This window comes from Garra rufa, chromosome 25 (genome assembly GCF_049309525.1).
Source record: "Garra rufa chromosome 25, GarRuf1.0, whole genome shotgun sequence".
In the NCBI taxonomy this organism is placed as follows: domain Eukaryota; kingdom Metazoa; phylum Chordata; class Actinopteri; order Cypriniformes; family Cyprinidae; genus Garra; species Garra rufa.
In genome coordinates this window covers 16,612,024-16,756,202 of record NC_133385.1, presented here as the reverse complement: position 1 = coordinate 16,756,202, position 144,179 = coordinate 16,612,024, and the positions used below count along the sequence as shown (strand labels likewise).

The following is a 144,179-nucleotide window of genomic DNA, read 5'->3' as shown; positions in this document are numbered from 1 at the left end:
CAGCATTCATGGTATCATGGTACATTAATAAGACAATTATTTAGAACCCTGAGTACTAAAGTATTATGTTACTGACACGTTTTTGTAAGTGAGAGGGCATACAAATAATGTCTTTAATAATTTATATAATCTTTAGCTCAAACAAATGATAAAATAGAAATATGTTTCATTACACTCCATTTGCAGCTCTTTTTGGCTGGTCGCTGCCTTGATAGTGATATGATTATATCAGGCCCTGGGGCTTGAATGAACATACAGGAGAACTACAAAAGGTTCCTGTTACACCAGCCTGACATCAGCCTTTTCACAGAGAGAGCTGAGAATGCTCCTGTACAGAAAGCACATCTTAAAGAAGGACGCCAGCCCTCGTATCACTGCATTCGTATCAATTTATAGCAGTTATCATCACTGTCAAAACTATTTTGTCATTGGGATCATCCTTGTCATAAATCATAATAAATATAAATGGAAATTTATACTCACAGTTCATTGATTTTGTTTACATATATTGATTATTGTTCACGTTGATTACCATAAAAATACTATTTGGACTTTTCAAATTGGAAAAAAAATAAATAAATAAAAATAAAATAGATATTTCTTATCATCACCGTCTACACCATTTTGTCATTGTGATTTTCCTATTACATAAATAAATAATAATAAATATGAAAGATATTTATACAAGGCAAGGCAAGGCAAGGCAAGTTTATTTATATAGCACATTTCATATACAAAGGTAATTCAAAGTGCTGTACATAAAAAGGAATTAAAATCAATTAAATTATTTTGATTACTTATATTATTTATTGTTCATGTTGATTACCAAAAAAAAAAAAAAAAAAAAAATTTGGATTTAAAAAAATAAATAAAATAAAATAAAATAAAATAAAATAAATATTGCTCCATTGGTAGCAATTTCTAGCAGTTATCACTGTCCACACCATTTTGTCATTGTGATTATCTTTGACATAAATAATAATAAACATGAAAGGATATTTATACTCACAATTAATTTATTTTGATTACTTATATTGATTATTGTTCATGTTGATTACCATAAAAATACTATTTGGACTTTTAAAATTTGATTTTAAAATAAAATAAATAAAATAAAATAAAATAAAATAAAATAAAATAAAATAAAATGCTCAATTGATAGCAAATTCTAAAAAAAAAAAATACTATTTGGACTTTTTAAATTGGATTTTAAAATAAAATAAAATAAAATAAAATAAAATAAAATAAAATAAATTGCTCAATTGGTAGCAAATTCTAAAAAAAAATACTATTTGGACTTTTTAAATTGGATTTTAAAATAAAATAAAATAAAATAAAATAAAATATTGCTCAATTGGTAGAAAATTATAACAGTTATTATCACTGTTCACGCCATTTTGTCACTGTGATTATATTGGCATAAATAATAATAAACATGAAAGGATATTTATACTCACAATTAATTTATTTTGATTACTTATATTGATTATTGTTCATGTTGATTACCATAAAAATACTATTTGGACTTTTAAAATTTGATTTTAAAATAAAATAAAATAAAATAAAATAAAATAAAATAAAATAAAATAAAATAAAATAAAATAAAATAAAATAAAATAAAATAAAATAAATTGCTCAATTGGTAGCAAATTCTAAAAAAAAAATACTATTTGGACTTTTTAAATTGGATTTTAAAATAAAATAAAATATTGCTCAATTGGTAGCAAATTATAACAGTTATTTAGCCTAGAATCTAGACGCGCCCCTAGCGGCAGCAAATTACATTTGCTTCCAAGGGCAGTCTAGTTACTCTCCGTTCACTTGAGATTTCTAAAAATCCAAAATCGACCGGGCCAATCACGAGTCGGTGGGCGGGTTTAACATGATGACGACTGACGTGCGACCATAAGTTCCGTCAGACATTCTCTGGTTCTGTGAATTATGCGTGAGAAATAGAGCGATGGCTCTATTGAGGATGAATGGATGAATAATACGTTGTTCATATTTATTGAGTTTAAACGTGAAAATGTCTAGTATTATTGTATTAGTGTACTGTGATTAAAGAGGATCACAATGCTGAAAAAGCATGTTTGGATTTTAAATCAAAATAACGGATAAATGTTGTGTTTGTGGTAAAGAGCCGCGGATCAGTTACGGACGCTGTGTGAAAGCAAAACGAGTCCGTGCTGCTTTTGCACCGCATACATAACGCACACGGACTGCAGACGCACTGTAGACGGAGTATGTGTGAAACAGGCGTCAGACATTCTCTGGTTCTGTGAATTACGCGTGAGAGATAGAGCGATGGCTGCCGCTAGCGAACAACTTTCTTTCGAATTGACTTTGGCCGCCACTCTGAAAGACTTGAAGTTAAGCTTTTCCACAACACACATGCAAGGAACTCGCTTTTCCGTCGCTCTGACTACGTAGTACGTCACCTTCTTCGTTGCTCTGATTGGTTGTAGCGCTATCCTATTGCGTGGAGAGGGAGTTTGAAAGACAACCGTTTATCCCACCCCTCTGGTTGAGCTCTGTCTATGGAGAGTGCCCAGACCCTACATTTATGTGGGTCTGGCTTGTCAGGCTAACAGTTATTATCACTGTTCACGCCATTTTGTCACTGTGATTATATTGGCATAAATAATAATAAATATGAATGGATATTTATACTCACAATTCGTTTATTTTGATTACTTATATTGATTATTGTTCATGTTGATTACCATAAAAATACTATGTGGACTTTTAAAATTTCATTTTAAAATAAAATAAAATAAAATAAATTGTTCAATTGGTAGCAAATTCTAAAAAAATACTATTTGGACTTTTTAAATTGGATTTTAAAATAAAATAAAATAAAATAAAATAAAATAAAATAAAATAAATAAAATAAAATAAAATAAAATAAAATAAAATAAAATAAAATAAAATAAAATAAAATAAAATAAAATAAAATAAAATAAAATTAAATATTGCTCAATTGGTAGCAAATTAAAACAGTTATCACTGTTCACGCCAGTTTGTCATTGTGATTATACTGGCATAAATAATAATAAATATGAATGGATATTTATACTCACAATTCATTTATTTTGATTACTTGTATTGACTATTGTTCATGTTGATTACCATAAAAAATACTATTTGGACTTGGAAATGTGATTTTAAAATCAAATCAAATAAAATAAAATAAAATCAAATGCTCAGTTGGTAGCAAATTATAACAGTTATTATCACTGTTCACGCCATTTTGTCATTGTGATTATCCTTGACATAAATAACAAATATGAATGGACATTTTTATAATTACATTATTTTAATAATTATGAATTATTGTTAATTGTAATAACAATAATAACATAAAATTCTGATTTTATTTTTTAAGTGTAAAACTTAATAATTATTTTATTTCTAAGTTATAATACAATTATTTGCTAATAATTAATGATTGTTCATGTTGATTATCAATTCTGATGATCCTTTAATTCAATAAAAAAATTAATAACAAAAAAATAATTAAATGAAAACACAAAGTGTAAAAGTGGATCCTGCTTGACATAATAACTATGCATGTCATTTCTACTCACAATAAAATCATCCTGATTACATACAGTATATTAATTATCGTTATCTTGCCGATTATCAGTGCTGATATGAAGCATTTTTATGGTTATTGGTATCAAAACCGATTTGCCGATAAAATAATTTTAAAAGCATCTAAAGAAATTTTTTTGTCAGAGCCCTTGTTATTCTTAATTTTGACATTAATTTTCATTTTTACACCATACATACTGTATATATCGGTTCAAAATATCGGTTATCGGTCTACTTGATCTGTAATAATCGGTATTGGCATTGGCCCTCAAAAACACATATCCGTCAACCCCTAATTGTTTAAGATTACCACAGAAATACATTTTTGGTTTGTTCCTTAACTAAAAAGAAAACAAATAACAATAAAACAATGATCAAATTTGTTTATATACTAATGCACTGTCAGTGGAAGTCTATGGTGCAAGTATACTGGAGACTTTAAAAGCAGATAAAAAGCTCCCTATATTTGCTAAAGCACTCAAATTGATTGTTTTGTACAAAAATGTGTGCTATTTGAGCTTTAAAGTTGTCTAAATCTTCCCTCCGCTGATGGCACTACTGTTCTAGACAGATTAACTTCTAGTTCAGCGTCTAGCAGCGTAATTCCTGGGGATGTTTGTGGAAGTACTTTGCAGATAGTGACGTCCCAGGTCCCTTTCTGGTATCCTTGCAAGCATTGTGTCACAGTTACATCATGGATGGAGCTTAAGTTGACTCCCCAGCATTTAAGCAACAAACTAGCGCTGCATTACCTCAAGGGACGGAACGCCTTTATTGGTAGATAGTGGGTAGTCTCTCAAGGGTCGCTCTTCCTCCAGGAAACCACTCTCCCTCCCGTCCACCGCTGGCTGGAAGAGCCCGTAGTTGAGCACATCTCTAAGACTTTGTGTGAGTGTACACAGGATCTGCTGCTTAGCAACCCATACTGTGGCATCAGGATTGAACCTCATGGATTTCTGGCAAAGCCAAGGAGAGAGAGAGGAAAAGAGAGAGACAGAGAAACGCTCTATCAGGCCATAGCAGGTGTACAGATTAACTAGGGGAAAAACATTTGTGTGCTAAAACGTTCAAAAGGGAGAAAACAACAGGAGAAAGCACAAATCATGTTTTATGACTTTATTTGCTGTTGGTTGACTGACAGAATGACATTTTAGAATTGAAATAAAATTAAAAGGGTTATATCATAAATTTTTAGCATTTTTTTGTGGGTTTCTCGTGAAGATTGTCAACCCTCTTTTTGACTTACAAATTAAACAGTAAGTGTTTAGGTGCAGTCACATTATTGAAATGTCAGCGGGCAGAAAAGATTGATTGTCTATTGTCAATAGTGTAGCGATGTATGAAACAGATCACACTTTCAAACAAAGTAGTTTTCAGTTGATTAGCTTGAACTCAAATCTTTTACTCTCATAACATGGATTCCTATTGAAATGACTGGATTTTGTGCTCAAAAATTCACAGCTGTAAAAAAACGTACCTTAAAAGAATAGTTCACACAAAAGTGAAAATGTATTCACCTTTGGACCATACAAAATGTAGCTGAGTGGGTTTTTTTTTTCATCAGAACAGATTTGGAGAAATTTAGCATTGCATCACTTGCACACCAATGGATCCTCTGCAGTGAATGGGTGAAAAAAAAAAAACATTTGCAAGTAATACAACACTCAATTCGAATCTATTAATTAACATCTTGAGAAGCAAAAATTTGCATGTTTGTAATAAACAAATTTATCATTAAGACATTTTTAACTTCAAACATAGTTGTCTTGTCTGAATCAGGGGAGAAATATGCACAGATCAAGCACCATTTATAAGTGAAAACAGTCCAAAACAATTCTAATGAAATATGTCTGACATTTTTCCTTAGAACTGCATGATATAAACTCGTAGTTGCAAGGTATAAAGTCAGAATTGTGGGATGTTAACTTGCAAATCTGACTTTTTTCTCAGAATTGCGTGATATAAACTTGCAGTTGTGAGTTATAAAGTCAGAATTGCATGATATAAACTCACAATTCTGTTATAAAGTCAGAATTGTGAGACATAAACACGCAAGTCTGACTTTTTCTCAGAATTGCGTGATATAAACTCACAACTGCGAGTTATAAAAAGTTGGAATTGTGAGATATTAACTGACTCTTTTTCTCAGATTTGCGTGATATAAACTTGCAAATCTGACTTTTTTCCTCAGAATTGCATGACAAACTCTTACTTGCAAGTTTTAAAGTCTGAATTGTGTCGTATAAACTCTAAGTTAAAAAAACAGAATTGTGAGATATAAACTCACAAATCTGACTTTTTTCTCAGAATTTTGTGATATAAACTCACAACTGCAAGTTATAAAGTCAGAATTGTGAGATATAAACTCACAAATCTGACTATTTTTCTCAGAATTGCATGATATAAACTGCCTTTTTTTCTCAAATCTAATTTTTTTTCTCAGAATTGTGTCATATAAACACAACTGCGAGTTAAAAAGTCAGAACGGTGAGACATGAACTCACAAATCTGACATTTTCTCAGATTTGTGTGACATTAACTGATTTTTTTTCTCAGAATTGCGTGATATAAAAACAACTGTGAGTTAAAGTCACAACTGTGAGATATAAACTTGCAAATCTGACTTTTTTCTCAGAACCGCATGATATAAACTCACAATTGCGTGTTATAAATGGTGAGATATAAACTATTTTGACTTTTTCACAGAATTGCACATTTATATCTCATAATTCTGACTTTATAATAAGCAATTGCGAGTTATAAAGTTAGAATTGTGATATAAACTTGCAATTCTGAGAACATATCCGTCTTTTTTGCTCATTTTTATCACGCAATTCTGACTTAATTTCTCACAATTGTGAGTTTACATCATGCAATTCTGAGAAAAAAAGTCAGAATTATTATGATGTTACAGGACTTTAACGCTAGAGAATATAGTATTTTGTCCAGAAGCAATGGTTTAAAGTTAAATGCACTAATGATGGATTTGTTTCCTACAAGCACGCAGCTTTTTACTTCAGAACTTGTTAATTGTTGGACTGGACTGGACTGGTGTGGATTACTTGTGGATTATTGTGATGTTTTTATCAGCTGTTTGGACTCTCATTCTGACGGCACCCATTCACTGCAGAGGATCCATTGGTGAGCAAGTGATGTAATGCCAAATTTCTCTAAATGTGTTCTGATGAAGAAACAATCTCTTCTACATGTTGAATGGTCTGAGGGTGAGTACATTTTCAGCAATTTTTTACATTTTTGGATGAACTTCTCCTTTAACTGTACATTTTAAGGCACACAAAATTAGGTTTTGTGTCTTTTAGTCAATGGAGGCTTTGAAATGATTTATATGCTCGTATTGCAAACTCCTGAATATTGACAAAATTCCCTTTCAGCAGATAAAGGCATTTAAAATCTTTTCCACTTTAGGTAAAACAAACTGTAAATGTTACCATGGACCACAAAAGTAGCATGGTTATATTTGTAGGTAGCAATAGTCAACAATGCATTGTATGGGTCAAAATTATACATTTTTCTTTTATGCCAAAAATCATTAGGATTAAGTAAAGATCATGTTCCATGAAGATATTTAATAAATTGCCTACCGTAAATATATCAAACTTAATTTTTGATTAGTAATACGCATTGCTAAAAACTTAATTTGGGCAACTTTAAAGGCAATTTTTTTTTTTCAGATTTTAAATAGTTGTATCTTGGCTAAATACTGTCCTATCCTAACAAACCATACATCAATGGAAAGCTTATTTGTTCAGAAATCTCAAATTGACCCATATTTTGTGGTCCAGACTCACAAATATTGATGATTCAACTTGTACTGCACAGATGTTTGTCCAATAAAATGCTCTCTGAGAATGTGCATACCACTAATGCAATCTGCAAATAACTAGAACTAATCAAATCTACCCTACCTCCTCCTTATTCTCTTACCATGGCTGAGATGGTATTGTTGACATGTAAATGCAGAATATGGAAAGCTAAGATAATTGTAACGCTCAATAGATGTGACACTGGCAATAACTTGCACAATATACTAATCATAACCACATCAGCTATGTGCAAGCACAATTCAATCCTCTGCTTCCTCCTAAAATAACAGTTTTAGCAATGACAGACACAGATATTTTTAAAGAACCTGTTTTGAGAGAAAGCAGTAAAAAATGCCTTCCCTTAGTGATTTTGGTTTGAATTTTATTTACAAAAAAATTTAATTCTATACCATTTTTTGTATTATTTGGGCTCTAATACACCATAAATGATACGTATGGATTTAAAAAGTGTCTGTAGGATTTAAAGTTCATTTTAAACTAGATTTTCCATATTAAATTTCTAATTTATCTGATTTGCTTGAGTGTTATTACAGAGGAATAACCAATAAAACTATTACCTTCACATATGTTGAATGAACTTTCTTCATTCAAACCATGACAATCTAATTTTCTACCTTACGTGTGAAAAATAGGTCAAAATTACTTGTTACTTATCCCACTTGCATATGTTAAATTTTTTTTTAGTCCACTAAAACCCAAACAGATCTCCAGAGGAGGCTGAAACTGTAAGAGGGAAGCAATTTACTGTAATAATATAATTTGGAAACATCCACATGGCCCGGCAGCCTAAGGTGAAACATGAGTGTTTTTCTGTGTGTGTGTGTGTGTGTGTGTGTGTGTGTGTGTGTGTGTATGTGTGTGCCTGGTATTCATCACGTTATGGGGACCAAATGTCCCCACAAGGATAGTAATACCAGTAAATTTTGACCTTGTGGGGACATTTCTTAGGTCCCCATGAGGAAACAGGCTTATAAATCATGCACAATGAGTTTTTTTGAGGAAGTAAAAGTGTGCACAATCTCCTGTGAGGGCTAGGTTTAGGTGTAGGGTAGGTGTAGGGCCATAGAAAGTACGGTTTGTACAGTATAAAAACCATTACGCCTATGGAATGTCCCCATAAAACATGTAAACCCAACATGTGTGTGTGTGTGTGTGTGTGTGTGTGTGTGTGTGTGTGTGTGTGAACGCACAGACTGCTGCAGGTCAGGGATGACCACACAGATGAGCATTGTGTCTCGCAGGCTGTTGTCCAGTCGGGCACTGGTAGGTCGATCCATCCTAGGAGGCTCATCTCTAGAGCTGTCTGATTCCGAACTGGCCGAGTCCGAGAAACTCTGAGCCATTTCCTCCTCGCTAGACATGGGGCTCCGCGGCATGTTCAACACTGCAGACAGAGAGCAAATTTCAGAATAAATTCAACGGTATACACAATGCCTACATTAAAAACTAAAGCAAATTAAATGAAATTACAGTGAGGGAAAAAATTATTTGATCCCCTGCTGATTTTGTATGTTTGTCCACTGGCAAAGAAATTATCAGTCTATAATTTGAATGGTAGGTTTATTTGAACGGTGAGAGACAGAATAACAGCAAAAAAAAATCCACATTTAAAAAAAATATATAAATTGATTTTCATTTTAATGAGTGAAATAAGTATTTGATCCCTTCGTAAAACAAGACTTGGTGACAAAACCCTTGTAATCACAGAGGTCAGATGTAGTTGTAGTTCTTGTAGTTGGTCACTAGGTTTGCGCACATCTCAAGAGGGATTTTGTCCCACTCCTCTTTGCAGATCCTCTCCAAGTCATTAAGGTTTTGAGGCTCCCTCCACAGACCTTAATGAGGTTCTTCTTGAGCCACTCCTTTCTTGACTTGGCCGTGTGTTTTGGGTCATTGTCATGCTAGAATACCCATCCACGACCCACTTTCAATGCTCTGGATAAGGAAAGGAGGTTCTCACCCAAGATTTGACGGTACATGGCCCCGCCCATCATCCCTTTAATGCGGTGGAGTTGTCCTGTCCCCTTAGCAGAAAAACACCCCCTAAGCATAATGTTTCCACCTCCATGTTTGACGGTGGGGATGGTGTTCTTGGGGTCATAGGCAGCATTCCTCCTCCTCCAAACATGGCGAGTTGAGTTGATGCTATAGAGCTCGACTTTGGTCTCATCTGACCACAACACTTTCACCCAGTTTTCCTCTGAATCATTCAGATGTTCATTGGCAAACTTTAGACGGGCCTGTACATGTGCTTTCTTGAGCAGGGGGACCTTGCAGGCACTGCAGGACTTCAGTCCTTAATGGTGTAGTGTGTTACCAATTGTCTTCTTGGTGACTTTGCTCCCAGCTGCCTTGAGATCATTGACAAGATCCTCCCGTGTAGTTCGGGGCTGATTCCTCACCATTCTCATGATCAATGAAACTTCACGAAGTGAGATCTTGCGTGGAGCCCCAGACCGAGGAAGCTTGACAGTTATTTTGTGTTTCTTTTATTTGTGAATAATTGTCACCTTCTCACCAAGCTGCTTGGTGATGGTCTTGTAGCCTATTCAAGCCTTGTGTAGGTCTACAATCTTGTCCCTGACATTCTTGGACAGCACTTTGGTATTGGTCATGGTGGAGAATTTGGAATCTGATTGATTGCCTCTGTGGACAGGTGTCTTTTATACAGGTAACAAACTGAGATTAGGAGAACTCTTTTTAAGAGAGTGCTCCTAATCTCAGCTTGTTACCTGTATAAAAAACACCTGGGAGCCAGAAATCTTGCTAATTGTTAGGGGATCAAATACTTATTTTAATTTATTAAAATGCAAATAAATCTATAACTTTTTTGAAATGCGTTTTTCTGTTTTTTTGTTGTTGTTGTTATTCTGTCTCTCACTGTTCACATAAACCTACCATTAAGATTATAGACTGATCATTTCTTTGTCAGTGGGCAAATGAACAAAATCAACAGGGGATCAAATATTTTTTCCCTCACTGTAATTGAACACAAACTTGCATTTGTGAGAAAACAAGTCAGAGTTGCGAGAAAACAAGTCAGAGTTGCGAGAAAAAATCTTATTTGTGAGTAAAAAAGTCAATTGCTAGACACAAACTTGCATTTGCGAGAAAAAAGTCAGAACTGTGAGAAAAAAGTCAGTATTGTGAGACAAACTCACAATTGTGAGAAAAAAGTCAGAATTGCGAGATATAAACTCGAAAATAGTTTGAAAAAGTCAGAATTGCTAGACACAAACTCACAATTGCGAGAAAACAAGTTAGAGTTGCAAGAAAAAAGTCAGATTTGTGAGATATAAACTCGAAATTGTGTGGAAAAAGTCAGAATTGCAAGATATAAACTAGCAACTGTGAGATAATAGTCAAAATTGCAAGAAAAAAAAAGTCAGAATTGTGAGATACAAACTCGCATTTGCGAGAAAAAAGTCAGAATTGAAAGACATAAACTCAAGTTTGCTAGACACAAACTTGCATTTGCGGAAAAAAAAAGTCAGAATTGCAAAAAAAAGTCACAATTGCTAGACACAAACACAATTGCGAGACAAGTTAGAATTGTGAGACATAAATTCGTAATTGCAAGAAAACTATTCAGAATTGCGAAAAATAGTCCGATTTGTGGCGGAAAAAAGTCACAATTGCTAGATACAAACTCACAATTGCGAGAAAACAAGTTAGACTTGCGAGAAAAAAGTCAGATTTGTGAGCTATAAACTCGAAATTGTGTGGAAAAAGTCAGAATTGCAAGATATAAACTAGCAATTGTGAAAAAAATAGTCAAAATTGCAAGAAAAAAAGAACTGCGAGATACAAACTCGCCAGTGCAAGAAAAAAGTCAGAATTGTGAGATAAAAACTTGCATTTGCAGGAAGAAAAATTCTCAAAACTGCAAGTTTGTCACAATTCTGATTATGACATAAAAACTCAGAATACATTTTTTTTTTTTTTTTATTCAGTGGCGGAAACGGGCTTCCATAAAAATCGAATAATTGTCTTTATAAAACAGCAGTGAAAATAAAATGAAATAACAACTTTAGAATTAACTGGAAAATAAAATACTGGAAATCACTGGAATATAAATTGGAAAATAAAATGAAATATTAATTAATATGCTGTAAAATGAACTTGTAAAAACTATAATAACTGGAATAAAATAACAATAATGCATAATAGCTTATTATATTAAATATAAACAGAACATAAACAGAAAAAAATAAATAAAATCAAATAAAACCACAGTCAACTCAAGACCTCTAATCACTAAAAATGCTTTTTGATTAGAAGTGAGTCCTTTGATGGATCAGCTTGTTGTCCAGCCTAGGCAATGCCAAATGAAAAAAAATCAATTCAGAGATGGAGAAACTTATTATATCTTCATTAAAAATAAACAAGACAAACTTGTCTTTAATTTGGAATAATGTGACTGATAAATCATTCACAATAAGACCAGGAACATATTAATAAAGTAAAGAGGGCTAGTTTGGATTTGCTGTTGACTTGAGTGCTTATTATTCCCATAAATCATATTTTCATATTACTGTCTGGTCATTTAGCTCCACTTGTTTATCTGTCTGTGGCCTTTGGTGAATTCACTGGGTTCACCAAATGTTTCTGAACAGTCCCTATCTGCCCAGACTGAGTGTCTTTATATTTCATCTGCGGATGACTTTAGGAGCTCAGCGGTACACTGAAATGTCAGACTGTATATCACGTCATTTTAATATTTCTACTCCATCTTTTGGGTCTTCGCTCTCTTGCAGGGATAATTGAACTGACTCACCAGAGGAAGATGGAACTGACTCACCAGAGGAAGATGAAACAGCCCTTGTTTATCACACACTTGGTTAAATGAACAAAATAGCCACGTTTAACTTAAAATATACAGTGATGTCTTTGTTTATTAATATTATTTGTTTTTAAGAAGATCAAAGCAACTTTAAAGTGTAAGTGCAGCATTTTCATGCAGATAAAATCAACAATAATTTATTATGTAAAAGTTTGTATGTACCTTAAGCTGCAGCATATGAATGAATATAATTTTCTTCCCAAAATACATCAAAATTCCCCTTGAGTGGCCTATTTTCTTTATAAAATCGCAGTAAAAATCATAAAAAATAAAAACTTTGAAATCACCGTCAGTGTCCTGTTGTTTGTACAAAATTACAGGGGAATAAAACAAAATGTAAAAAAGAAACTGAAAAAGAAAGAAAGAAACTGAAATAAAAAATAAATAAAATATTAAAAATAATAAAATAACTTTAAAATCACCTCGAGTGTCCTAATGTTTTTATAAAATGACAGCAAAAAATTTTTTAACAAAAACTTAAATATAAATTGAAAAATAAAATAATACAATAACATATTATTAAATAAAAAATAAAAAAGGGGAAATAAAATAAAATAATAATATAATATAAAATAAAGTAAAACAATATAAATTTTTAAATCATCTCGAGTGTCCTATTAAAATAAAATATAATAAATTAAATCATCTTGAGTCTCCAGTTGTTTTTATAAAATTACAGTGAAACAAAACAAAACATAAATACAACAATTAATTCAATTAATAAAATTGATAAAAAATCAAATTAAATATAAAATAACAATAAAATAAAAAAAGTAAATTAGTTTAAATTAAATTAAATTAAATTAAATTAAATTTTAAAATTACCTTGAGTGTTGTTTTTATAAAATTACAGCCAAACAACAACAGAAACAAAAAAATCAAAACTGGAAAGAAAAAACAAAAAATAACTTAAATATGTACTGGACAATGAAATTATAAATATTTTATTATAAAATAAAATAAATAATAAATTACCTTGAGTGTCTTATTAAAATAAATAAAACAAATGTAATTTAATTAAATTAAAATTGAAATCATCTTGAGTGTCCTATTGTTTTTATAAAATTACAGTGAAATAAAACAAAACAAATTAACAAAACTGGAAAATAAAACAACAATTATATTTACAAATTAATTTAACAATAAAATTATACAATTATTATACAATATATAATAATAATAATAATTGTATATTATACATATATTCTTATCATTTTGTTATAAAAAAATAACAATCAAATAATTACATTAAATTTAATTAAATTTAATTTTAAAAAACATTACCTTGAAAGTCAAATTGTCAACAACAAATAAAAAAAACTGGAAAATTAACAAAAAATAACTTGAATATGTATCGGACAATAAAATTATAAATATTTTGTTCTAAAATAAAATAAATAAAACTACTATAAAATAATAAACCAAATTTAAAAACTTTAAAATCACATGTCAAAACAAAAAACTACCAAACAAAACAAAAACTAAAAACAAAATAAAACACACAAAAATAACTTAAATTACAATCATAACATAAAAAAATAAATTAGACAATAAACATAAATATTTAGTTATAAATATAATAAAATAACATACAGTGAGGTTTTGTTTACTAAAACTTGTATACTAGCTAGATTTTAAATCTCACTCTGCTGGGCTCACAGACTTTTGGACCCTATTGTATATTTTATTGCCTATTTTTTTATTACATCGGACTAAAGGTTTCCAAAAGGGACAGATGGAGTTGTTTTCTGTGTCTTGGGTTAGCACATGCCATATTTCTAAAGTGTACACAAGCGTTAGACATCACAACAGGATTTCTGAACGGCAAACAAAATGTCTGGGTGTTTGGGGGGAAGACGGCAAGCAATATCAGACAGTGACAGAGACAGCAAGAGAGAGAAAGAGAGAGAGAGAGGCTCAGACAGTAAGTAAAGCAAAGAGGTCAGATGAAAAATCTGACTAACAGCTCTTTGCTAAAGCCTAAATCATGCCATACGCAAACGAGACGAAGCCAGACAGCTGAAGATTAATTAGTAGCACTCACCACATTCCCTGTGCATTTTACCCTGTGAAAGGTCCGCAAATAATAAAATTGACCTTTCCGTGCTAGCGCGTCTTGATAATGCTAAACTACAATGTGTAGGTGGCCTAATAACTGCTATTGAATAAAACACCACGATATGACGATTAAGGGGGCTTCGTGTAAGAATACGCTTGGACGCATTTGTTACACAACCTAGAAACTAACAATCAGATGATGTAAATTGCTAAAGTACCGTTCATAGAATATACTTTGAATGCGAGCATGCTTGTTAGTAAAACCGAGCCCTGGGTTTCATATGCTAAATGTCGCATGCAATGACGCGCTGGTGAAAATCAGCCGTTCTGGTGTCTCTCTCCCCAGTGGCTCAGTCAAGCGGCCCTGTCATTCATCAGGGCTGTCAGTGTAGGTTTTCTCGCTCGACCTTTACAATCACCCGCCACCAAGACAGGATTCAAGAGGCAGGAAGCATTTGTCGACTATCGCTTGAAGGGTACCACCAATTAAAACCTTACAATGTGGAGGGGAAATTGCACCCACATGCACTTTAGTGCTAAGAAGCTGCCAGCAGATTTAACACGTAACTCTAGTGTTGACAGATAAACACACGGACACTCACTGGAGCCGTGTCATTGTGCGCTGGGTGATATATTGGTTTCCTGTGAAGTGAATATTATCCAGTTGTGGGCATTTAAATAAATTACACAGTACAGGCTTTCATCTTGCGGAATTAATTAGATATTATTTGCTTGTAAGTAGTTCAAAGAGACTTTACAAGCGTAACGTAACCTTGCAGAGGTTACATGCAGATACAATCAACAAATATAGATACAATTTATTATGTAGAGATTAGCATGCACTTTAAGATGAGCGGTCTATTGTTTTTATAAAAAGGAAGCAATAAAAAAAAAAACACAACAAAACTTAAAACTAAACTTTTCTTAAAGCATTAAGCAAAGCAAAGAAAGGCAAGGCAAAACATCTACAAAACACCAAAACAAAAACAAAGCATATGCAAAGCAAGGTAAAGCAAAAACTAGACGAAAATAAAATACTGAAAAATAAACACAACAAAACACAACAAAACTAAGTATAAGCAAAGCAAGGCAAAAAAAGAAAAACAAGGCAAAGCACAAACAAGACAGAAAAAATGAAACATTGAAAAACAAAACATAGGCTAATCAAAGCAAAAAGAAAAATAACAAAACAAACAAAGCATAAGCAAAACAGGGCTTTGCAAAGCAAAAACAAGACTAAAACAAAAATAAAAGAATGAACAATAAAAAAACTAAACAAAATACAACAAAAACAAAAACAAAAACAAAGTATAAGCAAAGCAAGGTGAAGCAAAAACAAAATAAAACAAATTAAAACAAAGCAGCATAAACAAAGTGAGGCAAGGCAAAAACAAGACAAAACAACAACAAAAAAACAGCTTAATGGAACACTCCAGTTTTTTTTTTTGGAAATAGGCTCATTCTCCAACTCCCCCCGAGTTAATAAGTTGAGTTTTACCGTTTTGAAATCCATTCAGCCGTTCTCCTGTTCTGGCGATATCACTTTTAGCATAGCTTAGCATAGATCATTGAATCCTATTAGACCAATAGCATCACGTTCAAAAATGACCAACGAGTTTCCATATTTGTTCTATTTAAAACTGGACTCTTCTGTAGTTATATCGTGTACTAAGACCAGCGGAAAAAGTAAAGATGCGATTTTCTAGGCCAATAAAATTAGGAACTACACTCCCATTCCGGCGTAATAGGAAGTTTGTTGCCGTAATATGGATGCAGCAGGCGCAGTAATATCACGCAGCACCTGAAATTAGTTCTCATAACTTCCAACGAGGAACGCTCCCTGTGCATGCAGTTGGTCATGTTGTGCTGCGTGATATTACTGCGCCTGCTTTGGCCATGTTACAGCAGCAAACTTCCTTGACTATTACGCCGGAATAGGAGTGTAGTTCCTAATCTTATCAGCCTAGAATATCACAGCTTTACATTTTCCGCCAGTCTTAGTACACGATATAACTACAGAAGAGTCAAGTTTTAAATAGGACAAATAACGGAACTCGTTGGTCATTTTTGAACGTGATGCTATTGGTCTAATAGGATTCAATGACCTATGCTAAGCTATGCTAAAAGTGATATCGCCAGAACAGGAGAACAGCTGATATTATTTCAAACGGTAAAAATAAACTTATTAACTCGGGGGGAGTTGGAGAATTAGCCTATTTCCAAAAAAAGTGGAGCGTTCCTTTAAGCAAAGCGAGACAAAGCAAAAACAAGACAAAAAAAAAAAAAAACATGAAAAATTTGATGAAAAATAACAGGAAAACAAAAAAAAAACAAAGCATAAGTAAATCAAGGCAAAGCAAAACACCCCCCCCCCCCAAAAAAAATACTGAAAAATAACAACAAAACAAACAAAGCATAAGCAAAGTGAGGCAAAGCAAAAACAAGACAAAAAAAAAAAAAACACACAAAAAAATTACAAAAACAAACCAAAACACAGTTTTAGCAAAGCTGGGCAAGGCAAAAAAAAAAAAAAAACACAAAAAAACACAAAAAAACTGCATAAACAAAGTGAGACAAAGCAAAAACAAAACACACACAAAAAAACAACATAAGCAAAGTAAGGCAAAGCAAAAAATAACAAAAAACAAAAAATAAACAAAACAAAACAAACAAACAAAAAACTAAGGATAAGCAAAGCAAGTCAAAGCAAAAAAGAAACAAAAGAAAACAGTATATAGAGCGGCAAAGAAAAAACATGACAAAAATAAATAAATAAAAGACTGCAAAATAACAAAAAAAGAAAACATAATAAAACAAAAAACAAAGCATACGCAAAGAAAAAATCAACGACAACAAAAAAAACCTTAAATAAAAAACATAACGAAAGCAAGGCACAGCAAAAACGGTCTAAAAAATAAAACAAACCATAAGCATAAGCAAAGCAAAAACAAAACAAAAATAAAAGACTGAAAAATAACAAAAAATAAAGCAAAACAAAAAATACGCAAAACAAGGCAAAGCAAAATAAAAAATTATAATAAAACAAAAAAAAAAACTAAACTAAAACAGCAAAAAAAAAGTGAGGCAAGGCAAAACAAAAAACAAATGAACAATGCATAAGCAAAGCAAAAACTAAACAAAAAACAAAAATAAAAGACTGAAAAATAAAAAAACAAAGCATAAGCAAATCACGGCAAAGCAAAGCAAAAAAAAATAAAATAAATAAAAGACAAAAAATTTCAAAAAAAGAGAAAAAACTGGACTATAAAATGATAAGTGATGTTTCATTACCAAATTTCAGGAGGAGCTCGCGCAGATAATTAACACGGCCAATTCATCATCAGCAATCACTCCCTATCCAATCACTCTCCCTATCCAATCACTACAGTCCCTTTAAATAACCAAGCAGTCCTACCTTCAGTTATCTCTGATTTCAGCATCCCTCCCACCCCCCCTTTTTTATTTTCTCTTCACTTCCAGCTGGGGGGAGCGCTTTTGGGTTCGGGCAAAATGCCGAGCTCGGACCCCTCTCCCCCTCTCCGGGGGAGTGCCCCGGGCTCGGGAATGACTACCGAGCTCGGAGCCCTCTCCCGGACAGCATGCCAAACACGCTTAACTTTTACGCTGTTTATTATATGCAAGAGCGAACTCGTGAATTGACAATATGATAATTATGATATAAAATGACAATAAATTTAATTTTAGCTAATATGCTGGAAAATATAAAATAAAATGAAAATAAAAAATGTGTAACGGTGTAACTTGGGTAAGTTACTTTAAAAAGTTTAATTAAATTGAATTAAGAGTAATCCTTTACATTTTCAAGGGAAAAGTAATTTAATTACAGTAACTAATTACTAGTTAAACCCAACACTGCTTGGTGCACTACTATTGAAAACTTAATTATGGCTTCAAATGTGGCTAACAATATACATTATAGTTCATATTTTGCACATTAGATACATGCAAATCAAACACTAGATTACAAAATCACATTGAATTTTCAGACTTCAATATTAGTTTAGAGACACATTTTGTTGTCTGCCTATTTTGGTTATTATTTATTCCACTTGGTTATGCAAGATCTTAATATACAGCAGCAATTCTCAAGAAGGAGAAAAAACCTAGCACATACTGACCTAGAAGCATAATTTACTGTATTTAATAAGTTTAAGTTTTGCCTTTTCCCTGTTAACTTCAAAAAGGCAAAGCCCGGTGCCTTTTCATTACAGCAATTATTTATTAAAGGTAATACCAAAATATTCACTCTGAATGTCTGCCACTGTTGCCACGACAACTACTAAACACATTTGCATTGTTAACGTTAATGGAAGTGATGCATTAAGCATTTTAAAAATGGCACGTTTGCTAAACTGTCACAATGTTTGAGGCTTAAAATACGCGTCATGCCCGCGTACCTTACAATCCTACGCTCATCAAAGAAAAAGAGAAACAGAAGAAGGATTCAGAAGGGAGATAAGCCCACCCTAATATCCTACAAAACAATTTTTCAAAAAGATTTTTCTTCCTGAGATTTGTCGAGGAACATCTCATATGAAGCCTAGTTCACTTCCACATAGTCACTGTATCATTTTACAGCAGCAGTAGCGGTGAACACTAGGTTGCTCTCTTCCAAAAGCCTGCCTGAGGGCAGTCAAACTTGCTGTTTCAGAAACGTGGACAGTACCAAGAACTGACAGCTCTCCCAGAGCTGAACCTTCCCATAAACAGTGTTTTGTTATATATATTTATATATATAAGAGAAGCATCTAATACTATACCACTCATTAAACCATGCATGGCCATTAATATTTCATAACCAATTTACTTCTCATCAAAAAGTGCTGTGGATGTTGCATCAAAAGCTCTTGGGTTCAGATTTTTTTGCAATATAGCAATTCCAAAACCCAAATCCCATCCTCATAAAACAAAAACTAGATTTTAGTGCTTGCTCATGCAGAACTCACCATTATAATGCTAGGACGGTTGCCAAGGTGTTGCTACAGTGTTCTATAGATGGTTTCTACGGCATTGCTGTTATAGTCGATGATAAAAATGCTCCATGCTCAAGTCTGTATTAAAATAAAAAGTGAACTTAAAAATATTAAGCAACACAGCTTAATATTTACTGTATAATAATAGGTACTTATGGAAGCCCATTATTCGCCACGGAATAAAAAAAAAAAAAAAAAAGGTAATTGCGACTTTTTTTTCTCGCAATCGCAAGTTTACATCTCACAATTCTGACTTTTTTCTCAGAACTGTGAAATATAAACTCACAATTGTGAGTCAGAATTGCTAGATATAAAGTCAGAATTGTGGGATATAAACTCACAAGGAATAGTGTCTTCTCGTGATTCTGGCTTTTTTTTCTTGCAATTGCAAGTTTGTATCTCGCAATTCTGACTTTTTTTCCCAGAATTGTGAGATATAAACTCGCAATTGCAAGTTATAAAGTCCAGTTCTGAGGAGGAAAAAAAAAGACTGATATGTTCACAGAATTGCGAGTTTATATCTCACAATTCGGACTTCATTTCTTAGAATTGCGAGTTGATATCTCGGAATTCTGACTTTATAACTCGCAATTGCAACTTTACACTACCAGTCAAATGTTTGAACACACTTCCTTATTCTTTTTGATGGGGAAGTGTGTCCAAACTTTTGACTGGTAGTGTATATCACGCAATTCTGACTTAATTTCTCAGAATTGCGAGTTTATATCTCGGAATTCTGACTTTATAACTCGCAATGGCAATTTTATATCATGCAATTGTGACTTTATTTCTCAGAATTGTGAGTTTATATCATGCAATTCTGACTTTATTTCTCAGAATTTTAAATTTATATCTCGCAATTCTGACTTTACAACTTGCAATTGTGAGTTTGTATTTCACAATTTTAAGAAAAAAGTTAGAATTGTGAGTTTGTATAACGCAATTCTGAGAAAATAGTCAGAATTGTGAGATAACAAGTCGTAATAATTTTTTATAAATATTTTTTTATTCAGTGGCGGAAACAGGATTCCATGCTATTTACTGTAGCTATAATAAGAAAAAATGTTTTGAGCATCAAATCAGCATATGTGACCCTGGAAAACCACAAAACCAGTCTTAAGTCGCTGAGGTATATTTGTAGCAATAGCCAAAAATACATATCATGGGTCAAAATTTTTGATTTTTCTTTTATGCCAAAAATCATTAGGAAATTAAGTAAAGATCATGTTCCATAAAGATTTTTTGTAAAATTCCTACTGTAAATATATCAAAATGTAATTTTTGATTTGTAAAATGCATTGTTAAGAACCTAATTTGGACAACTTTAAAGGTGATTTTCTCAGTATTTAGATTTTTTTGCACCCTCAGATTCCTGATTTTCAAATAGATGTATCTCGGCCAAATATTGTCCTATCCTAACAAACCAATACATCAATAGAAAGCTTATTTATTGAGCTTTCATGTGATGTATAAATCTCAGTTTTGTCAAATTTAACCTTATGACTGGTTTTGTGGTCCGTGGTCACATATTAGAATGATTTCTAAAGGATCATGAAGTGGGGTGGGTGATATAGTGGTAGAAATTGAACGGTGGGCCTCGAGCTGGGCCGCTCTTAGAGCATTTTTGTTTTAAAACAGTATTTTACAATAAAAACGATCCTTGTCTACACTGGCGTTTTCACTGCTTTTCAACTAAAAACGCATGTCACATGACCATTCATAATGAGCATGATATTATTGTTAACACAATAGTCAAGGATATCGCTTTCATTTTTAAAAGTCTCCGTTTTGGTCCATTTACACTAAAACGCAACCCCAGAGTTTAAGACTCCGTCCACACGAAGCCGGTGCATTCGCTATCCGATCATTTTTTTTCCTCGTTCTAAAAAAAAATTCCGTAAACACGAAACCACTGAAAACGGTGTAGTATATATGCCAGACCAGTGTGGGGTGCTGTAATTCTGCCATAGAGATACGCTATACACGGAGAAGAAGACTTTGAGCATGCGCATAACCTTGCGCGCTGTATACGAACTAAGAAGAAGAAGACGAAGATGCGAACATTATCGCTTGTTGCTCATAACAGTTGCATAGAAGCAATAGATTTTGCTGTAATAAAGCTAGTAGGCTTAGTAGCAACACGAACACAATCATGTAGTCCGCCAATATTGTTGTTGCTGTTACGTGTGACGCAGCCGACATGTGATGTTATGACATCATCGTTTCACAAAATATACGTATTGGCTGTACACACAAAACCGCGAGGGTGTTGTTTTCAGATTTATCCACTTTGGGAGCCGGTTTCAAAAAATAGCGGATTCAGTCTCCTAAAACGCCGGATCCGTGTGGATGAAACGCCAATACGATAAAAAATTTATACGTATACAGCGTCTCCGTGTGGACAGGCCCTAAAAGTCTCCGTTTTCAAGGGTCGAAAACACCTGAGTAGTGTAAATATCAGGCGTAACCGTAGCCAATTTATGCGTTTAAAAACAAAAACGCACTAGTGTAAACGTAGCCTAATATTCCTGCTGTCTGTCATTCATGTTAATCAAACAACAAAGGCGAGAAAACTAAAATAGTGAATATGATATTAATTCCAATAACTTTAAACTACGTTCATGTTTTTTATTTATTTAGGTTTTTTTATCTTGTGGAGCCTTGTTATCAATGCAAAATAACAAAACTGTTAAATTAAAAAAAAGGTTCCAGGAAAAACAACCAGCAGGAATATAGACGGTTTCAACGGCAACAACATAAACAAACGTTACTGCGCATGCGCGCTTTTGTGGCCCAAACTTAACTTCCGGTAGACATCCAAATAGAATCAATAACAACAGCTAAATCCTTCTAGAGTAGATTATTTTTTTAATAACAAGCGAAATATGTTGGCTGCGTAAATTAGACTGATTTATTAAAAATGCAAACTCATCCTCTGCCAGCAGGAGGTGCTTTAAGCACGAGAAACGAGGTTTCCCCGGTAATGGCTATAGACAAAGCAGCTCTTAATTTAAAAACACTGCCTTATGCAGGATGAAATGAAAATGACATTTTCTAAAGACAGTCTTTCTTCAGAAATACAGTGATATAAAAACACCCACGCCTCGGTTTGATTTTTAAACGTGCATTACGTTTATTCAACGAAGTCTATTGGAAAATCAGTCGGTTTTTATATCGTGGCAGGTCGCCACAAATAAATAAATGTTTGGGAAACACATACCACAGCACAATAACCTGAGACCAACTTCATTACTCATTATTAGCTGCGTTTGTAGCCCGCGACACGAACCAGACAGATAAACAAACACAGACCGGAAGTTAACTTAGGTCCAGGCGCGTGCGCCCGATGAAACCGTCTATATTGCAGGTGATTGCACTTAATGAATAGAGAGACTTAAAAATCATGACATGATTAAAGTAAGATTAATTATGCAGCCCTATCACAAGTTTTCCATTTTAGTTGTATTAAAAAATACAGCCTTGTTGAGCATCAGAGACTTCTGCTACCTGATCTCATGACGAAAACATACCTGTGGGAACTTTTTGCAAGATGATAAATACGTACCAAAAAGTACATATCACTGCAGTTTCCAACAGAAATGAACACTAGAGGTGGTAAAACAGTGAGCACTTGTTTTCGTTTTCATAAACAGTTATTATTACAGCTGTTTCGCTTTCCGGCATGGAATTGGACCTAGGATGTGGAATCCTTGGGTACGAATCCTGTAAAAAACGTGACTTACGATGAAAGACCTGAAAGATGAGAGATCGAAAAACAAGCCAAAAAAGCATGCAATTGCATTTTTACGTCACATTCGCTTTTGTTCATACTATGTGGTCATTTCAGGTTTAGTGCAAATGGTACGTTATTTTAAAACGTCACGGAGCATTAGAGTTATAGCACCATTCAACATACATTTCAAATCAGAACTGTGGTGACACATACAAAACCAAGGTCACATAAAATGTGAACAAATCAAAATATTACATTATTATATATTATTTATCATCAATAAATCATTAGGTTTCAACAACAAAACTCTTGCAGGTTACCACTTTAAAAGTATTTAAAATACTGGTCTGCAAATATGGCTCGGCTCCCTCCTTCAAAGGGATTTCTTGCCCATTTTATCATCCGCCAGGCGACAGTCCTAAGTCCAATCGCTTAGAAAAGAAATAGGACAGCTCTTCACAACAAACCGCACGATGTGTGCTATCATTCCCGTCCACAGCTGTTAGATGCCATATTTGAATGAGCAATAGAAGTGACGCTTGCTTCTGTGAACTGTCTCGACGGAGAAGGGTAACTAAAGTGTGGGTTTCATCTGGGCCAATGAGTAAACCACAGAGAAGAGAGAAGAGAAACAGAGCGGAGGGACTCAGAGGAGCAAGAGAGTTCGAGCGAGCGAGACGGAGGGATAGACAGAGAAGGAAAGTGGCATACAGAGGCGAGAAAAGAGGGAGAGCGAAAGGGGGACGGGCTGGCCTGGATCTGTGTCCGCTTGCCTTACCCCTGGTGACTTCACGGCTACACCACGCAGCTGTAAAATAGGGCAAGACTGGGGCTCATATACACGGTAGAATCACAGCAAAGCAGTTCTGGAGCTGTCTGAACATCAGCGTTATAAACAAGTGAGGTGAAGCTGATGAAAAATAAATGAGAACCAAGGCCCAGTTCTATCACAACATGTCATCTAACCCCTCCCATGGGCTACACTCAATCTGAGCTCATCGAGGAATCCGCAAGTCAATACGGGGAACAATTATTGCCCCCGGAGGACCGCCGCTGCTTTACACCATATCAGCGGAGTACAAACAATGGCAGTATATTGTTTCTCCAAGAGGTTTTCATCTTTTTATCCATCCATCTATTCAACCGCTCACGCTCCAGGGAAAATTAAATCAATTTAGAGGCTCCATTTAATGATTCCTTCACTCCACGTGTTGTCAAGTACACGACGGTCCTTAACTGAAGAGCATATAATATAATAATGAAGCCATCAGATCTTAATGAAATGCACTTATGTCCATTAATTTGATAAACAGCTACTCAGCTGTAGTTTGCCATGCTACAATATAACTGTACTTTGAAAAAGATAAACAAATAATAGGACTAAAGTTATTTTAAGCTATATATACCTATATTTTTTGAAATTCTCATTCTGTATTACTGTTGTTTATCTCAAATTCTCTGAACTGTTAAATAGTGCTCTGTAACTTGTTATTGTACTAAATACAAACGGGACGTTCTAAAACGCTTAACGTGAAAAACGCTTAACGTGGCTTAACGTACGTAAAAACGACCAGGAAACCCCAAATTTGTGTCAAACCTTACTTGGAACAAACACTAACCACTGTCAAAAGAACGAGTCCTTATTCCATAGATAAAGTGAAGAATATCACGTTAAGCGTTTTCTCCCCATAGAAGCCCATTATAAGGAAACAGCTTAACGTGGTTTAACTTACCTCAACAGCGATCAGGGAAGACCAAACTTCTGTCAAATTTTAGCTACTTATAATAAATACTTTCTGCTGTCAAAAGAACGAGCTCTTATTCAGCATAAAGTAATCGCCCCCCAGGGAAGTCCATTAAAAAAACGCTTTAGTGGCTTAATGGAGCTGAACGACTGGCAAAAAAAACAAATTTTGGTCAAACGTTACATATAATAAACAATGACACTGCAAGTGTTTATTGTGTAACATCAGAAATTTGGTTTTCCCCAGTCAAGATTAAACCACGTTAAGTTATTTCCTTATCTATGGGGACGCTTAACGTGATATATTCACTTTATATGCGGAATAAGAGCTCATTCTTTTGACAGCAGAAAGTATTTATTATATGTAAAAATTTGACAGAAGTTTGGTTTTCCCCAGTCGTTGTTAAGATACGTTAAACACAAGCTGTTTCCTTATATGGACTTCTATGGGGGACGCTTAATGTGATATATTCACTTTTTATGCTGCATGAGATATCATTCTTTTGACAGCAGCAAGTGTTTATTATAAGTAGCTAAAATTTGACAGAAGTTTGGTCTTCCCTGATCGCTGTTGAGGTAAGTTAAACCACGTTAAACTGTTTCCTTATAATGGGCTTCTATGGGGGAGAAAACGCTTAACGTGATATTCTTCACTTTATCTATGGAATAAGGACTCGTTCTTTTGACAGTGGTTAGTGTTTGTTCCAAGTAAGGTTTGACACAAATTTGGGGTTTCCTGGTCGTTTTTACGTACGTTAAGCCACGTTAAGCGTTTTTCACGTTAAGCGTTTTAGAACGTCCCATACAAACAGACCATTAACCTTTTTGCATAAAACAAGGGGTTTACAATAAATGAAAGCAACAGTATTGAATTTAAAGATGTACATTGATATAAATAAAACAAAAACACCCTAACAATTATTTAATCTACAATTTAATCTGATTTAACAGTAATTTAGCTTTGTTTTCCCATTGACATCCTCTCTATAGTCTTTGCATTGTCTAACTGCTTTGCGTTGCTTTTACTGTTCTCTGTACCCTCAACGTGATATCATCTTAAAATTGTAAAAACTGACTCGTTATAGACTCATAATATCTACTATCACCAACACAACTTGTGTCAATATAGTAAATGAACGGAAAAAAACGCAGTTACATACTGTGTAAACAATATAAGCTACGCTGCATCTACTCACCCATGCGCAAGCGCTGTCAATCATCCACTTCATTATGGCAAACGTAAACTACGTTGATTTATTAACTTTGACGTTTATTTGCATTTGTCAGTTTGTTGATAGACTAATGTGATAATTAAAGCTGACTCGAATGATTACATTACTAACGACTGGTATCTTTTAGTAACTTTTTTTTAGCGTCGAGCCGCAGAAGCTAGAAGCCATCTACGTTGCGTCATTTGAATATTGATTCTGATTAGTCAGTTTCGTGAGAACGCCGCATTTATGCATTGTTTTTAAAACTTCACACGGGCTAACGTGTATTAAAGAAAAATAATGTAGGCTACAATACGATACATACATACATAGAGTTATTTACTTAAATGGGTAACGTTAAACTAATTAAATTAATAAAGTTAATTTCATCATTTTCAGCGTCCCTATGCCTCATCTGAGGAAAAAAAAACATTAAAACAGAATGAATTGTACTTTCAAACGCTACATATGAGAGAAAGGTCCGTTTAGGAAGAGCCGATTCACTAGAATTGGACTTTCAAACGCTACATATAAGAGAAAGGGCCGTTTAGGATGAACCGATTCACTAGAAGGAATAATTTTCAAAAGCTATATGTGACCCTGCACCACAAAACCAGTCAAAAGAGTATTTATACATCATCTGAATAAATGAAATCTGAATAAATAAGCTTTCAATTGATGTATGGTTCGTTAGGATAATAGGACAATATTTGCCCGAGATACAACTATTTGAAAATCTGGAATCTTTCACTAGAATGAATCATTTTCAAAAAGCTACTTATGAGAGAAAGAGCTATTTAGGAAAAAAGGATTCACTAGAATGGATGGGACTTTCAAATGCCACATACAATAAGAGGAAAAGACCATTTAGGAAGAAACGATTCACTAGAATGAACTAAACTTTCAAACGCTACATATGAGAGAAGGGGCCATTTAGACTGAACTGTTTAGAATGAATCTTAAATGTTGCGAAGAGAAGGGCCATTTAGGATGAATCGATTCGCTTGCATGAATCAGATGTTCAAACACCATACAGTATGAGAAAAGGACCATTTAGGATGAACCGGTTCACTAGAATGAATTCGACTTTCAAACACCACACAGCATGAGAAAAGGATCATTTAGGACAAACAGTTCACTAAAATGAATCATTTTCAAAAGCTACATATGTGAGAAAGAACTATTTAGTAAGAACCGATTCACTAGAATGAACTGAACTTTCAATCGCTACGTATGAGATAAGGGACCGTTTAGAACAGACCGATTCACTTGAATGAATCAGATGTTCAAATACCATAAAGTATGAGAAAAGGACCAATTAGGATGAACCGGTTCACTAGAATGATTTGGACTTTCTAAAGCTACATATGAGAGAACGGGCTGGTTAGGATGAACCGATTTACTTGAGTTAATCAGACTTTCAAACCCCAGAGTATGAGAAAAGGACCATTTTGGATTAACTGGTTCACTGGAATGAATCATATTTTCAAAAGCTACTTATGAGAGAAAGAACTATTTAGGAAGAACCAATTCACAATTTGACTTTCAAATGCTACATATAAGATAAAGGGCTGTTTAGGATGATTCGCTTGAATGAATCAGACGTACAAACATCACATACAGTATGAGAAAAGGACCATTTAGGTTGAATCGGTTCACTAGAATGAATAACTTTCAAAGGCTACATGAGAAAAAAGCTAATTAGGAAGAACCGATTCACTAGAATGAACTGAACTTTCAAACGCTACATATGAGAGAAGGGGCTGTTTAGACTGAACCGATCCGCTTGAATGAATCAGACGTTCAAACATCACATATAGTCTGAGAAAACCACCATTTAGGATGAATCGGTTCACTAGAATGAATCATTTTCAAAAGCTACATATGTGAGAAAGAACTATTTAGTAAGAACCGATTCACTAAAATGAATTGAACATTCAAAACGGTACATATGAGAAAAGGGGCTGTTTAGACTAAACCGATTCACTTGAATGAATCCGACTTTCAAACGCTGCATATGAGAGAAGGGCCATTTAAGGTGAATCGATTCTCTTGAATAATTCAGATGTTCAAATCAAGGTTAATTTAGTTTTGCTTTTTTAAATTCGTTTTATTTTAGTATAGTTTTCAAATTTGCAATAAAACTTAGTTTAGTTTTTATTAGTTTCATTAACAATTTTGTTAGTTTTAGTTTAGTTTCTATTTTGTAAACACATTTCTATTTAGTTTTTATATAGTTTAGTTTCAGTTTTAGTTTTAGTTTTTTAGAGATTAAATAGAGATCACGATTTCCTAGTAATTCTAAACTAAGCAAAATAATGAGACAAAATATTAATTGCTTCAGTCTATTAAAAAGTGTTTAATTCATTTGAATGAATTATTAATAATTTAATACATAATATTTAAAATAGAATATATTTAATACACCAACTTTTTATATTAAATTTATGAAAAAGTGGTTTGAATGAATAAATGATTTGCTCACAAAAACATAACTGGATGAATCTGCGTTTTTGAATCAATCTCTAGTAGTCAATGACAAATACATTTTTAACAGTTGTTTCCATCTAGTGGCGAAACAAAGCAATCGACACAAACATTACTTGAAGCGCCAATTACTTTCAAAAAATGACGTGCTCTGTTTTGATCTCTACCATAGACATCACATCAGTGTTTATATCCAAACTATGACCTTTAATCAGAATATTGCTGTGATAATATTAACGACTGGGTATTTGAAAAGACTGTTTGTGAAGCTTTTTTTTTTTTTTTTTACATAAACATGATGACCGCTCTCTCTGTCAGCGGCAGTGCAAATATAGATTTGAATGTTCCGGTAAGACTTTTCAAAGGTTTAATAGACATGAGGAATCGTTGTCATTTACAAATCATCGCGTGGGGGTTTGAATCTCTATCATTTAACGATTAAGCAGCTCCAGTATATTGGTTTGATCGCTTGTGTTACATAAAATATATCAATAAAAACTGATGCAGTAGCCTAGATTTAATTCAGGTGCTGTTCATGTCGCAGCCTTTATTTTTCCGCCATGGGGTGAGAACATAATGATTACGAAAACGATTATTTATTTTTGATAATTATTATTTTATTTCAGTTAGTTTTTCAATAAAAGTTGTTAGTTTCGTTTCGTTCTAGTTTTTCATTTATTTTGACATTTTTATTTTATTTCAGTTTACGAAAATGTTTTTTGATCAATAGTTTTCGTCTTAGTTTTAGTTTTCGTTTACGAAAATAACCTTGGTTCAAATACCATACAGTATGAGAAAAGCACCATTTAGGATGAACCAGTTCACTAGAATGAATCCGACTTTCAAACACATACAGTATGAGAAAAGGACCATTTAGGACAAACCGGTTTACTAGAATTAATCATTTTCAAAAGCTACATATGAGAGAACGAGCTATTTAGGAAGAACCAGTTCACTAGAATGAATTGGACTTTCAAACTCTATGAAGTGACCATTTTAAATGTACCTATTTACTAGAATAAATTGGACTTCCAAATGCTGCATACTGTGAGATAGTGAGAGAGAAAGAACTGTTTGGTTGAGTACATTTGATAATTCCCTCAGCACAGACATGGAAAAAGTAGCTCGTACTCGAACACCTATACTACTTTTAGTTAGTTACTCTCCAACACTGCAGCTGCTATAAACCAGACAGACCGTCACAGTCCTGGAATCATCTGTTGGGCCTGCTTGTGTACATAAATCGCTTAGAAGCCTGAAGTGGACAGTGTGTGGCTGCAAATCCAGTCTGCTAAAATCCTCCTCTCCGCTTCTTATCTCAGTGGGACACAGGATAACAGAGAGCTTCCAACCCCATCCCCGTAATGGATAGATCGCCACAGCCGCACAGCTGCGCCTCCTATTTTGCTATACGTGGAACCCTTGACTGGCACAAAGATGCCTTACAATACTGATAATGTTGTTTCTCTTCTAATTACCGTTTTCTAGAGGCAATCTGACTGGGATCTTTTATGCTCAATCACAACAGCAATCAAACGCATTGTATTCTGAATGTCGCATGTTGGGCGAAAGCCCCACTGAATGCCTCCGAAATGAAAAGAGAGCTCTGATGTATTTATTAGGACTCTTGAGAGGAAAATCACATCTTGACATGTTGCTGAAGTACAGTAGGCTGAGATGGCAGTAGCAAAGGCAGAATTTGCTGAACGGAGCTGTCAGTGTGCGTCAAGTTGAAAGCTGAGGTGGATTTCCTGTCTTCTGGCATCTCCTGTAGCCCTAAACTTAGCCTTTGCTATACAGTTTCTGAAGAGAAATTCTCATCGTTTCATATCAAAGCATCAGGAGTCACTTCCAAACATTTCCAAACCGGAACAATCGCTGAACGTACTGATAAAGCCACTGGACGCTGAGTGGCTGAGTTAGGGCAAGATGTCTTTTAAAGTCTCCTGATACTTATCAAGGAAGATACAATGGATTGTGGCTCTGGCGGCCCTGAGAAGTGTCACTAGTGGAATCTGTCTTTTCCGTTGCTATGGAGTCGCAGGTTGGAAAGCCCATGAGACCGGCAGTACCCAAGCAGTGGATGGGAGAAAACCTGAATCTGCGCATAATGTGGCGTGTCTGAATAATGCTGACCTAAAAACTCTTTTAAGAGGCACATAAATTATTGTCAAAACTCCTGAAGGATTTTAAGCTCTCAAGGGATGCCAGAGACACTTAAGCTTTGAATTTTACAAACATCATTTTTGGGATTTTGTTTTCTTTAATAAACAGGTTCATTCTAAGTATATGCAGACAAATAACCACTATAGTCTCCTGCTTTCCATTTGCATCACTTGTCTTCCTGCAAATGTGTTTATCCGCATCAATTATAGACCAATACATTGGATATCCCAATAAATTGGCTGCTAGTTGGCCATTTTAAAATCTAGCATCACTAGTCTTCCTCAAAATATGTTTATCTGTGACTGATATATCAGCTAAACTGATCAATTAGCCACTATTCGGCCATTTTGCCAACAATCTACCATCTACCAACAATTTTGTCAAAGAAAATTTGATAATTTGTACCTGTAAGAGTGGGCATTTGTAAATTTTATGGCTGTGGCTTCCGGTCTCATCAGCATCCAGCTATTTTAGCTGTACAAAATGGCTCGTTTTGCTGCTTGATATTGCAAATTGGTGTGTCTAACCATATTTTTTAAATATATTATCTTAATTATGAGCAGTGCAAGCAGTTTTATCATTTACTGCACGTTATTTTTCTTAGTTTCTTCTATTAACCAGAATAGTCTCACCCATAGGCTTACTTCAGTGTTTTTTGTCTAAAGTTAATTCGGTTTACATGTGTACACCTCAATTGCTACAATTAAACTGGCTCTCAAGAAGAATTGATTCTTGGTCCTTCAGTCGTCATATATTTTCCAATAATGACCGTTGCCCATGGCAACACTGTATAAGTGACTTCATCTTATGTTTCCTAGCTCCACGTCTTTTCTCCTTAAGTAGCCTAGCATAATAAAACAAAAAGCTAATCAATATTTCATATCACTATCAATTCAGTGTTTCATATTTATGAGGTGGTGTACAGTTAGATGGTCATTGTTGCAAACAAACCACTTCAAGATGATAATTATTCACAATTTTACTTATAGGCTACATATCACATTTCGGCCACTATACTATATTGGTGTCAGCCATTTAAAAACGTTTTTCGGTTGACCAATCCGCATCTTAGCGTAATGTTCCTCTTATAGCGCTAAAAAGTTTGTTACAAAATTATGAAATGGAACCAAACCAATATTTCTTAAAATTTGACTGATAGATAAGGTTCGCGTCGCAGATGGCACTTTTAATAGGTTTGTTCCTCTCTCCTTCTTGTGTACTATAAGGTCTCTAAACTTTGAGCATCGTTTGTGCTTCCCCATAATACGGAGATCATTAAACCAACCTTTTAATGATTAGTTTTACGAGAAGTCATTGGTTTTTCAAGTCCAAATTGTTTTTCAGATTCTATACATCCCATGCGTTGACTATAGAAGCTGCACAGCATGGCAAAACGCATTTGATCTGTATATATATATAGTCTGACTCTGAGATACAGGAGAAGTTGCCAAGAGCTTGTCCGTCACCAGCCTCACATCTCCAGCATCACAGCTCGTCAAGTGTGGGCTCTCTGTCCAACAATACAAACTTCGAAGTTTCTTATCTTTTTCTTTAAAGTCTGATGAAAACTGCATTTGGTAATGAGGAAACTGCACGGACAAAACGGACGCGTAGTGGAGAGAAAACAAAGGTGCGTACTTACAGCATCCAGCGCACTTTTTCCTTTCTTTGGCTATTTATCCTTTGTCCAAAGGAATAGAAATCTCCGTAGAATCGCTCGCGTTTGTCGAGTAGTCGGAACAGAGATGGGAGTGACCCCTTTAGCACTTCTTCGGGGGAAGAGGACTGTGTATTCCGCATATGTGGACAGTGTTAAATGCGCAACATCGACCCGAGCGCGCAGCACACGCAAGGGGAGGCAGAAAATATTTGCGCTGGGCTCTTCTGACCAGCGTTTCCAGCACTAGAGGGGTTTACTAATGCAGGCGGGGCCACAGTCCCCGAGCGCACCTGCATCTGGGACAGCAGCGTTTGAAAGCGTTTAGATTTGTAGCATTTACGAGTATTAAAAAAAGATATTTAAATAAATTATACGTTTGTTTTTCATTATTTTTTCATGATCGTTCATTTAAATGTTTTAGTGTTCTACCTAAAATAGACCATAGATAATTTTACATGTCTCTTCTGATCCCATAACAGTCCCTTAGTATGTTAAAGTCATATTTGCACATTTACTATACCATACTATACTATACTATACTCTAATACTATACTATATTTTACTATAGACAGATAGATAGAGACAGAAAGATAGAACGATAGATAGAATGATAGATAGATAGATAGATAGATAGATAGATAGATAGATAGATAGATGACAGACAGACAGACAGACAGACAGACAGACAGACAGACAGACAGACAGACAGACAGATAGATAGATAGATAGATAGATGACAGACAGACAGACAGACAGACAGATAGATAGATAGATAGATGACAGACAGACAGACAGACAGACAGACAGACAGACAGACAGACAGACAGATAGATAGATAGATAGATAGATAGATAGATAGATAGATAGATAGATAGATAGATAGATGACAGACAGACAGACAGACATATAGATGACAGACAGACAGACAGACAGACAGACAGACAGACAGATAGATAGATAGATAGATAGATAGATAGATAGATAGATAGATAGATAAATGACAGACAGACAGACAGACAGACAGACAGACAGACAGACAGATAGATAGATAGATAGATAGATAGATAGATAGATAGATAGATGACAGACAGACAGACAGATAGATGACAGACAGACAGACAGACAGACAGACAGACAGACAGACAGACAGACAGATAGACAGATAGATAGATAGATAGATAGATAGATAGATAGATAGATAGATAGATAGATAGATAGATAGATAGATAAATGACAGACAGACAGACACTAGACAGTTGAACAGATGGACAGAGACAGATGACGAACAAATGTATGGACAGATGGACGGATAGATAGATAGATAGATAGATAGATAGATAGATAGATAGATAGATAGATAGATAGATAGATAGATAGATAGATAGATAGATAGATAGATAGATAGATAGATAGATAGATAGAATGTATACTGAAAGAAGTGTATCATATGTAAGAGCTGAAAATCCAACGTGGCAGGACTGATATCTGCCTCCTCTCAGCATGACATATTCACTGCTGTGTAGGAAGGGATTAATTAGTAAACACTCTCGCATTTAATCAATACGTGCAATCAGAAAGTTTGGTCTGTATCAGTACTCATACATACGGTGGACTATTGAGCAGCACTTCCGAACCCGAGCCAAACACTGGAAGATTGCAAATGTTCTTCACTAGTAATGAATGTGCCGCATTGTGTGCGAAATAAAGGAGCAGTGAAATAAGATTTTAATAAGCATGAATAGATTTCATAATGGATCTGAGCCTACTCTCTTTTTCTCTTTCTTCCCCTCCCTCTCTCCATTTCTCCCTCTTTCTCTTGTTGTCTAGATGCATTAATCACTGTAACCTCCTAGATGTCTCCACCTTCATTTGTCTTTGATTTCTCCGTCAGTCAGAAGTGGGGCAGCGTCTGCAGTAATAAGTCTGGCTTCTTAACCCTCTCCTACTGTACACCCTTTACAACCCACAGCGTCCAGAACCCACAAAACTGGGTCTCTCCATTATAATTAGAAACTTGAGGCGATACGATACACAGACGGCAGCCATTCACTCACCCTAATGTCGTTCCAATCCTGAATTTTATTCTTCTGCTAAACAGAAAAGACGATGTTTTGAAGAACGCTGGGGTCCGGTGATGTTTTGGACCCCATTGACTTTTATTTTTTAGACAAAACAGTCCAAATCTTTTTGGATGAAGGTATAGTTCACCCAAAAATGAAAATTTGCTTAAAATGTACCCTCAGGCCATTCAAGATGTAGATGAGAACAGATTTGGAGAAATTTCAGATCACTTGCTCACCAATAGATCTTCTGAAGTGAATGGGTGCCATCAGAATGAGCTTTTCACTTCACAAGAGATTAATGGTTAACTCAAGTCATGTGGATTACATCTGAATTGTTGTGATGTTTTTATCAGCTATTTGGACTCTTATTCTGACGGCACCCATTCACTCACCCTCATGTCATTCCAATCCTGAATTTTACTCTTCCGCTAAACAGAAAAGACAATGTTTTGAAGAACACTGGGGTCCGGTGATGTTTTGGACCCCACTGACTTTTATTTTTTAGACAAAACAGTCCAAATCTTTTTGGATGAAGGTATAGTTCACCCAAAAATGAAAATTTGCTTAAAATGTACCCTCAGGGCATCCAAGATGTAAATGAGTTTGTTTCTTCATCAAAACAGATTTGGAGAAATTTCACATCACATCACTTGCTCACCAATAGATCCTCTGAAGTGAATGGGTGCCATCAGAATGAGCTTTTCACTTCACAAGAGATTAATGGTTAACTCTTATTCTGACGGCACCCATTCACTGCAGTGGATCCATTGCTAAGCAAGTAATGTGTAATGCTAAATTTCTTCAAATCTGTTCTGATGAAGTAACAAACTACATCTTGGATGGCCTAAACATGATTAATTTTCAGCAAATATATTTTTGGGTTAGCTATTCCTTTAAGAAGGCAGTGATTGAACAATTTTTGGTTAATTTCTGGAACTTTTCTCTCAAAAGCAGATTGCAGATGTATGAATAATATGTAACAGGATGCTCCTAGAGGGATTTAAAGGTTGTTTATACAAAGTTATCAAATAAAGTGTTTCAATAATAGATGCTACTGCAAAAGTATTCTTTACCTTCCGATATTTTTGCCCTAGATTGGTGGATTTCAGCTGTGAGACGCAGTGTACTATTCTGTTGCTCAGCCAGAGAGTATCAGCTGTGCCTCTGGCCTACATTAAACTGACCTGTTTTCTTATCGTCTTCGTATATTTAGGGCTATTGATGATCATAGCAAAACCCTCAGAGGGCAGAATCAAATCTGCGATACTGTTAGATTAAACAGCCGATTTGGTTCTGTCGAACAAAAGAGATTATAATGTGGTTATAAACAGGTTTGACGCAAGTTATTTTGCATCAATTCTTTAGTACAAGTTAGTACACTGATCTCAAGAGTGTTTTGTGGTAATATCACAGCAGCAGTCTGCCATCCGGTGGCCTTGCTGAAGAATGATCTCAAACCTGAACGCTGAAAGCTGGAGAATGTCAATTTGTGTCTGAGAATAGACAAGGAGAAATGGATTGAAAATATGTAAATGTATTTATTGAACAATTTATTGTGGCTGTAGACGTGAATTCTTGTACAGGGGAGGCTGAAACAAACATCCGCAGTACAAACACAAGACGTGGTGACGTGTTGCAAAGACTAGAAGGAAAGTCCAGGACAGACGAGAATGATAGAGGAGGGATTTAGAAGCACTTTCTGTGGACAATGGAGGGTCCGGCCTCCTCGTACTCATCTTTGCTGATCCACATCTGCTGGAAAGTAGACAGGGAAGCCAAGATGGAGCCACCGATCCAGACAGAGTATTTACGCTCAGGAGGGGCAATCATCTGTGATGGACAGGAAAATTGTGTTATTATTAATAATTAAATGTGTGATCATTATTGTAACATTATAAATGTTTTTATTGTGTGATTTGTAATAATAATCTTACAAATCACAATCTTAAAAATTACAATAATATAATGTATATTATGGACATACTACTACTACTACTAAAAAAATATAAGAAGAAAAAAAATATTTTTTATTAAAATATCAATAATAGATCATTACAATAATACAAAGTACATTATAAATATTTTACTATTATTACTTACACTACTACTAATAATAATTTGTACATTGTGATTGAATATAATAATAGAGATGTAAGATTTTAAGATATGATTTAAAATAATATTGTTATTGTTATTAAAATACCCATAATGCAGACTGTATCATTATTTTGTGATTTGTAGTAATAATAATAATCATAAAGAATCAATAATCCACCATTACAATAATACAATTTACATTATTTTTAAAATAAAAATTACTTTTTTATTCCAATTTCAGTAATTATATAATTACAATAATACAAAATGATAAATGATAAATATTTTATTATTATTACGTATACTACTACTTTTAACATAAAAATAATTACTAGTACTACTTATATTAATTTGTTATTAAAATATCCATAATGTACATTGTGTTATTAGATTGTAATTTAACATAAAAATAGAGATTTAAGATATAAGATTTAATTTAATACTATTTTTGTTGTTGATGTTGTTGCTATTATTATTTTTATTATGTATCCATAAAACATCCAAATTACTCTTCATTATTTCATTTTAAATTATTTGGTTATTTAAAAAAATTATATTAGTCCTAATAAAAAAAAAAATTATTTCCTGCTGGAATAAAGTAACATTGTTACTTTTTATTAAGTTATTTGTGTTTGTGTGTTAAATAAAATAAAATAATTATATGACATTATATAAAATAATTATTAAAAATGATGAATAAAATAAAAATGATTTTTGTATTATTATTATTATTAAAATATACATAATGCAGACTGTATCTTTTTTTGTGATTTGTAATAATAATCATAACCATAAAAAATCAATAATCCATCATTTACAATAATACAATGTAGATTATGAACATACTCCTACTAATAATAATAATAATTATAATAAAAATTATATTTTTGATTAAAATATCAATAATATATAATTACAGTAATACAAAGTACATGATACATGTTTTATTACTATTACTTTACTACCAAGATTTTTTTAAAATAATATTTTGTTTTATAATAATATGTTTGCTGTTGTTATTATTCTTATTTCATATCCATAATGGACACAGAATTATTTTTGTAGTCTGATAATTATACATTGTCTATTGTATCTAGAAATGCAACTATAATTAAACATTAGTTCTCCATATCGATCTGCACATTGGTCACTTAAAAATAAAAAGTAATCCTGTCATTAAAAAATCATTTCAATCTCAAAATTATTTAGCAAAATAACTGCTTATTAAAACATTAATTTTATTTATTTTAATTACCTTTGTAGTCTAATAGTTACTTATTTATTGTGTCAAAAAAACAGAAATAGATTAATAATTAAACATTGGTTCTGCATATTCACATTGGACAATTAAACCTAAAAATTAGAGACCTAAACATAAAATAAAAGGTTAATGTAAAAAAAACTGTACCTTGATCTTCATGGTGCTGGGAGCCAAAGCTGTGATCTCTTTCTGCATCCTGTCACCGATACCAGGGTACATGGTGGTACCACCAGACAGGACATTGTTGGCGTACAGATCCTTACGAATGTCAATATCACATTTCATAATGCCGTTGTAAGTGGTCTCATGAATACCAGCAGACTCCATACCTGCAGACAATGTCATTTAGATGATGAATGGGACTATACATGAAACATACTTCCATTTAAATACATTACATATGCAGCAGCAGCATGCTAATGCACGATTACATAATAGCGCTGATTTCATTAAGAGAAGAACTGCTGGTTAGCCATTGTCCTATCAGCTCTAGTGGATAAGGAAACAGTGATTGATGTACAATGTCAAGCCTAAGAACCCTGTACACCATAAATAGCCCCTCAGCCTTTGGCCATATACTGAAACACTCCTAATTAGTTCCTGACAAAAGGTGATCCGTCACTGTGTCACCTCTCCTAAAAGTGCACTGTAATGTAAGAAAAAGCTTGAAAAATGCGGTTGGTTGAGTTTTTTCTCAGTGGGAAACTTGACCCCGCTTCGCTGTGCCCATGGAAGGTGGGTTTAATTGTGTTGCTGCACATAGACTGATGTGCAAATGATTGAGAATTATTAATAACATGAATTTTTCATCAATTGGAATCTAGGCTTGGCAATGGCTCAAAAGGAAGAATATATTTTGAGTGTGGGCTTAGTGGTTCAGTGCAGGCCCCGTTTCAGAATTACTTACATGAATAATTGATAAAAAAAAACAAGGCATAATGTAGGGATATTCAAATCATGTCTATCATTAAAAAGAACTCAGTCAAAAATCCTAAAGGAATGTGAACATGATTCTATGGAGGCCCTAAGAGGCCTTGCATTATTGTTTTTCTGTCTTTTTCTTGTTAAATCGACATAACATTAGTTGTTTTCTCAAGAGCTACATGATTATGCCAATTAAATCATTTGTGGCTGACCAGCAAAATAATAAGCAACTATTTAAATTGGGATCCTTAGAAAACAAGACAGACATAAATAATTATTGGATTCATTTAAAAACATGTATAATAATATAAAATATTTTAGGTAAAAAATAAAAAAAATAAGGATTATTATTTCCGGTTGGAATAAAGTACAATTGTTACTTTTTATTAAATTATTTGTATATTTTATAAATAATCTTTGAATTCTGGAACAATAATCTGAAATAATTATATGTAAAATAATAAATAAAATTAAAATGAAAATTGTTACTCTTTATTATTTTATTTGAAATTATTTTATTATTTAAAAATATTCATTGAAAATCCTATAGGAAGATATATTAGTCCTGATCAAATGTAATAAGAATAATCTTTAAAAATTATTATTAAATGATTTGTGTTTGAAATATTTTATTTGAATTCTGGTAGGAAAATTCATCATTTATCAATTTAGATCCAATTCTAGAAGACTAATTTAAAATAAAATAAAATAATTATATGTAAAATAATCAATCAAATAAAAAATAAAATTGCTATTCTTTATTATTTTATTTTTAATTATTTTATTATTTAAAAAATATTCATTGGATTCCTATAGGAAAATAAATATGTCCTAATCAAATCTAATAATTATCTAAAAAAAATGTAAGAAATAATAAAAAACAAAACAAATATATAAAATAAAAAAGTATTTCCAGCTGGAATAAAGTAAAATTGTTACTCATTATTAAATGATTTGTATGTAAAATATTTTATAAATAATCTCTGAATTTTGGTAGGAACATTTATCATAATTTACATCCAATTCTAGAGGACTAATTTAAAATAAAATAAAATAATTATATGTAAAATAATAAATCAAATAAAAAATAAAACTGCTACTCTTTATTATTTTTATTTTAAATTATTTTATTATTAAAAAAATATCAATGGATTCCTATGGGAAAATATATATGTCCTAATCAAATAAAAAATTATCTAAAAAAAAAGACAAATATATTATAAATAATAATTTTATTTCAATTCTGGTAATAATTCAATATATATATAAATAATTATATGTAAAATAATTTAAAAAAAATTAAATTGTTACTCTTTATTGTTTTATTTTAAATTAATATATTCAATTATTTTACAAATTTTCATTGGATTCCAAAAGGAAAATACATATGTCCAAAATAAATCTAATAATCATTTAAAATAAATAAATAAATTACTTAATCAAACAATACGAATAAAGTACAAATAAAAAGCAAATTAAATCATTACTATTCGCTCCTGAAAAATAATTTAATAATTACTCTTTGTTAAATTATTTTTTGTTTTTATAGTTGGATATTATACAATCATTATCAGATGCCTCGTAGGCAGCTAAAATTCACAGGAGAACTTTTACGTTTTACAATCCTGTATAACTTCCTCTTTCGAATAAAGTACTACAGGGATATTTGATTCTTTTGGAAACATATTGGAAACTGTATGTTCTAAAATATTTTAGCCTTTAAGTAATCCTACATATTTTAATCCCATACAGAAATTCCCATTAGAAATCATTCTAATGGTGATATATATTCCAATGCTAGTTTTGACTAGGGAAATAAAACAGAACCAAAACGTACAAGGTGTTGTTGATTAATAATGTACACATATGCAAATGAACAAATGAGTAACTGACCAATGAAAGAGGGCTGGAAGAGGGTCTCGGGGCAGCGGAACCTCTCGTTACCAATGGTGATGACCTGACCGTCGGGCAACTCGTAGGACTTTTCCAGAGATGAGGAGGAAGCGGCGGTGGCCATTTCATTCTCGAAATCCAGAGCCACATAGCACAACTTCTCCTTAATGTCACGAACAATCTCCCTCTCGGCTGTAATAGCGAGTTAGAAAGGTATTAAATGCAGTTTAATAATTAAAAAACAGCAGCTGCTTCAATTCGCTTTTCACCGCGGTGACCAAAAGGTGGTGCAGTTTAGCTAATGAAGATTTCATTACAGTGTAAACCTGCAAACAGTAAAACTAGAAGAACGCGTTTAAAATATTCAAAATTAATCCATATTTTACATTTAACACACAGTTTATTATCTATTCAGTGAGTACATTAAAATATAACCTTCATAACAAGTATAATTTATGTGAAATGTAAATTACCAGTGGTGACGAACGAGTAGCCTCTCTCAGTCAGGATTTTCATCAGGTAGTCAGTCAGGTCTCTGCCGGCCAAATCCAGTCTCATGATGGCATGTGGAAGAGCGTAACCCTCATATACAGGCACATTGTGGGTCACACCATCACCAGCGTCCAGCACAATACCTGGAGTATATTATAAAAGCATGAGTAGATGCAGTTTAGAGCAACTACTGTATGATAGTCAATGTAGGCGATGCTAACCTGTGGTACGGCCAGAGGCGTATAGTGAGAGGACAGCCTGGATGGCCACATACATAGCCGGAACGTTGAAGGTCTCAAACATGATCTGAAATAAAGATGTATTTTATTATTATAGACTAAATACCATAAATGCCATGACTCTGAAGTCTTTCAAAGGACTTGCCTGGGTCATCTTCTCCCTGTTGGCCTTGGGATTCAGAGGAGCCTCAGTCAGGAGGACGGGATGCTCCTCAGGAGCCACACGGAGCTCATTGTAGAAGGTGTGGTGCCAGATCTGAGAAGATAGTATTGCATTTTTCATTATACATGGAGAAACACAGGTCACATTTACTGTTGTTTGGCGAATTTTCGTGTATGGGGTTACATTTGTGCCAAGAATGAAGTCAATTGTTTTGTACTATACATTTGTCCATGTATACAGTTAGGATAAATTAATATATGTTGATGTGCTTGTTTTTATGTCATCTTGTTTTGTTGTGTTAAGGCTGTTTCCAAAAATTATGGCTTTCCATTCATGCCAAAAAATTGGTGTTCGTGTCAGGTCAAATTTGTGTCGTTCTCCTTGTTAATGCGCTCAGAGAATGTTCTTTTACAGATATCCAGGTAAACAAATAGAATGTTTAGATTTTTTCAAGAACTTGTTTTCTCACCATCTTTCTAAAACTCTGAATATTTTGACAAAACACTAAAAATGTAACCTAAGTATTTTACAAGTTTATTGAACAGAATCATAAATGAGTTTTTTTCACTATCTTTCTAAACTGCGGAATATTGTAGACTATAGATTCATTCAAGTTTATATAACAAAAACATAAATTCAAAATGTTTTAGAAGACTCATTATTGAAAAGAAAATAATAATTAAATAATTATCTAAAATATATAAAAGAACATTTATAAAATATATAAAATTAAAAATATATTTTTTTTATTTCCTGCTAGAATAAAGTACAATTGTTACTCTTTGTTATATAATATGTATTTAAAATATATTTTATTATTTTATAAATAATCTATGAATTCTGGTAGGACATTTATCATTACTTTAAATCCAAATTAAACAAATAAATAAATAAATAAAAATTAGTCAAATAAAAAAAATACACAGTTTAAAATAGATTCATTCAAGTTTAAAGAACAAAAACAAATTCATCTAAAGGTTTTAGATAACTAATATAAAATAATAATTAAATTATTATCTAAAATAAATATAAGAACATTTTAAAAAGTATAAAGTAAATGTAAAAATATAATATTATTTCCAGCTGGAATAAACTAAAAATAGTTACTCTTTATTAAATACTTTTTAATTAAAAAAATATTTGTATTATTTTATAAATAATCTTTGAATTCTGGTAGGAACAATTATTATTACCTTAGATCTAATTCTAGAAAAATAAAATAAAAAATTAATAAAATAATAAAAAATGAAATTGATTTCTCACTATCTTTCGAAACTGAAAAATATTGTAGACTATAAATTCACTCAAGTTGACAGAACAAAAGCTTAAATTCATCTAAGGGTTTAAGAAAACTCATTATTGAAAAGAAATCATAACATTCATTTCTTTACCTTGATATCTGTTTTTTCATAAAATGCTGAATATTATAGACTAGATTATAGTTTATAGAACAAAAACATAAATGTATCTAAAGATTCTAAAACTCATTATTGAAAAATCTAAACATTCTATTTGTTTATCTAGATGTTGCAGAACATTCATCGAGTGCTAACGAACAAAGCATAAAACAGAGTTTTTTTGGCACAATTGTAACACCATAGAAACTCATTAATTTATACTGGAATCCATGTAATTTGAAATTTTGTGTGAAAGTGAAAGGTTTCAACAAATTTCCCGACAGGTTCAAGTTTGCCTCGTTGACCAACAGAAGGTTGCTTTGTTTCCAAATGACTTCTATGTGAGTTGTGCTTCATAGATCGCTACACTACTGACAACAGACAATGGAATTTCGCTAATGTGACTGGACTTTGCTCCTTGAAAGTGAATAATTATATGATCTACCTTTTCCATATCATCCCAGTTGGTGATGATGCCATGCTCAATGGGGTATTTGAGGGTGAGGATGCCTCTCTTGCTCTGGGCCTCGTCTCCTACATAGCTGTCTTTCTGACCCATACCGACCATGACACCCTAAGGAAGGAGACCACAATGCAAGCTTTCAGTCAAAATCCACACAATCTACATTTAATTAAAATGCTGTAGTTTAAAAGTAAGGATTGGTGCTAGCAGAGTATCGCCTTTACGAGTCAAAGGTCAAAGCGTAAGTCCTGAGACTTAAGAGGTGCTTTACTGATTGGATCAAAATAACACTTAAGCCCCAGATGAAGTGAATGAACGTTGTCGTCTCACCTGATGGCGAGGTCGGCCCACAATGGAGGGAAACACAGCCCTGGGTGCGTCATCCCCGGCAAAGCCGGCCTTCACCAGACCAGAGCCATTGTCGCACACCAGAGCGGTGGTCTCTTCCTCATCGCACATGTTTGCTTAGACAGCTGGTGTTTGAACACAAGTGGCACGGGGAGCAAACACATGACATGTCCGTTAAAAAGCCGAAGGATTTTCTGATGCCTATGAAATACTTGTCTTTGCTGGCTGAATTCATGTAGCACTTGAAGCTAAGCGTAAATGATTAATTTTCTGTACTTAAAAAGAGCTTTTCTGACATCTTCGGTTATGCAGACCTACCCTCCCTACGGCAGACTCGCAATGTATTATAAATAATACATATTTTATTATTATTTGATATCTTGAGATGAGCATAAAAAGCTTTAGTTTGTAATATTTTTATAGCGCTGCTTCTGTATTTGAAGCTGGCATAAAATCCAAAATATAAGCATTTTATTGGTCCACTCTGCACTGTATGTAACAAATAATTAACTAAACGGATAGTTTACTCAAAAATTACAATTCTGTTAACACTTTCCTGTCGTTCCAAACCTGTACGACTTTATTTCTTCTGTGAAAGACAATTTAAAGTGATTTTTGTTAGGATCTGACAATATTTGACCGAGATAAAACTACACTGTAAAAAACTATTTGTTGAGTCAACTTAAAAGAATTTGTTACCTGGCTGCCTTAACATTTTAAGGTCAGTCAACTTAACAAACCAATTTTTTGTTAAGTCAACTCAGATATCTAAGTTGTACAATTAACGTTTCAAGTTGACTGAACTGTATGTAACAAATAATTACAACTACACTGTAAAAAACAATTTGTTGAGTCAACTTAAAAGAATTTGTTACCTGGCTGCCTTAACATTTTAAGTCCGGTCAACTTTAACAAACCAATTTTTTGTTAAGTCAACTCAGATATCTAAGTTGTACAACTTAACATTTCAAGTTGACTGAACTGTATGTAACAAATAATTAATTAAACGGATAGTTCACTCAAAAATTACAATTCTGTTAACACTTTCTTGTTGTTCCAAACCTGTAAGACTTTGTTTTTTCTGTGAAAGACGATTTGAAGTGATTTTTACAGTAAAAGTCACTGACTTTCAAAATACACTACCGTTCAAAAGTTTGGGGTCACTAAGATTGAGTGAAAATACAGTAAAAACATTAAAAGCGTGAACTATTATTACAGTTTAAAAATTTTAAGCAGCCGTTACTCCAGTCTAACATGTTCTAACATGCTGTTTTGTTGGTCAAGAAATTTTATTAGCAATTTTAAATGCTTAATATTTTTTTGATTAATAGAAAGTTCAAAAGAACATCATTTAAAATTAACTATTTGAAATGTTTTGTATTATAAATTTCTTTTCTGTCACTTTTGATTAATTTAGTGCATCACTGCTAGATGAAAATACAAATTTTTACCCTGAAGCTTGAATGGTAGTGTATGGATAAAAAGTTATTTCTCAAAACATCTTCATTTTTGTTCAATAAAGTCATGCAGGTTTGAATTTCAAACTAACTAACTAACACTCCAAGTATATCCAAAAACCAAGCTTCAAGCTCCAACAAACCATTTAACACAAACATCCATTGAAGTAGACTCACCCAGGAGAGCTTGCACAAGAGGCCTGGAAAACTTGCTCCCACAAGAGCGGTAGAAAAAAAGAGAGTGAGCGGCCAGTTCACCTGTCCTGTATTTATATAGGAGCCTTGTCACCCGGGCTTCAAAACCTCAAGCCTTTTTAGGACACATTACAACCCTGCATCACTCAAAGGTGGGCCGTCCCATGTGAAGACGGAGTATTGGAACGGGCCTCACAATGGAGACTGTCGACTGACAGTTGCATTTAATATTAGAAGATAATTTATGGCTCTCGAGGACAGTGTGGACTATTGTTGGAAAGAGAGGTGGCCGGTTCACTGGGAGAGAATGGCATCCCAGTGGCCGTTATAAATAAGACGCCGAGCATTGGTCATAATGAACGAATGACCATTTGTCTGTTGTCTGTTATCTGTCAGTTGTGAGGAACTTGTAGCTGGCCTTCAAAGGAAATGCACATTGCCGCCCGATATGGGTGTGGACATTACAACCAAAGCCTACCAAATGAGGAATGATTTTTAGCGTCTCTTCCCAAAAGAAAATCAAGGCCTCTAGGAAATTGACAATGTGCCACACTTTGTGATGTTTGTAGGGCTGTCGTGTGTGGGTGGTCTAATAATTACATGGACGTAAAAGCTGCTTGATTGCATAGTGTCAAACGAACGGCATTGTGCTGTTAACAATGACGTTCTACGTTCAATAACTTTTTAATCTCCACAAATCCCGTCTTGAACATTGTGAGAACTCTTGGACTTGTTTGATTATCTAACATATAATTAACCTACTGTAGCATAAAAGAACTACTTTTAACACTCAGGGCCTTGTTATTTTTGCCTCACACTTAGTACTGTCTCTGTTAAATGTGACTGAAGTCTTGAATGTAACTTTTAATAACTAAAATACAGCCAAAATTAAATAAAATATAAATATTAGATCAAAAATAAATCAGAAATGAAAAAGTGATTGAAGTAGTAAAAGTACTAAAACAAGTAGTGAAGTACTAAAACAAATACTTAAACTACAACACATGACAAAAGCACATAGCAAAATTACAAAAACTTAAAACTGAAAATATAAAAATAAAGGCTAACTCAAAATATGAGTAACCACTATAATAGTACATAAATATTCCTGAAATAACAGTTGTTTTAAAATTTGGCGGGAAGACAAATAAATACTGTAATTTTATTTGGTTTACTCTGTCTTTATGTTGACCAGCCTTCAACCCTGAAACCAAAGATATTGTAGGATAAATTTTACCCTAATTTATGTTCCATATATGTCTAACATTAACTAAAAATCAACATTTGGTCCCAAATTTGCTAGCTTCCATTGAGTAATAGCAAATTTTAGACATTCTGGCATAGCTTTAGCCCTTTTCAACCATATTTACAGTATGTGTGTGTATTTATATTTGTGACCCTGGACCAAAAAAACCGTCATAAGGGTTACATCTTTAAAATTGAGATTTACTGAATAAATAAGCTGTCCATTGATGTATTTTTTGTTAGGATCTGACAATATTTGGCCGAGATACAACTACACTGTAAAAAACAATTTGTTGAGTCAACTTAAAAGAATTTGTTACCTGGCTGCCTTAACATTTTAAGTTCAGTCAACTCAAAAAAAAAGTTTAGTCAACTTGAAATGTTAAGTTGTAATAGGTGACAACTTTGATATTTGAGTTGTTTCAACTTAAAATTATTTTAAGGCAGCCAGGTAACTTATCCAGCTTTTAAGTTTAACAAACCAAAATTTTTAAGTCAACTCAAATATCTAAGTTGTTACTTAGTACAACCTAACATTTCAAGTTGACTAAACTTATTTGAGCTGTCTGAACTTAAAATTTTAAGGCAGCAGGGTAACAAATTGTTTTAAGTTGACTCAACAAATTGTGTTTTTTGTTTTTTACAGTGTATTTAAATATCGGGAATCTGAAGGTGCAAAAAAATCTAAATATTGTGAAAATCACCTTTAAAGTTGTCCAAGTGAAGTTCTTAGCAATGCATATTACTAATCAAACATTACGTTTTAATATATTTATGGTAGGGAATTTACAAAATATCTTCATGAACATGGTCTTTACTTAATATCTTAATGATTTTTGGCATAAAAGAAAAATCTATAATTTTTATCTAAACAATGTATACAATGTGCACACAATGTAACATATACAATGTATTTTTGGCTATTGCTACAAATATACTTGTGCTACTTAAGACTGGTTTTGTGGTCCAGGGACACATTTACATACAGACATACATATACTGTATACTGAAAAAGGGGGGGATTTTTTTGTAAGCCTTGTTTTGTAATCTAGTCTAGTGCTTCATAGTAAATATCTTTCTCATGCCAAAATGGTCTTCACTCGAGGTCATAACAATAACACAGTCACTGGATGACTTGTATTGAGTCTTAAGGTCAAATGTTAGTCAAAGTTTACTTTTTCAAGGGCAGCTGGCAATTTGCATTCTTCAGCTCACACCAAAGCTCACACTGAGATAATCCACAATCTCCCTCGTTTGACTCTCTAGAGGCCTAAAGTTTGGCGACGTGTCAGTTGGAGGCCACCCAGTTACGTACAATAGCGACGGCCTGCCACCTGGCCTTACATTCTGTTAATGACACATTGACAGACCCACCAGCATTGACTGTAGATGGTAAAAGAGCCACTCTCTCTCTCCCTCTGTCTCTCTCTCTCTCTCTCTCTCACACACACACACACACACACACACACACATTTGCTTGTGTTGATTTTATCGCTGATACTATTTTGTCTTATACTATTATTTCAGGTTAAACAGTTACGATGTGTCGATAGCATCAATGGCTTGCCAGTGAAGTACAGAAACGCACAAGGGTTGCCTCAAAGACTTGCATTGTAAGTACACTGTAAATGCATTTTCTGTTTGCTTTACACACTGCAGATAGTGACAGTAAATACTTGTAACCTATACTTGTAACCTGAAATATTAATTTACATACTGACTAGAGCTTATAATTAGAACATGGTGTTTAGTGTATGTTAGATAAACAGATAGACAGATAGATAGATAGATAGATAGATAGATAGATAGATAGATAGATAGATAGATAGATAGATGATAGATAGATAGATTGTCAGTCAATATAGGGGTAGATAGATGGATGTTTTCTAAATAAATAATAAATAATTCAGTAATAAATTTAATAATAATTGTCAGTCAATATAGGGATAGATAGATGGATGTTTGCTAAATAAATAAATAATTCAGTAATAAATGTAATAATAATTGTCAGTCAGTATAGGGATAGATAGATGGATGTTTTCTTATTTTTTAATAAATAATTAAAAAATAAATGTAATAATAATTTTCAGTCAATATAGTGATAGATAGATGGATGTTTTCTAAAAAAAAAAAAATAAAAAAAATTAATAATAATTGTCAGTCAATATAGGGATAGATAGATGGATGTTTTCTAAATATATAAATAATAAATAAATAATTAAAAAATAAATGTAATAATAATTGTCAGTCATAGGGAAAAATAGATGGATGTTTTCTAAATAAATAAATAATGAATAAATAATTAAAAAATAAATTTAATAATAATTGTCAGTCAATATAGGGATAGATAGATGGATGTTTTCTAAATAAATACATAAAAAATAAATTTAATAATAATTGTCAGTCAATATAGGGATAGATAGATGGATGTTTTCTAAATAGATACATAAAAAATAAATTTAATAATAATTGTCAGTCAATATAGGGACAGACAGACAGACAGACAGACAGACAGACAGACAGACAGACAGACAGACAGACAGACAGACAGACAGACAGACAGACAGACAGACAGACAGACAGACAGACAGACAGACAGACAGACAGACAGACAGACAGACAGACAGATAGATAGATAGATAGATAGATAGATAGATAGATAGATAGATAGATAGATAGATAGAATGAAGTAGCTCAAATTACTACTGGCCCCCATCCCACTAAAAAAGGAAGGTCAAGTGGAGCGCATAGAATTGTGGGATATCACATTCTCTATTTCACACATTGCATATTGTCCACAGTGCTACACACTACATATATAGTAAGAATAGCAGTATGCCATTCTAAACATAGTAACTGTATACATAAACTCTGACTGTTATGTAGTTCTTCTGTTTCCTTAAGTCCAAATGGCCCTGAAGGGACAACAGCAGACTGCGAGAATGTTTGTACATGTGTTTGCAGCCAAACAAATGCACAAGCATACCAACTCCAAGTTAAATATAAAGACTCTCGCTGCAGGATTGCATGCAGTATTCAACAGTAAAACAATATGACTGCTGTGTTTTCAAATGATTGACAGTTTAGTTTAGAGCCATCACACTGTCCTGTCATCGATTAGAGCTCCAGCCTTCCCAGCAACAGTGACACATACTGTACACACTCACATGCACACATATATGGCTAAAGGTTTTGTAAAGCCTAGCTAACTTTTAAGGAGAAGTTTGACTCCAAAGTAAAGCCACACATTTGTGTTCACACATACAGCTGTCAGGTCTTGCCAGGGTTTCTCTAGTGAATAAAAACAAACATGGTTTTATAGTGGTTCCACATTAAAGTGCTTCTGTCACTGTTGGATCATGTGACCTCAGTCCTCAGCTCTCCTGCTGCCACTGCCTTTGTTTCATAGCTGAAATTCCTCCTCACTAACCATAGATGCATCCATTCTCAATGCCACAATGGTGCATTTTGGGATACAGACCAGAATGAGTTTCACAATGTTATCATGTATCTTCAAAGAATATTTTATTGCTCAGAAGTTGCTGTTCATAGCTCAGGAGACTCAAATGAGTCCTTTAAATTCCTTATGAGAAATAAAATTTGAAAGAAAACGTCTCTCTAAGACTCTAAGACTATAGAGCAAACTATATACAGTTGAGGTCAAAGGCTTGCATACACCTTGCAGAATCTGCAAAATGTTAATTATTTTACCAAAATAAGAGGGATCATACAAAATGCATGAGGAGATGGGGAGGTGGAGGGATGCTGGAAGAATTAACGCTGGGACGGTGCAAAGAGTGCTGCTTATATAGGCTCGAAATTTAGTAAGATTGACAGGCCTGCATGTTTAGGCTGCTCCCGAACCTACGTTTGGAACTTCATTTATAAAAATGACCCTGTTAAAAGTTTACATACACTTGAACACATGTTGTTACCTGAATGATACACAGCTTTTTTTGTTTAGTGATAGTTGTTCATGAGTCCCTTGTTTGTCCTGAACAGTTAAACTGCCTGCTGTTCTATCCTTCAGGTAAAATCCTTCAGGTCCCACAAATTCTTTGGTTTTTCAGCATTTTTGTGTATTTGAACTCTTTCCAACAATGAGTGTATGATTTTGAGATCCATTTTTTCACACTGAAGACAACTGAGGGACTCATATGCAACTATTACAGAAGGTTTAAACGCTCACTGATGGTTTAGAAGGAAAAACGATGCATTAAGAGCTGGGGGGGGGGGGGGGGGACTTTTGAACAGAATGAAGATGTGTATACATTTTTCTTATTTTGCCTAAATATCATATATTTTCATTTAGTACTGCCCTTCAGAAGTTACAGAAGATACATACATGTTTCCCAGAAGACAAAATAAGTTTAATTTACCGTGATTTTTAAATTCAAAAAGTTTTCACCCCCTGGCTCTCACGCTCATATAAAAAAAATGTGTGAAAAAGTATTGGCCCCCTTCCTGATTTTTTTTTTTTGCATGTTTGTCACACTTTTCAAGTTTTAGATTATCAAACAAATTTAACTATTAATCAAAGATAACACAAGTAAACACAACATGCAGTTTTTGAATGAAGTCTTTTTTATCATGAAGGGAAAACAAAATCCAAACACACATGGCCCTGTGTGAAAAAGTGTTTGCCCCCTAAACTTAATAACTGGTTGGGCCACCCTTGGTGGGAGAGAGATGGGGGACGGGATCGGGCAAGGTCCTCGAGTTGGGATTTGAACTCGGAGCGCAACGGCGCTGTATATCGACGCGCTGCCCACAAGGCTATCGGCGCTACAGGCAGGTCCTATTTAAGTGATTTCTTGATTGCGAACAGGTGTGGCAGTAATCAGGCCTGGCTGTGGCTAGAGAAACTGAACTCAGGTGTGATAAACCACAGTTATGTTTTAACGGGTTCCCTTCATAAAAAAACCCTTCATTTAAAAACTGCATGTTGTGTTTACTTGTGTTGTCTTTGATTTATATTTAAATCTGTTTGATGATCTGAAACATTAAAGTGTGACAAACATGCAAAAAAATAAAAAAATCAGAAGGGGGCCAACACTTTTTCACACCACTGTATATACCAGTGTATTCTATATTTTGTGTTTGTACACCATGTCTCAGGACAGAATTTATTTATTTGTCCCCCAGTGTGTTTTATTCGTGCACAGCGTTTAGCATCTTTCTGGTGAATTGGAGAACTATGTCATGGAGAATTTAATGCGGTTGTTATGGAGGGCCAGGAAACCACATGAATTTTAAATAAACTGCCAGGAACTGCTTCAGAAGGTTGTTAAGAAGATGTTACAGCAGATCTGTTTCAAGCACTTTGATGCAACAAAAATGCTTTAGAAATTAGATTAAAATTTATTTAATCCTTCAGGAATACTAAACCCCAGTGCGTTTACAGAAAATGAGACACGACAAGCTAAAGTTGTTTTGAAGTGATGAGACTAAATTTAGTTACATGCGTGTAGATTGCTGAAGTGAGAATAAGGAAAATAGGACAAAACACAGCCAGACCACTGAGGCGTTGGGGGACGTTTTTCTGTATCCATCTGTAGGTCATTAGAGTATGTAAAAATATTTAGCTAAATACAATAACCCACATCTTAAATATGCAGGATCACAAAATCAGGTCAAAAGTTCACCTCCATTAAAATGATATGATTTCTCATGACAAAAACATACCTTAAAAGTAGGGTTCTGCCGATAGACGATAGTATCGTGTATCGACGATAGTCAAAGATATCGCCTGTTGCTGATGCCTTTGACGATAGTAAGACGATTATTATTATTATTATGCGTCAAAAAGGCACCTAACTTTAGCGATGCGGCGCGGAGAGTCGGTTCTGCCTCAGAAACTTGAAAATGGGTAAGAGATTTATTCATCATACAGTGTACATAGATTAAGTGTAGACAGTCATTAGGATAACAGAGGTAGTAAAATGTGGTTTAGGCTGAATTAAATACGATATATGAGAATCCGTCTGTACATACTAGTACACATAAACATTCACCTCAGTAACATCTGTATGCGTTAACTATAATTACGATGTGATAAAATAGTGCTAAACATATGCACGTGAATTACAGGGGCACCATTTCTCCACAATCAATGAACTGAACTACAACATGAACTGATGACAAAGATCAGACATACAGCGGTAACATTATCGCAATATGACGGGTATAGAAAGATACATTAATTTACATTCAGACACGCACATTTACCGCTCCCTGAAGATAGCAGAGAATGAAACCGAAAGTAAACTTAAACCTATCCAACAGAACTACCGTCAGCGCTCCGTACACGCACAACTTAATCACATGCACTACCCTTACAAAACGAATAAGGAATTTATTACATATTGACATATTTACATGTCATTAAATAAATTAGCACGATAGTATGGTGTATCGGCGATCTCACAGGCTGACAATAAGACGATATGAAAATTGAGCATATCGTCCAACACTACCTTCAAGATGTGAAATACATACCAATAAGTACATATCACTGCAGTTTCCAACAGAAAAGAACGCTAGAGGTGGTAAAACAGTTATGATTACAGCTCCATATGTTTATAGATGATATTTTGCCTAATGGCTTTAGTGGGCAGTCAGTCGGGTAATTCTGGAACATGCTAATCCGGCACCACTTACTCACAATGTTAAGTGTATTAACTGTTTATGTAAAAAAATAATGTAAATGAATTACAAATTAATTGAAGGATTGCAGTCTCACATAAGGTCCCTAAATAGCCATACCTAGATGATTTATAGGGGTTAATTGTGGTTCGGCCAGAGGATGAGCTCTATTTAGGCTTAAGGGTTAAAAAAATAACATAGTTTGAATTATGTCACTGTCAAGAATAGTTCATTGCTAAGCACCATCTGTGAACACATCACATACTCGGAGGCACCATACTGGAGTAAATCTGTCTTCCAATTCAGGTCAATAAATCATAGAAAAATATGGTTTATTTCTGTACATAAATGATGCATGCACATGCATGCGTGGCCTGTGTGTCACATGTCCTGTAAACTTGGCATATGTGTACTCGTGCAGACATGAATTATAAATGCGCTTCTGGCTCTAGGCTGCAGAATACGTTTGATTACAGCTCTTATTTGTGCACACAGATTCTACAGCAACACTGTACTGTATAAGCTGTGGGCATTCAAGCATTTTGTTCCGCTCAAAAAGGTGGTCAATATTGCAAAGTTGAGCTGCTCAAAATACACACAAGACATTTGCACACTGAATAAGGATTTACTTGATCAAGGAACAGTTTAAGGCATCTACATGACCTTACATGCTGTCAGGAATAATCGGTGTACAGTCCTGCATGTAAAAGCACTTGTTGTTCAAAATATCACAGAATTGGACAACACTCATTTGCATATTGTTTATACACTGCACACTGGGATGTACAATTGGAACAGGAAAAAGCATTTTACACTGATAAACTTACACATAGCACCAGTAAGATATAAATATAAAACACACAAAAATGGAAGAATCTTCCATAGGCATTAAAAGTTGTAAGTTATTAGTTAAACAAACAAACAAACAAACAAACAAAATAGACATATTGTATATAAAATTATTTTATATAATAATTTGTTTTAATAATATTAATGTATGTATTGTATTGTTATAATCTAATTGTAATCATTTTATAACATTGTAATAATTTTATTTAATTATTATAACAATATTGTTTTATTTTATTACTATTATTACATAATCTAATTATTATTGAAGCCTGTTTCCGCCACTGAACAATTGCGAGTTAACATCTCTCAGAATTGCATGATACAAACTTTTTCCCAGAATTGTGAGATATAACTTGCAATTGCGAGTTATAAAGTCAGAACTGTGAGTCATAAAGTCAAAATTCTGAGAAATGAAGTCAGAATTACGTGATATAAACTCGCAATTGTGAGTTATATAGTCAGAACTGCAAGTTTTTATCTTACAACTCTGACTTTATATCTCGCAATTGTGAGTTTATATTAAAAAAGTCAGAATTGCGAGATATAATCTCACATTTGTGAGAAAAAAGATGGAATTGTGAGTTTATATTCTGCAATTCTGACTTTATAACTTGCAGTTGCGAGTTCATATCCCAATTCTGAGAAAAAAATTAAGAATTGCAAGTTTTCATCTCACAATTATGACTTTTTTTTTCTCTCATTTGTGAGTTTATATAAAAAAAGTCAGAATTGTGAGATATAAACTTGCATTTGCGAGAAAAAAGTTAGAACTGTGAGTCATAAAGTCATAATTCTGATAAATTCTTATATAAACTCGCAATTGCAAGTTGTAAAGACAGAATTGTGAGTTTATATCTCACAATTCTGACTTTATAACTTGCAATTGCGAGATATAAACTTGCAATTCTGAGAACATATCAGTCTCGAGTTTCCCCTCAAAACTGGAATTTGGAACTCATGTTTTTTTCTCACAATTATGACTGTATTTCTCTCAATTGTGAGTTTATATTCCAATTCTGAGAAAAAAAGTAAGAATTGGAAGTTTTTATCTCACAATTCTGACTTTATTTCTCTGAATTGTGAGTTTATATCATGCAATTCTGAGAAAAAAGTCTGAACTGTAAGTTTATATCACACAATTCTTACTTTATAACTCACAAATCTAAGAAACAAGTCAGAATTGTGAGATAAAAAAAGTCGCAATAAGCTTTTAAAAAAAATTATTCATTGGCGGAAACGGGCATAATTGCATAATAGAAAATAATTGGTATAAAATAATCACCACTGTAATAATATAAGTGAAATAATTATTAATGTATAATATAATTTTTTTTTTGATAATATTAATTTGTATAATATAAAATTACCAAGCCTGCATGGGCCTTGAACCTGATAATAACATAATTGTGAAATAAATAATAAAAACCTGACCGCAGAATATAAATCTATCCTGACAACTCTTTGAAGATTTTAGCATGGTAATAGTTATGACAATATTAATGTTAGAACTTGCTTCTCGCTTGATACGGTGCTGTGAGTATTTAAGACATACTGCTGCTGCACAAAAAGCATATATGTGACCCTGGACCACAAAACCAGTCATAAGGTTAAATTTTACAAAACTGAGATATATACATCATATGAAAGCTCAATAAATAAGCTTTCTATTGATGTATGGTTTGTTAGGATAGGACAATATTTGGCTGAGATACATCTATTTAAAATCTGGAATCTAAGGGTGCAAAAAAATCAAAATACTGAGAAAATCACCTTTAAAGTTGTCCAAATTAAGTTCTTAACAATGCATATTACTAATCAAAAATTACATTTTGATAGGTTTACAGTAGGAATTTTACAAAAAATCTTAATGTAACATGATCTATACTTAATTTCCTAATGATTTTTGACATAAAAGAAAAATCAATAATTTTGACCCATACAATGTATTTTTGGCTATTGCTACAAATATACCCCAGCGACTTAAGACTGGTTTTGTGGTCCAGGGTCACATATAATAACCCGTAGCAGATCTATACAGGTGGAACTGGGGAGGTGGAGGGTTTCAGAGGAACTCTGAAAGCACGCTGTGAAATGCTTTAGTGAATACTACCCAGCCATTTAAATGTAAAGCAGTAAGCTCATTGGTTGTGTATGCAACATGAACCAATCAGCTTATGCCAAGTAGTTTAACACTGTCATTATCATCAGTTTGCGTTTATGACCCATCAGCCTGCGCCATCTAGAGTTTCATACACAGTTCCCTCTATAAATAAATGATTCATGCTCTTAATATAATTTTAGGTAATCAAATGTCAGCATCAACATCACACCAAAAGAAAACGTGAGCCGCTTTTACACATGTTGACTGGCTGAACATCAATGTGCTCAGTGTATGATGAGGCACGTACTCGCTTGTGACAGAAGGCAAATATTTCCTGACCTCCATACCAGGTCTCTCCCGTTTGCAGGCCGCAACATTTGAAAGATTGTAAAAGGTCAAGCAGGTTTTGGCCCAAGGGGCTTGACCTTATTGAAAACTCATGTTTTTTTCCCCAAGTTTTCCCTGAACCAGCCACGTGCATTAGTGTCCAGTTTTAAGAGGTCCATAATCCAGGCATCTCTCTGTGCCCCTTCCATGAACTCTGAGAGGGATATCTGACCTGTGGAAGAAGAGGAAGAGTCTTTAATGGATTCTTTTATCAGCCCCCCACCCCTCTCTTTCTCTCTCTCTCTCTCTCTCTCTCTCTGACCACCAACGGGCTTAATTTAGCAACATCCTAAGTCTACAGATATTTAGCACATGGGATTATTATATAAGGCTGTTTATTTATTGACGTGCTCCTGTGCAGTTTTAGAAAGTAAACATCCTTTTGATACACCCATGAGTTTATTTAGTTTGCCTATCAGTATCAGCGCCGGCTCCTACATCGAAGACTGACACGGAAGAGAAGAAAATGTTGAATGAAGTCATTGTTTTTGCTCTCTTTGCGCACAAAAAGTATTCTCGTATAGCTTTATAAAATTAAGGTTGAAGCACTGATGTCACATGGACTATTTTAACCATGTCCTAACTAACTTTCCGGGCCTTGAACGTGTTAGCGGCAGATTGGATTTCATCAAAAATATCTTAATTTCTGTCCCGAAGACGAACGAAGGTCTTACAGGTTTGGAACAACATGAGGGTGAGTAACTAATGACAGAATTTTCATTTTTGTGTGAACTATTCTTTTAATGTATCTAATGATACAAAGAAATTGAAATTTAAGTTTGATTTAGAAGACCTTGACTGGCCTTCACAAAGCCTACACCAGAATCCCACTATACAGCTTTGGGATGAACTGAAAGTCTGTCTGTGAGCCAGAGCCCATCACCCAACATTAGCCCCTGTCCTCACTGATGCTCTCCAATGGAAGCAAATCCCTATAGACATGTTGCAACCTAGTGGAAAGCCTTCCTAGAAAAGTGAAAGCCTATGGCTTGAAATTAAATTTTTACCAAGCTCTTATGGGTGTGTTGTTCAATGTCTACATACTTTTGGCATTATAACGGTTTACGCGAAGGTATTACATGTTTTGGTCTTATTTGAGAAAGGAAAAAGAGGCACTTACCATCATTATTTTCATCTAAAAGTTTGAATATCCTGTCGCAAATGTCACTGGGTGTCATGTTGATGCGGTTTTTCTTAAGTTGGCAAATGACCTAGAATTAGAAAATTATTGAGAAACCCATTACATAAGACATAAGAATGATGAAACTCAATATCACTCTTACTTTTATAACACGTTTGACTTCTTGTCTGTCCAACTTTCCATTGTCATCTCTGTCATAGACTTTAAAAGACCATCTCAATCTGTCCTCAAGCTTTCCTCTCAGAACCAGGTGGACGGCTGCTACAAATTCCATAAAGTCTATCACATCATCCTGCAAATAGACATGAATGATTTCCAGCTGATTAGCTGATCACACATGCAAATATTCACGGATTATGCATAGAAATTGCTGCTTTGCAATCAGCGCTTAATTTTTAAGAAAATGAGAAACATATTTTAAAATAAGTTATGTAAAAAGAGTTGACCTTTTCAACTTTTTGTGCTTACCCTGTTAGTGTCAAAAGATTTAAAGAGGGTTTCCATGTACAAAGCTTCATCTTCTGATGTGCTCTGGACGCCGAAGATCTTGCGGAATTCATGAAGATGCAAGGCTCCGCTTGGACACTCTTTCATGAATTTAGTGTAAAGAGGTTGGATGTCTGTTAGTTCCACTTCCTTGTCTTCATCGCTTTGAATTTGACCCATACTGAAATACAGTCTTTGTCTAAAACTGGACTAAACAACGTTGGTCATGTGAAAATGACCACGATAACTGAGGTGAACGTACCAAGCTGGGTTCTCCTCGCAGATAAACTGATGTAATCCATTTACAACTAGAAACGGGGTTGTCTTAATATGAACGCACTGGTATTTTTAGAAAGCCTAAATCTCATTTGCTCTGTGATTCTGACATGCAGAATCTTCGGGTGAAACTTCATGATCTAATATATGAAGTCTGATATGAACTTACCTGTTAGAGAAAGTCAGCTCTCAAAATTTTTATTAATTATTAGGCCCAATTATAGTGAGATGAGATCTTGTTATAATAATAATATAAATTAATAAATCATATATACATATGTATATACATATATGTGACTCTGGACCACAAAACCAACTATTTGTAGGCAAAAATACATTGTATGGGTCAAAATTATCGATTTTTTATGTCAAAAATCCATGCAGATATTTTGTAAATTTCCTACTGTAAATATATCAAAACCTAATTTTTGATTAGTAATATGCATTGCTAAAAACTTCATTTGGACAACTTTAAAGGCGATTTTCTCAGTATTTATTTATTTATTTTTTGCACCCTCAGGTTCCAGATTTTCAAATATTTGTTTCTCTGACAAATTTAGTCCTATCCTAACAAACCATACATCAATGGAAAGCTTATTTATTCAGTTTTAAATAATGTATGACCTATATTCAAAAAATTTACCCTTGTGACTGGTTTTGTGGTCCAAGGTCACATATATGTTCTAAATAAATAAATGTTAAACAAACACTTTAAACCATTATATTATATTATATTATAAATTACAACAAATACTATTGTGGTGTAAAAATACTTGTTTAAATAATTTACATATGCAATTTGTTGCACAAGGGTGAAATATAAGCTAAACAAATAAAAAAATAAAAGAATAAATGATTGATTGTACAAAAAAATATGCCAAATCATTATATTATATTATATTATATTATATTATATTATATTATATTATATTAAATTTTATTATATTATATTAGAAATTATCATCAACTGAAGTACAACAAATACTATTGTTGTGTAAAATAATATTTTAATACAATTTACATATGTAATTTGTTGTGAAATATGAGATAGGAAATAAATAAATATTATATTATATTATATTATATTGTATTATATCATATTATATTATATTATAATTTGCATCAACTGAAGTACAACAAATACTACTGTGGTGTAAATATACTTTTTTATACAATTTACATATGTAATTTGTTGTGCAAATGCAAAATATGAGCTAAAAAATAAATCATTTTAAATAAATAAATAAATGATTCATTGAAAGTACAACAAATCAAAAAACAAAATCATTATATTATATTATATTATAAATTATCATGAATTAAAACACAAGTAAATACATAGATAAATAAATTTACAACAAATACTCTATAATATAATATAATATAATATAATATAATATAATATAATATAATATAATATTATGTTTTATTATATTATATTATATTATATTATATTATATTATATTATATTATATTATATTATGTTATATTAGAAAATTATCATCAAAGTACAGCAAATACTATCATGGTGTAAAAATATGTTTTTTAATAGAATTTACATATAAAATTTATTATGCAAGTTGAAATAAGAGCCAGACAATAAATAAATAAATAAATGAACAACAAATACTCTATAATATAATATAAATACTATCAATTGAATACTACTTTTTATACAATTTACTTTACATATTATTTTTGTTGCATTACATAATATGATTTTGGAGTGAGATATGATATGACCCAAACATGTTTTAACATCCTTTGTGAGATTCGCCCATCTATACCCAGACACAGCACTGAAACGTTCATGTACTTCTGTGTAGTTGGCAGCAAGAATTAAAAAATAAATCAAGCTAACACCTCTTGCCTCTTGTCTGAGTCTCTCTAAATGATTCATTAACTCTTTTAAATGAATGATTATTCATGAAGTCATACTTGATTAGATCAGCGGGCCAGCATACTCAATTACACAAGTGTCAGAAAATGTCTTGTGTGCCTAGTTACATTAAGCTCTGACTTCCTATCACTGCACTCTTCTAGATTGCCTTTCTGTAAAACATATGGTTTTAGCGGGGGCTTTAGAGGGCCAAACCATTCTCACCAGTCTTACCTTTCCTCTACAGTATCTCAAGCAGCTGTCCTAACAGGACCTTTTAACTAGGATGGCCTATAAATAAATCCTTTAACAGGTTATCTCAGGAGTATCTCAGTTCATAGCTGCAGTCAGACAAGACAAGAAATTTGAAGTCACATTGACTTTACTGTTGACGTCACAAATAAATGATTACTTAATCTACAAAGAATATGCATATGTATATGTAAATAAATAACTATTTAAAATAAGAACGAACAAAAAAAAATACTTCAAATCATTTGAGAGAGAGAGAGAGATGGCTTTACTGTTGATGTCATGAATAAATTAATAAATTATTAGCATACTTTAAATATTTGATCTCCATAGAATATGTACACTTACGCAAATAAATAGTTAAAATAATCAAATAACCACAGGAACAGAGAAAGTGAGAGAGAAATGTATTTTACATTGACTGTACTGTTGTAATAAATATTTCATAAATTATTAGGATGCTTTAAATACTTGACCTACAAAGAATAAGCATTCGTGAACATACATAAATAAATTCCATATGCCAGATGGTAAGAGCGTCATAGTTTAATATTTGCTAAAGAGGTCAACAAATACTTCAAATATAGTTGCATTAGGAAAAAACAAGAAAAATATTTTTTAATAATTGGAAAAATATGCCATATGGTAAGAGTAGCATTACGATTTATTAGTTGCTAAATAGGTCAACAAAGTTCAAATATAGAAGCATTTAGAAGAAAGATATAATAAAATAATATATTTTAAATAATATATATATAATATTATATTATATACAGTATATATAAAATAACATCAAAAGTTTTTGAACAGTAATGTTTTAATGTTTTTTAAAAAAAGTCTCTGCTCACCAAGCCTGCATTTATTTGATTCAAAAGCAGTAATATTGTAAAATATTTTTACTATTAAAATATTTTTTTAAATGTAATTTAATCCTGTGATCAAAACTAATTTTTAGCACTTTTACTCCAGTCTTCAGTGTCACATAATCCTTCAGAAATCATTTTAATACGCTGATTTGCTTTTTAAGAAACATTTATTGCTATTATTATTATTATCATCAATATTTAAAACAGTTTAGTGCATTATTTCAGTATTCTTTGATGAATAGAAAGATCTAAAGATCAGCATTTATCAAAAATAAAAAGGTTTTGTAACCAAAAAAATAAAAAAAGTAAAAAAAAGGTCACTTTTATTTAGCAAGGATGCTTTAAATTGATCAAAAGTGATGATAAAGACATTTATAATGTTAAAAAAAGATTTAGATTTCAGATAAATGCTGTTCTGAACTTTCTATTCATCAGAGAAACCTGAAAAAATTCTACTCAGCTGTTTTCAACATAATAATGATAATAATAAATGTTTTTTGAGCAGCAAATCAGAATATTAGAATGATTTCTAAAGGACCATGTGACTGGAGTAATGATTAAAATCATTAAGCATTAAAATCAGGAATAAATTACATTTTAAAATAGATTTATATAGTACAAATATTTCAAAATGTTACTGTTTTTGCTGTACTTTGGATCAAATAAATAAAATAAAAAAAAAACATTAAAAATCTTACTGTTCAAAAACTTTCGACTGATAGTGTATATACATAATTTTTATTGACTGGAAAAATATGCCGTATGGTAAGTATAATTTAATATTTGCTAAACAGGTCAAGTCCATTTACGCCCTCTTTCCACAACATTGCTGAACACCCTTTTAACAGCAAAGCTTACTGCCTTGCCCAGTGAACTCCGGCCTAAATGCAGAATCACATCAATTTTACTTCCGGCCAATAAAACCTAAATCCACCCCCGTTTCACCTCTAGTCTTCTTTTTGATGAGGTGATATATTATTTAGCAGCATATAAGAGATACTTTGTCAGGACTGACAGTTGAGTCATAAAAGGTTCCTCACCTTTTCTCAGCTGTCATTAATGTCAATGTAATCCTCCTCTCTGAATCACCACAATCCAACATCCTCAGAAAACACAGGACTGCAAGGCAAACCTTTTATAAAACATAAATAAAGAATTTTTCTTATTTTAAAAAATCTGAAAATAATAATAAACGTGCTAAACGTTGCAAACATCGTACTGTTTGCTCTGTTTTTGCGGCAGGAATAAGGTTTAAGTTGTTTAAAAATGTTGTTTAAGTCTCTAATAAAATATTTACTGTCAAAATACCGTAGTAACTGCATTTCTTCAACAGTTAACATCAGTGTTTATAATTAACGCGCTGCTGCCCCCTATCGAGCAACAGCTCAACAGCCTCCCCAAATTCCGTAAACATCCCGACGTCACTTCCGTTTACATTCGTGTGAAAAACATAGCAAACGCTGTATTTATTTCGCATTAAGCGCTATTTCCACTCTGTAATCTTGTGCGTCCGTCAATACTGAAGTGCAGAGACGCGCTTTCTAAAGCACGGCTGTATTAATAGCCTCAGTAATGAAGGTGAGTGGAGGATTTGGTTTGTTTTGCGTGTCAGTATAAAGCCAAACCTGTTCTTACCTGATTCTGCACGGACACAAACTGTTGAACATTTATCTTTATATTTACATACGGGCCTTTTTGGTACTGTGCCATTAAATGCGGTTACGTTAGGTGAATGTTGTGTTATATCGCTCTAATAAATAGACAGGCTGCAATAAAACCCGAAACGGGGCAGCTGAGAATAAGTCGATGTCTAGAAATAATATTACATCAGCATGATAGTGCAAAATAGACTGTATGAGCTATGCAAGTGTACTTTTATTTCATTTTGCTGCCATAAAGTTGATCAGTTTATCAGAGGCTGTAAAAGGAAGGAGATGATGATGATGATGATGATGATGATGATAATTATGATAGTAATTGGGTCTTTTCTGCAGAAAGAAGTAGTTTTTGTTTGCAAGACGTATTCATAGAAATTTGCATAGCAGACTTTCATAAATGTGTCATTATGAAGCCCAAACGTCTTCAGTTTATTAATTATAGCTTGGTTTATCCAATGTCAACAATGCTTGATAAGATGCAAATAACAATTAATTGTTTATTAAGGCACTCTCAAATTAAATTACGTGAGAGTTTTTACTTAAAATGATATTTGATACACGATGAGATGTTTTACAGTGGAAAAATCCAAGGAGTGCTACAAAACATCACTGTTGCTGTTTTCTCCACCAAAATGATCACTTCCTGCAAGATTCAGCGTCACATTAGTTCACATCGTGTGCAATTTATGTTGTACAACTAGTATGTCTACTAAAAATAACTAATGTACTATAAACAGATATAGTTTTTTAAATTGTAAGTTTAATATTTTATCCAATATATGTTAAGACTTGGTGGCAGCAATGTAGATTGTGTGTTTATGTATTGACAGTGTGAATGGTATAATTATTTTAAATAATAATTAACAATTTAATTTATTCAATTAAAGGGCCCAAGTGCAGAGACTGAGGTGATCGAGGAAGCACCTGCTGACCCGAATAATGAAGAACTTCCACCTTACCTGCGTGAAGAACCACCTGAGGGTATGTTCAGCTTTCAGCATTTATGCGTCTATAGTATTTTGTTCTTAAATATTAATTCAGATACGTTACTGAATGGATTTCTATTAGTGTAATGTGCCCATGAACTTTAAAAAAATATCAACAAAATATGTGTTAGTAAAAAAAAAAAAAATGTATATATATATTAGGGCTGTGCAATATATCGAACGATATTGTGAGGCGCGTTTATCAATGAAGCCGGTGCTTTGATTAGTAGTAAATCTCCATCACGTGCGTTCCGCTCAGGTTCCGCTGGAGCGGCAATTGATACACAGAGACGTAAATCTCTGACAAGCTACGCCATATCGAGCTTAATATCGCATTCGATATTTAGCTCTAAAGGAAAATGTATTTGCAACTACGATACTTTGCTCCTTAAATGTGGGAAAGTATGGACTTGGTAAGATTTTTTAAATGTTTTTAAATATTGTTGTTTAATTTTTAAAAAATATTTTATTTGATTTAAAATTACATTTATTCCTTTGATGAAAATCTGAATTTTCAGCATCCATTGGTCCAGTCTTTAGCTGCTTAAGAAACATTTTTTTTAGGGATGCACCGATCCGTATCGGCCGATCACTTGCGCGTTTTGTCAGTAAAGCCGGTTCTGTAATCAGCGGTAAATGCCATCAGGTGCGTGATTTCACGTTGAGCCGTATATACTACACACAGCCGTTGTTCACTGACGAGCTGCGCACATTCACACTGATAATGAACATTGATTTGCGCAGCTTGTCGGTAAACAACGGCTGTGTGTAGTATATACGGCTCAACGTGAAATCACGCACCTGATGGCATTTACCGCTGATTACAGAACCGGCTTTACTGACAAAACGCGCAAGCATGATCGGCCGATTCGGATCGGTGCATCCCTACATTTTTTTTTATATATATTTTAACTTTTTATTTTCTTAATTTTTTTTTTTTTACATTTTTAATATGTGATATCAATGGTGAGAATAGTTGTGGTGCTTATTTTTTTTTTGTATTATTTTATTAAATTTTTATTAAGGTTTTTTTTTTTAGTTTAAAAGAGCAGAATTTATATGAAATAGACGTTTTTTGTTTAACTATAAATGTTTTTCCTGTCACTTTTTATGCATATATTTGTATTTAGAAAGCTTAGTAAAGCTTTTTTTGTCCATTTTATTTTAAAATGCACAAAAATCCCCAGAGAAATCTGGTCGATTTTTGTCAAAGCATACTGGATCATATATTACTTTTTAATGTTGTAGTAAAGTGTAGTGATCTGCAGAGGGCCACACTGACCAACATAAGACAAATAAAATATTTTGTAATGAAAACCTGCTCTAATTTTTGGAGTGCCGTAATATATGAAGGTCTAAGTACGTTTAATTCCCTAAATCCATTCATCATTCCAAACCGCTTCCCAGAAAGCCCTCCAGGTGCCCTCTGGTACACTCAGGGCTGCATCTGTAGTTAATAACGGCACGTAGGCTCTATTAATGCCTTTCATTAAGAGCTAAAGATCTTTCAGTAACAAAACATGTTTAAGTTAAAGTGGGCTTTTGTCCCCAAACCGTGATCAATGTCCTCCCTTTGTTCTCTGTGCTGATTGATCTTTACGTCCAGGGACGGCACAAAGAAACAAAGCTCTCTTGTCTTGTCTCTTTATAAAAAGTCTATTCGAGGCGAAGGCTCAGATGCCGCTGCTTTGCCAGAAACAATCTCTTTAGTTTAAATGGCTGCATTATGTTGCTATAAATTGCTTTGGGATCCTCGGTGCCTGCTGCCCACCAGTGCATCACAGGTGATTGCATAACAGCAAACGCCTGCCCTCTGGCTTTTTGGCTGCTGCTTCGGTGCCGATCCTGAAATAGTGTATTATATACGCTGAGATTCTGTCCGTCTTTGTTGCTGGGAACAAGAATCTCTCGGATCTGGGCCGTGTATATTGACTTGTTTGTTCTGATTCAGGTTGTGTTGATCTGTAGATGTATACAAAGCTATTTCGGGTGAATCAAACTGTCTGTTTTGGTGAAAATTGTCATCGTGATAACTGGCGTTTTATAAGAAATGAGTTTTGAGCCTGAGTACACAAGTGCATTGGGCCTGTTCACAAGGAAGGGAATTGTTTGGATCAGGCTTAATATCACTGAGCAAATAGCAGGGGGGATTGAAGTACAAGCAGAATGATCCTAGTTCAGTATCTCAGCGACCTCACCTAGATCTGCTTTGGGTTTCGTAGCCCAGAATGCCATTTTCTCTTAGGGTGCGGACTGCCCTTACAAAAATTAACCATGGTTTTACTGTAGGAAAAGTGTAGTGACCATATATATTTTTTTGGTCTATTGATTATCCATTTTTATAACCGCACACTTTTACCACAAGTACCATGGTTAGACTGTGGTTAGTGTAGCAAAACCATTTGTGTTTACCATGGTTTAACTATAGTAACAATGAATTTTTTGGTCATATTTGTTGTAAAACCATGGTTAATTTTCCAATAATAACCCAGAATATGCTGTTTTGTCCAACAAACAAACCAGACCGCAGAGTAGATTAACGTTGGTTTACTTGAACTTGAAAATGTTGTCTGTTGACCTCTTCCGCGGTTGTAACTACATACCTTCTGATTCGTTCCTTCTTCATTCATGTTTATTTTGTGCTATAACTACTGACATGTCCTACTTGAACTTTTTATTTGTGGTATACTGTGTCTAAATTACATTCACACTGCTGTTTTAGGAAGCCAAACTAATTGTATAATAATAATAACAATAAAAACAACAACACTTTTATATTATTGTTATTCCTATATGACACTAACCACTAGCTGTCATCAATTCATACTACACATTTAACGGCTGTAGAGCTTTTATTTTGACGGTAAACTGCAGCTTCAGTATCTAGTCAAATGCTGTAATCATCTGACGCAAGAATAAAGCTTAAGTGGTGGCCGTTGCATTCCCTAGCACGCATTAAACTCACAGTACATGCAATAAATGAGTTCACTGCATTCACTGTGAACATCCCTAGTCACAAAAACGGCCACAAAATGGTGTTTATTGTTTGAATTTCTTAAATGACAAACTTGACAATGACAAAGAAAAAAATGACCCTTTGCAAAGATCCACTTTTCACACAGTGAAAAATACATGGCTGAAAGAACACTTTTGGTATGAAACAAAGTGTCAGCTTCAAATGTAAAAGTTTTTTAAAAAGTTCAAGCAATAATTAATGTTTTGTGGCTCTTTCATGTGTCATGACAGATTGCTGTAGCATCTCAGTTCAAGTAGCATGTAAACTGATCATCACTTCCTCTTTACTATTTATTATAGCACAGAATAAACTTGAATGAACATCAGAAGGTATCTTGTTTCAGCCGGGGAAAGACTTCAATACACACCATTTTTCAAGTTCAAGTCCACCAATGTTAATCTACTCTCCAGTCTGATGTGTTTGTTGGACACAAAAAACAAACAAAAAAAAACAACAGATTCTGCGTTATGATTGGTCAGATCTCCTGCAAATTGAGTCTCCATAAAACCCCAAAGCAATTCCACTGGTTCTATTTAGTGACTGTATATGTATATATACAAAATTTAATTGGCTGAAGGAAATTTTAATGAGTACAATATATTGAAATAATCTGTAGTTGTGTATATATTTATATAATTTATATAAAATATTGTATCTCTTAAACACTAAAAACATATCTAATATTTTATATTTTAAATGTATTGTGTGTGTCACAATTGTCTTTTTTGTTAAATTGAGTTTTATATATAAATCTGGAATATAAATGTGTAAAAAAAAAATTAAAATACTGAGAAAATCGCCTTTAAAGTTGTCCAAATGAAGTTCTTCAATGCATATTACTAATCAAAAATGAAGTTTTGGTAACCCTGGACCACAAAACCAGTCTTAAGTCGCTGGGGTATATTTGTAGCAATAGCCAAAAATACATTGCATGGGTCAAAATTTTAGATTTTTCTTTTATGCCAAGAAATTAAGTAAAGTTCATGTTCCATGAAGATTTTTTGTAAAATTCCTACTGTAAATATACCAAAATGTAATTTTTGATTTGTAATATGCATTGTTAAGAACCTAATTTGTACAACTTTAAAGGTGATTTTCTCAGTCTTTTTGATTTTTTTGCATCCTCAGATTTCTGATTTCAAATAGATGTATCTCAGTCAAATATTGTCCTATCCTAACAAACCATGCATCAATAGAAAGCTTATTTATTGAGCTTTCATATGATGCATAAATCTCAGTTTTGTCAAATTTAACCTTATGACTGGTTTTGTGGTCCAGGGTCACATATGGTAGGAAATTTAGAAAATATCTTCATGAAACATAATCTGTACTTTTAATCAATTTAATTGATTTAGTTATTGCAGCCCTTAATGAAAATACAGATAGCTTTTAATTCAGGAAAAGGATCAATCCGACTGATTCAAATAGGAATTCCTTTTCTTTCTTTTTGAATGATTAATTTCAAGAACCAGCACTGTGGTGTCATTTGTTTATGAATGAGACTAATTTCTTGGTGAATTGTTTTTTTGTGTGTGTGTGTGTGTGTGTGTGTGTGTGTGTGTGTGTGTGTGCTTTTGTTAGCTTATGTTTTGCAATCAAACCGCTCATTATATTAGCTTAGCATGCTTCTAGCTGCTTAGCCTGCTCTCTTAGTCTGTACACCAATTATACAGTATTATAGGTGGATTGATCATGACATTAGTAAGGTTTGCTGATGGCATGAACACAATGTGTGCCAAACAAAAGTAAAACGATACTTATTAGGAGTAATTTGCATATTTTCCACGCTCCTGGTTACACCTCATTCTTTCAATTCATTTTCCATAACTCTGAATAAATTGGCTCAGGAGAGCAGCTCGCATTCTTCGCATTTCTTGCAGATGCTGTTGTGTCTGTTTGTAAAGTTTTAGTGGCTAGTCCAGTGTGAATAAAACATGAATAAAACAGTGAAGGTAGAATGTTCTCATCTTGAGATGTTATCTAGTTATAGTGGTAAACATCCGCTAGTTCTTGCAGCAATACTCGTGTTGATACCGCGGTTCGACCCAAAAGCACTTTGTGAAAAGATTTCAGCGGGAGTGTATTATAGAAACCGCGTATATGTTTTATCAAGCCAGAAAGTTGTATTCCCTGATGTTGTAGACATATAGAATGAGTCCCTTTAGGGCATATGGTCTTCTGAGGTCAGATGTAGTCACAGAGGATTTGGAGCGGAACCAGACAGGCTAGTCCACATGCTAATATTCATGTGGAAAAATACAGCCAAAATGAAGCTGTCCTCCCCGAGGCGTTCGCGCTGCTGCAGACAGTGTACGGTTTACAGACCGTTTCTTCTGTTGATGCAACATTTGCACCTGATTTTTTTCTTCTTCAAGCTCTTACCGTTGCCTCATCTGTAAATGTCAAATCTGAGGACGGAACGAAGGGCAGGGCAGTAATTGCAAATCAAGGGTGGCGAACATAGTTGTTTCACAATTATGTCCTTTGTGTGTTTTAGTGCGAGCGAGCAGCGGACGAAATTCAATCAAGGTTAGATTGTCAAGCCCTGTCGGTGTGATTGCTCTTTATTTTCTGAGAGAACAGGCTAGAACTGACGTAAACCTGTGAAATACAATGCCATAGATTCAGTCTGTCAGCTAATTTGAGCTTCTGGTACTACTGTATATCTGAGGGACTACTCGTTGAGGCATTCATTTAGACATCAATACCTTGTCTAAGTGTTTTTACGTATGTCATGGTTTGTCCAAATGCGTAAAATATCAGCTAACTGACATTTTTGACAGAGTAATTACAGTACTGCCTCGACTTTCATAGCCTGTTTTTAGCATATGATCGGTTGCGTTCACACAGTCCGTGTTGGCGATTGACAGCTGTATTTATTAGCAGGTGTGAGCCTTAAATTGTCTCATAATACCTGTCACTATAGCAACCAGTAACTGTAGCAAATGTCTCAAAGCGCTTTGAATTGCATCTTTAAGGATTTAATTTGTATTTCATCCAAACGGGTAGTAGACCAAAACTTGATTTGATTTGGTTCTGTCATTTTATTTTATTTTATCTCACACTTTGACCGCACAATAACCAATTTTTTTTTACATTTTTCTTTACCCATTTGCGTTTGACCATATACATTTTGCGGTCAAATTGTTAAAACACTAACAAACAAGTTGTTGATTATTCAAATTAAGATATATACAGTTCCTTGCAAAAGTATTCATACCCCTTCATTATTTTGTTATGTTGCTGCCTTATGTTAAACTGCTTTAAATTACTTTTTTCTCCACATCATTCTACACGCCATACACTATGATGGCAAACTAAAAAACAGGTTTTTAACAACTTGGCAAATTTATTAAAGATTACATTTTTTCTATTGCATATGTATTCATATCCTTAACTGGGACAGTTGAAATTTAGCTCAGGAGCATTTGTATTGCTTGTAGATGTCACTACACTTCGAGTGGAGTTAACCTGTGGCAAATTCAATTGAATGGATATGATTTGGAAAGGCAAACATCTTAATAAAACAGTCTAACAGCTTAAAATACAAATCAGAGCAAAAACCAAGCCCTGGGGTGAAAAAAAAAATGCCTGTAGAATTTATAAGCCACAGATCTGGGGAAGAGTTTAGAAAATTCAGCTACATTGAAGGTTCACAGAAGCATGTACTGTAGTCTCTGTTACCCTTAATGGGAGGAGTTTGAAACAACTAGGCCTCTTCCTAGAGCTGGCCTTCTGGCCAAATTGAGCAATTGATGGAGAAGGGCTTTGGTTAGAGTGGTGACCAAGATCCTGATGGTCCCTCTAGTTGAGCTCCATGATTATGTGGAGATAGGAGAAACCTACAGAAAGACAAACATCACTGCAACACTCCACCGATCTGGGCTTTATGTCGGTGTGGCAAGACTCAATCCTCTCCTCAGTGAAGACACATGAAAACACACTTGGAATTGGCAACAAAACATCTAAAGGACCCTTAGACTCTGAGAAACAAGATTCTCTGGTTGATGAAGCTCAATTCCAAGTATCATGTATGGAGGAAGCCAGGCTCTGCTCATCACCTGCAGAGTACCATTCCAAAAGTAAAGTGTGCTGGTAGTAGCCTCATGCTGTGGGCTGTTTTTCAGCAGCAGGGACTTATCAGAGTAGAAGAAAAGCTCAACACAGCAAAATATAGAGATGGTCTTAATGAAAACCCAGTCCAGAGCATTCAGAAACTTAGACTGGACAGAAGGTTCACCTTCCAAAAGGACAATGACCCTAAGCACACAGCTAGAGTGGCATTATAGCCAGAGTCTGGGCTTGAACCCAATCAAACATTTCTGGAGAAACCTGAAAATGTCCGCCAGCCCCCATCCAAGCTGACAGAGCTTAAGAGGTGAGGAGGTGAGACGAAGAATGGCAGATAATTTCCAAATGCTGATGTGCAAAGCTTGTCACATCATACCCAAAAAGACTTGAGGCTGTAAAGGTGCTTCAGCTAAGTACTGAGTTAAGGGTATGAATACTTATACAGTGTACTTATTTCAGTTTGTGTATTTTGTAATAAATGTACAAAGTTGTGACAATTCAGCTTTTGCTTTGGCATAATGGTGTGTGGACTTTAGATTGATGTGGAAAAAAGTAATTTAAAGCAGTTTAACATAAGGCTGCAACATAACAAAATGTGAATAAAATGAAGGGGTATCAATACTTTTGCAAGGCACTGTAAAAGTTAACTATTTTAGTATGATTATGTTATATATCAGTGTTTATATTGTTTTTTTTTTTTTAATATGTCTATATAGTTTTCATTTTAGTTATTTTAGTGCATGTTTAAATTAAATGAAAATGTTTCCTTGGCTATTAGCTGAAATAAATGCTATTATTATTATTTTTATTCAGCTTTTTTTATTTCAAATAAGAACTTTTTTTATAGCTTTAATTTGAGTTATTTCAGTTATTTAGTAGGGCCCTATAAAATACTTTTATTGTTTTTCCAAATTATTTTCCGTTTAAATTTTTCTGGTTTCCATTTTTTTCCATTTTCTAGACTCTGTTTTGATGGTTAAATTAAGAAATATTAATCAAAAAGCATGTCTAATTAATTGAAATCATGAAACGTACACAATTTAACAGCAGTCTATTAAAAGTTTAACAAAATAAATTAAGGCCCTATGAAATGTGTTTTTTTTTTTTTTCAAATTCAGTTTTATTTTTACCAAATTCTATAAAATTTTCCATAATTTTTTTGGATTTCATTTTAATTGTTTCATAAAATTTTATTAATCAAAAGCATCTCTAATTAATTTTCTTAATTTTAATTTTTTTTTTTCTCACAAATACTGTGTTGTGTATTTACATTTTTCTGGTAAGTAATTTTTCTGCTAAATATTCTTTAAAAAATAACGTTTTAATCATTTTATTATGCGGAAATCATAGGGCCTTAATTTAGTAACAGTATCTATAATACTTCTGTTTCAGTTATCTAAAAATAATTGTTTTATTTGTTTTTGAATCAGACTACACTGCTTAAGCTGTTGGTTGGTGCATGCAGCCCATGAAAAAAAAACACAATGAAACAATTTTTACGGCAATTGTTTTACAATGCATAGGTTTTTTTTTTAAACTAAACACAATTAATTTAGAAAGCTAACTCTATAGATTTATCAGTAGAAAGACAAGTAAGTAGAAAAGTACATTTATTCAAATACAATTTATTGTTGTCTATGGCAAACAAAAACACAAATCAACCCAGCTTGCTGTCAAAATTAATGTTTTGGTTCCACAAAATTTAAGATAGTCTCTTTGAGCGTAGAATGCAGGTGTCACTCTCTTTCATAACCAAACTGTCTATGAACATACCTGTATTTACCACACCAAACAGCACCGAGAACCTGTATTTTGCTGCTGTGTGTAGCCACACGTAGCCTAAAGCTAAGTTTCTTGTCTAACTTCACCCAAGCGCAAACCCAGCAATCTTTCAAAGCGCCCTGTGCAATTACGATTCAAGGTGTGTATTTGCCTATGAGAGCAGCTGAAATTAAATCAGTCTTGCTTTTATGTTGAAAAGAATGGAATCAAGTTAATAACAGCTAAAAATGATGTTTTATTGAGTTGGTGCGCTTCTGTCCTGTTTGCTTGGAGTCGTGCGCCTGTTCCATCATCCTGACAGATCCAGTGCGCATGAGGGGCTCAGTCTGATGTTGTGTAAAAGGATGATGGATGGACCATCAGCCGCACGAGGCTCCCGGTGCATCGTCCACCTGCGGTTCTGCCTCGCCGTTTTCATTAGGTGCCCATAGCCGAAAATCAACATATGCGCTGATCAAAGAGCCCCGAACGGGGATGATGGATCGGTTCGAGTGCGGAAAGAAGCCGGTGGTTTCAGATTCAGTCCTACAACTTGTTTTTCATCTTAAGTAATGCGTTTAATTAAAAATAGGCTGGCGTGGATGGATTACTTAAGAATTATCAGATGTTGGGGCGCAAAAGAAATTACAGCCTCCCTGTGAAGGTAAATTAAATTCTAGGTAATTTGGTGTGGATTTTATAATGTGTCTTGTTAATGTTGAAACCGATTCTATTGAATGGTTATTTTTATTCTGCTATCCAGTACCTGCTATCCATCATAGACTTAAAGCTGGAGTGGGTTGTTTCTGCACCGTTAGCATTACCAAATTGCAAAAATAATGACTTTTCAAACTGGTTTCCTTCCTGGTTGGCCAACATTTGGCTCCGCCTCCAGAGTGCCATTGGTTGAGCCAGCGTTACCTTGTTGGCCAGGTTTGCACACTTCTCAGGAGGGATTTTGTCCAACTCCTCTTTGCAGATCCTTAAGGTTTCGAGGCTGACGTTTGGCAATTCGAACCTTCAGCTCCCTCCACAGATTTTCTATGGGATTAAGGTCTGGAGACTTGCAAGGCCGTTCCAAGACCTTAATGTGCCTCTTCCTGAGCCACTCCTTTGTTGCCTTGGCCGTGTGTTTTGGGTCATTGTCATGCTGGAATACCCATCCACAACCCATTTTCAATGCCCTGGCTGAGGTTCTCACCAAGATTTGACGGTACATGTCCCCATCCGTCGTCCCTTTGATGCTTTGGAATTGACCTGTCCCCTTAGCAGAAAAAAACCCCCAAAGCATAATATTTCCACCTCCATATTTGACGGTGGGGATGGTGCTCTTGGGGTCATTGGTCTCCAAACATGGCGAGTTGAGTTGATGCCAAAGAGCTCGATTTTGGTCTCATCTGACCGCAACACTTCCACTTAATTCTCCTCTGAATCATTCAGATGTTCATGGGCAAACTTCAGAAGGCCCTGTACATGTGCTTTCTTGAGCAGGGGGACCTTGTGGGCGCTGCAGGATTTCAGTCCTTCATGGTGTAGTGTGTTACCAATTGTTTTCTTGGTGACTATAGTCCCAGCTTCCCTTGAGATCATTGACAAGATCCTCCTGTGTAGTTCTGGGCTGATTCCTCAATGGTCTTATGATCATTGAAACTCCACGAGGTAAGATCTTGCATGGAGCCCCAGACCGAGGGAGATTAACAGTTATTTATTTACTTTTTGCGAATAATCACACCAACTGTTGTCACCTTCTCTCCAAGCTGCTTGGCGATGGTCTTGTAGCCCATTCTGGCCTTGTGTAGGTCTACAATATTGTCCCTGACATCCTTGGACTGCTCTTTGGTCTTGACCATGGTGGAGAATGTGGAATCTGATTGATTGATTGCTTCTGTGGACAGGTGTCTTTTATACAGGTTACAAACTGAGATTAGGTGCTCTCCCTTTAAGAGAGTGCTCTTAATCTCAGTTTTTTACCTGTATAAAAGACACCTGGGAGCCAGAAATCAATCCAGAAATCAGAAATTAATTTAGTTTAACTTGAACTAAAATGACTAAAACTAAGACGGAGAAAGAAAACAACAACAACAACAACAAAAAAACGGTATAGACATTTTATATATATATATATATATATATATATATATATATATATATATATATATATATATTATTTTTATTTTATTTTTTTAATTTTTTTTTAAGAAAACAAAATTTAAAAAAAAACTAGACTAAAAAGAAAACTGAAAAAATAAAAATAGTTAAAATATTCATGAGAACTATAATAGTATCTCAGTGATACTAAATAACATTGGAACGTTGTTATTATAGTTCTGATTTTTTTTTTCTATTTTATTCACAATTCATCTTGTTAGTTTAGTTTTAGCTCATTGTCACTCAATGTCATTGTAAACTGTATCATTTAGAAATTAAACATTAAGTGTCTGTAGTGACATTTTTTTGTTAAATGCAGTCGGGTGGCCACAAAATTCCAGTTTTATGATAATATATCATTTTAAATAATAATTTGGTCACACTTTATATTAGGTGGCCTTAACTATTATGTACTTGCATCAAAAAAATAAGTACAGTGTACTTAATGTGGTCATATTGCATTGCAAAATACTTTTGCTTCTATTAAGTTGGGATATGGGTAAGGTTAGGGACAGGTTTGGTGGTATGGGTAGGTTTAAGGGTGGGTTAGGGTGTAAGGGATGGGTCAACAGTGGTAATTACAGAAATTAATTACAAATGTAATTACATAGAGGCTTTTAAAAAAAATATAAGTACAATCTAAAAACATGTATGTACACTATAAGTGCATTGTACCAAATGATTAATTTAAATGTAAGTACATAGTAGTTAAGGCCACCTAATGTAAAGTGGGACCAATAATTATTTTTTATTATTATTATATATTCATATAATTTTGTTTTGTATATAATTTTAATTTTATAATGCCATATTTCGGAAATGTAAATAATTTGTGGCCATTTTTATTATGTTTTAGTTAGTTTTAGAGTCATGAAAATAAAATAAAAAATCACCTTTAACGGGATAGTTCACCCAAAAATGAAAATTACCCCATGAATTACTCACCCTCAAGCCATCCTAGGTGTATATGACTTTATTCTTTCAGACAAATGCAATCAGAGTTTTATTAAAAAATGTCCTGGCTCTTCCAAGCTTTATAATGGCAGTGAATGGGTGTTGCGTTTTTGAAGTCCAATAAAGTGCATCCATCCATCATAAAAAGTACTCCACATGGCTCCAGGGATTAATAAACACCTTCTGAAGTAAATCGATGCGTTTGAGTAAGAAAAATAGCCATATTTAAAACATTATAAACCGTAATCTCTAGCTTTCGCTAACTGACTTACGCACGTTCACGAGAGTGTGGCATTCCAGCGGATGATGTAGAACGTAGGCGTAAGGTAAGCTCCGGTGAGAAGTGGCAAACACATGTACGCATGAACACGAGTGTGTCATATAGCCATTATAAAGCTTGGAAGGGCCAGGACACTTTTTTATATAACTCTGATTGCATTTGTCTGAAAGAACATAGTCATATACACTAAGGATGGCTTTAAGTATCTCTTTAAGTATATTTGGCCTTCTTTGTTGTTTTATTTATTTATTTTTTGGGCTAGAGTTGCTCTCTAAGCTCCTGCCCCTCCAGCCTCTGCACTTTAATGGCCAGAGATGAATGGAACCTGTCCAGTGTAACAAACCAGAAACGCATACCAACTAGGCACCTAGGTACACACACACAAATAGATATTGTCAATTTACTCTGGACAGTGGCTGTGGGCACCATCTGCGAACGACGGCTCTCCATGCTTGTCTGATCACAGAGAGACATTTGTCACTTGAATGCTTTGTCACAAACGGAAGGAAATGTGAAGTTTTCAGGCCATTATATGCACACTCATGCTGGGCCGCCTTGTACTCTCAAAACCGAAACTCAGAAGCCATCAGGACTGATGCGCATCATCTAGCTTTACAGGCCATTTCATTATCTGTCACAACACAGCCCAACCTGGAGCTTTCCTCACAACTTTTTGCTCTATAGCCTTGAAGGACTTATGACTGCTTCAGGGAGAACCTTTTCATTTTTTTTTACAGTTCAATCTCAGATTTTTCTCTTTTTCTGCAGAGGCTGGCTTTAAAGGGGGCATATCATAGAAAACAGGATTTTATTTCCTATTTCAAAATCTGAGTTGAGTCTAGTGTGTAAACATATTTCCGCAGTCCAGCCAGTCCATTTATAGCAGCTGAGCCATAAAAACAAATCAGTGATAAATTGTAAAACTGTCAGGTTTAGAAAAGTAATTTTCTGTTCTATACTGTATACACTACCATTCAAAAATTTAAGGTCAGAAAAAAAAGAAAGATCTATTGTTCACCAAGGCTGCATTTATTCGATGAAACATTTGAGTAATAAAACTATAATATTCAATTTGATTGTATTTTAAAATGTAATTTATTCCTGTGATGCAAAGCTACATTTTCAGCAGTCATCACTCCAGTCTTCAGTGCCACATGATCCTTCAGAAATCATTCTAATATGCTGATTTGCTGCTCAATAAACATCTCATTATTAATGTTAAAATCAGTTTTTGCTGCTTAATATTTTTGTGCATACTATGATACACTACCTTTCAAAAGTTAAGTTATATTAAGATACTGAAAAGCACGAATGTCAGGGCATATCGAACCTTCTCCAGGGCCCCCAAACCCCCTTAGACCCCAGAGGGTTAATACTTTAAAATGCTTACATTTCATAAAATCGAAAGTGACAGTAAATACATTTACAATGTTACACAAAATGTTGGTAAGATGGTAACATCATGCTAATCATGCTACAAACATGCTAGTCATACTAGAAACATGCTACCAACATGTTAAATGTCTTAAAACATGCTAGCAACTGGTTAGCATGTTAATCGTGTTAAAAGCATAATAGTAACATGTTAGTCACGTTAAAACATGTTAACAACATGCTAATCATATTAAAAGCATTGTAACAACATGTTAGTCATGTTAGAAACGTGTTAACAACATGCTAATCATGTTAGAAACATGCTAGACATGTTAAAACACATTACACATTCTAAAACATGCTAGCGACATGTTAATCATATTAGAAACTTGTTAACAACATGTGAATCATGTTAAAACATGCTAGCAATCTGCTAATTATGTTATAAACATGCTAGCAACATGTTAGCCACATGGTAATCGTGGTAAATAGTGCTAACATGTTATTCATGTTAAAAACTTGCTACAGCATGTTAAAATGACATGCTAATCATGTTAAAACATGGTAGTGACTTGCTAGTCATGCTACAAAATGTTAATCTGCTAATCATGTCAGTAACATGCTAGAACATAGTCTTGTTAAACATGTTAGCAATATGCTCATCATGGTAGAAACATGCTAGCAACATGTTAATAACATGGTAATTGTTTTAAAAAATGTTAACATGTTAACCATGCTAAAACATGTTAACAACGTGTTTAAATATGGTAACATGTTAATTATATTAGAAACATGCTAACAACATGGTTATTATGCTAAACCATGCTTGCAATATGCTTAATGTGGTAGAAACATGCTAGCAACATGTTAACAACATGGTAATTGTGTTGAAAAATGCAAACATGTTAATCATGTTAAAAACATGTTAGCAACATGTTTAAACATGCTAACAACATGCTAATTATATTAGAAACATGCTAACAACATGGTTATTATGCTAAACCATGCTTGCAATATGCTCCTCATGGTAGAAACATGCTAGCAACATGTTAACAACATGGTAATTGTGTTGAAAAATGCAAACATGTTAATCATGTTAAAAACATGTTAGCAACATGTTTAAACATGCTAACAACATGCTAATTATATTAGAAACATGCTAACAACATGGTTATTATGCTAAACCATGCTTGCAATATGTTTAATGTGGTAGAAACATGCTAGCAACATGTTAACAACGTGGTAATTGTGTTGAAAAATGCAAACATGTTAATCATGTTAAAAACATGTTAGCAACATGTTTAAACATGCTAACAACATGCTAATTATATTAGAAACATGCTAACAACATGGTTATTATGCTAAACCATGCTTGCAATATGCTCCTCATGGTAGAAACATGCTAGCAACATGTTAATAACATGGTAATTGTTTTAAAAAATGTTAACATGTTAACCATGCTAAAATGTTAGCAACGTGTTTAAATATGGTAACATGTTAATTATATTAGAAACATGCTAACAACATGGTTATTATGCTAAACCATGCTTGTAATATGTTTAATGTGGTAGAAACATGCTAGCAACATGTTAACAACATGGTAATTGTGTTGAAAAATGCAAACATGTTAATCATGTTAAAAACATGTTAGCAACTTGTTAAAACATGCTAACAACATGTTAATTATATTAGAAACATGCTAACATGTTAATCATGTTAAAAACATGTTAGCAACTAGTTAAAACATGCTAATTAGATTAGAAACATGTTAACATGTTAAAAACATGTTAGCAACTTGTTAAAACATGCTAACAATATGTTAATTATATTAGAAACATGCTAACATGTTAATCATGTTAAAAACATGTTAGCAACTAGTTAAAACATGCTAATTAGATTAGAAACATTTTAACATGTTAATCATGTTAAAAACATGTTAGCAACTTGTTAAAACATGCTAACAACATGTTAATTATATTAGAAACATGCTAACAACATGGTTATTATGCTAAACCATGCTTGCAATATGCTCCTCATGGTAGAAACATGCTAGCAACATGTTAATAACATGGTAATTGTTTTAAAAAATGTTAACATGTTAACCATGCTAAAATGTTAGCAACATGTTTAAATATGGTAACATGTTAATTATATTAGAAACATGCTAACAACATGGTTATTATGCTAAACCATGCTTGTAATATGTTTAATGTGGTAGAAACATGCTAGCAACATGTTAACAACATGGTAATTGTGTTGAAAAATGCAAACATGTTAATCATGTTAAAAACATGTTAGCAACTTGTTAAAACATGCTAACAACATGTTAATTATATTAGAAACATGCTAACATGTTAATCATGTTAAAAACATGTTAGCAACTAGTTAAAACATGCTAATTAGATTAGAAACATGTTAACATGTTAAAAACATGTTAGCAACTTGTTAAAACATGCTAACAACATGTTAATTATATTAGAAACATGCTAACATGTTAATCATGTTAAAAACATGTTAGCAACTAGTTAAAACATGCTAATTAGATTAGAAACATTTTAACATGTTAATCATGTTAAAAACATGTTAGCAACTTGTTAAAACATGCTAACAACATGTTAATTATATTAGAAACATGCTAACATGTTAATCATGTTAAAAACATGTTAGCAACTAGTTAAAACATGCAAATTAGATTAGAAACATGTTAACATGTTAATCATGCTACAAACATGCTAGCAACTAGTTAAAACATGCTAATTAGATTAGAAACATTTTAACATGTTAATCATGCTACAAACATGCTAGCAATCTGCTATATCATGGTAGAAACATGCTAGATCTATCTATCTATCTATCTATCTATATCTAAAATTTTAAACTTCTACCTTTTACAACTGCTTCAAACTTTCAGGCTAGGCTTTCTCAAGCCAAATATTTCAAATAAATGTTTTGAACTTATTCATCAAAAAATCCTAAAAAGCACAATCCACACAAATATTTGGCAGAAAAAAACATGATTATTAATTAAACTAAATCAGCGTATTGGAATGATTTCTGAAGGATCATGTGACCCTGAAGACTGGAGTAATGATGATGAAAATTCAGCTTTGCCATCACAGGAATAAAATATATATTAAAACAGAAAATAGTCCTTAGTTTTACTGTAATTTTGATCAAATAAACACAGCTTAGCATTTATCTGATTAGGGTGATTATGAATATTTCAGATTCTGCTCTCAAATATGTAGGTTTTACTGACTGCAGTTTTTTTTACAAGCAGTAGCTCTGATTAGAACGGTTAAAAATGTATTTTGTTGTCTTTTATGTCTTTAGGGGTGAAGATTCATGTCGTTATTGTCCTTTCAGGAAATTGTGGGTGGAAGGAACGGACCGTTTATTAAAATGATAATATAAACAATATTCCGAAAAATAATATGAATATCTAGCAATAGAAAAGGGATGAAAAAGAGACAGGCAGAAATTTATCACATTCAAACAGTTTGGATTTAATTTAAGAAAGGCAAAGGCTGTCTCTGACCCGAATGTGACCACGCTTTTCACATCCAATTATTTCCTCTGCCATGACGAGCAGAAATAATTTTTTTTAGAAAGGGAACATAATGGCGGGTGAAATGACAGGTTGAGTGAATGCATCTCTCTCTACGGCTGTTTTCAAAGGACTGACAGTTGCTCTCCACCAGCTCTTTGGCATAGAACAATGAAAAGCAGCAAGGAGCCGACTTGCCATCTGTAGTATGACTGGTAAATTATGACACTTCGTTACAGCTTCCTCTTCCTCTAGCTCTCTTTCCCTCTCTCTGTTTCTCTTTCTCGCTTTCTCTGTTCTTTTCCTCACTAACTACCTCTCTGTCTTTCTGCTCTTTACTCATTCTCTGTCTCTGTCTCTATTCCTGACACCTGTCCTCAGCACTGTGTTGCTTGCTGTGGAAGAGTAAATCGAAACTCTGCAAGGTCCATGGGTAGACTCAACCCCCATTTCCTGACATGTACATGGTTAATTAACATTAATATGTTTCGTACAGTTCAGTGTCAATTGCTAGTTGGTTAGTTACTAGCCCAAGTCATAAGAACCCCTCCCTCAAGTCTCTATGATATCCTTTTCCCCCCTCAATAGGAATTGTTTGTTTGTTTTTTGGTCAAAATGTAATCATCCACCAGGTCCAACAATTCTATTCTTTGCTAAAAAAATTATTTGAATTTTAATATTAATTTATTTTTAACATATTAAATTTACATAATTTTGTACGTGTTTACATGTATAAACATTTATACATGTTTATAATTCAGTCCAACAATTCTATTCTTGCCATGAAAATTATTGTTTTTTATTTTAATATTAATTAATTTTGAACATTACACGTACATAATTTTATACATGTATTTACGTGTATTGTGGAATTGTTTAGAATTTGGTCCAACAATTCTATTCTTGCCATTAAAATGTTAATTAGTTTAATTTTAATTTATTTTTAACATATTGAATTTACATTATTTTTGCGTGTATTTACGTGTATTGTATAATTGTTTAGAATTTGGTCCAACAATTCTATTCTTGCCATTAAAATGTTAATTACATTTAATTTTAATTTATTTTTAACATATTCAATTTACATTATTTTATACATGTATTTATATGTATTCTATGAAAATTTATAATTCGGTTCAACATCTATTCTTTCCATTAAAATGTAAAAAAATTTTTAATAATCATTTGATTTTACCATATTAAATTTACATAATTTTATACATGTATTGTATAATTGTTTATCATTCGGTCCAACAATTCTATTCTTGCCATGAAAATTATAATTTATTTTAGTTTTAATGTTTATTTATTTTTAACATATTAAATTTACATTATTTTATATGCATTTACGTGTATTAGATAATTGTTTATAATTTGGTCTGACTATTCTATTCTTGCCATGAAAATTGTATTTATTTTTATTTTTTTATTTGTAAAAATTTTAATATTAATTCACATTTACATAATTGTATACATGTATTTACGATTTTATTCTTGCCATTAAAATATTAATTTAGTTTAATTTTAACATTTACATTATTTAACATTTTAATATTCATGTATTTTTAACATATTAAATTATGTATTATATAATTCGGTCTAACAATTCTATTCTTGCCATGAAAATTTTTTTTTTTTAATTTTAATATTAATTTATTTTGAACATATTAAATTAACATGATTTTATACATGTATTGTATAATTGTTTATAATTCGGTCCAACAATTCTATTCTTGCCATGAACATTTTTATTTTTTACATTTTAATATTCATTTATTTTTTACATATTCAATTATGTATTGTATAATTGTTTATAATTTGGTCCAACAATTCTATTTTTGCCATGAAAATTATTTTTTTAAATTTTACTATTAATTTATTTTAAACATATTAAATTTACATTATTTTATATATGCATATACATGTGTTGTATAATTCTTTATAATTCGGTCCAGTAGTTCTATTCTATTTCATTTATTTTTGTTTTAATATTAATTATACATTATTTTATGTATTTACGTATTGTATAATTGTTTATAATTGTATTATTTTCAACTATTATTTTTCATTTCTTGCTATAAAAATGTATTTGTTTTTATATTATTTATATATATATATGTGTGTGTGTGTGTGTGTATATATATATATATATATATATATATATATATATATATATATATATATATATATATATATACATATACATATACATACACACACACACACACACACACACACATACACATATTTGAATCTTGTATGAAGTTGAATTCTTGTGTATATATACATATGTGTGTGTGTGTGTGTGTGTGTGTGTGTGTGTGTGTGTGTGTGTGTATATATATATATATATATATATATATATATATATAATTTTTTAATGTAAAATATATTGTTATTAATATGTAAGTAATGCATATTATATTATTTACATTTATTAACTTACAATTTAAGTTACATTTATTATTTCATAATTATTCATATATAGTCTGAAATGTACATTCGCCCAAGGCTGACTTGGATCAGTGTCAAAGCAATTCCTGCATTTTCATGCAATCATGTTGGTGCTTCAGCCTAAGCTGCTTTTGATATTGAGACTCCTAGCATAAGCCGGAAAAAAAGCAGAGGAACTTCTGTCCCCTCAAATATGAAAGAATAATAAAGTTATTTTGTGCACGTCTCGCCCGCGGTCAGCAGAATCTCTCATTGGCGTGTTGTTGCACACTGCTATCATTGCAAATCCCTGCTCGGCAAAACCAACAGTAAACAAAAAAAAAATGCGGTGGGGGTGAACTGGGGTTTGCCTCCGCTGAATTATTTAAGGCCTTACCTTGACAATTCTGCACAGCATCTGCTTGATGTTTAATTCAAGAGACATGCTTAGGGTGGGACGTCTTAAATGAAGCGCTCTGCATTGAATGGTCACAGTGTTGCGGGTCCAAACATTATGTAGCCTAAACCCTTTGATGTGTGTGATATGAGAGATCTCCACTTTTAAAAGCTCTACTCTTTGATATATATTTCAGAGTCTGTACCGCAAGTTCCAGTTACACTTGCTGTTTCATCTATGGATGGTAAGGTCCAACGTACGTGGCTTCTTTCGGCACACTCCGAGACTTTTTCTGCGGATTGACGTGTCTTTCTAAATCCCCAAAGCACTGAGTCTGACATGAAAAGCAGGACAGGGCAGGAATCGCAAGCCAGGTTCTCCTCCAATAGGCTCAGCAGGAACACGCAAGATTTTTTTTTCCTCCATCTGTAGCTACTGAAGTGCAAGCGTGTGTCATCCGCCTGTCAATCACACACTGTATAGCAGCAAAATCCATCTGGGGAAAATAGAAAGTGTTTGAATTATTAGTGTAGGAGTGCTGAATCTAGATCAGTACTGTTTTTGCTATCCTCTGACTAAAATTTTGGGCTGTCTGATCTTAGATCAGCGTCTAAGTTAAAATGCAGGCCTGGTTTGAGAGTCATAGAATCACAGTTTGACTCACGGTAGCTAAAAGTAGAGGCTTTCCACCTGTTTGTCATATAACCGAGATCGAATGGTTATCTCTTTGAAGGAGTAAGATTGTGTTCCATTTCGATCTGCTGTTGCGGTGGACTGTGAACTGAAACTACTCAGCGGGAAGCTGAAGTGAAGGTTGCTGTACTGTAAGCGCTTAGTTTGAAAGCTGTTTAAGAGAATTGATCGATATTAAAGAGACAGTTCAGCCAAAAATGAAAACTGTTATTATTCACCTTCGTGTTCCAAACTCATTATTTATGTAAAGGAGATATTTGGCAGAATGTCAGAGCTGCTTTTTACAACAAAACTAGATGGAAAATTACACTGCCATGCTTCAAAATGGACAAAAAACATCAGAAAAATATCCATATGACTATATTCACAGTTGAGTTTTTGGTTTAGTGATAGTTGTTCATGAGTCCTTTGTTTGTCCTGAACAGTTAAACTGCCTGCTGTTCTTCAGAAAAATCCTTTAAGTCCCACAAACTCTTTGCTTTTCCAGCATTTTTGTGTATTTGAACCCTTTCCAACAATGACTGTATGATTTTGAGATCCATCTTTTCACACTAAGGACAACTGAGGGACTCAAATGCAACTATTACAGAAGGTTGAAACGCTCATTGATGCTCCAGAAGGAAAACGATGCATTAAGAGCCAGGGGTGTAAACTTTTGAACGAAATAAGAATGTGTACATTTTTCTTATTTTGCTGAAATAATCATATTTTTTTAATTTAGTACTGCCCTTCGGAAGCTACAGAAGAAATTTTTTGAAGGCATATAGTAGTTTTGTTTGAGGAACAGAACTAAATTCTTAAAAAAAAAGTCAAAATTAATTGAAAATCCCTCGTTCTGTTACTCGCATTTACATAGCATTACACGTTACGCTATGTTTTACTTTAAAGATTTTTTTAAGACATCTTGTGACTGATTTTGTAATTAATTTAAAGGCATAGTTCACCCAAAAATGAAAATTCTGTGATTAATTACTCACCCTCATGTCATTCCAAACTCCTAAGACATAATCTTCTGAACACAAATTAACATATTTTTAATGAAAACCGAGAAGTTTCTGTTCCTGAAGGACATTGTTAAAATAGTCAATGTGACATTAGTGGTTCAACCGTAATGTTGTAAAGCTAAAAGATTACTTTTTGTATGCAAAGAAAACAAAAATAACGATTTAACAATTTCTTCTCTTCCATGTCACTCTCTGACATGCGTGCACAAGAGTACACAACGCACAAAAAGTATTCTCATAGCTTCATAAAATTAAGGCTGAACCACTGTTGTCACATGGACTGTTTTAAAGGGGTCCTATTATGCTCTTTTACAAAGTCTTTATTTTGTTTTAGGGGTTCACTAGAACATGCTTTCATGCTTGGTGGTTCGAAAAACGCATTATTGTTCACATAATTTACATTATTACAATAGCTTTCTCCCCAGCCTGGCACAAATGGCTCGATTAGTTCCGGGTTTGACGAAGGTCCACCTTCCAAAAAACGAAATGTATTGTGATTGGTTAGCAGTCCCACTGCTTTGCGATTGGCGAACAGCTTAGACGCCATTTCAGTCCTGACACAGGACTAAAGGAGGCTTTTACTGACCCCCCCAAGGCCATTTGAGGCATTTTTTATTATGGATCGACTTGTTTTGGACTGATGGTTCTATAGCTTGGGAGTGCCAGGATTATTTTTAATATAACTCCGATTGCATTCGTCTGAAAGAAGGAAGTTATGTACATCTAGAATGCATGGAGGGTGAGTAAATAATACGCTACAGTAGTGTTGGTCTTATTGTCAGCCTGCGAGATCGCCGATACATGATATTATCATTATTGTGCTAATGTATTTAATTATTTACATGCCCGAAACCAGCTCCTGCATAAGGCTAGTGAAGCTATCTACAGTGTATGAAGAATAAATCTCTTACCACACACTGCACACGTCTATGGCGCGGCTCCCACACAGCAACCGATGATCGTCACTCTAGTCAATGCTTGTGTTTACATCAGCCGCGGCTCCGTATGTGTTTCAACCCTCTGTACCGCACACATCAACTGCTTGGCTCCAGCACGGCTCCTGGAGCAGTTTGCGGACACTTTAGTCAATGCTTGCGTTTATCTCAGTAGTGTCCATGCTACACCGCTAATGCTAGGCGAATCCCGCACCTCGTCCACGATTTAAATTTACGTAGGCGGGATTTACGTTGTGACCTCATAGCATCCGGAAAACAAATGCTGTAGTCCAAAGGAGCTGTTCGTTGTAGTTCTTGAAAATTGATTTTTTTAAAACTAAATATCTACCTTTGGAGTGGACTTTGAGATTTGTAACTCAAACACACACTGGCTAAAATTCAAAAAGTGAATACTACCTTTCAGGGCCTTTAATCAGGGTTGCCAGGTTTTCACAACAAAACTCACCCAATTGCTGTTTAAAACTAGCCCAATTACATTTCAAGGGGGTCCCCCGGTAAATATCATGTTATTGGGGTTGCTTCAGACCACAAACATGGAAAACAACCTGTAGCAACAGTAGCCAGATTATGTTGGAAAACAACAGACTTGGCAACACTGCCTTGAACGTGTCAGCTGCATTGCTGTCTATGCAGGGTCAGAAAGCTCTCGGATTTCATCAAAAATATCTTAATTTGTGTTCTAAAGATGAACGAAGGTCTTACGGGTTTGGAACGGCATGAGGATGAGTAATTAATGACAGATTTTTCATTTTTAGGTGAACTAGCCCTTTAACTAAATGATGATAATTATTTATTATGTAATGCCATCTGCATTCATCTTCTTTTCTCCCGTTACTTGCTTTCTAATAGTAGCCTAGTACTCTTGTTTGACGTGATTTGTTCTCAGACGTCTTCTGATTGATAGTGGTTCAATCAGTTGTGATGTAAGAATAATTGAGAGCTGAATGATTTACACAGTCACAGTGTTTGGCAAAGAATAACATTTGCTTCTTTTAGCTTCACTGAATTTGTGAATTGTGAGTCAGTATGCTAGTCCTTGCATTCCACTTGTCCTTTTTTGTTGTGTGTGTTTGCTAATACAATTTCGCCTGTCTCATTAATGTTTTTCTACTGAAGCTATTTAGTCTTGCTTACAACAGATTTGATGTCTTTCTAGGTGCAGTTTTCATGGTGGCTGTAAAATCCTTTTCCTCCGTACTCCCTATTGAAACGCTTTGAGACCTCTCACCATTAGGAAGTCCCTAAAGTCGCAGTCGTGATTGACTTTGATGGAGTGTGTTTACAAAGCTGAGTTGATGACTTGCATTCACAGAGATAAAAGTGTTTTTACTGAATCCACAGCATTGAGTTAGACATCTTACAGAACTGCTCATATTGTACAAAACAGTATTATATCTAGTGAAGATATGTGTGTTAGTTCTGTGCTAAGAACTCTTAGTTATAGGCTAATCGGGTTAGAGAGATGTTGTGAGCTACAGTTGAGGTCAAAAGTTTACATCCCTCCTTTCAGAATCTGCGAAAAGTTAATTATTTTACAAAAATAAGAGGGATCATACAATATGCATGTTATTGTTTATTTTGTACTGACCTGAATAAGATATTTCACATAAAAGATGTTTGCAATAGTCCACAAGAGAAAATAATAGTACCTCAACTTGATTTGTAATACTGTGTTGTTACCTGATTGATCCACAGCTGTGTGTTTTTTTTTTGTTGTTTGTTTAGTGATAGTTGTTCATGAGTCCCTTGTTTGTCCTGAACAGTTAAACTGCCCACACTTCTTCAGAAATATCCTTTAGGTCTTACAAATTCTTTGGTTTTCCAGATTTTTTGTGCAACCCTTTTCAACAATGACTGTATGATTTTGATCATATTCAACTATTACAGAAGGTTTAAAAATTCACTGATGCTCCAGAAGAAAAAAAACATGCATTTAGAGTCAAATTTAACTTTTAAATTTGAAGATCAGGGTAAATTTAACTTATTTTGTCTTCTGGAAAACATGTAAGTATCTTCTGTAGCTTCCGAAGGGCAGTACTAAATGAAAAAATATGATATTTCAGCAAAATAAGAAAAATGTACACATTCTTATTTTGTTTAAAAGTTTACACCCCCGGCTCTTAATGCATTGTTTTTCCTTCTGGAGCATCAGTGAGCATTTGAACCTTCTGTAATAGTTGCATATGAGTCCCTCAGTTGTCCTCAGTGTGAAAAGATGGCTCTCAAAATCATACAGTCATTGGTGGAAAGGGTTCAAACACACAAAAATGCTGGAAAACCAAAGAATTTGTGGGACCTAAAGGATTTTTCTGAAGAACAGCAGGCAGTTTAACTGTTCAGGACAAACAAAGGACTCATGAACAACTATCACTAAACCAAAAAACACAGCTGTGAATTATTCAGGTAACAACACAGTATTAAGAACCAACTTTGGAACGGGGTCATTTTTGTAAATTCAATCATTTTCTGTTGTGGACTATATGTGAACATCTTTTATGTGAAATATCTTATTCAGGTCAGTACTAAATAAACAATAACATGAATTTTGTATGATCTCTCAAATTTTGTTAAAATCATTAGCACTTTTCAGATTCTGAAAAGGGGAAGTAAACTTTTCGCTGACATGTGTAGTCATGTTTTCATTAAAAACAGCTGTTGGTTTTCCAAAAATGCTTGTGAATTTAGTAACACTTTAGAATAGGGAACACTTATTTCACTTATTTCATTACACTTTTATCAATAAATTACTAATTTGCTGCTTATTAATAGTAAGGTATTTAAGTTTAGGTATTGGGTAGGATTAGAGATGTAGAATAAGACATTAATATGTGCTTAATTAGTACTAATAAATGGCAAATATGCTAGTAATATGCATGCTATTAAGCAACTAGTATCGAGACTTTTTAATAGCTTTCTTTCGATTTTCAGTTGGCTTGTGAGAAGATGCTAGTGTTTAAAATCGTACAATTGTGATTGTATCTTTGACAGCACAGAAATCACACAATAGTCACGTAACATATCAGCTAATAGCGAGCTGGTGAATATTGTAGGACATGTCTAAAGCATGTTTTCATAAAAACACAGCTTTTGTTTCGCCGCAAAGGGCAAACATCTTTTAAAGGCTTTGTTGGGATTTTCAAGGCGGCATCCATGGGCTTCCATCGCAGGCTTGTGAAGCGATTACGATGACATTTGAAATCGCACAATAGACCCTGTCATCGATATAAATATGGAAGACGAACGGCACGAGTGACTCATTTGCACACATTATCAGATCCTGGCGCCACGGGATTGGCAGGAAAAGGTCTTTTTCTCCTTATTGAAGTCAACGAACCTACATTGGGAGGACTGGGATGAGTAAGCACGAAGGTTCAAGTGTCACACGTGTCTCTCCCGATAGGTCAGATGCGAGCAAGCTTGCGCACCCGGTGGAAACATTGACCTTTTCGATAAGTGGTTCACCGGTAGTTATTTATTTATTTAATGCAGCTGTATCAAGCCAGTGGGGAAAAAGGCCACATTTCAGCCGAGTTCTTGTCAGTCCCATAATTGCCGAAGCTCGTCATCGAATGGAGCTTCTAAACATAGCAGCGGTGGGCTCTGCATAACCGGCTACCGTTGAGTTTTGCGAACACTCCTTTGGGCTTTTTAAGTAATTTTAAATGCGTATTTGTGTCAAAACATCTAACGCATTGGCGTGTCAATGTTCGTACAATCTATTTTTACTTTTTTTCATGTTTGCCCCCCTTTTTTTTCCTCAGTGCCTCTTATACTAACACCATGTCCAGCAAGGTCCAACGGTAATTCAGTACATTCCCTTCCAGGCCGTTCTCTCGAAACCTCATTTTAACTTGACCCTTCATTGTGTTTTGCCCCAGGCATCTCGGGCACAGGGATTAAAAATAGAGACCTCAGCAGGGACGGAGTTGACACGGTTCTTGTTGGTGAGAGGAGTGGAGCGGCGGAGAACTGAATCCCGCTGGGGGTTTTTATCACTGGGGAAGGTCCGATTACCCCCTCCCTTCTCTCACTACTCTTTTTCTTATTTCTCTCCCTCTCTCGTTCGCTCCCTCGCTCGCTGTAAATCTCGGTGCCAAGTGAGGAGAACAATATTTTCACCATTATTTCTCGGCACTACAGAGAGATGATGTGGGTATTGATATAGACTCATAAATTTACAGAGGCGACAGATTTACGCCGGAGGCTGGCAGCCCACCTCTCGTTCAGGAACATGTTCGGCTTTGATTGGTTGGGAATGGATTCTTGGCTATCCAATTCAGCTTAGGTCAGGCAGGTCTAAATCACAGGACTATATCACTGGTTTTTATAGTGATGGCAGTTTGGTACATACAGTAAGCTCAATACTATAATCATACATCTCCCCATCTGGGACGTGCGTCCTGCTGCATAATCCCTCCTATGACAAATTGCACTTTATTATGTTTTTTTTTTATTTTTTTTTATCTGTATTGCTTATTACTTTTTTTCTCTTCTTTTTTTTTGTTGTTTTTTTAGAAATTTACTTTGTATTCATGTTGGTTTCGTATGATTGGGAAAAACATTTAGACTATTTTTAGAAAAAAGGTTTCAATTTAATGACTCTCAAGTGTGATGTGGTCAAGTAAAAAGTAAAATTTTTCTTATACCTTAAGTACATGTTAGTGTCTTGATTGTCTTAAAAACATTTAAAATGTTTTTTAATGTACATAAAAATAATTACTTTTTCATAAATTATTAATGGGAGAGCCCTGACATTTAACCTGAATTTATGCTTGTCTTGTCATAAAACAGTTAAAATTATTATTATATTTCTTTTTTTAGGCATGTTTTTGTGTGGACCACATTCTTTCATTTGGTGGATAAAATATTAATAGGCAGTGAAGTATTTTTTTTTTTTTTTTTAGATATCTATGGAAGCCTATTTCCGCCAATAAATAAATAATAATAATACTAATAATAATGTTATTCACATTATACACTATCTCACAATTCTGACTTTTTTTCTCAGAATTGCTTGATATAAACTTGCAATTGCAAGTTATAGCCAAAATAGCTAGATATAAACTTGCACATCTTTTTTTCTAAGAACTGCGTGATAACTCATTTTCGAGTAAAAAAGTCAGAATAGCTACAAAATAAACTTGCAAATGCGAGAAATTAATTCTCGCAATTCAGATTTTTTTTCTTGCATATTCAAGTTCTCACAATTCTGACTTTTCTCACAATTGTGAGTTTATATCTCATGATTCTGACTTAATAACTCACAATTTTGTGTTATAAAGTCAGAATTGTGAGATATAAACTTAGAAGTCAGAACTGAGTTTATATAACGTAATTCTGAAAAAAGTTTGTCTTGCAATTCTGACTTTATAACTCGCAATTGTGAGTTTATGTCCCAATTCTGACTTTTTGTTTTCTCAGAATTGCATGATGATAACTCATTTGCGAGTTATAAAGTCAGAATAGCGAAAAATAAAAAGATCTTGCAATTCTGACTTTTTTTGTGCAGTTGCAAATTTATGTCACACAATTCTGACTTTTTTCTCAGAATTGCGAGTTTATATCTAATGATTCTGACTTAACTCCCAATTGTGGAATAAAGTCAGAATTGCAAGATATAGACTCAGTTCTGAGAAAAAAAAGTCAGAATTGCAAGATATACAATTAGAAGTCAGAATTGTGAGTTTATATAACATAACATAATTAAAAGTTTTAAAAAGCTTTCGAGCTGTAAGCTTGCAATTTCGAGAAATAAAAAATCTGAATTGTGAGATTTAAAAAGTCACAATTACCTTTTTTTATTTTTTATTCAGTGGCAGAAACGGGCTTCTGTAGATATTAGTTTTGTTGTAAAATATAATAAAATATTAATTATACAAACTACTTCAGGTTTTCTTTTCAAGACTTTTTTTATTTATGATATTAGTACAATTGTCTCCTTTACATTCAAGACTTTTTTTTTTTATAGCATACACATGTTTGGGAACCTGTTGCAGAATCTGAGAAAATTAGAATAATTTTAACAAAATAAGAGAGATTATATAAAATGCATGTTTTTTTTATTTAGTGCTGTCCTGAGTAAGATATTTTACATAAAAGAGGGTTTACATACAGTCCACAAGACAAAAAAAATAGCTAAAATTATTCAAATAACCCCTTTCAAAAGTTTGGGAACCCTTGGTTCTTAATACTGTGTGGGCACCTGGATGATCTACGACTGTTTTTTGTTTTGTGATGGTTGTTCATAAGTCCCTTTGTTTGTTCTGAACAGTTAAACTGAGGACTGTTCTTCAGAAAAATCCTCTAGGTCTTGCAGATTCTTCTCTTTTGAATGTTTGAACCCTTTCCAGCAGTGATGGTATGATTTTGAGGTCCATCTTTTCACACTGAAGGCAATTGAGGGACTCAAACATTCACTGATGCTCTAGAAGGAAAAACAACGCATTAAGAGCTGAAGGATGAAGATGTCCAAATATTTCTTATTTTGTTGAAATATCTTTTTTTCCATTTAGCAACAGAAAATACTTGCATGTTTCCTGGAAGACGAATCGAGTACACTTTACCTTGATCTTCAAATTCAAAAAGTTAATGCATCATGTTTCCTTCTGAAGCATCAGTGAACATTTGAACCTTTTTTAATAGCTGTGTTTAAATCCCTCAGTTGTTCTCAGTGTGAAAAGATGGATCTCAAAATCATACAGTCACTGCTGGAAAGGGTTCAGATATGCCAAAGATGCTACAAAACTGACGAATCTGCAAATTAATTGACAAATCAGAAGAAGAATGTATATATGAATTGCCTTTTTTGTAATTAATAGATGTGCATCACATTCAAACGTTGTGTAAAAGTAATAATGCAAAAATACACCCCTTTGTTGCCTTTTGCTTTTGTACACCAAACCATTAGATGAGATTCCAGGAAATGCATTCTTGGTGTGTCCTCCACGATCGGTTTACTTGTTATTTATGCCCCCAGTGACCCCAGCATCCTTACTCTAGGCCTATTTGTTCTTCTTCTTTTTACAAAATGTTCCCATCCGAGTGGGTTCCTGGAGGAAAACGCATTGCATCTGTCTCTTTTGTTCTTTCTCAAACTTTATCTCCATTCTCTGCCTATCGGTTTGTGAATGCAGCATTGTTGGTGTTATCTAAAGGTCTCACTCGTGGCTGTCCTCAACAGGAACTTATGATAGAGTTGAGGCCAGGGTTCAGGCACTCGCGGATCTTATAAGAATGTTCAAGTGTGCCCAGATAATTTTCTCAGCTCGCTCTGCGCCCCAAAGAGACCACTTATCTCACTTCAGGTAGGGCTTTTTGGATCCTGTCACAACCTAAAACTTTATTAATCCAAGTTTGCTGGAGGTGTCTTGTTCAAATTGATGTTTAGAGTGACTTGGGAGAGGCATCCGAGCATTGTGAGTCAATGATTCCTTCTTCAGTTCTACAACTGCTCTACAAGATTCAATCTTTATTCAGTTTTCGGTCAGTCAGGGACAATGGAACTCTACGGCTCTTTTAAAAGCTTTAGTGCTTAGAAAGAGGTAAAACACTTCATTCAGTTTCTTTGTGAATGTTTATTTAACTGTCATGGCCAACATGGTAACCTTTGTATGGAGCTTGTTGAGTGGGTTTTTAGCTAGCGATGCTCACCCTCCACAGAACTCGGGCCGTCTCTCGAAAGAGTAACATGCCTCAGAATATCTTAACCTTTCCATCTAAGCCTTCAAATGTCACTGTTCTCTTTCCTCCATCTGAAGACAAATTGACATTTTCTATTTGCTATAGAATTGGATTGATCCCAAAGGGTCCTGTCAAAAAGAATAAATTGGTCATTCTTCCAACGAAAGCAAGCTGTGTGGCGTTTTGTGGTTAAGCATTATGCTTTGATTAATTGTGTGTGGCGAATAATTTTTTTTTATATTGTTCAAACAGTTGAGGATCAATGTATTTGAGTGTAACCTCAAGGGTATTTACTGAGCAAACTGTAGCGGATGTATGATTTCATGGTTTCAGGATCTGTCCATGTAACAGGTTACAAGATGCTGTCATTACAACAGACAATAATTTAGACATTCAATGTGTAAAAATGTGCAAAAATACTGTTTGCAGTAATGTATTTACAATAGAAGTCTGAAAGACATCGCTCTAAAGAAACATACAGTGCACACAAAATATAGTCACAAGTTTAGATTTGGATATTATGTGTTAGCATGATATTTGTCTCCAGTTAGTCTTATCATGATACAAAACTGCATTTTCAAAATCGAATAGTCAGTTTGTGGCCTGAAATATGTACAGTGCCTTGCAAAAGTATTCATACCCCTTCATTTTTTTCACGTTTTGTTGCAGCATTATGTTAAACTGCTTTAAATTAGTTTTCCCCCACATCAATTTACGCCCCATACACCATAATAATGACAAAGCAAAAACCAGATTTGCAAATTTTACAAATGTATTAAAAATAAAACACTGAAATAAGTACATTGCATAAGTATTCATACCCTTAACTCAGTACATAGTTGAAGCACCTTTACAGCCTCAAGTCTTTTTGGGTATGATGTGACAAGCTTTGCACATCTGCATTTGGCAATTATCTGCCATTCTTTGCCTCACCTTTTCACCTCTCAAGGATGGGGGATGGCAGACATTTTCTAGAGTCCTAGTTGTTCCAATCGTCTTCCATTATGGATAATGGAGGCTACATGCTTGTGTGAACCTTCAATGCAGCAGATTATTTTCTGAACTCTTCCCTAGATCATTGCCTTAACGCAAGTCTGTCACTGAGCTTTACAGGCAGTTATCTTGACCTCAGGACTTGGTTTTTGCTCTGATATGCATTTTCAGCTGCTAGACCTTTTCTGAGAGGTGTGTGCCTTTCTAAATCATACTCATTCAAATTAATTTGCCACAGTTTAACTCCACTCGAAGTGTAGTAACATCTAGAAGCAATATGAATGCTTCTGAGCTAAATTTCGAGTGTACCAGAATAGGGTATGAATACTTATGCAACGGGATCTTTTCAGTTTTTTATTTCTAATAAATTTGCAAAGTTGTTACAAACCTGTTTTGTGCTTTGTCATTAAGGAGTAGGGAGTGTAGATTGATGTGGGAAAAAAAGTAATTTAAAGTAGTTTAACATAAGGCAGCAACATAACAAAATGTGAAAAAAAGGTAAGGGGTATGAATACTTTCGTAAGGCACTGTATACTATTCAAATAACTTGTGTTTATATAAAATAATTAATACAAGCACTTGTGTCTCAAACATATGTGTCTCATTCCTGCTTTACCAGTTTTTGTTTGTTTTTTACTCCGCAAGTTTAAGATTTTTTTTGTCTGGTGCAGTCGACAGTGTGGCAGGGATTTTGTCAGTAAATATTAACTTAAGCTGATGAATCCGGATCCTTATTATTTAATGTTGTTATCTACCTAAACGGTATAAAATGATTCATCCCGACACAGCTCTGTGCTCTTTCTCCCCCCTCTCCAGTGAGATCCCACCAGCTGTATGATCCCATTCTTTTAGGTCAATAATCGGTTAAGCCAGATTAGGATGAGGTCTTTCCTCTTGGTGCTCAACAGAAATCATTCATGATGTGCACAGCTTTGGTGTTGTCTGTGAGATTCCTATGCAGCATATAATATTTAACTACGTGCCATGTATGGTTTGCATGTTGTTGGTAACTGATTATTTGGCTGCCGTATTCTATTGTATTTTGTTGGATATGTGTAGTATTGACATTTTGGAATTTTTGCATACATCGCATTATCGTCACACTATTGATGATTGTTATTTGCATGCAATGTCCAAATTATAGACTCATATTTATTTCACATTCATGGGCACATAGCCAAGACCATATTTAAATGTTAGTTTAATGGGACTTCCAGTTCATTACATGGTAGTGTTTTTGACTGGCTATCTGCAGTGTTATTGTAATTCTTGCTCTGAATTTAATTGAATTATAACGGCTGTCATTTACAAAGTTGTGCCTGATGCCTGTGTGAAGCTCACAATCAGTTGCCCCATTCATGAAACCCGTACTGTTCTTACGTAAATTGTTGCATATTGTTACACCATTTGTGCAGCATTGTGCATAAGAATTGATTTACAAACAATTTACACCATGACTGACCATCATATGAATACAACAATTTATGTAAAAAACAATTTTTTAATTTATAGAGAAATTGCTTGTCACACTTTAGGTTAAGTTAGATTTACGAAAATTAATAAATGGCACATTTTATGCAAAATGTCACAAAATTGTTCGTTATATGAATGCGTCAGTTACGTGAGAGTGGATTTACGAACAATATACATAAATTTCTCATCATATGAATTCAAGTTTACATTAGAATGCATTTATAAACATATGTGAAAATGGTTTGCCATATGAATGTCACATTTTATTTTAGAATGGCTTTACAAACAATTCACATGAAAATCGTTTGTTATATGAATGCGCCAGTTACGGAAGAATGGATTTACGAACTTTATACATAAAAATGTGAGTTTACATTAGAATGCATTTATAAACATATGTGAAAATGGTTTGCCGTATGAATGTCACATTTAATTTTAGAAAGGCTTTACGAACATCTTACACGAAAATCGTTTGTTATATGAATGCGCCAGTTACGTAAGAATGGATTTACGAACCTTATACATAATTTCTAATCATATGAATTTGAGTTAAGATAAGAATGCATTTACAAACATGTGAAAATGGTTTGCCATATGAATGTCACATTTTATTTTAGAATGGCTTTACAAACAAATTACATGAAAATCACTTGCTATAAGAATGCGTCAGTTACGTAAAAATAGATACAAACATTTGAAAATTTCTCATCATATGAATATGAGTTTACATTAGAATGCATTTATGAAAATTGTTTGCTGTGTGATTGTCGCATTTTGTTAGAATGGCTTTACCAAAAATATATACGCAAAATTGCTTGTTATATGAATCTGTCAGTTTACGTAAAAATAGTTTTTAGAGTTACAAACAATTTACATTAGAAATGTATCTTCATATGAATGAGTTCACATTACAATGTATTTACAAACATATGTGAAAATTATTTGCCATATGAATGTCACATTTTATTTTAGAATGGCTTTACAAACAATTTACACGAAAATCGCTTGTTATATGAATGCGTCAATTACGTAAGAATTGATTTACAAACATTTGAAATTTTCTTGTAATATGAATATGAGTTTACATTAGATTGCATTTACAAACATGCAACAATTGTTTGCTGTACACTCTTAAAAATAAAGGTGCTTCACGATGCCATAGAAGAACCTTTTTTGTTTAAATGGTTCCATAAAAAACCTTTAACATCTGACAAAACTTCAGATGTTTTGCTTTCACAAAAGGTTCTTTGTGGCGAAAAAAGGTATTAAAAGGTAAGAAAGAGATGGTTCTTTAAAGAAACTTTACCTGAATGGTTCGTTGTGTAACCAAATATGGTTCTTCTATGGCATCGCTGTGAAGAACCTTTTAAAGCACCTTTTTTTAAGAGTGTATGATTGCAACATTTTATGTTAGAATGGTTTGCAAACAATTTTCACGAAAATCGCTTGTTATATAAATGTGTCAGCAAGAATGAATTTACAAACAAAATACATGGACATTTCTCTTATAAATATGAGTTTTAGACTGCATTTACGAACATATGTAAAAATAGTTTTATCACATTTTATGTTTAAAACTGGCTTTACGAACAATTTACATGAAAATTGCTCATCATATGAGTTTGCGTTACAGTGTATTTAACAATTTACAAACAAAATGTTTGGCATATGAACATCACTTTTAATGTTAGATTGGCTTTACAAACAATTTATCTGAAAATTGCTTGTGAAATGAATTCGACTGTTTACATGACAATGAATATGCAAAAAATGCTTGTCATTTATAGTCAAACCAAAAATTATTCAGACACCAGATATAATTTTTTGTATTTTTTTACTTGTGGGTGCAGGACACTTCAGTTCATTTTAATAAGTGAGGATAGCAAAATAAAGTAAGCTGTGACATATTATACCCAAAAATTCTTCATACAGTGGACTACCAGTAAAATGTGGGACCAAAAATTATTCAGACACTTCTACCTGTTTTGCTTGCATGTTTTTTCTTTAATTGCCAATGCGACCTTTTTACACCACCGACTAAACAAAATTAAGCATTGATTGGTAATTGGTAAAGTATATTGGTATAGTTATGTAAATATTGTCATACTAACAGTTGGTTGGTTGTAATCCATTATCTTGAAGATGTCTGAATAAATCTTGGTTTGACTGTAACTGTTTACATTAGAAACAAACAATTTATACGAACATTTCTTGTCATATAATTGTGAGTTTACATGGCTTACATAGATTGGCCATTGTGTTTCATATAGGAGGCGCACAACCATCATCATTGGTTTACCCTTCCTTCATTGGAAATAATATATGAAAATGTATATTCAGAAGTAATCTCATTCCTTTTTTGAAACATGCCTCACTGATTTTGCTCACTCAGGCTTAATGCAAAAATGGAAGATAGCTTTGAGGTTTGGTAGTGTGGAAAGCGTTATTACATCTCCCCAGGACCAGATGGCAAGAGTTAGGTCTTAATTGCATGTGCGGATTCAGGAGAAGCAAGTTTTTTCATACCCACCAATATCGTCAATGATAACCTTTTTTACAACCATTATCGTTGGCCTCTTCAACTGCTGCCTTGTTGTCTAATAACTTAGTTAAATCCGTTCATCTCCTGTCTGGTCGCATCTCGCAAATGTTTCACATCAAGGCTGGTTCTGTTGATCTCAGCGCGTGTCAGTTGTTGTTTATGCGCGTGCACATCCGGGCACGTACGAACTACGTGTGGGGCGACCTTGATTGTGCCGCGAAGTTTTCCCTCCGCCGTCCCACGGGAGTCATCTGAAGACGCTCTGCTTGTCATTCACACGGCTTCTCAGTGGCACATCGATTCACCGGGGAGCTCATCGTGCAACCCAGCCACGCGGTCCTTGACAGTATTGATTGAATGTAAAAGATATAATTTCTGTTCACAGTCCGCAGAGTATTGTGGGGTGTGTAAATGCTAGTTGTCCGTCGGAAGGAAAAGAGTTTTTTTTCTTGTATTCTGCCAAAGGAACAACAGAGGGGAAAGATGATGCCATTTGGACAGAGTGTGTGTGTGTGTTTCAGAACACATCTGCTCAGTGTATTACTCAGTGTCAGGCCTGTAGATGTGAGCTGATTTCAAAATACTGTCCTCCAGCTTTAAGTCTCACATATCCAACGCCAAGAAGAAAATAAACAATACTTACATAAAGACTATTATTTTTATGGTGAGTGTCCTGAAACACATTATTTGAAAATCATAGCTTTAGGAACCATACGTTTCTTAAGTGAAAAATTGCATTGTTGCATTGAGATAATTATGTTTGGTCTGGATTGATTCGTAAAAGGGGTTTTGTAGGCCTCCAGAATGATGGCAGCATGAGGCCGGATTTGAATACATTCGTGTTTTACATCGCTAAATGTGACCCTGGATTACAAAAGCAGTCTTAAGTAGCATGGGTATATTTGTAGCAGTAGGCAAAAATACATTGTATGGGTCAAAATCATTAGGATATTATGTAAACAGCGTGTTCAATGAAGATACTTTGTAAATTGTCTACCATAAATGTATCACAACTTCATTTGGACAACTATAAAGGCAATTTTTCTCAGTATTTAGATTTTTTGCACCCTCAGATTGCAGATTTTTAAATAGTTGGATCTCGCCAAATATTGTCATATCCTAACAAACCGTACATCAGTATTTAACTTTTAGATGATGTATAAATCTCAATTAAAAAAAAAAAATTGTGACTTGTGACTGGTTTTGTGGTCTAGGGTCACAAATAAGGTTTGTGTAATGGTTTTGGGGACATTGCTTATTGGTCAAAAACTACACTGTAAAAAGATTTCACCAGTTTCAACTTAAAAACCTAAGTCCAGCAGCTGCCTTAAATTTTAAGTTAAACCAACTTAAAACTGCAAGTTATTTCAACTCATAACAATAAAATGTGTTAAAATGACTTATGAGTTGAAATTACTTGCAGTTTTAAGTTGATTTAACTTAAAATGTTAAGGGAGCTGCTGAACTTAAGTTGAAATTTGTGACAACTTTTTACAGTGTAGGGAAAAGCCGTATTATAATTGTTTTTGTTTATTTTAAAGGGATAGTTCACCTAAAAATAAAAATCACCCAATGATTTACTCACCCCCAAGCCACCCTAGATGTATATGACTTTCTTTTTTCAGACGAATACAATTAGAGTTCTATTAAAAAATGGCCTGGCTCTTCCAAGCTTTATAAAGGCAGCGAATTGGCGATTTTAAAGTCCAATAAAGTGCTCCACAAGATCCTGGGGGGTTAACAAAGGCCTTTCGAAGTTAATCAATGCATTTTTGTAAGAAAAGTCTCAATATTTTAAACTTTTTAAACTCACTGCCATTACAAGACTTGGAAGAGCCAGGACATTTTTAATATAACTCCATTGTATTTGTCTGAAAGAAGAAAGTCATACACCTAGAATGGCTTTAGGGTGAGTAAATCATGGGGTAATTTTCATTTTTGGTTGAGCTATCCTTTTAAAAATAATAAATTGTATAAATAATAATACCTATATATTTACTGTGGATATTATGCTTTGCTGTTGTTTAATAGTAAAATAACCAAAGATTAAAATTTGTTTTTGCGTATCAGTTATTAGTCACACAAACATCAAAATGGTCTTTGTTGGTCATAAAAAGACAAAACTGGTCACCATCTGGTCTAACTTAAAAGGTTAGTTCACCCAAAATTGAAATTTAGCACATTGTGCCCTCCAGGCATCCTAGGTGTATATGACTTTCTTCTTTCAGACAAATTAAATCGGAGTTATATTAAAACTTGTTCTGGCTCTCCCAAGCTTTATCATGGCAGTGGGTGGGTGTTTCTCTTCAACAGTCCAAAACAAGTCCAATAAAGTGCATCCATCCATAATAAAAAAGTGCCTCACATGGCTCTGAGGGATGAATAAAAGCCTCCTGTAGCGAATCTATGCGTTTTTGTAAGAAAAATATCTATATTTATCACTTTAATGTAGCTTGCCTTGCACTCACTCTTGTACATGGAAACAGCTCCAAGCGGATAACATAGCACTGTTTATTTTGGATGGATGCACTTTATTGAACTTGTTTTGGAATCTTTCAAAGATAAAAACCCTGACTGGCTCAATAAATTTTTATTGCTATTTTTTTTTTTTTTGCTGATGTTTGTTTTGTTTTTGTTATTTTAATTGAAAAAAGCTATATTTTCATAAATAAATATTATTTATTATAATCATTAAAATGATTGTTTACATTTACCTTTTTCAGACCACCCTAAGAATGAAGCAGGCGTGGTGTGGAGAGTAACAGGTGGGCTGTTCAACCTCACCAGAGGAGCGGTGGGCGCCACCCTCGGAGGAGTGGCCTGGGTGGGCAGCAAGAGCTTCGAGCTGACCAAGACGGCTGTGACGAGCGTTCCCGCAGCTGGAGTGGGATTGGTCAAAGGCGGCGTCTCCGTGGTAACGGGAGGGGTCGGGGCAGTGGGGTCTGCAGTGGCCGGTAAAGTTACACCAAAGAAAAAAGACAAGTCGGATTAGACTGGCTGACTCGCTCCCACCCTTTGTTCGATTCGGTGTGTCTGTGGTTGTCTGCCTGGATTGTTCTCACTTTCAACAGGGTTGGAAAGCAGGTGGCAGGTTCATTTAGCCCATGGGAAGATTACTGTTTTGCATTCACCAAATACAACCCTACCTTGTTGACAGATAGAACTGCAACACAGTAAATAAACACACTGCAGAGGTACATGAGATATTGAGATCTTAGACCTTTTGTTTGCTTATATGTTTGTGTTTGTTTTGAGTGTCGGCCAAATCTGCATTATTAGTCTTTGAGACAAAGACGAATCAAATGCTGATATCAAACATATTCTTTATTAAATTGTCCTCTTTTGACACAGGAAATGTTAAATTAAAATTAAAACTTGGTTTAATTTAAGGTTAATATCAGTTCTGATTTAAAGAAGTAGTTCACTTCCAGAACAAAAGTGTACAGATAATGTACTCACCCCCTTGTCATCCAAGATGTTCATGTCTTTCTTTCCTCAGTCATAAAGAAATTATGTTTTTTTAAGGGAAAACATTTTCAGGATTTCTCTCCATATAATGGACTTCTATGGTGCCCCCGAGTTTGAACTTTCAAAATGCAGCTTCAAATGGCTCTAAACGATCTCAGTCGAGGAAGAAGGGTCTTATCTAGTGAAACAATTGGTTATTTTCTAAAAAATTGACAATTTATATACTTTTTAACCGCAAACACTCGTCTTGGTCTAGCGTTGCGTGAACTGCGTGTATTCCTGTTTATAACTCCCTTCTCATTTTCTCCTCCAACTTCAAAATCGTCCTACATCGTTGCTGAAGTACCAACCCAGTGTTTACAAAGTGAACATGCAAAGAGGGTCAAACGCTCTTTTATGAAAAAAGGTAAAACAGTGATGTAGGATGATTTTAAAGTTAGAGAAGAAAATGTTTTTTTTTTTTTTAACATACCCTAACTGTCTTGAACCAGAATACACACTTTACGCAGAGCTAGACAAGATGTGCATTTGAGGTTAAAAGTATATAAATTGTCAATTTTTTAGAAAATAACTAAACGTTTCACTAGAAAAGACTCTTCTTCCTTGGCTGGGATTGTTTAGAGCCGTTTGAAGCTGCATTTAAACTGCATTTTGGAAGTTCAAACTCGGGGGCACCATACATATCCATTATGTGCAGAGAAATCCTGTAATGTTTTCCTCAAAGAACACACATTCTTTACGACTGCAGAACGAAAGACATGAACATCTTGGATGACAAGGGGGTGAGTACATTATCTGTCAATTTTTGTTCTGGAAGTGAACTACTTTAAAGCCCATCTTTGAACAAAATAGTGTGAGAACTTGAAAATGTAAGTAGAAGTATTATTATTTAATTCATTAATTTAATACACATAACACTAGATAACCTTCATTATCTGATAATGTTAGGTTCAAACTACGTATTCTCAAATGTTCTTTGTTTCAGTGTCGTTTCCTTGATGCGGCCACAACGTTTAGACAGTTTGCTGTATTATCCTCATCACATTCTCATCAGCTATGGTAAGTGTAGAAATCTCTGAAAGGCAGTTCACACGTCATTGGCGTAGATTACATTAATGCAGAGTCTCAAGTGTAAACACTCCATTTTGTAAGACAATGTTTGAGCTGTTGAAATTGAATCTGTAGCCAGGAAACCAGTGCCTGGAGTTAAGAAAAGAAATTATTCGCATTTACAAAAGGACGGAGGGAAAGATTTTTTTCCAGTCTAAAATACTAAGCATTCATGCTTCATTTTCTCTTTGCGAAGCATCGCTTGTAGTTCGTTTGAGATATGATGTTTTATTGGCCGTACATGTGCCTGAATGTCTTGGGAGTTCTAAAAGCTCACTGCGGAGTGTTTAGTGTTTCAGAAGAGTGCAAAATAACCACAGATGTATTTCCTGCTACCCTTTTACAGCTGTTTACATCTTAGAACCAGCACAATGTGCACATTCGAGTATTTGTTTGTTTGTTTCTGTTGTTTTTTTTTCCTCACTGCTTAAATGTTTGTTTCCTTTTTTACTTTATTTATGCAAAAACAACATATGGCATATTATTATATTGTTGCAGTGCATGCATTAAGCTCTAGTTCTCTGTACGACATGCTGTTAATTGTGAGTATGTACTTCGTTTTTTTTTTCATGTTTCTTTCTGTTTTTGCTATCGACACACACTTTCTGGTAGGTACCCATGTCTTGAAGATGCTGTTACTATAAACTGGACTTTTAAGACCAAGTAGATTTTGTCTATAATAGAACTATTTTTGCTAAATTGATGCTGTATTCTACAAATAAAGCATTCTGTATTTTAGAAATGCATGAGTTCTTTATTATTATTTGTCCTGCAATGATCCTGTTCTGGAATAGATGAGGATATTTTAATACCATTGATCTCTTAATTCGTTTTTAGCTTTAATCATTTATGTAACATTGAATGCACTAACAGACCAGATCTGGATTACATAAGCAGTTTATAAAAGTGACCGCATAATTCAGGTCACATAGTAAATTTTTCTGAAGAACAAGGGGGGCAAACCAACATTTTAACTGTTCAGGACTAACAAGGGACTATCAAACAACTATCGCTAAACAAAAAACACAGCTGTGGATCATTCAGATAACATACCCCAAGTGTATGTAAACTTTTGAACAGGGTCATTTTTATAAATTCAACTATTATTTTCTCTTGTGGACTATATGTAAACGTCTTTTATGTGAAGTATCTTATTCAGGTCAGTGCTAAATAAAAAATAACATGCATTTTGTATAATCCCTCTTATTTTGGTAAAATAATTAACATTTTGCTCAAGGTGTATGTAAACTTTTGACTTCAACTGTACCTGCATGCACTGTTCATAAGGTTATAGTTATTCATTTGACATGGCAGTACACTAGCATCCTTAGATATGTCAGGTGTCCGGTAAGGGAAAAATCAGGTGCTCATAAACCTTCTTGGTCATTTCATGGCATTCTGAATCAGCAGAAAAAATTTATTGAACCAGTCAGGGGTTTTATCTTCGAAAAACAATTGCATGGCTCAACAACATCATTGTTCCACGATATTAACCAAGGACATTAGTGATTTTAGTATCAAGTAGTAAACGCACCATAAAAGGGCAAGTTGTTTTGTGGCTTTTTAACCTTACACCGTGTCGTAACCAGGTGAAACGCAATAAAGCGATAAAAGCTATCTCTTCTGTGAAGGGCAAAAATCACGAGTTCTTGTCTCTACCCACAGCCAGTGCCGTTGGATTTTTTGGCCGCTTACTGTACATGAGATGATGTGTGAGAAATAGAAAATTGATAGGCCCTATGTCATGGTGTGACCTTTTATTAGAATTAAAAGAGCACAAATGTTAAATCAGGTGTGTTAAATAAAGATGATATATACCAACAATGCCATGATTGCCAATATGCCACTAGGATTGAAAACCTCTTTCCTGACTGTAAAAAGAACCACTGGATCATTGAAACAAAGTTCGATCTGTTCGATCAAAAGAATCGATTCACAGAAACAAGACTTCCCATTACCCAGCATGCACAAAGTGGTTAAGCAACATTGCATTTTAAAATTTGTTCCAGACACACCTAAAATGATAGATAGATAGATAGATAGATAGATAGATAGATAGATAGATAGATAGATAGATAGATAGATGGATAGATGGATAGATAGATGGATGCTATTATTCATGAAATATCAATTAAATCAGGAGCTCAGAGGAAAATAATGCAGCTGACGATTCTTCTACCATGTCATATTAAAATACCAGCATTACCTTTTTCTCCTGTCGTAAAAATAGATCATGGAGAATGTATAGCTTATTAATTAAAGCTGATAGATAAGTTTTACTGTTTGTAGCTCAGTGTTATGTGATTTGAAATAATTTGTTTCGATCTTTTTGAGTGGGACTTAAACCGGAACTGCCTCACATGATTTAAAACGGAGTGCTTACTAGGAAAAGACAGAACTAATTTTTACAACGACGACGAGTTTCAAACAGTTGATTTAACGTTACATATCTGTGGCAACAACGAATAATTTACCACAACACTTCAATAAATCGTGTTTATTCATGTTATTTCAACTGTGACTGAAAAATGAATGGGCGTACAAGACATACATTTAGCCTGAGGAGAAGGCACCTACACAAGGACAGGTTTTCTGAGGTAAGACATTTTCCTCATGACATTAGATCAGTAACTTTGAAAATAACTTGAGAGTAATGTCTTGATAGCATATAGGTGTATATTACTTACAAGAAAGATTGAATAAGAGTAATAGGACCGCTAGCCTTGACACAATTTGAATTCAGAACTGAACTATAAAGAAATATAACAGAGAACAGTGGAATCTCTCTTAATGTCTCGCTAACACTGTTATTTATATAAAAAAATATGCTTTTTAAAGACATTTAAACCACGTCTTTTGTACTATGTTGGACATCATATTGAACATAGCCAGTAAGATAGCAAGCAAGGATATGCACACGAGCTTACATGATAATAGTGACTGCAGCATTGGGAACATTAGTATTAATTATATTAAAAACCCAAAATGTGTTATAGTATACAGGATTAAATATTACGAGCGTTTTACCACCACAACGCGGCAGACATAATTGAGTGACTCAGGGTTGCCAGGTTTTCACAACAAAACCCTCCCAATTGTTGCTCAAAACTAGCCAAATTGCGTTTCGAGGGTGGTCCCCCGGTAAAAATCGCATTCTGGGGGGTAAAATACACGTTTTTTGGCAGGGTTCCCTTGATAAAATTCGCATTCCAAGAGTTAAATATCACTTTATTAGGGTAGATTTAACCCGTGGCAACAGTACAGCTCAATCCCGCGGACTTGGCAACACTAGTGAACATGTCTATCGTGCTATCTGGCGTCGAGCTAGGTAACGTTAAGCCCGCCCACAGTGAAATCTCATTGGCTGATTGTCACGTCGTGCAGCAGTGTGGCGTTCAGCGCGGACGTATTTTTTGTTGTTGGAAACAAGTTGTTAGAACACCATGCTTTTTCATGTGGAAAGAATTAGCGAAAACTCTAGAGACAAACTTTTTTATGTTAATGGACAAAGTTCACATTCATAAATGTAAATTTTCAGGTAAAAATTCATGTTTTATTGCATTTAAAAATGAAATGAAGCATTATATTGAGTCCATATTGCCCTCAAAGAAACAAAAAGCTATGCGAATAGTGCAAGACTGTACATCCTTTAATGTATTCCTGTGATATTGTTTATATCTCCCCCTAGCTTTTGAAATTTCCTTTGCATTTGTTGGAATTGACTTGATTTAGCTTTTTCATGTAATAGCGATTCTTTTCCTAAAAATATAATAGGACTTGTCATGTATACAAACCTATTTACTACGTATGAAAAATAGTAGTGTGACCTGATATTATAGTCATATTAGTTTTTCAATTGTAGTGGCTTTTAATGTAAAGCTAACGAACGAATAAAACAAAAAAATATGTAATACAGTTTAACTTAGCTATTATTAAATGCTATAAATTCTATAAAACCATCTCACAATGCAAAAACACAGGTATCACAGGCTTAATTTTCTTTAAGCAAAATATAATTTAAATGTTGACAGATATTTCCAAACTGTACAATTTACTAAATACTGCAACCATGTAAAGAGTCCAAATTACCCTCAGGTGATAATACAGTACATACAACAGCCAGCGAAAGCAGTGACTACTGCATGATTCAGTGCGCAGTGTCCCAAAGTACAGTTTGCATCCTGGAGTCTCTTAATCACAATAAGAGGTTGAAATGGTTTTCTTAATCACAATAAGTGGTTTAAATGAATGACATCTCTACTGAGAAGATCTCAAGCGTGTGGAGATGGGCAGTGAGGAGCATGATAAATTGTTATCCTCTGAAGAGCGCTTCAAGTTCAACAAAGCAAAACTCGGCATCTGCTGCCGTTCGTTTATCCTATGTAATCTCAGAACGCTAGAACTTCTGTTGTAGAACATCTCTAAGGACATTTTTTATCCTTTTCTCAAGGATTCGCTCTCATCACTATGTGTTAAGAAAATAAGCTTCCTCAGCATAACACAGCCACTATGTGATGTGCAAAACAAATTTAAGTGGGTAATTTACGCTGCTTTGAAGTAGCACTGACACCCTTGTTTTAAAACTTTGGTTTCTAGCTAACATATTTTTTTAGCTGATCTCAACTGTTGCAGCCAAATTATTGGTGGCTTTTTTGGCAAAGGATGATGTGAGATGACTCCAAGAGCCAATTACTTGTGCACTTTGATGGGGTTAATGGAACAAAGTTAAAGTTCGCCAAACAAATGGCTTAAAAGTGGATAGAAATTTGTGATGCAGACCTCAGGTCACCTGCCAAGAGAGTGTGTGTTTGTCTATCAAATGCCTTGTAAAAGCTATTAAGACCCTCAACAAATTCTCAAATGTTACTGAATTACAAATTGTGCCTTTTTGTCACGTTTATTGACAGGGAGAATCAAGAGGTGATTGGAAATGATGAGGGAAAATGCGATTGGCAAATGACAAAAAACAGATTGGAACTCTCATTGCCTGCATTAGCACCACATAATCATTGTGTCAGAGCCACAAGGTCACGGCTTCAATTAAATGTGACTATTATGGCTCTATTTTTGCTATTACTAGATATTATAAGCTGTGTGGCATAGCAAAGCTTATGCACAGAGTTTCTATTACATTATTTAAAGCTTGTCTAATTGACAAATCACACGACTGTTCATTGGGTTCATTCTTTTCACCTGCATTGTAAACATCAAGGCTGATTATCTAGCTCGTCCACCATCTCAAGGTATGAATTCATTGCACAATCATTAGTTCCTGAAGTAGCTCCGCTTGAAGATGTAAGATTAGTACTTTGAACAGAGAAGTGGAGTTATTATATAAGTTTATATGTGCCTCACTGTCTACTTTCACTATTATTGTCCTGCAATGTATTGTAATCATCTAGACTTGACTATTGTAATGCACTACTAGGTGGTTTTCCTGTATCTTCAATAAACAAGCTACAGGTAGTCCAAAATGCAGCTGCTAGGGTCCTTACCAGGTCAAGAAAATATGATCATATTACCCCAATTATACAGTTTCTGTGGCTATCTATTAGGTTCCATATCAGTTACACAATATTACATCTTACCTATAAGGCCCTTAATGGTTTAGCTCTTGCATACCTAACTAGTCTTCTACCACGCTACAATCCATCGCACTCCCTAAGGTCGCAAAACTCTGGACTTTTGGTGGTACCTAGAATAGCAAAGTCCACTAAAGGAGGGAGATCTTTTCAAACTCTGGAATAGCCTTCCTGATAACGTTCGGGGTTCAGACACACTCTCTATGTTTAAATCTCTTTATCCAAGCATTCACATAATGTACAGTCAAGCCTGAAATTATTCATACAACTGGCAAGACGATGTACAAGAGGCATCGTTGTGGAAAAAAAATATTTCTCAGCTTTTATTTACATTTGAACAAAAAGTGGCATGTCCAAAATTATTCATACCCTTTGCAAACTGTCACAGTCTATGGGAAAATCCAAAGTTCTATACCATTCCAAATAGTCCCAGCTGTTCTGAAGCATCCTAATTACCCTGATTCATTGGGAACAGCTGTTTTAATCAACTCAACAGGTGAAAAACAGAAGCTCTCTGCTGTGTTTATGGACAGTCATGGCTAAGACAAAGGTGCTCACTGAGGACCTGCGACTGTGCATTGTGGCTGCTCACAAGTCCGGAAAGGGCTTTAAGACCATATCGAAATGTTTTGAAGTTCCAGTGGCTACAGTGCAAGGTATTATTAAAAAATACAAGATGTTCCGACGTGGTCGGAAGCCAAAAGTGACACCTGTGCTGGCCAGGAGGATAGTGAGAGAGGTAAAAAAGAATCCAAGGATCACCACCAAGGCCATCCTGATGAATCTGGGCTCTGCTGGTGGCAACATCTCAAGGCAGACAGTCCAACAGACACTGCACACCGCTGGGTTCCACGGACGTAGACCAAGGAAGACACCACTTCTCCAGATAAGGCACACAAAAGAACGCTTGGCCTTTGCAAATGCTCATCTGGACAAAGAAGAAGACTTCTGGTCTTCTGTATTATGGTCAGATGAAACAAAAATTGAATTGTTTGGCCACAATGATGTAGCCTTCATTTGGTGTAAAAAAGCAGAAGCCTTCAACCCTAACAACACCATCCCCACTGTCAAACATGGTGGTGGGAACCTAATGTTTTGGGGCTGTTTTTCAGGCTTTGGACCAGGGAACCTAATCACAGTAAACGGCACCATGAAAAAGGAGCAATACATTAAAATTCTCAACAACAACATCAGGCAGTCTGCAGAAAAACTTGGCCTTGGGCACCAGTGGACATTTCAGCATGACAACGACCCAAAACACACAGGTCCGAAACTGCCTTCTCTCTCTTTATTGACCCATATGCACAAAATACGTCAGCATATCCTCATAAACACAGCGTTTTTTTTTTTTTTGTCTTGAGTGAACGTAAACAGATAGAAAGAAAATGCATGTGTAACAGTATTTTTTAGGTCTGTGTTCGGTGTTTAAAACCTGTCATTAATGTTAATGAAAAAACAAATAAAATCATTAACTGACTGAATATCTTTTATAAATTTAATGAAGATTTATCAATATTTTATTTATGAAAAGAAAACTATGCAGTGTTTTTAACTTTTGATTTCAATTTCTGTACCTGACTTTTGTTCAGTTTTATTTATTTATGCTATTGCTAATTGATTTGTTCCTACTTTATTTAATGTTTGATATTTATATATATATTTATATATCTAGTTGTTGTTGTTTTTTCTGTGGGTTTTTTTTTTTTTTTTTGGTAAAACCATAGGCAAAAGACAGAATAAATATGTTTGACATCTAAATGTTTGACTAAAAAATTTTTAATGGATTTTTTTCAATCATATTTGAATCGGAATTAGGAATCGATAAGAATCGGAATCGATAAGCAGAATCGGAACCAGAATCAATTGAAATTAAACGATACCCAACCCTATTTGGAACAGCAGCTACGCTAATTACGCTAGGAATTACACAAGCTTCAGTCTGGATTCAGAATTCCCGAGAAGAGATGATGCCAACCCCTCAAGAGGACCTCTGATGATGCCAGTCCTGAAACAACATACAGCACTACAAAATTTGGCTACAAGTTTGATTGTGACATATAATCATTACTGTTAATAGTGTTTATCGTCTGTTTGATTACATTATTACTTATTTTACCATACATCTATGCCATATGTATATCAACTTGACATACAGTAGTCACTATTAGTAAGCTACTAAATATATTGTAGAAACCTAAATTTTCCGTGCAGCTGCTTTGCAGCGATTTGTATCGTGAAAAGCGCTATACAAATAAACTTGAATTGAATTTATGTACACAAAAGGCTTATTTCTGTCAAATGTTCACAAATCTGTCTAAATCTGTGTTAGTGAGCACTTCTCCATCCACCTCACAGGTGTGGCATATCAAGATGCTGATTAGACAGCATGATTATTGCACAGGTGTGCCTTAGGCTGGCCACAATAAAAGGCCACTCTAAGGCAGGGTCTTCAAAATGTGAGAGACCACAAACATGAGGAGAAAAAATCCTAGATTTTACACACCAACAGATTTTCAAGTCCCAATTGTGACCATGGGAAATCTTGAGAATAAACTTCACACAACAGTTCTACAAGAGCTTTATTTTTTTATTTTCAAGCCTTATGTAAGAATTATATGTTTACCATGACCCAGATTCCATTCCATAACATATGTTTAATCATGCTTATTTCCCAAAATGGCTTAATTATTATAGAGAAGAAGAAAGTCAACAGTTTGGACCAGGGGTGCTCAATCCTGTTCCTGGAGATCTACCTACCTGCAGATTTTAGTTCCAGCCCTGCTCCAATACAGCTGCCTGTAATTATCAGTGTTGGCAGTAACGGCGTTTAAGTATAACGGCGTTAGTAACGGAGTTCATTTTTCAGTAACGGAGTAATCTAATTAATTACTTTTCCCATCGTTGCAACGCCGTTATCTTTACTGAGAATGTAAAGTGTCGCGTTACTAAAATTTGGTTGAATAAAGCGCGAGGTGTCATGCTTTGGCTACACATCAGCTACCTGGAGAGAGCAGGGGTGGGTATGATGACACCGTTGCAAATGCGATGATGATTGGCTGGGTGGGCGGTGCCCTGCTCACGCTGTCTCAGTCACTGCACGCTCTGACTACCAACACAAGACAGCGTGAGTGACAATGGCGACGAGCCGGGGAAATTCAAAGGTAGCGTTCGCGAACTGGAAGTACCGGCACTACTTCTCGTTAATTGGAATTAAAGGCAAGAATGTTTATGTTACATGCACGCTATGCCCAGGAAAAAAGACTTTATCGACGTCTTACCCAAGTTTACATTTGTGTGTCTTTATTTTGCACAATATTTATTTTTTATATGTTTTTATTTCTATGCATATCATATAGCAGGCTGCAATCTATTGAGCTCAAATAAATACCAAATGTTCTATAATACTGTATATAGTGTTTTTATTTTTCAATCAGTTAATATAAACATCTTTGATATTAAAGATGTTATAGAACGTAATAGCGTTATAGAACATAAAAAACAACGTCACAGTTACTTTGCTGAGTAACTAATTACTTTTACAATGTGGTAACTGAGTTACTAACTCAATTACTTTTTGGGAGAAGTAATTTGTAACTGTAACTAATTACTTTTTTAAAGTAAGATGACCAACACTGGTAATTATCAAGTGCTGCCTATGAAATTAATTAGCTGGTTCAGGTGTGTTTAATGAGGGTTGGAGCTGAACTTTGTAGGATGGTAGATCTCCAGAAACAGGATTGAGCACCCCTGGTTTAGACCATTTGGGACAATCACATCCTGAGCAAAAGGTGACCAATTGTAGAATGGGAGCGGGTGTGAGACAGTAGCTGCGTTTCCATTACCCTTTAAATTGCACAAATTGAAATTGCGAATTGAAAATACGCCTAATGGAGATGCATCAATTGCGCAAAAACTCTCATATATCGCAAAAAAGTCTTACACTCACAAGAGGTGGTTTTTCAGGCAATTTGAAAAAAATATTTCACAAAACAGCAATGGAAACTTTCTTTTTTTTTCGCATTTACAGGTCGCATTCGATTAAATATAGCCCAAATCCCACAAAAATCTGTTGCCATGACTTATCGCGAGAGGAAAAATGACATTTCGGGTCGCATAACATTGATTAGTGGAAACGCAATCATTTCGCAATACTTTATAATCGACATTTATAAAATAGCGCCAAAATTTTGCGCAAATCTGTAATGGAAACGGTCCTACTGAGAACCATCTCAGACAAAGGGGTGTCAGAACTTAATTAACATACAGACCTGCAGAACAGCAAAGAAAAGCACAGTTCTTGCATGGCCAGAATACTCACCAGACATGTCACCCATTGAGCATGTTTGGGATGCCCTCGGCAAAGGAGAAGTGCCCACTAACACAGATTTAGACAGATTTGTGAACAATGTTTGACAGAAATAGGCCTTTTTGAGTACATAGAAAAAAAGTTCAGATCATGAAAAATGGGGGCAAAAACAGAAGTGTTGTTTATAATTTTGGTCAGTGTATATAAGTTCATATGTGCCTCACTGTCTACTCTCACTATTATCATCCTGTATTGTCCTGCGATGTATTATAATCACTGTCTTTATCAGTCTTGCACAGAAAAATACCATTTTAAGTATGTATGACTTGACAATTGACCATATGCACAGAGCGTTCTTAGGAACTTCCGCAAAATGATAAGCCAGCTCGTAAACTTCCGCTAAAGCTCATTTTATATGTGCTATATATAGGCGGACACTTCTCTACTGCCTCGTTCTTATCAGAAACTGAGAAAAATAATAATTGCAACATGGTAAATAATGATAGCGGCATGAACATTCAGTTTCATATTATTTAACAACATAATTTAAATGCCGATCCTGGGAATCCCAGGAGAATACCTGCATAGTTGTACATTTAAAAGTGTTTAGGCTAACGTTTGCTAACTAGCGATACTTCTCTTCAAGGACATCTTCGTATTCTCGATAATCAGTAACTTGCCTTCATAGTCATGAGCACATTTTTAAAATCTTGTTAATATTTTAAAGCCTTTAATATTTTTCAACTCTACAGCTGTGCAATAAAATTAATTTCAAAGATTCACTTTTCATTCATAAAGACCACATGGGAAAAATGTCTTTTCACGGAAAACGTCTTTTTAAGATGAAAATGACATGAAATTACCCATATAACCAAAAGATGGCAGCAGAGGATCAATCATTGGCTGCAGCTGCCATTTCAGCTCCCTAGTTTTTTGAAGACCTCTTGCTTTTCGATTTATTATAAAATTACTAGTATAATAAATTGTAGTACTTTTACTGAAGTATATAGTATAGCAAGTGCAGAAAGTCATTCAAATAAATAAATAAGCTCAGACACAAACAGCCTGTAAGGATGAATTATTTAAATATTTATAGTTCTTAACTTAAGTTTATAGTTCAGTACAAATTAAATAAGTTAAATATTAATGGTATAAGAATTAAATAATGCACTCGATATGAATTTTAAATATTTTATATCATTTAATAACTACATCTTATAAGCTTTATCTTGAACTGTAAAAACTATTAAATAACCTATAACCAACACAAACTTGTTACTGCTGTAGTTTTTTTACTCTGAATTTAGTCTGAATCATTTATTGCACAGCTCTTTTTTTGACATCAGCTTGTCAGATGTTTCGTTATTACTGTCAATCATAGCAATGGCTCGTTCATATTTAGCCGATTTACTTGCATACATGGACGTTTGGTCCTTAGACAAACAAAACTTTTCTTCGATTGTGAATGGATTATGTAGGGAAAAACGAGCAAAGTACACTCCTATTATGGAAAACAGTACAGTTGACCGGAAATGACTTAGCTGGCTTGTCTAAAACAAAGAAGTAATCCGTCCATATGTTCAATTCAGCTCAATTACCAAAGTAGACATGATTAGATATTTTGTTCACACCACAAGGGGGGGCAATTTTTCCTGGATGTCCTGAAAAATCAAAGAAGCAAGAAGAGTCTATACAATGAGATTTTGTATGATATTAAGACAGCAATGTCTACGGTACATGACTGTGGAAAATGTATATCTGATGGCAATCTCATGGAATGAAAGAGAATTCATCCTTGTACCCTCTTCATACTCGCTGCCACTAATCTAAAATTGAAGATTGAACCATTAATATTCCCCATTAAAACTGAATGAGGGTTAGCGATTTAGATTTTAAAGACCTAAATGTGAATCCAGATTATGAAGATTATGTAAAATCCATGAAGGATTAAAACAAATTAAGGCCATTGTGACAAACCAAGCCAGAGTACAAGAGTTGAAAATGTTCATGCTCATCTATACATAAAAAAGTGGTTTACATCTTATTTATGCTTTTCTACATTTATTAAGATTTCAAAAATAGCAAATGTCTCTTTCACATACATTGAGCCAAACAATGTTCCATGGACACCAAATACAAAATGCACTGAATCAAAGAAAATTAGTGATATGATGATGAGGACAGCCACTAAAGAATGTATACTTTCATGCATTTCATAAGAAAATCTCTAAATTACATTAAACTACCAAATTGTCCTCTCTAAAAACTTGGATTGCATTGGATTTCTCTGAAGTAGTATCATGGCATTGCGCAAAATCTAACATAAAACCCCATATATCATTGTGACGTAACAGCAATAACAGATTGAACTTTTCAACTTATTTGTAAATCATAACCACCAAGCAGAATGAAGTGCATGATTTGAAGTCTTCACTTTATATTAGCTTTTTTATCCAGATACAGTAGCACCAAGGCATTATGCCTTCTAAAACCAAACCAAAGACAAGCTTAACCCCCAAAAACTATGGCAGACAAGACTTCACACTGAGAAACAACCTGAGAAATAGTCTGACTGTGACATTCACAATTTTATTGCACGGCTGTTATTATACATGACAGCATTTTAGTCCCACATTAAAGATTTCTTAAGAATAGTCTGGGTTCTTCGACTGACAAAATATTCACATTCACTGTTGTCAAAGCAATGACCAGCATACAGAATTTCTTTGTCAATAGTGTGGTGCTCTGCTCTAATATATAAATAATGAACATTACTATCTCACTGCAATCAAGGTGAAGTTGAGATCTCTTTACAGCTAAGTGTTTTGGTTCTTGTGCTGTTCAGAAAATCATAGGGTGACTGCGAGGGAGTCTCCGAAGTAGAAAAAGTTCATAGTGCAAATGTCAATCACATTAAGGCAAGAATATAAATGTAGAAAAATAGTTGTGCGTGCACATGATTACCTTTGTTACAAAAAAGGTATGAAGGTTTTGTCCTCAACGAGAGAGAGCGACATGTTTTTCAGCTCCTCGGGGGAGCTGACAGCTTTGTAGCCGAGCTCGTCTAAAATGTGCTGACAAACAGTTTGTGTGTAATCAACTATGTCATAAGACAATTTCAACCTCCAGCTCTCTGCATTGGCCGCCGAGTCTCTCAATGTGCCGTACTTATGCTTTGCTGACACGTCGTTATTGCCTCTCGTGTTGTTATGTATCCAGTCCACCACGCTTTTTTCCAAAGGAATGCCAAGGAATTCGTAAACCTCCTTGGTTTTTTGGAGTGGGTTCCTGGCCAGGTCCTCATATCTCACCAGCATGTACCGTCCACGAAGCCACGGCGGTCGGCTTAAGCCCGTGGACACCGAGTTCAGAAAGTCGTCGCACACTGTCGTGAACTGAGTCAAATCCAAGTTGTATGGTTTGCGGCCTGTGGCTCGCCAGATCCGCCATAGGCGGTATGTGTCCCGAAATGTTTCAATCCTAGAAGATAATATCCCACGCGGGTCCCTCACCAGCTGGATAACTTTTAGATTAAGCCGAGGGTCCTCAATAAGTGCCTTGAGATCATTGACCTCTGGAATACGCACTGTTTTAATGGCCATGTGCCGTCTTTCCCGACACGATTCGGTAGCGAGGGTCAAGTTAAGAGAGGCACACTTTCGAACACAATCCCCCTCTTCGATATTGCCGTCGCTGGGGCTGAAAGCATCACAGACCGGCATAGAGCAGAGGGCTTTGCTGGCTCCTCGTCGAAACAGTTTATCCGTGGTATGGTTTGCCGGCTGCGGCTTGATGTAGCTCTCTAAGAAATACAAGTCGCAGTTGTACAAGCTTCTAAGAAGGTCACGACTGGCTCCCAGTGTCACTCTGCGCTCAACAGCATATCTGCTGGGAGAAACGTGAGGGATTAAGGTCATTTGGACATGATAGAGCGGTTCAAAGAGATAGAACACATCTGAGTGCTGGTTGAATAACTGTCCAACGAAAGAGGAGCCGCTACGGGTGGTCGCCAAGATGAGGATGTGAGTCTTCCTGGAGGAGTTGTAATTAAAATACGGGTACTCGTCGCACATCCGATCGAAGGACTCCACATCCTGTCCCAAGCCACAGTTCAAAGGGTTGGGAACAGGGCATATATGAAAAGGTTTAGCCGTGAAAGTCCTGATTGCTGTGTATTGGATCGCTATGGACACCAATGCAAGCAGAATCACAGCCTTCCAGGAACATTGCATGGCTGGGTAACTTCATTTAGATGATGCAGTTCGATTTGATCCTATCGACAAAGATGAAGCTGGGGGGGGGGGGGGGGGGGAAAGAAAATTCTCAGAGTGAGTTAAAAACAATTTAAAGAATTTGATCTAACTTTAACTTTAAATTAGTTTATAGCAAAGACAAATATGCTTTTAAAATATATGTAACATTGCATTCTGCACTATGCTTCACAATGCAAGTCTTAATCGGTCGTTCATTGCAATATGACGCTGTGAGAAACTACTTCACGTTTTAATGCAGCCAAACTCCTACAACTAAACTGCTTCCTACAGGCTTTTACACAAGCCTGAGGTATTTTGTTTTTCCCTTGGGAAAATCAGCAAAGGTTCGTGCAAACCAGCATCTAGAATGTAGACAGGTTACAAAATCAGTTCTTTTCAGAAACTGCCACCGGTTCGGGCACCTGTAGAGATGCATTAATTGCAATCTCACCCACAATACCATATGCATGCTTATTATGATCGGTTTGAAAGGCAGCCGTCGACGACCGCGCGCGTCGAGTTCTGATTTACCGCAGTGCAACACAACTCGGTATTCAGTTGGAAATAAAAAAAATAGCAGATCCGATCTGACTGTCGACTATATGACCAACTTCTCCCTTATTCCAGCACGAGCATTTCAGACACCCAGTAGGCTCGAGAATATCGTGAAATAAATACTTGGATATACTTGCCTCATATAAGCTGTATGAGAACATGACGAAAAATTAAACAAAAGGGGAAAAAAATCACCATATGCCGCGATGGTTTTGCGTAGTCGTCCCGTAACGCCCGTCATAGACGTTTTATCGCTTTAATTCATGTGTTCAGATGTCGAGGGGTTCATAATTCCCTAAAACCCGATGAAAAGGTCGTATATCCTCAAGCAGCTCCATTCATGCTCGGGGTGAAACATTCAAAGACGGGCTCCGTGGAGAGACAACGGATGAATAAGGTATTGATGCGCATCCTCAGACATCTCTCTGTGACTAAACACCGGACGGATATTTCGTTCGTTCGTCGTGAGGAGAAGACTGAAGAGAGGTGTGCCAGTCGGTCCCAGATTAAGTAAAACGTAGCCCAACGAAACCCTATGCGAATATTCATCCCCTTCCCTCAAAACCACAGTTGACAAAGGCTGAGGAGAAAAAAAAACAGCACAGGGAGGAGGCAGATTTGGTTCCCTATACGCGTCCTTCCTCAGAACATGTCTGTGCTCGATGCTAAAGCCTTTGAACATGGAGTTAGTTTGGATGAGGTGAACTGGTGGCATCTAAAAATTTCAGCGTGTCTTCCGTCGCTACATTTTTGAGAGCAGGATATATTTGAAAGAATATTCGAGGACAGACATGGCCAGCTGGTGGATTTCAGTACTGACTGACTGACGGACCGAAAGGCTGAAAAATAATTATGTAATAGCACAGTATGTGTAGAAATATTGTGTTTATTACATTATGGGGGTGTATATAACTTCCTCACATCACAGTTTATACACATAATTATGCTTTTATATGTTTTTATGTTGGTTTTAACTATTAGTGCTATTTTTGTTTGAGTAAGTCTTTCACAGTTTCATAGGGCAATTCTGCAAACCCATGTATTGTTGTAAATCTGACTTACTTTATTCATTAGAACACAAAACAGTGTGTTTTGACTGTTTTTGTCCATATTATGAAAGTTGCAAAAGCAGTAGTCCATGTAACTAATGCGCTAAATTGTAAGTCTTCTGAAACCACTGATAGCTTTGTGTAAGAAACGGACCAAACTCTTGCTCCTCTGCCAAAGCTTTAAAATGTAATTTTGTGTTAATGGCAAATCTGCTGCAATGCATCTTGGCACACCATATTTGAGTGTATGTGAACACAAATCAAATGTGACGGAGGAGTAAGTATAGGTATATTTGTAGCAATAGCCAACAATACATTGTATGGGTCAAAATGATCGATTTTTCTTTTATGCCAAAAATCATTAGGATAATAAGTAAAGATCATGTTCTATGAAGATATTTAGTAGATTTCTCAGCGTAAATATATCAAAACTTAATGTTTGATTAGTATTATGCATTGCTAAGAACTTCATTTGGACAACTTTAAAGGCGATTTTATCAATATTTAGATTTTTTTGCACCTTCAGAATTTAGATTTCCAAATAGTTGTATCTCAGCCAAACATTGTCCTATCCTAACAAACCATATATCAATGGAAAGCATATGTGTGACCCTGGACCACAAATCTGGTCATAAGGGTCCATTTTTAAACTGAGGTTTGAATAAATGGACTCTTATGACCGGTTGTGGTCCAGGGTCACACATTAGAAAGCTATTTTTAAGCAAGGTTTAAGGTTTGTTATTCACACAGAGCTATTGTATTATGTTCAGAGGTAGGGAATTATTTGTTCCATGATTTATTTCAATATTGGCTTCACAAATTAATATAATCTGCATTCAGTATAGCAATACTTAAAGTTTTGATGTAACAGAAGTAGCGAAGGATATGTCCCACTTTCTTGTGTCACAAGTGAGTTTGAAACTGCTTTGTGAATCTTTTTGGCTGACTTATTTAAAAGAACTCCTGCATAACAGTCATTTGTTTGCGTACAGGAAACACTGGGGTATAATGACGTAATATCTGACTAATATCTTTGAGATTGTACAATAACTCTTGCATGGACATAAGATGGGACCAGCATTACTGTACTGACATCCGCTATCCTTGTGTTGTTTTAATACTTTCCAAAAAAGCAACTCCACGATGAAAACGTACCTGTGGAAACTTTTTCGCAAGACGCAAAATGCTTACCACCATGTACGTTTCATGACATATTCGATGTGAAACGTCTAATAAGTTGCGCTAAAACAATGTTAAAATGTTTTTTTTTTCCCAGAACAGATGAACATACATATGGTATGTTTTATGTGATATTGGTTTTGTACGTCACCGTAGTTCCCAAATTTGTATGAATTTGTTCGAATGACCTAGCCCTAAACCTACCTATCACTGTGGTCTAGACCAGTGGTTTTCAATCCTGGTCCTGGGGACCCACTGCTCTGCACATTTTGTGTGTCTCCCTTATTTAACACACCTGATTCAGATCGTCATCTCGTTAGGAGAGAGATCCATGTGCTTTGTTGTATTATGTTGTGTCTCTTTTTTTCTTTATATCGAAATTAACGTACTTTCGTCATATTCGGAACTTGTGCAGGCTCTTTCTCTCTTTTGTTTTATTGAAAATAATCATTTATTTTCACTTAACTTTCATTTAAAGAGAACTATTTCTTTAACAGGGTTCCCACGGGTCCTTGAAATCCTTGAAAGTTTGTGAAACTAAAAAAAAAAAAAAAAATTTCAAGGCCCTGGAAAGTTTTTGAAAATTAACATACATGGTTACAGGTGCTTGAATTTATTTTGCGCAAGAAGTTTTCTGGAAAAAATTCCAGGGTTATTTTTGCCAATACTTCGTGGCCTATGCCTACTAGCTTGCTTGATTTACGTTAGGTACACACATTCATGACAAATAGAATATCAGATCTCTGTCATATGGCTAAAAATGAAACATGAAACATGTTTGAAACATGAAAACTTTTTATTGAAATGTGTCACCAAATTACGTCCTTGAATTTGAGGGTATATGACCTGGAAAGTCTTTGAAAGGTCCTTGAATTTGAAGCTAACCAAGGTGTGGGAATCCTGCTTTAAGCTTTGAAGGCTTTGTGGAACCCAATATTGTCATCATAATTTTTCTGCCTTTTTATTTTTATTTTAGCTTCAAGACAATGCAGCTTGCAAAGTATGATGGATGAAATTAATCTCAAAACATTGCACATGGTGGAACCAATCTGAAACTTGACTTTAGAGTTCATTTGGACCACAAAGCTGCACTCTTCCTTTCCTCACCTCATCTGCTGTGTTTTTCCTCTGGACCCACCTGAAGCCAGACGTTGGCATTTGAAATGGGGCTTTTCCCCCAGTTCAGCGTCTTGCAATCTCAGAAGCTTCCAAATGGCTGGCTTTTTGCGAAATCAGTTTTATCTTTGTGTGCTCAACGCAACCCCAATTTCAATCAGTGTGTTTGCTCAAGCATTCGAAAACGTCAGCCTGCATATCAGCAAGGCATAAAGTGTGCAGTACTAGGGTGAAGATGGGTGTGTGTCCCCTTTATCCACCCTGCTGAGAGCTGGTAATAAGCTTTCAAACGCAAATGATCCTCCCCGCTCTGTCCACCGAACACTGCAATGCATCACCGATTCGCCAGTTATTTTCTAGTGCTGAGAATTTACGGATCCTCTATGACAACCGTGTCCAGAGAAATGAGGAAACCCAAAGCATGAAACATGATTTCAATATGCGATTGTACTGTGCAAGAGGCAGTTGAAGCTAAGCCATAACAGACTTATGACAAACTCTGAAAGACCTTGTACGCTCTGGCCAGCTTTAATGAACTAGCAGCAAGACCTACAATTAAATGTTTTATTTGTTCACAATTTCCAATCACATTCTGTAAAGTATACCAAAAGATTATGGTTTCTATGCATGTTATTGACCAGTAAAAGCTTGTCAGGCTTCCAGCCAGATTTCCTCAGCTTAATATCCCAGACTTCACCTACATCGACTTAATGAATATGAGAAGTGTCTGAGCGTTGTCTCTGATGGTTCATGCGTGAGTCAGGAACATTTGGGTCTCGGCTGGTCAAGGTTGTTCCTCTGCCGGATTTGGATCAGTGCCTCCAGACGAGACAGCTGACTTTATTTTCTGTAATTGAAAAGAGTTTGTGTGGGAGAGAAATGGGCTGGAAAACAGTGGGCCGTCAAGTCCAACTTTAATTAAGACAGGAGCTGCCATGGTGCTTTCCATTACACCAAACAGCTCCCTGCATCTGAGAACAGAAGCCACATATAGCAGATTAGCTGACTTTAGAACAACCTGCGATGAGAAGAGACCGCGCTGACTGTCTGTCAGTATTCCAAATAATAAGTGTCTTTTATTTATGTTTACATTTTCATTTTGTTTTCTCTAACAGAGAGGTTTGATTTTATTGGACAGGTGCTGAAGTGAATATGACAGTTGTTGAAAACACTGTGGGTAGTGTTGCATATAATTGTGTTGTTCTCCAGCAAGATTTGCCGCACAGAGCTCTGTTCTCAAGGATTTGAAGATGTCGGCCTGCATATTATTGGCAAAACAAAAAAGTTGTCATGATTAGCTACTGTATTTTTACAGACCACAAGGGGGTGTCATTTCTCCTGAATGTCCTGAAAGGTTAAGAAAAATCAAAACCTTTTGCCAATCCAACACTGGGTGGATAAACAAACCTCTGCATGCGAAAAAAAATAATTTTATCACTGCTTACTCTTGCTGCTTGTCTTGTTCTAATGCTTTTTATGATGCTCTATGATTTGTAACTTAAAAAGGGTGCTTTCATAAGACATTCACTGTTGTTTAATGCTATGTTTAGTATATACAGTTGAGGTCAAAAGTTTACATACACCTTGCAGAATCTGCAAAATGTTAATTATTTTTACCACAATGAGAGGGGTTGTATTTTGGTATCAAAATGCATGTTATTTTTTATTTAGTACTCACCTGAATAAAATATTTCACATAAAAGAGAAAATAATAGTTGAATGTAAAAAAAAAAAGACCCTGTTCAAAAGTTTACATACACCTAAGCTGTGGTTTTTTTTTTAATTTGGTGATAGTCCCTTCTTTGTCCTGAACAGTTAAACTGCCCACCGTTCTTCAGAAAAATCCTTCAGGTCCCTCAAATTCTTTTGTTTTTCAGCATTTTTGTGTATTTGAACTCTTTTCAACAATGCCTGTACTATTTTAAGATTTATCTTTTCACACTTAGGACAACTGAGGGACTCATATGCAACTATTACAGAAGGTTCAAACGCTCACTGATGCTCCAGAAAGAAAAACAATGCATTAAAAGCGAAGGGGTGTAAACTTTTGAACAGAAAGAAGATTTTCTTATTTTGCCTAAATACCATTTTTTTCAGTTGGTACTGCCCATTAAGAAGCTACAGAAGATACTTACATGTTTCCCAGAAAATTTACCATGATCTTCAATCCGTCAAAAGGATTTTAATGCATTGTGTTTCCTTCTGAATCATCAATGAGTGTTTGAACCTTCTGTAATAGTTGTGTATAAGTTGTCCTCAGTGTGAAAAAATGAATCTCAAAATCATACAGTCATTGTTGGAAAGGGAGGAAATACACAAAAATGCTAAAAAACAAACAAAGAATTTGTGGTACATGAAGAACAAAGAAATCATGAACAACTATCACAAGTAATTTCAACTAGTTTTTTCTCTTGTGGACTATGTAAATGTCTTTTATGTGATCTTTCTCAGGTCAGTACTGAATAAAACATAACATGTATTTTGTATGATCCCTCTTATTTTGCTAAAATAAATAACATTTTGCAGATTGTGCAAGGTGTATGTAAACTTTTGACCTCAGCTGTAACTGAAGAATAGATATCTGTGCACATGATTGCTTTTATTACAAAAAAAGGTATGAAGGTTTTGTTTTCACAGAGAAAGCAATGTTTTTCAGCTCCTCAGGGGAGTTGACAGCTTTGTAGCCGAGCTTGTCTAAAAATTGCTGACAAACAGTTTGTGTGTAATCAACTATGTCATGAGACAATTTCAACGTCCAGCTCACTGCATTTGCTGCTGAGTCCCTTGATGTGCTGTACTTATGCATTTTTTAGCAGAATCCCTTTCTTTCATACTGCCTTCGCCAAAACTGAAATTCAGTTCCCTATAGCGCGTCTCCTTCACCCGCTGATGGAACGGGTCCGGAGGGGATTGGCAGAAATGGAGGGCTGAGGGTCAATCCAGATGGCATCTGTTTGCGCAGAGCATGTCAAGTACATGCGCAGGTCTCAGGACAAGAATATCACGCCGTTCCTCCTTGAAGATTTTGGACCCTGTTGGCGTGTTGGACATATTTAATGGCCTCTTGTAATACATTCAGCCCTCCTTCCAGCACAGTGTGTCACAGTTTTGGGGGAGCACAGAGAGCATTTTAAACAGCCCGAAGCCCTTGACGAGGAAGTAATTGCCTGAACGTGTTTTGATATGTATGTGTGGAGATTTTTGGCAACAATAACAGACTGCACAATTTTGTAATAGGTCAGTGAAAAAGTATTGGGTCAAAGTGAGGTTATGAATAATTCAGAATGTCCTCTTCACAATGAGGTCTGCTATTGTGATGCCTCCATGTAACATTGCAAATCCCATTAGAAATCCCAGGGTGAATAATAATGCCCGTAAATATGTTCAGCATATGACGTGCACACTTTTTGTAACTTCACAAAGCGCCTAGGTTAAAGTATTTATTAAAGATGGTTTAATTTTGGTTAAGCACAATCATTGAATATGAGATTGGGGATTGAAAGGAGATTGAACAGTCGTTTGCACTTAAACGGGAGGCTTAATTACACATCCTCGATGAATGTAGTTGAAGGCTCATCCCTGTTGCTAATTAACCCCACACAACCATCATGACTCTGGGATCTCATAAATTATAGCCACTGGAAATATTATTTTTGTTCAGACGTGACTGTGATTTCAATCTGTCTGACTTTTATGGACCACTAATAATGATGCATGCCAAACAAATCACTTTTAAGTGAGAGCAATCACTTTTTCAGGCCGCTGCTCTTGTGCTTTGTTTAATTGAAAGAGAGTAATTACAAAAGGCATATCAACTCTAATGCTAGCAGAACAAGAGTAGTAATGATTTCAGGTTATACTGAAAGCATCACTAAACAGTCAAATGCTGCCTTCATGTGATATGGAAAAGATGATGCTTTCCACTTGTGAGGTGGAAATTACCAGTGTGTCGTGTTCAGGTGCTTTTGTTGTCGTAGTGAAGAGAAACATGGCGGACTCGGAATTTGTCCTCACATGCTACTTGGGTAAAACCAAATAAAATAACATGAGAAAATTGCCTCCTTCAGAACACTGTACCACACAGCACCCTACTGGAGGCGAGCCACGACGAGCTAGCATCTTCTCTTAACGGTATTTTTAAAGACAACACTACGTTTAAATAGCGACGTTATTAAAATCCTTTGCCCCAGCATTATGGGGGCTACAAACTAACCAACTAAACAGCAGAGAACTTTTAACATCATGCAATGCTTATCATTCAGTATAGTTTCGTTGCTGTCCGCCATGTTGAAAGGTCAAAGTTTATCCCATCTCGGCAGCTCGGGTATCATAAAAAATTTCGAGCTTTCCAGTGGAAATTACAACGTGAGTGGGTGTTCATGTGCAATTTAGATGTCGGATTTTGGTATTTACCATAATTACAATAGCACATGAAGGCGGCATAAGAAAATATCAACTTGTAGCCTACAATCTGAATGTTTTCATTTTCTAAGTACAGAAGTATAGGCTATCACATTTGATTCGTTTAGATTAAACAAGAAGCAAGAATCGTTATTAAGGCTGATTAACTTTAACTTCTGTGTTATTTTGTTTTATTCTTCCATGCTATGATTTGTTTCTATACAACTTTAACGCTTATGAAACCACTGACAAATATTGCCCACGGTTGTTAAATCACTTTAGTAAAGTCTTATAGTGATTTTAATGTGAGCAATTCAATAACCTTACAGATTTAGTGATATGAATGGCAACTTACTTTAAAATAATTTTCTTAATGAGTCGTGACCGAAATTCAAGTAGACCTAAATGTTAGGTCTCAACGTGTGTTTATTTGTTACAGGAGGTGCGTCCAAATTCCCGTTCTGTCAAACACGCATATGACAAATTAAGCGTTGAATTTGTTTTTAAAAAATGAACGGAAAGTAACGAGTCACAGAGTATATTAATAGCTTGATGTTGATTCAGTAACCAAGTTCTGAGGGATTTAGCGAATTCATTCACTGGAAAATTAATTTTCTTAGCCTTCTTCTGTGTTCGTGAGAATTTTAAACGAATTATTAAAAATACCAGAGACATTTGTTCGCAAAGCAGACTACGTTGGTTGCGTTATATGTATTTGATTCAATTTAAAAAAATGATTCGTAAGAGTCATTTGTTTGTAAATCGAACTACGCTGGTTTCGTCATACGTGTTTGATTCACTTAAAAGAACCGATTCGTAAGAGTCATTTGTTCGGTGTTTGAATTACTGACCACGCTGTGTTTCAAGCGTGAATCCCATTTCTAGCTCAGTAGAAATACTTCTTCTGCCAGCATTTCGCTATGTCGACCTTTATTCTCATTACATTCAATTTGACCAGCAAACTCAGGTAAAATAGGACTTTTTTTTGGTCTTTGGATTGTAGATTCATTAGGAGGGCTGCGCCTCATATAGTTAAAATGAAGATATTGATATTATTGTTCAGCTATGATTCAAATGAAATTGCCTGCTTTGTGTAAGACACTTTCAGAATGTAATTTCCTGGCTAATAAGTTGCTACAGGTTTGTTATAGAGCAGTAATTGAAAAAAATAAATGCGCGGCCTATACTCGGATGTAAGCAACAGCATGGATTGCATGGTTAATGTACTACTGAATATGTTGTTCTGCTAATTTATGCTGTCTAAAACATGGAAAAAATGTGTGGAAGCTGCTATAATCATGTAGAGAAGAACTTAGTAAGCAGAAAAGGGCACAATATTTTGACAAACTAAAGTTAATAGGCAGTAAAGATACCTACGAGCAGTATTAATAGCCTAATATTTCACCTACCTGACTGGAAATGATAAGAACAAACACAAATGTTGTCAAAGTTCTTGGTCTGGAAATCCTGGTTCACTTTTGCCAACCACAAACGCCTTTTGCTCCACAGTTGTTTGCACTCTTCTCCTTGATTTGTTATAACTTTTGGCAGTCTACAGTAGTCAACATTCGACGTGGATCAAAACCTTTCATCAAATTTGTCCTAAAACCAAAAAGAATACCCGTTCTTATCTTAGGACAAATTTTGATTAACTTTTTTGATCCACTTCGAATGTTGACTACTGTATGGTACTCCAAATGTTTTTCCCAGTCTGAGCGATTAGTACAGCCCAAAATATGACAGCAATTGACCATATTCAGCAGCAATAATCAGCAAAATATGCTAGTTTTGTTGGGTTCAGTTGATATGTTTGTTACCTGTCAATGTAGGTAGACTTTTTTTTTCAAATGTACGTTTTGAAAATGCATATGTTTAATTTTAGTTAAAATGCTGCTTTTTAATTCAGTGAAAGAATAGTAATTGGCTCTGAAAGAACCCATTTATATAAGTGTTACATTAAAGACTAATTATGTTACCAGATAACAAATAAATTCCATGTCACAGTATCTTCTCTCAGCATCCTCCGAATTGTAGCGCGCCTCCTCCACCTACTGATGGAACAGGTCTGAAGGGGACCCTTATGATTGGCAGAAATGAAGGGCCAAGGGTCTGTGTGGGCATTGATCCAGATGGCATTCTGTTGCTTAGTGTGCAGAGCATGTCAAGTCCAGGCTAGCTGGAGGACACGCTCAGGTCTCGGGACAGGGATATCATCCTGTTCCTTCTTAAAGGTTTTGGATCTGTCCTTGGTGTGCAGGAGAAAGGAGGAGCCAGACATATTTAATGACCTCTTGTAATACATTCTGCCCTTCTTCCAGCACAGTGTGTTTTTGGGGGAGCACAGAGAGCATTTTAAACAGCCCGAAGCCCTTGACGAGGGAGTAATTGCACGAATGTGTTTTGATATGTATGTGTGGAGATTTTTAACTGCGATAAATGAGTGCATGATGTTGTAATAGGTCAGTGAAAAGAACAGGGTCAAGAGCGCAGTTATGAATAATTCAGAATGTCCTCTTTAAGATGAGGCCTGCTATTGTGATGCCTCTATGTAACATTGCAAATCCCATCTCATTCAGTCTTGGGCTGAATAAAATTTCCTGTAAACATGTCTGTATATAGCATATACCTTTTGTCGCTTCTTTTGTGCCTCAGGTCTCAAAGCGTCTGGTTAAAAGTATTCATTTAATTTTGCTGATGCAGAATTACTAAATATGACATTGAAAGGAGATTGAACAGTCGTTTGCACTTAAACGAGAGACTTAATTACACATTCTAGATGACTGTGGTTGAAGGCTCATCCCTGTTGCTAATTAACCCCACACAACCAGCATGACTCTGAGATCTCGTGAATTATAGCCATCGGAAATATTATTTTTGTTCAGACGTGACTGTGATTTCAATCTGTATGACTTTTATGGACCACTAATAATGATGTATGCCAAGCAAATCGCTTTTAAGTGAGAGCAATCACTTTTTCAGCCCACTGCTCTTGTGCTTTGTTTAATTGAAAGAGAGTCATTACAAACGCCATATCAGCCCTAATGCTACAAGAACAAGAACCGTAATGACTTTACGGCAGATAAGTGTACTGAAAATAAGATATGAGGGCGTTTGGTGACGTTTGATCCATGGGAGGTCAAGCCATTAATGGAGATTTTGTTTGTGTTCAAAAATGACTGAAATTGTTATGTTTCAGGTCATACAAGGTCAGTCCAAACAATGGCAACACAGAATTATATCGAAAGTGACATTAACAAAAAGTAAATTCATTTTTATTCACAGTAGGCCTGCCAATTTATACAAATGTAAAACTACAATACTCCAATTTAAAAATGCCACTGAACTAGCAAGGACAAAGCCACAGCAGAACCAAGCAACAAAGTAATGATGTTCTTTACCTGAATGATTCACTGTTTTGAATCGCTTAAGTAAATGATTCAATGACTCATTGTAGAGCGAATCAGCATTTCTGAATAAGCGGTTGAATAAATGATTCAGTTAACTCATTCATAGTCAAGTCACTTGTCGCCACCTACTGACAGTTGGTCATGTTTTTTTTGTAATATTTTAAGGGATTGTTCACCCAAAATTTAAAATGACCCCATGATTTACTCACCCTCAACCCATCCTAGATATACATGACTTTCTTCTTTCAGATGATCACAACTAGTTATATTTAAAAAAAAAAAAAAAAAAAAAAGTCCTGGCTCTTCCAAGTTTTATAATGGCTGTGAATGGGTGTTGAAATTTTGAAGTTCAATAAAGTGCATCCATCCATCATAAAAAGTACTCCACATGGCTCCGGCGGTTAATAAAGACCTTCTGAAGTGAATCCATGCATTTGTGTAAGAAAAATAACCATATTTAAAACTTTCTAAACCATAATCTCTAGCTTTCGCTAACTGGCTTACGCGTGTTCATGAGAACACACCAGCAGATAACGTAGGATGTAGGTGTAGCGTAAGCTCGTAGTGTAACCTAGTTTTGTGAGAACCAAGCAAAGGAAAACCAGTCTCCTCTCAGCTTATGTCGAAATCCTCATTTTGTACTTTGTATTTTGTTTCAAATTCGTGACCGCTGTTTTGTTTTGCAGTCTCCGCTGCACTTCCATATTCGTCACTTCTCACCAGAGCTACGCCTATGTACAATCTTAAAAATAAAGGTTCTTTATTGGCATCAATGGTTCTGTGAAGAACCTTGAACATCCATGGAACCTTTCAAATGCAGAAAAGGTTCTTTAAATTTTTAAAATGTTCTTCAGGGTTCTTTTAGAAACTGTTCATTTAACAATAAATCCTCGCACACCTGAAAACAATGGATAGGTGCATAGGAGACAAAGACCAAAAGCGGTCAAGAACAAAAAAATCCCGCAATCCCTGATGGTAATATACCTGATGAAGTTGATACTTTTGCAAGTATTGGTAGTGTGTGGGATTTTTCTTTGTTTTTGACCTTAGCAGTTGTCCTGTCCCCTTAACAGAAAAACACCCCCAAAGCATAATGTTTCCACCTCCATGTTTGACGATGGGGATGGTGTTCTTGTGGTCATAGGCAGCATTCCTCCTCCTCTAAACACAGTGAGTTGAGTTGATGCCAAAGAGCTTGATTTTGGTCTCATCTGACCACACTTTCACCCAGTCCTCCTCTGAATCATTCAGATGTTCACTGGCAAACTGCGGGCGCTGCAGGATTTCAGTCCTTCATGGCGTAGTGTGTTACCAATTGTTTTCTTGGTGATTTTTCTTTGTTTTTAGTAACTGTTCGCTAAAGGGTTCTTTGGGGAACCAAAAATGGTTCTTCTATGGCATCACTGCAAAAACACCCTTTTGGAACTTTTATTTTTAAGAGTGTACATCATCTGCTGGAACGTCATTCTCTCACGAACATGCATACAACAGTTAGCGGAAGCTAAAGATTACAGTTGATAAAGTTTTAAATATGAATATTTTTCTTACACAAACACATCGATTCACTTCAGAGAATCCTTATTAACCCTCCGGAGCCATGTGGAGCACTTTTGCACTTTATTGGACTTCAAAATTCATTCCCATTCTCTGCCATTATAAGGCTTGGAAGAGGCAAGACATTTAACTCTGATTGTATTCGTCTGAAAAAAGAAAGTCATATACACCTAGGATGGCTTGAGGGTGAGTAAATCTTTGGGTAAAATCTTTGGGAGACAGTATTTCTTTAGCCAAATTTGATGTTTAATCATAACATTGGTGGTTTTGCTGGTGGTTGTTATTGAATCTGAAACCTTAACTAAGGGTAAATATTTCCTGAGACATTTGCAGTGTTCTTTTAGTGATGATATTATATTTTCCGAAACTTCAAAGCTCATAACACCAAATAGTGTCTAAGGTTGTTTCATCATTCACTACAATTAGGCTTTATAGTGACTTTAATGAGTGAGTAATTCATTAAACTAATGATTTAGCAATTTGCACATCACTTTAATGCATGGCCATCATCATCTGCTAAGTCATATTCATGGCTTTTTTTCATTCTTAGTGAATAGCTAGACATTTCCTTTCAATGGACTTTCTTAATGATGGAATTAAAGCTCAATTGAAGCACTATATTGGATTCCCATATATATATATATATACATACCAAGGGACCAAGAAGGCAAAGCCATGATGGTGTTTTGCGCTCCCACAGTAATGATCTTCTCTCATTTGCAGTGCCCTTCCCCGCTGTCTCTTTGTCTCTTGAGGGAGACTCTAGCATTACTCTTTTCCTCTAAAAAGCTTAACCTGCTTTACCTGCTGCTCCAAGCAGCTCAGTCGCATGACAAAAATAATGTTTAGAGCCACCTTAAACATTGAGGACATTTGGGGCCGAGCATGTTTCTTTACAAAATGCACTTTTGAGAAACCAAGGGCTTTGTGTCTTTCCCGAGCTAACTTAATTCCAGCTTTGCATGAAGGTTTCGGGCCTGAAAAGAAACTCGATTTTCTTCGTATGAGTCACAGTATACACTGCTCTCTAACCATCGTTCAAAAGCAAGTATATAGTCTCATATAAAACGCAGGTTTCGAATTGTATTACAGATCTGGCCATTTAAAATGCGCGCGGGAAGTAAAGTGGTCTCGCGTGACGCCGGTGTATTCCAAAGGAACACGGAAAATACAATGACATAGGAAAGACATGATCAGTAGGGGGCAGTCATGTAACGCACTGGACTGGAGCAGGCTGAAAACATTGCTGCAAACTAAAAGGTATGGTAACCTGGAGGGGACATCTTCGGTTCACTTATGTTTGTCGTGGCCACACAAATGAATTCGTAGGAACGTCATATTACTTTTTGTCATTGCCACGAGATATTAATTCCTGGGAATGTCATATTATGTCGTGGCCACAAGATTATTTTGTCGAGGTAACGACATCCTTATGTTTAATGCATAAACAAACCTGCGTAACCATAACCCAGGATCAGAGATAGGTTTATTAATATTTTTTATTTTGAGTTAAGAAATGTTTTTATTAATTGTTATAGAAATTAATGCAATATTAAGTTATATATTAACAATAGGCAATGCTGTATATGCGAATGTCTGTGCGCGATGTAGACAGCATTCAAAAGTTTATCAAGAATTTATTACATATAAGTACTTCAAATTAAATAGCCCTGCAAGAAACATTTTATGCATCCTTAAGTCTTATCCATTAATTGATCCTTTTTTTCTGTAATAAATGTATTATTCGTTTATATTCAGTATGTCCCCCTTAATTTCGATCTCTTAACATTCCGAATCTAAATGATAAATGCTGACATGCCATGAAAGCTTTGATTATACTATATGGCATATATTCATTTTTAGTCTAATTATAACCTATATAGTGTTTCATTGTCGAGTGAATCATTCACGTTCCATTTGTAAATCGTATGGTCACACACGGGCATTAATACAATCATAAAGTCAAAACTTTATTGGCATAATTGTAGTTCACAATATTTGCTAAATATATGCCAAATAGCATATATAAAGTTATTTAGGTTAAGCGATTCACAAATAAAGAAAAAAGTAGATAGCTCTAAATCACTTATTATTTATTCTTATTATAGGTTATTATTATTTCAATACCTGGTTAGGGCTATTTATTTTTAACGCCTGACAATTATGCCAATTACGTTTTGACTTTTTGATTGTATTTATCCCCGTGTGTGACGATACATGATGTTTTCATTTACAAATGAAACTACGTGAATGATTCATTTCTCAGTAAAACAGTTTAATATTTATATAGTCTAGTCTGTTAATTGGACTAAACAAAATAAAATATGTTCAATTCATATTTTATATGTTCAATTCTTTAGTTAAGAGAAGGAATGTAGGCCTATTTTACTGTGTGACGATAAATTATTTCCAAATGAAACTATGTGAATGATTCACTCTTCAGTTATTTGTCTATTAGTTAGACTAAAAAAAATACAATATATGTTAAATTTAACCTTTAAACTGCATTCCAGTAAAAACACCAGTCATAGCACCTTTACAGTATCATTTACATTCAGAATGTTATGTAACGAGATCAAAATGAAGGAAAAAATAACGAATACAAACGAATAATACAAATATAATGGGAAAAAAAGAAGGTCAGTCAATGGACAAGATTGTGGGATGCATGAAATGTTTCTTGCAGGGCTATTTAATTTGAAGTAGGCCAACATGTAATACATGTAAACACTTGTGAAAGCTGTCTACATTGCGCGCAGACAGCATTAGCATATACAGCATCGCCTGTATAATTATTTAATATTGTATTAATTTCTATAACAATTAATATAGGCAAACAATTTCTTAACTCAAAACGAAATATCTCAAATAATTCTGGGTTACTAATGTCACGCAGGTTGGTTTATTCATTAAACTCGTGGCCACGAGAAATGCATGTTGAGCAAAAATACATTTCACGAAAATAATATAAAGATTACAAAACAAAGAAAACAAATGGAATGAGGGATAAGCTTTAAAGTTCACGTAAAAGCCAAATATTAAGCGGCATCCTTCATGTTTTCTTTAATCAGCAAATACTTAACATTTTTGAATTATATTCACCTTCTGTTTTTATGACAATAAATTTTGAATTTTGAATTCTTATTTTTTTTTTTTTTTAGAAAAACGTCAGAACACCGGTCTCAAAAGTAGAAGCGAAAGTCTTGTTTCCACCAGCGCGGAATTTTTTTATTCACCGTAATTGATGGATGTCTAAAACAAAAATAAGGAGAATCCTAAAACATATATATTTCTTAAAATAATAACATCTGAACTTCATACACAACAATACGGCAACGACTTTACAACAGGACACATTGTTTTATTTTAATTTTATTTTTTAGCTTGTACACCAATGGATTTCTGATGTCGGGATATTTCAGACTGCATCTCCACAGCTTAATCACTTTAGTATTAAACATACGGGTCAGGAGGCGGGTCGGGTACAATATTTATTTTTTTTATTCTGCGGTCCGAGTTGCGTGTGGGTTATTTGAAAACGGTCGGGTTCGGGTTGTTTATCCACTGACCCGCGTGTCAGGTTGGACACTAATGTTTTGAAAAAAGTGGAGCGTGTGAGGAAAGCTTTCCCCTTCTCCCTGGCATGCATTTGAATGCTGAATTCGAAATGCAACTGAATGCAGTCGGAATCCGCCCCCAGCACCCCCAAGTCTCCAAATGTTGATTACAACAAGGCAACAGACAGCATTCAACACCCCACCCCACCCCCACTCTGCCATTCATAAACATTTCTCTCTTTATACTGCATGCCGCTTAACTCTGATGCCTCATTAACGGCTACTTTTCAGAAAACTGATAAAAAAAAAATTAAAAAAAAAAAAAATACACTTCCCTTTGGTTTCCCAGAACAGACTTAAGCCTAGTTCCAGGCTAAAATGATGTAAATCGGAGCTGTTTAAAGATGAAAAAAAAAAAAAAAAAAAAAAAAAAACTTTTACTGATCGTTGGTCGGAGTACCCGCAGTTCGTGACTGGAAGCTGTTAAGAGACAGACTTAATGAACTTCTCCGAAATAGAAGAACTACTTTTCCACTTAAAAAAAAAAAGAAAAAGAAAAAAAGGTGGAAAAAAATTGCATAACTCACTGGAGCACTTTTGATACTTAACAATTGTTGTATTCGTTGTCAGTCATATAGGCTAAGCTTTATTGTTTTCAAAAGTGAGCCTTCTGTTTATTTGTCTAAATTATTTTCTATATTAGGATATAATACTAGGCTATAGTATTTATGGACATTAGGCCAAATCTACATGGGTTTCTTCCCTTTCACTTCAATTAGTTTTTAAGAAAAAAAAAAAAAAAAAAACTGCATGGGCAGTGCGTCATAATAATGTACGGCATCAAAATGTAAGAACAAATCTAAAGACAATAATAATAATAATAATAATAATAATAATAATAATAACAATAATAATAATAAAATTAATTATTAACACTCCTAAAAGTACAGTATAGTGCTCAGATACACTTACGGTAGGTGATGTTACGCCCCTGGTCCAGGGTCAGGGAGGCAACATAAATAAAGTGCCTTAAAAGATTCAATTTCAGCAGTTTTCTTGTGTTTATTACTTTTCTTTCAATTACATAAGGGATGAAGCATCTGTTCAGGGCTGGGCAAGGCCAAAATAATAAACAAAACAATCGCTAACTAAACCCGATCAACTACTAACTGAACTCCACAAAATAAAAGAAAATGAAATACAATGTCCTTCTCCTACCTCCATAACTATCCAAAAAAACAGGAGAAAAAGAGTTACAAGAAGAAAGAAAAAGGCACCCAGCCCCTACCGCTTCAGGAATGAAAGAGGGACAATGCTTACAGCAATAGGCAGCACAACTGCCACGCTAAAGGAACGCACATAATCAGGCAACAATGAGGTTTTTCTCAATTTAGCTAGTCAGTTAAAACTAAATGGGAGACAACAAACATTGGGCACACAGTTTTCAAAGATCACGAAACACCAGCCGGCGACAGCAGCTATCATGTCTCTCAGCTACTACACAACGCGAGCAACATCTCTCTCCCCTCCCGCCACGTCAGCTTTCCGGCCTTTTTCAAAAAGACGCTCCACCCCATTCTGCCAATCCTCAGGCACATCTCGAACACGTCCAATCAAGGCGGAGTTACCTGTGAGCAAGATTAGGAGAGAGAGAGAGAGAGAGAGAAAAAAGAGAGCACACACAAAACCCCACACAGGAAAAACAATACGTTCTCGAACGTAACAGTGACCTAACCCTAGTTGATACTTTATTTCAACTTTTCAATTATTTCATTAATTAACAAATAAACAAATGCCTTTCCGATGTGATATAAGTGAAAAGGGAGACGATTTCGAAAATGATTTCACCATAAGGCGGGTGCGAACTCGGGTCTCCCGCGTCAAAAACGATATGTTACTCGTTTTAGCACTTACGCCACTGAAAATGTTGCAGAACAGCCGTCTTTTGTAATATTTGTAAATATGGAGTATTTGCATTGTGTAAAAAATTAAATAAAAGGCACCAGACTACAGAAAATGGCATATACTAAAGTATTTATTTTTCTGGGGGAGGACCCACCCACATTTATTTTGCTTCCGACGCCCATGCTTGATGATGAAGTATAGTCTACAGGATATAACAATAAAGTGCTTTTCCAATCCCGATTCCACAAGGTTTTATTCCGCATCCACCCGCTCCCGCTATAACTATATTATTCGCCCGCTGCCCGCTTAGAATAAATTTCTAAGCACCAAAATCGCAAAAACAAATCAAAATAATAATAGTAATAATACTAATAAATAAATAAATTAATTTTTAACTCTATAAAAACAGTAGTTTATATTTAACCTCTCCATTTCTATTCCTCTCTACTCAAATTAATTGTCAGTGTATCTAAAATTGTGTATCTTAGAAAAAGAAAAAGAGGAACTACCTCTTAAACATGCATATCTTAATTTGATGTTGCTTTAAAACGCTGAAATATATAATGTATTTTATTCTGAAGGTGAAAGTGGTCCAGTTATTTAACTGCCTGCGGCGCCGTCAGGATCACGTTTTTTTCCCCCTTTAATTAAGTGGATACAGCTTACAATACTCGTTCAAGAGTAAGGGATTGCTCAAAACTATGCTATTTTACATATTTCTGTTACTTGTGTACAATCACAATGAAAAAACAGATGTGTATGCTATTTGTAAAAAAAAAAAAAAAACGTAAACAAGATGCTGGTTCAAGGGCGCGTCACAGAAATTGCCTACAATTCTGCATATAGGCTTGCTACTTATTAATTTTATTTTATTTCGTTTTGTTAAATTATTATTCATTAAGAAATTTATATTTCGCATATGGGCATTTTTATTTATTTTACATACAGCTTTTTTGGGTTTTCTCTGTGCATAAGATCTGCGCGTGATGTTCTGATGTTTATGCTGCTTTTTGCTTGTGTACAATTAACCCCTCAAAACGAATTTAACTGTTATTAATCTGTCACAGCCACGTTTCAATTTAAATGTAATTTAACACAATCTTGTCGTTAATAATAACTAAACGCGTCGGTTGTTGTTTGGAAAAAAAAAAACAGAAATTAACATTTCTATTTTCAATGCAGTCTAATAAAAGTCAACAGGAAAAAAATGAAAGAAAATAATAATAAAACTGCTCCTGCTTATGAATAAATTTTTGCTTGATGATGAAGTATCTAAATAGTCTATAGGATATAACAAAGTGCTTTTCCAGTCCCGCTTCCACGAGGTTTTATTCCGCATCCACCCGCTCCGCGCTATATTAACTATATATTATTCGCCCGCGGCCCGCTTAGAATAAATTTCTAAGCACCAAAATCGCAAAAATACTGTAGTTTATATTTATCCTTCCCATTTCTATCTGTCTCTACTCAAATTAATTGTCAGTGTATCTAAAATTGTGTATCTTAGAAAAAGACGAACTACCTCTTAAACATGCATATCTTAATTTGATGTTGCTTTAAAACGCTGAAATATATAGCCTAATGTATTTTATTCTGAAGGTGAAAGTTGTCGAGTAATTTAACTGCCCGCGGCGCCGTCAGGATCACTTGATTTTTTTTCCCCTTAATAAAGTGGATACAGCTTACAATACTCGTTCAAGAGTACGGCATTGCTTAAAACTATGATATTTTACATATTTCTGTTATTTGTGTACAATCACAATAAAAAAAAAAAAAAAAAAAAAAAAAAAAAAACGCGTAGGCTATTTGTAAAAAAAAAAAAAAATGGAAACAAGATGCTGGTTTAAGGGCGCATCACAGAAATTGCCTAAAATTCTGCATATAGGCTTGCTACTTATTAATTTGTTAAATTATTATTCATTCAGAAAAGAAAAACATATATTTCTTATGTGGGCCTATTTTATTTATTATTATATATAGGTTTATTGGGTTTTTCTCTGTGCATAAGCTCTGCACGTGAGGTTCTGATGTTTATGCTGCTTCTTGCTTGTGTATAATTAATCCCTGAAAACGAATTTAGCGGTTTACGTCAGTTGTCGGTTGGAGAAATAAAATAACCGAAATTAACATTTCTGTTTCCGATGCAGTCTAATAAATGTTCGTCAGGAAAACAAAGAAAGAAAACAAAATAACAATACAACTGCACCTGCTTATGAATAGGCTATCTTTTTGCTATTGGTTTGAACCATAATTTCAGGAAAGAGGAACCATTGAACTATTGTACTGGTATTTGTGACCAACGCCCCCTAGAGCTGGCCATGGTGTTTGGCTACAGAATGTTGTTCCTTGCGCCACCTGGTGGATATTATATGAAGTGCAACAACGTTGTAAAAAAATCTAAAAAAGCCGCTGCGGCAGGACGCGTGCCCACGCGTGCCGAATTGCAGGCTGCCGCGTGAAAATAGACGCATTTTTAATGGCCAGATCTGTATATCAGCACAATCAGGTCGACATAGCCATAATTCAATACTTTAAGCGTTATTAAAATCACCCTTTTTCACCCCGAAAAAATCTCACCACTCCCATTGCTTCACATTAGAAGGATCGTTTAGTGAAAATACATCACCTTCCTCTAATTACTTTGCCCTCTATTGGAATGAACTCTTTCCATCCATTTATTAAGTGCTACAGTTTACTTAAATTACTGGCATCCTTTTCTCTTCTTCGCCTCTTCTTCTTTTCTCCCTCCCTCTTGTTCCCTAAATAGATGCATTTCTAGCTGTCAGCAGAGTTTGTGGGACAGACTGAATTATGGAATCATACAAGCTTTGGGTGCTTTAATGGTTTTTCTATAAAGAAGATTACAGAAAAAACACAAAGAGCCTATGCTGGATTAGGGCAGATATATTACATTGTGATGGATTCCGGAGCCAGGATTTGGCAGTCAAACCGAGCATAAGAGACGTCCATTTTTAGAAACATCCTATCAAACCCATCCCACCTGAGATCCATCAAATGCTCTTTTAATTGGAAAGCTTTCATCCAGGCTTTGATGCGGAGTTTCTGACGTGGCTACTGACAATGTTTCAGTTTATTTTTGCCATTTTATTATGACAAGATTTGACGGTACATGGCCCCGTCCATAGTCCCTTTGATGCGGTGCAGTTGTCCTGTCCCCTTAGCAGAAAAAACACCCCCAAAGCATAATGTTTCCATTCCATGTTTGACGATGGGGATGGTGTTCTTGGGGTCATAGACAGCATTCCTCCTCCTCCAAACACGGTGAGTTGAGTTGATGCCAAAGATCTTGATTTTGGTCTCATCTGATCACAACACTTTCACCCAGTTCTCCTCTGAATCATTCAGATGTTCATTGGCAAACTGTGGGCGCTGCAGGATTTCAGTCCTTCATGGCGTAGTGTGTTACCAATTGTTTTCTTGGTGACTTTGCTCCCAGCTGCCTTGAGATCATTGACAAGATCCTCCTGTGTAGTTCTGGGCTGATTTCTCACTGTTGTTATGATCATTGAACTCCACTTGGTGAGATCTTGCAGGAAGCCCCAGACCGAGGGAGATTGACAGTTATTTTGTGTTTTTTTTTTTCCATTAGTGAATAATCACACCAACTGTTGTCACCTTCTCACCAAGCTGCTTGGCGATGGTCTTGTAGCCCATTCCAGCCTTGTGTAGGTCTACAATCTTGTCCTTGACATTCTTGAACAGCTCTTTGGTCTTGGCCATGGTGGGGAATTTGGAATCTGATTGATTGATTGCTTCTGTGGATGGGTGTCTTTTATACAGGTAACAAGCTGAGATTAGGAGCACTCCGTTTAAGAGAGAGCTCCTAATCTCAGTTTGTGACCTGTATAAAGACAACTGGGAGCCAGAAATCTTGCTGATTGATAGGGGTTCAAACATTTATTTCATCCATTAAAATGCAAATCAATTTATAACTTTTTTTAAATGTGTTTTTCTAGATTTTTTTGTTATTCTGTCTCTCACTGTTAAAATAAACCTACCATTAAAATTATAGACTGATCAATTCTTTGTCAGTGGTCAAAATCAGCAGGGAATCAAATTATTTTTCCCTCACTGTATTGACCTTCAATGTATGGACAAAAAAGAATCTACAAACCTTCTCTGCACAGATTTTAGGACATAATCTGCAAAACTGTCATGTTAAACAGTACTAGACACTTAGCTAAAAGCATAATTAATAATATATGTTCAGCAGCTATTCTTTTTATTTTTCAGATTTTCAGCATCATTACTCCGGTATTCAGTGTCACATGAAATCATTCTAATATGCTGATTTATTATCAGTGTTGGAAACAGTTGTGCTGCTTAATTTATTTATTTATTTATTTATTTTTTGGAAACTGTGATACTTTTTGCAGTATTCTTTGATAAACGTTAAAAAGAACAGCATTTATTTAAAATAGAAAACTTAACAATAACAATAAACACCTTGTTCAAGGTTTGGGGTCAGTAATTTTTTCTTTTTTTCTTTCTCTCTTTGAAAGAAATGAACACTTTTATTTAGCAATGATGTGTTAGACTGATAAAAAATGATAGTAAAAACTTATATATATAATAACTTTTTATTCATCAAAGAATCCTGAAAAAAGTTTTACTGGTTCCAAAAAAATATTAAGCAGAACAACTGTTTCCAACATTGATTAAAAAAAATACAAATCTTACTGATCCCAAACTTTTGAGTGGCAGTGTATGTTCAGCTATTCTTTTCATTTTTCCAGTTTCCAGAATTTTTTAGATAATTCGTCAACAAAGCTCAGTAAATATTGGTCACTGATAGAGATTTACCTTAAATATCACCAAGCTGATTCACTCACTGAAAACTCCCACAGATCATGTTTTCATGCCATTTTGATATAACAAAGTGGTTGTTATATGTGTTTTTAACTTCGAAGACAATGTGAAGAACTATTTTTGTCTCTACAATGAAAGTCAATGGGGTCCAAAACAACTTTGGATCATATTGTACTTCATTGTATGGATACAGTTTTTGAATTTCAAATTTTCAATTTTGTGAAAAGAAGGAAAGTCATACAGATTTGAAACAATGCAAGGTGAATAAATTATGACTCATTTTTGGTTGAACCATCCTTTTAAATCGAATATAAAACTAATTATTCAAGTATGTGCGGTATTTCATTATTTCATTCTTTTCAGCACAAACACACCTTCTTTATATGCAAATGAGGCTTGGCACTATTTGCCTGGCACAATTAACCTTGAGCTAAAATCTTTAAGTAAACTGTATTTCATTTTAAAAACGTTGTTTATTATACGTCGGCCCATTCGTGACAGATCTTAGACTGTATAAATACATACTGTACAATGAATGAAATGTTCAAAGCTGACAATCACCCAAACTTCCCTCCAAGGAAAGGAAGCGGCGAGCTAAACCGCCACTCAGGAGGCAGAGAAGGGCCTAAAACAGGATGATCCTGGCTCTTGAGTGGGATGCTAATGATGATAAATGGTGTATGTGTGGATTAATGAGAACAGAGGACCAGACGGGGGGAACCGGGAGTTCCGGGAGAAAATCTTTGTGCCGTCTCGCGCTAGACACGAAGAGCTCAATCGTCGGTGACGGTACTTCACTGTTTGCCCTTGAAAAGCAGGTCCAGTAATTATCTCTCCCCTGTGCAGAAAAGGGGGAAGGGACAGACCTGCCTGGAAGCTTCCTCATAATTACATGCTGCCTCTCCAGTAGGATCAGATGAGATGATTTTACCTGTGAACCATCTGTGTTATACTCCACAGTTATTGGTGAGAGAGGATATAGCGAGCAGACTCGGGATTTTTTAGCAACGGGAACAGTCTCGTGGGTGTGCAGCATTATCTCAAGGACAGGGATGAAAAGAAGAATGACTTATGAACAGAAGTCCCACAGGCGTTTGTTGTATTCCATGATTTTTTCATGACTTTTCAAATCAGACAAAACCAGGCCCAGAAGGAATCTTCAAACCTTTTCAGCACAGATTTTAGGACATAAGCTATTCTAATGTTCAGCTATTCTTTTTAATAGTTTACTGTTTACTGTTAACGAGTTTTAAGTTAAATTTCACCAAGCTGATTACTCACTAAAAACTCCTACAGATCATGTTTTCATGCTATTTTATTTTAAATTAATTCTAAATTAATTTAAATGAATTAAATCTATTTTATTTTATTTCATGCTATTCTTATTTTAATGTAACAAAGTGGTTATATGTAAGTGTGTGAGTTGTTTACTTAATATTAGTCTTCCCATTAACGCCATTATAATGTTCATTCAGACTGATTCGCAAATGCAGAACGCGCACGAACACGAGGTGAACATAACCAGTCATATCCAATCAAATTGCGATGGAGGCATTGCCTCCTCTCTCTTCCTCTTTCTCTCTCTCTCTCTCTCTCTCTCTCTCTCTATATATATATATATATATATATATAAGCAGATTTGATTTCTCATGATAGGCCTATACTAGTATTATGATTTTAAAAACATAATTTTATAGATATTTCAATGGCTCTTAAAATTCGTATTATCTTGTTAAAAAATATGAAATAGTTCTGAGCAGAATTTAACCTGAAAAACTGAACATTTCCATGATTTAACACTAGCAGTCAAAAGTTTTTGAACAGTAAGAGTTTTTTAAAGAATTCCCTTCTGCTCACCAAGCCTGCATTTCTTTGATTCAAAATACAGCAAAATCAGTGATATTGTGAAATAGTTTTACTATTTAAAATAACTGCTTTCTATTTGAATATATTTTAAAATGTAATTATTCCTGTGATCAAAGATAATTTGTCAGCATTTTTTTAGTCTTCAGTGTCATATTATCCTTCAGAAATCATTCTAATATGTTGATTTGCTGTTCAAGAAACATTTATTTTTTATTATTATTATTATCAATATCTGAAACAGTTGAGTACATTTTTTTTCAGGATTCTTTGATGATAAATCCAAAGATCTAGCCTGGAAAAATCCAGACCCTAATCTATTAAGATTAAGGGTCTGGCATCGAGCAATGAAAAGGATCTAACTCGAGGGGCGGCACCAAGCGTGCATTTAAAACTCTCACTGCACGCAATTGGATAACGCCACGACCAATCACAACAATACACGATGTGACGTATTCAGAGCGACGGTGAACATATAAGAGTGGATTTCAATGTTATAACATAAACAATGTGACAAGATTAATAACTATTAATTACGACAGCCGAATCAACCTCACAAAACAATTAGGTCCGATCAAACTATTCATTAACTATCAACTAATATGTGGATGGACGCTAGCG

General features: G+C 34.6%; 5 protein-coding genes across 5 annotated transcripts in view; 1 reads left to right on the top strand and 4 right to left on the bottom strand.

The window, feature by feature from the left end:
• The window catches only part of shank2b (SH3 and multiple ankyrin repeat domains 2b), a 112,062-nt gene extending 103,394 nt beyond the window's left edge, over window positions 1-8,668 (bottom strand). Inside the window, exons 1-2 of the mRNA XM_073831605.1 lie at window positions 8,630-8,668; window positions 4,347-4,550 (exon numbers count right to left, since the gene is read on the bottom strand). Coding sequence (XP_073687706.1) covers window positions 4,347-4,550; window positions 8,630-8,668 — 243 coding nt within the window. The remainder of the gene's footprint in view (window positions 1-4,346; window positions 4,551-8,629) is intronic.
• Window positions 8,669-35,916: 27,248 nt separating this feature from the next.
• acte1 (actin, epsilon 1) lies at window positions 35,917-45,413 on the bottom strand. Its single transcript, XM_073831482.1, has 9 exons — window positions 45,310-45,413; window positions 43,658-43,800; window positions 43,310-43,438; window positions 41,450-41,560; window positions 41,287-41,371; window positions 41,047-41,208; window positions 40,574-40,765; window positions 37,904-38,085; window positions 35,917-36,228 (listed from the first exon to the last, which is right to left on the bottom strand). The coding sequence occupies exons 2-9, from the start codon at window positions 43,784-43,786 to the stop codon at window positions 36,085-36,087; spliced, it is 1,134 nt and encodes a 377-aa protein (XP_073687583.1). The 5' UTR covers window positions 43,787-43,800; window positions 45,310-45,413; the 3' UTR covers window positions 35,917-36,084.
• Window positions 45,414-56,607: 11,194 nt separating this feature from the next.
• On the bottom strand, window positions 56,608-58,370 carry guca1g (guanylate cyclase activator 1g). Its single transcript, XM_073832233.1, has 4 exons — window positions 58,167-58,370; window positions 57,841-57,990; window positions 57,678-57,768; window positions 56,608-56,729 (listed from the first exon to the last, which is right to left on the bottom strand). The coding sequence occupies exons 1-4, from the start codon at window positions 58,362-58,364 to the stop codon at window positions 56,608-56,610; spliced, it is 561 nt and encodes a 186-aa protein (XP_073688334.1). The 5' UTR covers window positions 58,365-58,370.
• Window positions 58,371-62,881: 4,511 nt separating this feature from the next.
• LOC141301713 (transmembrane protein 263-B) lies at window positions 62,882-105,188 on the top strand. The gene is made up of 3 exons (XM_073831904.1): window positions 62,882-63,035; window positions 64,003-64,096; window positions 102,147-105,188. Exons 1-3 carry the CDS (start codon window positions 63,030-63,032, stop codon window positions 102,413-102,415), a joined length of 369 nt encoding a protein of 122 aa, XP_073688005.1. The 5' UTR covers window positions 62,882-63,029; the 3' UTR covers window positions 102,416-105,188.
• An 11,270-nt stretch (window positions 105,189-116,458) lies between these two features.
• LOC141301821 (carbohydrate sulfotransferase 1) lies at window positions 116,459-119,975 on the bottom strand. The gene is made up of 2 exons (XM_073832017.1): window positions 118,835-119,975; window positions 116,459-118,180 (listed from the first exon to the last, which is right to left on the bottom strand). Exon 2 carries the CDS (start codon window positions 118,119-118,121, stop codon window positions 116,859-116,861), a length of 1,263 nt encoding a protein of 420 aa, XP_073688118.1. The 5' UTR covers window positions 118,122-118,180; window positions 118,835-119,975; the 3' UTR covers window positions 116,459-116,858.
• Between the last annotated feature and the right edge of the window lie 24,204 nt (window positions 119,976-144,179).

Bases quoted from the DNA above. Each gene is read 5' to 3' on its own strand.
- acte1 (XM_073831482.1), bottom strand. From the start codon at position 43,786: ATGTGCGATGAGGAAGAGACCACCGCTCTGGTGTGCGACAATGGCTCT. The intron at 41,209-41,286 runs GTTAGCATCGCC...AATATACTCCAG, and splicing joins CGCCTCTGGCCGTACCACAG to GTATTGTGCTGGACGCTGGT. The intron at 36,229-37,903 runs GTACAGTTTTTT...TGTCCATCACAG, and splicing joins CCAGCACCATGAAGATCAAG to ATGATTGCCCCTCCTGAGCG.
- LOC141301821 (XM_073832017.1), bottom strand. From the start codon at position 118,121: ATGCAATGTTCCTGGAAGGCTGTGATTCTGCTTGCATTGGTGTCCATA.
- guca1g (XM_073832233.1), bottom strand. From the start codon at position 58,364: ATGGGTCAAATTCAAAGCGATGAAGACAAGGAAGTGGAACTAACAGAC. The intron at 57,769-57,840 runs GTAAGAGTGATA...TTCTAATTCTAG, and splicing joins AAGTCAAACGTGTTATAAAA to GTCATTTGCCAACTTAAGAA. The intron at 56,730-57,677 runs GTAAGTGCCTCT...CTTCTTCCACAG, and splicing joins TTTAGATGAAAATAATGATG to GTCAGATATCCCTCTCAGAG.
- LOC141301713 (XM_073831904.1), top strand. The intron at 64,097-102,146 runs GTATGTTCAGCT...TACCTTTTTCAG, and splicing joins GCGTGAAGAACCACCTGAGG to ACCACCCTAAGAATGAAGCA.